The 144,179-nt window shown below is 46.6% G+C and overlaps 1 pseudogene; it reads right to left on the bottom strand.

Annotated features, from left to right (window-relative positions):
- Window positions 1-77,735: 77,735 nt before the first annotated feature.
- Window positions 77,736-78,303, bottom strand: LOC147978746 (uncharacterized; annotated as a pseudogene).
- Between the last annotated feature and the right edge of the window lie 65,876 nt (window positions 78,304-144,179).

The raw sequence follows: 144,179 nt of genomic DNA, 5'->3' as shown, positions 1-144,179 counted from the left end.
GACTCTGACTATGCTGGTGATCGTGTGGACCGCAAGTCAACATTTGGCACATGCCATTTCCTCGGACGATCCTTGGTCTGTTGGTCCTCGAAGAAACAGAACTGCGTATCACTGTCTACTGCTGAAGCTGAGTACATTGGTGCTGGTTCTTGCTGTGCTCAACTGCTATGGATGAAGCAAACTCTCAAGGACTACGACGTCAATGTGAAGAATGTGCCACTCTACTATGACAATGAGAGTGCCATCAAGATTGCTCATAACCCAGTTCAGCACTCGAAGACAAAGCACATTCAGATTCGTCAGCATTTTCTTCGCGATCATGTGTTGCAGGGCGACATCTCTATTAAGCATGTGAAGACTGGAGAACAGCTAGCGATATCTTCACTAAGCCCTTGGATGAGAAGAGATTTAGCAAGTTGCGGTGTGAGCTAAATATCCTAGAATCTATGAATGTTCTTTGAAAAGGACACTCATCCTAACACTTATGCAAAATTGATGACTTAGATGTGCAACACATGAAGAAACATTTTTCTTCAATCAATGAAGAATAACACTCTAAGTGTGAAGAAATTAACGAAGAATTTGATTCTCAAAACCCTATGACAATTGTACGCGGTGTCTGAAATCATCATTCTTATACGGTGGGTCACACCACCACCAAAAGTTGAAAATCTTCAATTTGAGTTTTTCCTCAGCTGTTCAATTTGTTCAACTTTGCAATGTCTTCTCTATTTCCGTCATTTTTCTTCATTGGCTATATATATATAAACTCGTTCAAAATCTTCACTGTGTCTTTGTCAGCCGAAGAAATTGCAAACAGAACTTTAAATTTATCTTATCTGAATTTTCGGCCTTTGTCGCTCAAACCGTTACACCTTCCACGATAATACTTATCCTTTTCACCCACGATCGTCACCTCTCAGTACGTGGGTGACACATGTCACGCGAATGAGAAGGGTCAGGGGCACGTTCGTCCTATTTCCTCGGGCGAGCAGTTTTTCACTTCGGCTATAAATACCCCTCTCCCTTCCTCACTTCGTTTTTACTCCGCTCGACCTCACTCCCTCGCTCGAGCTCTCAAACCCTAGCGCCGCCGCTACTTCCATCATTGTTGGTGAGGAAGAGCTTCACTCCCTCGACCTCGTCACCGCCGTACTCACGCCAGACGCGGATTTCCTCACTCCGCCACCGCCGTAGCTGTCTTCCTTAGCCAAGTTAGGGCGTGGAAGATCTGAACCGACGAGCTTCAAATCTACACTTCCCAGTTCGTCATGTTCTTCGTCTAGGGTAACTAAAAGTTACTTTTACTACCCTTGTTGATTCAGATATTTTCTTCAAATCCTCAAAAGGTGTTTATTCTTCAAATCCTCACACACTGGACACCTCAAACATCATCTGTTCTTGATCTGTTTCTCTAAGAAAATTTTTCTTCAAGATTCCTCAATTGTGTGGATTTTCAATCTGTACAACTCTGGAACCTAAGTCAAAGAACGCTTAGTGAAATTCTTCAAGACTCAACTGGTCAAATTCCTCAAACTTGTTCTTATTGCAAAACCTTCTAAGAACGCATATGACCTCTCCAAATTCCTCGCAACTATACTCTGTTCATAGGTACACATGTCCACTGCTGAATCACTAGGTTCTCATCAACTTAACTCATTTGCAGCGTTCCTCGAAGAAAAGTTGCATACCTCTTCAGAGAACTCAATCATTCAAAACCCTCAGCTGAAGAAAATGGTAGATGGCAAGAAGCCACAGAAGGGAGGAAAGAGGCCCGAGGTCAACACTGCGTTTGAAATCCCTGAGGATATCTACAAGGATTATTGCACTCCTGATGAGGCCAAATATGGCAAGGAGGACAAAAATCAGCGCAAGGTGCGCATACAAAGGATAGAGAGGAGATGGGCACGGGAATGGAGGGAGTACAGATATGTTACTCCCAAGTATATGAAGAAATTCGCTCTTAATCCTCTATGCCCAAGACCTCCATTGGCACCTGGCCAAGAAGCTGATCCCACCAGCCTCAAGCGTGGTGAGGACTATCCTGATGAATGGGCCAAGTGCCAGGCCAAGCTAGCCAAAGTAGCTAAGGAAGCAGTGAGGAAATTTAATGAAGACTCTGCTGCTGTTGTTGCCACTACTAAGGCCTCTGCAAGCAAGCCAAAGAAGCCTGCTCATAAGCCAAGTGCTTCAACCCCAAAGCCTGACGGCCAATTCCTCAAGCTGCACCAGTTCATCCAAAGTCCTCAGCTCCTCCGTCAAAATCCTCAGCACCTGCGCATCTTGCCTCGTGCCAAAGGACAACATGCATCTCTATTGCCTCAGGAGCTTCTGCTAGTTCTTCAGCTGCGCCAAATTCATCAACTGGCCCCTCTCTGCTGAAGACAAAGGCCACTGCTGGACGAGGCTCTTGACCAAGTCCTCACAAGAAGCAGGTCGCCTTTGAAGTACCGTCCAAAGATGACGAAGCTGGTGATGAAGAACTCACTGAAATCATCAGACATAGGCAACATAGGGCCGCTAGAGCTAAAGGCAGTAATGTGCCATTGATGCTGGATCCGAAGTTGATCCTAGACTTCATTGACTTGTGGCACAAGGACCCCAACACACCTCTGCCCGAGCTGAACCTCACTCCTGGTCAAAGTCATATGCTGACTCACTTCATTGATGAAGAAAAATGGAAATTTGAATAGGGAAGGAGGGTGAAGAAAGCGCAGTACAAGAAAGAGCGCTTTCTGAAGCAAAACGTTCTGAAGCTTTCACCTGAAGAACTTGTTGCTCTTCAATCTGAAATCAAGAAACTGAGTGATGAATTTGATCGCTACTATGCTGACTGGCTTGGAGCCAAAGTCAGATTTGTAAAGATAACTGAACAATTCACTTCCAATGTTGCAGCCCCAATGCAACAAGAAAATCCTCAGGCTGAAGCATCTGCTCAGCCTACTGAAGAAAATGCCAGCACCGCCAATGATACTCAGGCTGCTGAAGAAAATGCTAGTACCAGGGTTGATGACTGCATTCTAGCCGCTAAAGAAATTTCCAGGGCAACCACTAGTGTGGTGCTTGAAGAAAATGAAGAAGTCAGGGCAACTGCATCAGTTGTGCCTAAAGATCATGAACCAAATTCCTCTGCTCCTCCTGTGCCTACACTAACTCTGATCCTTCCATCTGCATCAGATGTGAAGAAGACCAAGGCTGTAGAGCGTGCAGCTATGAAGAAAAGGAAGGCATCAACTGCATCAGATTCTTCAGCTCCGAAGAAGATGAAGCCGCTAACCAGCTCATTTGAAAATCCAATTGATGCTGTTCCTGTCTCATCCATGCCATCAAAGAACCTTGTACCTTTTGATGAAGAATACGTGATCCCAAGTAGATCCGATGAAGACATTCCTTCTACTACTTCTTCAGAGCAGTTGTGAAGAAATTGAAGCGGATGCAATCCCTTCAACCCCAATAGTCTCATCGCCCATGCCTCAGTTCACTGCTGAAGAGGCCGGCGTTGAAGAAATGAATGAAGAAGAAGATGTGGACATTGGATGCACAACTCTAGTGTTGAACGATGACTTTTGGGAAAGTCAGCACCCCAATTCTCCTCTGTTCACACCCCTTCAACAAATTCCTTAGTCCCCTATAACCAATGAAGTTCAAATGGGATCTGAAGAACCTCATGCCACACCGTCTGTACATGAAGAGATTCTAGCCACTAGTGCTGAAGAAAATGTAAATGAAGAATTGAAGTCCCAGGCTGCTACTGAAGAAGAACCTGACATTCCTTAGCCTGTGGATCCTGAGATTGCGATTCCTGAGGTGGTGATGCAATTGACCGATGCCCCTCAGCCCAAGCCATTGGACCCCTTCTTGAAGAAGCAGAAATTCAAGGCTGATGACTTATTCGGCGAGCATGTATTCTTCACAGACTACAATCCTTATGACTTTGCTCGTCTTAGGAGGAAGCGCTTCTGGACTGCCAGCTAGACCAATTTCTATTCTTCACTACTCTTCAACAAGGATAAAGTCTTCTACCACGAGCATATTCCTCACGTGGACATGGAATCACTGCCTTGCTTCTTTCCTGTCCTTAGTGTGCTTCATGACGCATGCCTCCTCAACTTTTGCTCTGACATTGTTGATTGGAATGAAGAGCTTATTCTTCAGTTCTACGCTACACTGCACATCACAGGTGATGCTGATGATATCAACACTTGGGTATTGGACTGGATGACCGATAACACTCATTATAAGGCACCGACCTCTGAATTCCTTCACGCCCTACCCATCAGTCCACCCCTTGAGGGAGCTCGTTGCCTGTACCAGGAGCCTGAACTCACTGCCCATTACATGCAAGTGCTAATGAAGCCCCTGAAGCCCGGTCAAGCCCCGAGGACCAAATTCCTCATGAAGGAATTGCTATATGTGCCCAGAACAGTCTATCGCATTCTGATGAGGACAATTAGTCCTATCAAAGGCCACGACTCGTCTGATGAGGAAATTGTTGGCATCATGAAGAATTTGCTATTCAACATCATACATGGCATTCCTGTCAATTATCATGATTTCTTCATGAGGACTCTGGCCAATGTTGCACTCCCTCCGTTTGAGTTGAAGCCTTATGCTCCTTGGATTGTGAGATTCCTCAGAACAAGGTCTTCACTAAACTACAAGGCTGATTTTTAGAATCACCTCAGCTACCTGCCCCCAATTGAAGTCCTCAAGTAGACATATTCCTCAGCTGATGAAAAGGGAAAGGCACCTACTGTCATTGATGAAGGCATTCGTCCATTGGATGGTCAGTTTCGCAAAGCTGCATCTTATTCCACCAATGATGACTCTGCCACTCATGATTCTGCTGCAAATGCATCCAAGCCAAATCCTCAAGCCTCAGCTCCCAGGGTGATGACTGACCATGAGCTGCTTCTTAGTCTTCACCAGAAGGTGGATCGAAACCATAAATGGGTTAAGCGTCAGTTTGGTTCTCTTCTTCACAACATGACTGCTACACATAATGCAGTGAAGAAAAACCATTACTACCTCCATGAAGTTTTTGGTCGCACCTGGGCTATCTTATCATATCTGTATGGTGAAAAAGATCTGAAGCAAATGGGTCTCAAGGAGGACTTTGACTGGTCTGCACCTCCAGCGAAGAAATTCAAGAAGGTCAAAGTTCCTTCCTTGGTGGCCAGCTCATATTCTTCATCCCGCGACACCGACGAGTATGAAGACTTGGACGACACTGCGGCAGGCCCTTCAACAACAAACGACCCCAACAACGCTGGCGCTCCTCCATCAACATGGCATTCCTCAGGGGCGTTAGTCCTCATTTTTCGATCCTTTTGGTCATTCGATGACAAAGGGGGATAAATTTGAGTTAGTCTTCAAGCGGGTCTACTTATATGGGTGTTGTTTTTCTAAGTTACAACTCTCGTTCTTTTGAAGACTTTGTTGGATCGAGTTGTAAACTTAAACTCTATGGTGGTCTGATACTTCTGCTGAGTTTTTCTGCATGCTTATTCCTCATTAATGTTAATGCACGCATGCTGAATTACATCAGTCACCATATTTCGTCATGCATTTCAAATTCTTCATATTATATGTTAAATGCGTGTATGAATTACAAGATATAGGGGAAGATCTCAATGATTCTACTCTTCAAATTGTGCATTGTTTCAAAAGCAAATTCCTCACTATGCACATCTTCAGGGGGAGTTCTTCTATATCTTGCAATCAAATTCCTCAGTGACAGTATTTACACTTCATATGTTTATCCCCATTGAAAACTTAACCTATATTTTCATCAATCACCAAAAGGGGGAGATTGTAAGTGGATCTAGTGCCCCTTAGTGATTTTGGCGTATTGAAGACTTATAGGTTAAGGGATTGATGCGTTTGTGAGTGTACACAGGTCTATAAGTCTATGAGGAGTTTGATATTTACAGAGGAAGTCGACCCCTAAAAATGAAGTTCTTCGACTGAAGACTTTGGATTTCTGAAGACTTTCCGAAGACTTTGAAAGTGAAGAAATTGGTGTGATCCTCAAGATGTGGTATTCATTCAAGGAACATGAAGCGCGAAGACTTTTGTTTTCATAGTTTCATTTTCTCTTTCTTGAGTCATAGGAAACACCGTACTGTTAAAGGGGATCGAGTAAATACTAAGGAAAAATTTCCAAGTGATGCTCAACTCTAATCCTACATCTACCATTCCCTTCGAGTGAAGCCATTGGAAATCTCATACAACTCAGTCAATTTCTTCAGTGACAGAGACGAAGTTCTTATGGTCTCTGAGGAATTTGTTCTGACTGAGGAGTTAGGAATTCGCCAGTGCGGATTGCCTACACAGTGAGGATCATGATAGCCCTGAGGAATTTGATACTCAAAATTCCGATCGTTGCTGTGCCATGCGCCAGCTGTCCCAAAATATCTACCCACCTAACGGTCATATCATTAAAGGGCATTTATGTCTTATCATGTCGGGCTGCTCCCTAGGCTATAAATAGCCGCCCCCTACAACCACTAGCTGGTTGGCTACTCCGAGAGAAACTAACACTTGTCATTTGAGAGCATCCCATCCTCTGAGGACTTTGAGTGAAAATCATCAAGTGAGGAAAACCAAAACGCCTACAAACCCAAAGTGATTGAGCATCACTGAAGAGATTGATCCTGCGTGGATCCGACGCTTGTTACCTTTGAAGACTGTGCATCTTCCAAACAGTTAGGCGTCATGGTCTAGAGCATCCAAGAGGAAAATGTGGATCGCCGAGTGACCGAGTCTGTGAAGGTTTGGAAGTCACCTAAAGACTTACCACGAGTGATTGGGCGAGGTCTGTGTGACCTTAGCTCAAGGGGAATATAGTAAGGACTGAGTGTCCTGAGCTGCGTGTTCAGGAATGGGTGTCCGGGACTGTGTGTCCTCAGGTTTAAATACCTAGCCGTCCTAACCAGACGTACAACTGTCACCGCAGTTGGAGCTGGTCTACCAAAACATTGTCTTCACCAAGCTACCTGGTTCCAATTCCTCAACCCTTCTAATTCCACATCTCTCTGTTGTGTGCTTCTTCATATCTGTTTGAAGACTTTGGCTGAAGACTTTCTCTATTTCCTCAGCTCAATTTCATCAGCCTGTTCATCTTCATTCTGTATATCATGTGTTTACGCTTTTTGTACTCTGTGCTTGTTTTCATTTCATAATGAGGACCATGCTCTTGTTCTGTTATGTTTACTTATGAGTACTTATTCCGCTGCAAGTAGTTCTTCACTCCGGAATTTCCTCACCCGCAAATTCCTCAGTGAAGAATTCATAAAAATCGCCTATTCACCCCCTCTAGTCGATATAACGCACTTTCACAGCCATATGACGATGTGCTCGTACGTCGTTCGTTGGTAGCGAATGTTTTGATAATCTCTAGAGGAACATACGAATCTTACCAGGGACAACAGTTTTCCAGAGATACTTCCACGCCCCCTCTTCTGCCCTTGCGTTTGATGGACCAGCTTCTCCATCTAACCACACCTCTCTTCTCTGTCTAGTCACCACAAGCATTTTATAAGCTGATTTTACCGTGAAGGATCCATGCTTCTCATAGTGCCACGACCAGAAGTCCGGTAAGTTGTGTGTGCAAAGTGGAATGCCAATAATGATCTTTGAACTAATCGTTAGCGCCACAACGTCATGGGACAGAGATCTCGTTCAACTTACCATACTAACTAAATCCCCGTTTCGCTCGTTGGTTGCATGGGGGTGTGGGATGCTTGTGGGAAGGCCCAAAACTGTGACCCAAGTTCTTATTTTTCATTCTAGGTCTCGTTTCTTTTCTGATTTTCTAGGTCATTATATTCTTTTTCACCAGGTTTTATCATTTCACCTGGTTTTATTTTTCTGTTTTTAAACCCAATTATTGTAAAAAATCATTTATTTTTTTAGAAAATTGATGAACAATTTGGAAATTTGAAAGCATTTTTATTTTTTACTAGTTTCCCCATAATTTGTGAATATTTTATTAAGTTTGCATAATTTTAAATTAATTATTTTTTTGGATTCATGAAGATTTTTATAAATCACGAATTGTTTAGAAATATGAGATGTTTATTTTAATATTTGAATATTTTCCCAATTGATGTACATTTAAAATTGATTTAGAAGCTTTAAACTGAACATTCTGTTAACTCCGTGAACATTTTTAAAATTCTAAAGTATTTTAAAATCACGATCATCTTTAAAAGTCGCGGGGCATCTTGAAAATTTTGGACGGACATATTTCAAATGTATGATTTGATTTTTGCATATATTTCCTACGTGCATGTAATTTTTGTTATTTCCACAATAAAAAAAATTCTACGAAGAATTGATTAACGTTTTCCAATTTGTAGAGGTCTCATGCGAGCTCATGATGCCATGCACAACTATTATATAGGCCGAAAGGATGCGTGGTCCTAGGCTTTTTCGCTTCATGCTTTTCTTGTCCATTTTTCTATACGACTCTTGTGATTTGTTTGGACTTCATCGATTCATCTACTGCTGAATGGAAGGAAGGGCTAGTGCGGACAGTGTTCACTCCCTTTGATGCTGAAGAAATCTTGAAAATACCTCTGTGCACAAGGAATGTGACGGATTTTTGGGCATGGCATGAGGAAAACCGAGGTGTTTTCACCATACGGTCGGCATATCACATGATTATGAGAACAAAACTGAGCAGGGAATGATGGCTATATGAAGAAGAAGGTACATCAATAAGGGAAAGCGAGAAGTGGAGTGCTATCTGGCACATACAGGTCCCATTTAAGCTTCGTATGTTCATATGGCGACTGGCTAGGCAGTCGATGCCGACTGGCAAGGTTCTTAATCATAGGAACATGGCCGATCATGATACATGCAGACTCTATGGGGCTAAAGACACATGGAGACATGCGTTGTTGACATGCTCTATGTCGAGAAGCATATGGGCTCTTGCACCGGAGGATTTTGTGGAGAAGTTCATTCATATCCAGGAGGAGGATCCGAAGGCGTGGCTCTCTGCTTTACATGAAATATTGGATACAGAGGAGTTCACTCGTTTGGTGGTTACGGCTTGGGCAATTTGGGGAGCATGGAGGAAAGCAGTGTATGAGGAAATCTTTCAATCTCCCTTCTCCACCAACAGCTTTGTAACAAACAACTTGACAGAAATAAAGCAAGCGAGCTGCCAAATTCAACGGCTAACGTCGGGTTCTGTCTCAAGACCGTCAACCTGGCTGCCTCCAACTCAGGGATGTGCAAAGCTAAATGCAGATGCAGCTATCTCCGTACGCAACAGGTATGGCACAGTTGGTTCAGTATGTAGGGATCAGCAGGGTTTTTTTCTCGGTGCATCGGCCATTGTTGTCAAGCACGTCACCGATCCAACAACACTTGAGGCAATGGCAATAAGGGAAGCTTTATCCCTCGCGGTAGAGCTTTATGTCCAGAAATTCATGTTGCATCGGATTGCAAGACGGTGGTAGATGACGCGAGGAAGGGCACGCCCGCGGCTTGTGGGTCTGTCATCAAAGAAATTATAGGCAGGTCTTAAGATTTTCATTTTTGTAACATAGTTCATGAATTTAGGAGCTCAAATTTTGAAGCTCACAAACTTTGCAAAGCACACACTTAGTCTCGAGGTTATCCTCCATGTTTGGTTAGGTCATCCTAGAAATCTTTCTTTCGTCCCTGTAAACATTGTGACGGGCTAATAAAGGCTTTGCGAGTTTGTCTAAAAAACCTAGTTTCTTTCCATATTTATTGTTTACGTTTCTGTTTTCATTTCTTGGGGTTTTACTTTTTTTACACATACGCTCATACATACACCCTTTTAGTCACTCCTATGATTGTATACACTCACACCCTACCTCTATGAGCATCTTCGAAAGACTGAGCCGACACATCATCTTGAGATTGACAAAGTAAACACAGGTGCTTCGTGATACGTCTCCGTCGTATCTATAAATTTTGATTGTTCCATGCCAATATTCTACAACTTTCATATACTTTTGGCAACTTTTTATACTATTTTTGGCACTAACATATTGATCCAGTGCCCAGTGCCAGTTCCTGTTTGTTGCATGTTTTTTGTTTCGTAGAATATCCATATCAAACAGGATAAAAATTGACGGATATTTTTTTTGGAATATATATGATTTTTGGGAAGAAAAATCCATGCGAGACGGTTCCCGAGGGAGGCACGAGGCAGGGGGCGCGCCCCACCCCCTGGGCGCGCCCCTGACCCTCGTGGCCACCCTGTAAGGCGGTTGGTGCTCTTCTTTCGCCACAAAAAGCTAATATCCGGATAGAGATCGTGTTAAAATTTCAGCCCAATCGGAGTTACGGATCTCCGGGAATATAAGAAACGGTGAAAGGGAAGAATCTGGAAACGCAGAAATAGAGAGACAGAGAGGCAGATCCAATCTCGGAGGGGCTCTCGCCCCTCCCACGCCATGGAGGCCAAGGACCAGAGGGGAAACCCTTCTCCCATCTAGGGAGGAGGTCAAAGAAGAAGAAGACGAAGGGGCCCCTGATACGTCTCCAACGTATCTATAATTTTTGATTGTTCCATGCTATTATATTATCAACCTTGGATGTTTTATATGCATTTATATGCTATTTTATATGATTTTTGGGACTAACCTATTAACCTAGAGCCCAGTGCCAGTTTTTGTTTTTTCCTTGTTTTAGAGTATCACAGAAAAGGAAAATCAAATGGAGTCCAATTGACCTGAAACTTCACGGAACTTATTTTTGGACCAGAAGAAGCCCACGGAGTATCGGAGTTGGACCAGGAGAGTCCCGGGCTGCCCACGAGGGTGGGGGGCACGCTCACCCCCCTGGGTGCACCCCCTGCCTCGTGGACAACCCGGAGGTCCACCGACGTACTTCTTCCTCCCATATATACCCATATACCCTAAAAACTTCGGGGAGCACAATATATCGGGAGTTCCGCCGCCAGAAGCCTCCGTAGCCACCGAAAACCAATCTAGACCCGTTCCGGTACCCTGCCGGAGGGGGCAATCCCTCTCTGGTGGCCATCTTCATCATCCCGGTGCTCTCCACGACGAGGAGGGAGTAGTTCTCCCTCGGGGCTGAGGGTATGTAACAGTAGCTATGTGTTTGATCTCTCTCTCTCTCTCTCTCTCGTGTTCTTGAGGTGATACGATCTTGATGAATCGCGAGCTTTGCTATTATATTTGGATCCTATGATGTTTCTCCCCCTCTACTCTCTTGTAATGGATTGAGTTTTCCCTTTGAAGTTATCTTATCGGATTGAGTCTTTAAGGATTTGAGAACACTTGATGTATGTCTTGCGTGGGATACCCGTGGTGACAATTGGGTATTCTTTTGATCCACTTGATGTATGTTTTGGTGATCAACTTGCAGGTTCCGCCCATGAACCTATGCATAGGGGTTGGCACACGTTTTCGTCTTGACTCTCCGGTAGAAACTTTGGGGCACTCTTTGAGGTTCTATGTGTTGGTTGAATAGATGAATCTGAGATTGTGTGATGCATATCGTATAATCATACCCACGGATACTTGAGGTGACATTGGAGTATCTAGGTGACATTAGGGTTTTGGTTGATTTGTGTCTTAAGGTGTTATTCTAGTACGAACTCTAGGGCTGTTTGTGACACTTATAAGAATAGCCCAATGGATTGATTGGAAAGAATAACTTTGAGGTGGTTTCGTACCCTACCATAATCTCTTCGTTTGTTCTCCGCTATTAGTGACTTTGGAGTGACTCTTTGTTGCATGTTGAGGGATATTTATATGATCCAATTATGTTATTATTGTTGAGGGAACTTGCACTAGTGAAAGTATGAACCCTAGGCCTTGTTCCAACGCATTGCAATACCGTTTACGCTCACTTTTATCATTAGTTACCTTGCTGTTTTTATTTTTTCAGATTACAAAAAACTTTATCTACCATCCATATACTACTTGTATCACCATCTCTTCGCCGAACTAGTGCACCTATACAATTTACCATTGTATTGGGTGTGCTGGGGACACAAGAGACTCTTTGTTATTTGGTTGCAGGGTTGCTTGAGAGAGACCATCTTCATCCTACGCCTCCTACTGATTGATAAACCTTAGGTCATCCACTTGAGGGAAAGTTGCTACTGTCCTACAAACCTCTGCACTTGAAGGCCCAACAACGTCTACAAGAAGAAGGTTGAGTAGTAGACATCAGCCCCCTCTCCCCTTCTCTTCCGGTGGCGCCGGAGCGCTGCCGTGGCCATCATCATCACCGCAATCTTCACCAACAACTTCACCGCCATCATCACCAACTCTTCCCCCCCTCTATGCAGCGGTGTAACCTCTCTCTTACTCGCTGTAATCTCTACTTAAACATGGTGCTCAACGCTATATATTATTTTCCAATGATGTATGGCTATCCTATGATGTTTGATTAGATCCGTTTTGTCCTATGGGCTATTTGACGATCAAGATTGGTTTGACTTGCATGTTTTATTATTGGTGTTGTCCTATGGTGCTCTCCGTGTCATGCAAGCGTGAGGGATCCCTGCTGTCACTACAAAAAAAGACACATCCGTGACATTTTGGGCCGAACGAATTTTTTTTCGGTCATACATATGACACTTCTATGACGATAATTGTGACAAAACCCGGTATCATCATAGAAGTGGTGGTCTCCTACTTCTATGACAAAAAATCATGACAGAAAATGGGCTTTTCGTCCTGGGCGGGCCGGAGACGCAGCTGCATGACATTCTTTGGGCCGTCCATGACAGAAAAAACCGTGGTAGAAGCGAGGGGGAGGAAAATTTCAGGGAGTTCCCGGTTACGGTGGGAGGTCGGGGGCTGAGCGATGCGTGTTTCTCTCGTACAGGTACGCGCGTGTGTGCGAGACGTTCTCTCTAACTGAACCCGAGCGAGGCGTTGGGCTCTAACTGAACCCGAGCGATTGCACTGCAGGCTACGCATTACTGAACCCGAGCGATCGATCGATGGCTGTTAACTGAACCCGATCGAGCGATTCCTTCGCCACTGCTGCTAACTGAAGCCGATCGATGGGATGAACAGTGAGCGTTGCAGGGGGGGGGGTTGGATGAACAGTGAGCGGTGGCGTTGCCTCTGGATGAACAGGACCACGTGGTGTGGTGGAGGGCTGGATGAACAGTAGACGGTGGAGGGGTGCCCGTGGACGGGTGGATGAACAAGACCCCGTGGTGTGGAGGGCTGGATGAACAGTAGATGGTGGAGGGGTGGTTGAACAGGACCCCGTGGTGTGGAGGGCTGGATGAACAGTAGACGGTGGAGGGGTGCCCGTGGAGGGGTGGGTGAACAGGACCCCGTGGTGTGGAGGGCTGGATGAACAGTAGACGGTGGAGGGGTGGTTGAATAGTAGCCAGTGGAGTAGCGCGCGGTGGAGGCTGGATGAACAGGAGCCCGTGGAGGCTGGAGGAGGTCGACGGTGGAGATGAACAGTATCCCGTGGAGTCCCGTTTTGCGGTACGCCACACCCCTCCCGATGAACAGGACCCCCATTTCGACCGTAGCGCTCCAACACAAGTCCGTTTCCTCTGTTTTGCGGTACGCCACACCCCTCCCAATCAACAGGACCCCCGTTTCGACCGTAGGAGGTCCGTTTCCTCCATTTTGCGGTATGCCACACCCCTCCCGATGAACATGATCCCATTTCGAACGTGGCCGGTCGAACACAAGGCCGTTTCCTCTGTTCTGCGGTACGCCAGGCCTCGTTTCCATCGCCTGTTCCGTCCAAGCCCTCCCGATGAACACGACGCATTCCGTTGCCTCCCCATGAACACGGCGCATTCCGTTGCCTCCCCATGAACACGACGACGACGCTGTTTCTCCATTCCGACCCAGCCATGTACACAAGCCCTCGCCGTACGTATGCGCGAGTAGGCGTTCGAGACCCCGCCCGTATGTACACATACGTGGCCGTATTTTCTTTCTTGCACCCTGACCGCTGTACGTACGTGTACATGCTACGTGCGCGCCTCTACTACGACACGTGCGTGCCTCTACATCGACCAGTATATATGTACGTACACGTTCACGACCAGAATGACAACGCTACGTACGCTTCGACCAGGTGGGTCCCGACTGTCAGGCACTTCCTTGCGTGCGAAGATGTAGCTGGTGGGTCCCAGCAATCAGGGGGCGAATCGTTTTTTTTTGCCCGGACGCACTTCCTTGCGTGCGAAGGTGTAGCTGGTGGGTCCCAGCAGTCAGGGGGGAAACGTTTTTCCGCGAAATACGGTGGCCCGTCCGGTGGGTCCCCGCTGTCAGGTGGAGGAATAATTATTTTGCACGTAATAAGGAGGCACTTCCTTGCTGCGGCCGTGGACCCAGCTGTCAGCCTCTCCACGTACAGTCCACGTCCGATGAAAATCGTTCCTTGACCACGTTGACCATGCCACGCCGAGAGCACCAGGGCGGTGGACGACGGCGAGGCCTAGGAAGGGGACGACGGGGAGCCAGGGAAGACGCGGCAGTGGAAGCCCGCGCGGAGAGGAGTACGAGGGTTCACTGGTTCGGCTGCAGTGTGAGGCTGCCGTCGCCGTACGGCCTGGCCAGCAGTGGGAATAGTAGGGGGCGGTGAGGCCTCCGTGGTAGCACAGCCGGCCACGGGAGGCAGGAGCATGCGGCATGACCGGCGCTGCTTTGGGTGGCTGGAGCAAGAAGACCAGAGGTTGAAGAAGCACTACGGCCGTTGGATGGACATCGTACGGTCACTGGAGCTAGAATCATTCATATTGACTAAAGTTGACAAAGGCCCCTGTCCCAGTCAACTTAGTAGGCCCACAAGTCAGCCTCCCACCATGGTGGGTCCCAGCTAGCAGGGGGAGTATTCATTTTTTTGTGCATAATAAGGAGGCACTTCCGGTGGGTCTAAGTTGACAGCGGGGGGAACGTTTTTTTCGTGAAATACGCTGGCCCGTCCGGTGGGTCCGAGCAGTCAGGGGGAAACGTTTTTTTTTCGCGAAATAAGGTGGCCCGTCTGGTGGGTCCCTGCTATAAGGTGGAGGAATAATTATTTTGCGCGTAATAAGGAGGCACTTCCTTGCGGCCGCTTGGACCCAGCTGTCAGCCTCTCCATGTACAGTACTCTTTCGATGGAAGTCGGTCGTTGACCACGCCGCGCCGAGAGCACCAGGGCGATGGTCTGGACGACGGCCAGGCCTAGGAAGGGGACGACGCGGCACCGGGGAAGACGCAGCAGTGGAAGCCCGCGCGGAGAGGAGTACGAGGGTTCACTGGTTCGGCTGCGGTGTGAGGCTGCCGTCGCCGCAGAATAACAGGGGGTGTGGGTGAGTGGAGGGATGGCCTGGCCAGCGGTGGGAGTAGTATGGGGGCGATGAAGCCTCCGCTGCAGCACAGCCGGCCACGGGAGGCAGGAGCAGGCGGCACGACCGGCACTGCTTTGGGCGGCTGGACCAAGAAGACCAGAGGTTGAAGAAGCACTACGGCCGTTGTATGGACATCGTACGGTCACTGAAGCTAGAAACGTTTATTATTGACTAAGTTGACAAAGCCCTTGGTACGCTCCAACTTAGTATGCCCACAGGTCAGCCTCCAAAACGGTGCGCCCCAGATGTCAGTGGGAGGAATCATTTTTTGGGCGGCCGAAGCTAAGAATATCCGAGATTGAAGAAGAAGCACGACATCTGTTGGATAGACATCCAACGGCCACTGTTGCTAGAACCGTGTGTTGACTATAATAAGTTGGCAAAGCCTTGCATACGCGTCAACTTATTTTTTTAGGGGACGCGTCACTTAGTAGGCCCACAAGTGTGTGGCAGAGAACTTATAGCCCATTTGCGTTTTGTAAGAATGCACATCCCATTTTGGAATTCTAATGGAATTTACAACAGCCCATTTTCTAGCTAGGACAATGATTAGTAATTTCAACCAACCGTTGAAGACAGAATTGAATAAAATTTCCCACATTTTGGTGGGCTCCGAAATATTTTTATCCCGAAATTTCTAGTCAGATTAAATATAAATTTGTATTACGTAAAAATCCAATGAAACATTGCACGTGCAACAATGAAAATTTAAGATTTTCAAAATCCATAAATAATATTTTAGAAACTAATTTCGTGTTTGGTGGATTTTTATAGTTACTGCCTAGTTTTTATAATTACATCCCATTTATTATTTTTTAAAGCCCATTTTCCTGTTAAGCCTAATGCATCCCTCATAGGAAAGATTTGCAGCCCAGCGAGGCGGAGAATAACAAGTTGACCTTGCCTGGGTATTCCTCAAAAAGACGTATAGCTGGGCTAGCCATTTTCATCTTGAAAAAAATTAGTATCTGGGCTGGATATCTGGCCTGGGCTAGACGGGCCACAGCCCGCCTAGTTAATACCCTGCTCTCCTCTGAACAACAACGAAATCATCGCCAAGAAAAACTTTGCAGTGCTCACACCTCAAAAACACAAATACTGCTCGAGCTGCTTGGTCCCAGCTGTCGGCCGCACCTTGTGCAATTCTCTCGTTTATATTGACTACATAGGTTGACAATGGTGTGGGACCGTGATGTCAGGAAACCAGGAGAAAGCAAAAAAAAATATAGTTGTACATAATAAGGAGGCACTTGCGTACGTACGGCTATGGCCCTAGTGGGTCCCTATTGCCATCCAATCAAAATAAAGTCATCTCCTGAATCCTCATGTTCGTTGACGATGTTAACAATGCTCGGCGCCACAACGAGCGCAACAACTCGAAGGACAATGGAGAGGGCCTCGCGGGCCCTACAGATGGTCTGATACAGCGCCCGCTACTCATTCAGGAAGCCAGGATCATCGGACACCTATGAGCACCTTCGAGAAATTGAGACGACATGAAACGGTAAGGCCGTGCTTGGGAGCTCTGGTTTATTTCAAACCTGTATTAACATACAAGTGTAATTTACTCATCATCAAAAACAACGCGTAAAATACAGGCGTAATGAAACCGAGGGCCCGAGGTCTGTAAGTAAAACTGACGGGTTACGCGTGTAATTTGAGAGACCAGTGTATATTTTACGAGCACTGCTATATGTACGACATTACCAGACAATACATGCACGACGTGCGTATCATGCCATCCATGGGCAAGGCTGAAACAACAGCTAACGACTGGATTAGCAATCGTCCGAGTGTCGTTCAGCGTTTTTATCGTGTGTCAAGTACTTCTGATATTTTACTAGTCGAAATCAACCAACCAAGCGCCTTCGCCCGAGACCATCTGCTTTAATTTACAAGCGTCAGTTTTACAAGCGGTTTTGGTTGGAAAACGATGATCCAATCACGGCCTAATATCATGAGTTGGTCGGAAGATCATATGGTTTCACGTCTAACCTACCCGACTTGTCGTATAGGCTGAATGAAACATCAGACGATGAACTTCTTAAGAACAGAAACAACAGAAGAGGATGATCTTCTTAACAAGCAAATCACTGGCATTAGATCGACATGCAAAACAATACAAAGCATTATTCTCAGGAGGCACGGTGAACAGCTCGTGATGCCACATGCCACGACATTCCAAGCTCAACTTTGCAATCAAACATAAGGCCTGGCATTACATAGAAAATATTCAAAACAAACTCTTAACACAGGAATATCTCAGCAGAGTAACTATTTACTTCTAAACTGAACACAGGAATAGGAAAAAACACTCGACGATGCTCACAGGAAGGGCGTCCCACTCAAAAATATGAAATGCATGTCTTCTGGCTAACATCAATAAGCAAATTTTGACAAGGTTTTCCAATTCCAATATATTAAACTAACATCTTCTTGCTAACATCAATGATTAAACTTTGACAAGCTTTTCCCATTCAAAATATGTAATGCCTATGATCGTGGAGTCCTGTCGTAGCTTTTGTACTTGTTTGGGCACTTTTTGCCCAGGGCACTCCACGTGTTGTTAAATTGCCAATGGTCTCTGCAGACTAGTCATGTCACCGGTGTCTAATAATACTCTGTAAAGCTTCTCGGTCATTCCTTCTGTAATGTAGCGCAAACAGTGACTGCTTCTTTCTGCAAAGTGGAACGACCAACTAGACCCAGTAATGCAGCAGTTTGCCTTACACATTGGCTCCTTTTGTGCAGTTCAACTAAAATCGAAGTCGGAATAAAATCAAGCTTTAATTTTGATATCCCTGTAAGCAACAATAGGTATAAGGGAAACAATTACTAAGAAATAATGGTTGATGACTTGTACTCCCAGAAGAAAAGCATCTACTGATCTACTTTATCTTAATGGGAAACAAAGCAGTAGAGTAGCAATTCTCCATCAGTGTGATTCATTCATATTGACTGAGACATTATCTTAACAATGCCTTGTTTCAACATGTATAAAGAACGACAAAGCTTATAAAGGGGGTGATGCTGAATTTGTTGTAACAAAGCAACAAGCATCATGTCTGGGTTGGTCCCATTTTTGTTCACCACTTAATGGGAAAAGACAACAAGACAATAGCTTCAATTCATCATTTATTTAAAACAGTACCAATACAAGTAGCACAACATCTCAAAACACACTGCACGATCATGTGGATGAAGGCAAGTACCAACCTATCATGACGCACACAAGATCACGTACAAATCTGCCAACACGAATAGGAAATCCAATCTCGTTTTGTGCAGTTGCACTAAAATCAAGCAAAGTGTTTCGCGTAGCGAAGCAAAATGTCACAATAGCAACAAGTTGAATAGATATCCCTGTATAAATAGAGGAAAAAAGGAATCAATTGCTGGCTAATAAAGGAGGATGAAACATGCAGCCACAAAAATGGTAATCCCGCCAATCCCTAACAAGTGTTGAAGTTTTGAAATAAGATTCAGTAGTTAATTCTGAGAGTGACATCAATTACTGGCTTATAAAGGGGGTGATGCTGAATTTGTTGTAACAAAGCAACAAGCATCATGTCTGGGTTGGTCCCATTTTTGTTCACTACTTAATGGGAAAAGACAGCAATACAATAGCTTCAATTCATCATTTATTTAAAACAGTACCAATACAAGTAGCACAACATCTCAAAGCACACTGCACAATCATGTGGATGAAGGCATGTACTGACCTTTCATGAGACGACCAACATAAAATACGAATCTACCAACACGAATAGGAAATCCAATCAAGTTTTGTGCAGTTGCACTGAAATCAAGCAAAGTTGCCGGTGTGACATTTAAGTTTTCTATAGCAACAAGTTGAATAGATATCCCTGTTTTAAGAGGCAAAAAAGAAAACAATTACTCGCCAATAAAGGAGGATGAAACATGCGGCCAAAAAAAGAAGCATCTACCTTATCTTGATGGAAAACAAAGTATAGGACAGTAGCATTTCTAAAACGGTTGCATTGATTCATATTAACAGAGAAATTCTTTTAAAACAGATCAGTAGTTAATTCTGAGATTAACAACAACAAAATAGCTACATGGGACATGCCAGCACCATGTGCGTCCACACGTATAAATGGGTGATGCAGAGTATGTAGCCAAGCAGCATATATGCGCTGGTCCCATATTTGTTCTCTTTGAACCTTCTTCCTATGTGAGGGCAGCAAATCTAGTCCTGCACAAACTACCCGACCCCCCCAGTTTCTTTCCCTTTTCAACAAAGAGATCGGTTCCTTATAGATGTGTGTACTGGGTTACCCCCTTTTTCCCTTTTCGACCTACGAAGCGGCTGGATAGCCAGTCTATACTACTTTCCGCCCCTCCTTTCCTCATTGAACCACGTCCTAGATTCTTGCTCCAGCCCACCGCACCCTTCTTTCCTCTTTGAACCAAGACCTAGATTCGACTACAGATCGAAAAAGATCCACATGCAGCTAGAGCAACGACAGTTTCAAAGAAGCTTATACCTTAGGGTTGTTGGGATGTGGCAAGGCGTGCGGCGGGAGGCCGGATCTGCCCACACTACATACGGCAGTGAGGAAGAAGGGGTCGGTGGCCCTCCCGCACAGGCGCTGGGTGAAAGAGAACAGCACAGCCGGCAGTGGATTGCCTCCCTCACCAAAGGCGATAGAGTGAACGCTGCACCTCCTCCCCTTCCCAGTGCGACGGGATACAGACGCCTCCTTCACCAGCTGTGAGGGGGGAGAGAGAGACAAGAGGCCAACACAGTCTTGTTTAGATCTGGTAAAGAGAGGGTGAGAGACTGTGAATATAGCAAACCCTAGAAAATGAACGCTGAGCCTCTAGCGTGTAACATATATGTAGTGCGGCAAGTGTGTGGAGAGTGCAAACCCTAGCGAACAAGGGCTGAGGCTCCCGCTTATATATATATACTACTGTAGTACGAACTGAGCTCCGGTGCCTTCACTGCACCTGCTTTTGGCTGTATGACAGGTGAGCCAGCCACATTTTGGGCCCACCTGTCGTAAAACCCTAGTGAAAATTGCACCAACGTGAAAGACGACTGCGTCTCCAACGCAACCAAGGTGAACTGGCGAAGGATATCATCTTTCTACGTAACAAGCAAAGAGCACTGATGTAAGACAACTTGTTTTTCGTCGAAAATTGACCAGCTTCACCAGCCGACGCAACCATGAGGTGCAACCATGAGCATCGATAGGTCATTGTGGTGATGCATCATCCGTTTGGCATCAAGTTTGGGTGAGGCACCTAAGAAGTTCGACAAATCCTCACTGTGGTCTGTTTCTTCTTAGTAATCAAGCTCGAGGAAGGAAGAACCACGTGGCAGAGGACAGTGAGGCGGAACAACAATGGCCATCCAATTTTGTGCAGTTCCACTAAAATTGAGGAAGACATGCCCGGGTATGGAGACAGCATCGCTGTTTCCAAAAATATAAAAAAGGGTTAGCAACGACATCTCAATTGTCAATAAGAATTAATGAAAAGTACACCAACAAACAGAAGCATCATACTTATCTTGATGGGAACTAAACCAGGATACCCGAGAAAAAAAGCATTCTTCATTTAACCTGTGATAGTACTACCACCATATGGTCAATGACCGCACAACCACCATGTACTTTTTGTCGAAACAACATGTATACCTCCATCGAGGCATAAATCATGACAACTTTTTGAGTGGCATTTCCTCTATAATAGTACTAGTAGGTGATGTTGGACCAGCCGACGAACCCTAGCTACTATGCATGGGGAGCTGGGGAGTAGTCGCATAGAAGAAAACCCGCACGCAGTGACCTGGGGAGCTGGACCAGTACAAGAAGTTATACCTCAGGTGGGCGATATGTCGTTTAGGCGGGCGGGATCTGCCCACACGACGACATCAAACAAGGGCGCGGAGGATCTTCGTCCGCGTCAGCACCGACTCGGAGAGGACGGTGCACATTGGCTTCCTTCGTCGCCGACGGCGACAACGTCAACGCTGCACCTCCTCACCTCCCGCAGCGGACGGGATTTGGCCGGATCTGTGACCACCGGTGAGGAGAGAGATAGAGTGGACACTGTCATCTTGTTTTGATATGGAGAGGGTGAGAGAGCAAGATGCGAGAAACTCTATCAAACAAGAGGCTATAATGGAGTAAAAAAATCTCTCCATAGCAGTGGTTTTAAATAGAATACACGCGTTCCCGGAAAAAAGAAACGAAAACTGGCGGACAATTTTTTAAGGGTCTGTCTAGGACACATCTAGATGTGACATAGTTATGTCACATATAAGTTGATGTCCACTCTGTTTGTGATCTTTTCCTAGTTTTTTTGCTTCTTGTTGCTACATTATATACTTGTGGGAGCTTAGATGTGATATCCTTAAATAACATCTAGATGTGAATTAGAAAAACTGATTTTCTAACGTACCAAGAAAGAAAACTTGATAAAAAAACGCCCCCGCTTCCAGGTCGCGAGAGTCGTCGCGCACATACACATAGACATAGACATGCATATCCGTGTTTACGTAAAATTCCATTTCCATCTCCATCTCCAATCATATTTGTCCAACTGGCACATTATTTACGTTGTTAATTATATAGGCAACAATATTAACGTACAACATCTCTTGTTTGTGCATGTCCGGACTGCTGCCACGGCCGGTCCTGACCATCCCGAACCCTCTTAATCACCCGCGCGTGCTTCCCGCCCGAAACGGTCAGTGCCGCATTCATGCCCGGCCAGAGCGGACGCGACCTCTCACTGGCACCGGCATTGATTGGGGCGCGCCGACCAACAGAGCGTCGCCCGCGCCGCTTCCGGGTGCACGCGGCTGCTCCGCGTTCAAAGGTCGCAATAGCCGGCTACAACATGCGCGATCTCTTCCTGTAGTAAGTTCTTGGGAGTCCGTGCTACAGCTAGCTGTCCTCCCCCAACTCGTCAATCTCTTCCAGTAGTGCTAGTACTCCATGGCGCGATCCATCGACAAGCAGGCGGGAGAGTTATGGTATAGTACTCGGTTTGCGGTGAGTGGCATGCCGAGCGACCGTGTGGGGTCGAGCCGTGGAGGAGGGTGAGACACGAACACGACAGACGTGATTTAAACATTGGTTTTTCTCGATGGCGCGATCCAACGAAACGAAACGTTGGTTCCTCTCCGTTTCCATTTTTTCTCTGGAAAAATGGAAACTTTTCCACTCCATTTTCATTCGTATTCCAAGGTTGCCCCGTTACAACATTCCATCAAATACAAAGGAAAACTAACACGCATGCTGATGCATCTCAATGGTTCACAGATCATAGCCAATATTTACTTCACAACTAAAGAAAAAAGTTGTGAGAGCGTGTATGATAGAAAAACTACTGATGGGGTCACTACGACTTAAACCCTAAACCCTAAACATGATTTAATTTCCTGGCCAGGTAGAACCTGTCGAAGGAATGTGCTAGAGGGAGATTCTTTAGTGAGAATGTCAGCAACAATAGAAGCAACACTCTTTGGTTCTCCACCTTCTGGTACCTCTTGTTCCATAACACTTTCCATGTCGGGAAGGAAAGACGGCTGGCACCCTCGGATCATACGATGCTTTTGTGCAGTTCCACTAAAATCGACCTGAGCATCCCTGATGGCAAAGATATTGAAGAAGTGTGATTAGAATAATAGTACTGGCACTAGTTCATGAGACATAAACTCATCACAAATAGAAGCCGATAGAAGTAGAGAAAGATCGACATGGAGATGGAGCTACGGCAGTGGAGCAAGCCGGCTCCAAAAGGAAGATGGATTACCTGGGATGTCGGGCTATAGCTAGAAGGGCGGTTGGGACGCGACATCAGCCCATACCGCGGTGACCCCCGATTGGGACACACCGACTGTGGGTTTTCTCCCTCGCCGATGTCGACCGCGTCTACGCAGAACATTGTTCCCTTACCCCAGCCGCGGGATCAGGCCCGTCGTTCTATGCTTGTGAAGAGAGCAACCTAAGCAAGCAGGCTTGTAGCTTAGGCTCCTGCTAGTGTATATATAGTGGTTTTCTTTTTCTCTCCATATCAACCATTTTATATTGCGTACGTGTCATTCAAGAGTGAAATGATGGTTTCTTCTTCCGACTAACTTACTGTGTGATTTGACTGCTCCTTAGTGCCCCCTACACGTACTCCCCCTACGTGTATGCAACAGTCACACATACACATGGACGCAAAAACGCGCGCGACGCCCTAATGCATGCATGTCCGAGCACACGACGTAACACACACGGTCACGCTCAAGTGCTCAACCTACACGTGCATGCACACACATACTCAGCCAGGGTGAGCTAGTGACCGTATGAACACCAGAATATATATATATATTGAGCGCAATGAGTGTATTATGAAGTCCACTAACCGTATTTTTACAAATATACAGTGATAGACAGTGTATTTATCTCATTTGAAATTAAGCCATATTAACCGAAGAGGAGGCAACATGGACTAGCATTACTTTGCTGTGTCCCGTCAACTTGCCGAACAAGGAGAAGGTTGCAGGACGGGAGAAGCTTGCGCGCGGTGGCTCGCAGGACAATGAGAAACTTTTGACTAATGCAAGCTCTCCCTCGCTCAGGCGGTGGACGTGCAACAGTTAATTCGGTGTCAGATTGCCAGAAGCATACACTATACTACTAGTGCTATTATTGTTCGACTTCCCGAACAGCCAAGCGCAAAGTTTACTAGTACTACTACTATAGTCCATAAAGGTACGTACTATACTAGTACTAGGAACCGGATGGAGGAGTGTCTGCACTCTTATTATAATTTTAAAATGTGATAAAGCAATCTTCAACACATTTGGTTCTCTTCGAGGGTTCTCGCATGTGATACTGGAAGTTGATTGCATGGAACACTCGCCACAATTCTCGCTTAATTCTGGCTCATATCCTGTTACAAATAGTAGCGCTCAGTAATATTTCCTCTTTTTTTGTTATTCAGCATGTAAACAGGTCAGCAAACCTTGCGGCGCATCTTCGTGCGAACCGTGCTTGCTGCACTTTGAATGTGGCCGAGAGCTGGCTTGATGAAACACCTCGCTTCCTACTTTTTTTGCGGGGTACCTCGCTTCCTAGTGACTAGTGTCTTGGCTGATCGTCCTAAGACTGCTTATATATGAATAAAGCTCTCTCATTTACCCACAAAAAAGATTAAGTCATAGTAACCAAAAAGGAGGGAGTATGGACTAGTACTACTTTTTGGTGTGTCCCATCAACTCACAGAATGAGGAGAAGCTTGTAGGACAAGGTGAAGCTCGCTTACGCCTTTTGACTAATGCAACCTACCCTCGGTGGACATGCATCAGTCCATTCGGTGTCAGATTGTCAGAGGCATACACTGTAGTACCCAAGATGCGGAGTACCATCATTGTTTGACTTCACGAAGGGGCGAAGAGCCAAGCGCAGTAGTACGCGTACTTGATTTTGCACCTTCATACTACTCCACCCTCCATCACAATTTACAGGGCGCGCTTCATTATGATGCATTTCTCTCAATGCATTTCCACCACCAGAGAGACTTTAGACGCGTTTGGTTTAATGCTCAATTAATTAGGGCGTGGTAACCACAATCAAGTCCACAATTTTCTCTCCATGTACCGTACTACTACGGAGTGCATGCATGTGTGTACCCGGGGTGGAAGCACTGCATGCATGTGTGTACGCATTATTACCTCTAGTAATAGACACCGTGCTATAACTGCCAATGCTATTTTTCAGGCCGATCGCTAGTCGCCTTGGTCCGACAGATTTTTTTTCTTTTTTATGAAGCGCGTTGTATAAACAGTGACGGATGAAGTAGTATGAGCGGATTCAAAGAAGAGCGTATTGATGGTTGCTTCTTCAAAGCAACTTACAGTGGAAAAGATGGGGCTTATGATTTGACTGCTCATTACTCACTATTACTGCGGCGCAACGACCGGGCTAGTCTCCCATGCGGTTGTGCAGTACCCCCTTGGTTCTTGAATATACTCTGGAGTATTTGTCTTTCTAGAGATTTCAATGAGTGACTACTCAAATATTTGTCTTTTTAGAGATTTCAAGTGGACTGGCACATACGGATGTATATAGACATATTTTAGAGTGTAGATTCACTCATTTTGCTCCGTATGTAGTCACTTGTTGAAATCTCTGTTAAGACGAATAGAATATTTAGGAACGGAGGGAGTACACATACGAAGCAAAATGAGTGAATCTACACTCTAAAATATGCCCGTTTGAAATTTGTAAAAAGACAAATATTTAGGAACGAAGGAGTATAATTTTATGCATGGCACATGGACCCGGATGATGAAGAGGCTTCTGGCAATGCTATCAAGCTTCCATCATTTGTTTACATAATTGACGTACTATACAAATAATTTTCCAGCGACATGAAATTGTACAATGGTGTGAGCTTTCAGCTTTTGTTTCGCGTGTCTTGCCATCGATGTCTTTCGGAAACAATAAAAAACTAACTTCCTTGCTAATGCATGTCAATTATTAGCAGATCAGAGCTAATAATTACATCACAACTGAAGACAAAGTTGTGAGAAGGTGTTAAATTAAAATTGATCCATGCTTTCATTGGCAGCAACGTCCCCCCAGCTCTGTCTAAATCAACAAGGCATGTTGGGAAAAAAGTAGCTTTCTGGAGCATGCAACATTCCGATCATTTTGGGCAGTTCCACTAAAATAGAGCTGAGCGTCCCTGTTCCAAAGATATCAAGTGTGATTACGATAATAGAGGACTGCTGATGAAACAATAAACACACAAATAGAAGCCAGTCACCTTTGCAGTCTCTCTCAAGACTAACTAGTTGGAGAAGATTAGGCTCGGAGTTGGATGAGGAGGATAGAGCAAAACCAATCTCCCTTTGTGCAGTCGCACTGAAATGTAGATATGTTGCCCGTGTGACATTTTAGTAGAACTGCACAAACCACTCTTAAGAAAAAAGTGATTTGTGCAGTTCACCAAAAGGTCGCAATAGAAACGACGTGAAATGGATAGCCCTGTTTGCATAAAAGAGGTAGAAAGGAAACAATTACTGGCCAATAACAGTTGATGACACATGCGACGACAAAAAAGAAGCATATTCCTTGTCCTAAGGGAAGATAACAACACGGTTGTGTTTGTCTAAAACAGTGTGAGGACGAGAATGCAATATGGAAAGTACGCCGGACGAGCTACGTTTTGGGCAAAGAACTATGGAAGATCCACATGTAGCGACGTGGGAAAACGGGCAGTGGAGCAAGGCCGGAGGGGATACCGAGAGGTCGTCGGGATGTAACTAGGTGAGCGGCGGCGGGCGGAATTTGCGAGCAGGTGGCGTAGGCCCTGCCGCGCCGGAGCTTGGTCAGAGAGAACGGCGTGTACCGCAGATCAGGACATGCTGCCTCGGTGCCGTCGAACAGAGAAACGATGCACTTCCTCCCTTTCCCCCGGCGGACGGGATGCGGCCGGATCAGTGACCAACGGTGAGAGAGAGAGAGGCCACCACACTCCCTTTGCCCTGGCGAACGGGATGCGGCCGGATCAGTGACAAACGGTGAGAGAGAGAGAGGCCACCGCACTACCTTTCCCCCGGCGGACGGGATGCGGCCGGATCAGTGACCAACGGTGAGAGAGAGAGGCCACCGGAGCCTTGTGTGAGATACTCTGAAGAGCAGACTACCTTTTCCTCCATAAAAATCGTTTTATATTCTGTGTACGTGCCATTGAGCGCTATAACTTTATTTAAAAATAACGCGGCAACGCGTCAAGTCGAACTTTGTTTTGTGCACGCGTGGTACACGATCTCCCTAGGTAAACAACCGCTACAGGCGTTCAAATTAGCACGTGGGCTGCCATTTCGTAAAGAAATGAGCTCCACCGTGTACCCGCACGGGTGTGGCTGGGCACGAAGCGTGAGTACGTGCATGGTGCACCTATTCCTCTTCTTGTATACGTACACCACCTACGTGGGGTTGTGTGAGAGAGATACAAACCTAGAGAGATATAGTGTGTGGGTTCTTGAGATTTTTGTGTGTGTGTGGGGGGGGGGGGGTCAATCAAAAAATTTAACATATGCAATGTGTGTGAAATAGAGTCTTAGATATAACATATATATAGAGGGGGCGAGGGATGATGTGTGCGTGTGTGTGTGTGCGCGCGCGATCAATAAAGAGTGCCATTGAATTTGTGTGTGCCCATGTCAAAGATATAGAGTGGTTGGCCTACTGGAGCGTGAGATGGGACATGTGCAGTTTGTCTCTGTGGCATGGATACATACCTGCAACGCTCGACTATCGGTGTGTGGTGGGGGAAGAGGGAGGCCCAATTAACTATAGAGGTACAATGGCTGGTATATGTGTGGAGGAGGAGAGAGGCCTACCTCATGTATTAAGGAGATCGATCTGCCTCATGTATTAAGGGAGATCGATCGGCATCCATGCATATGTGCAGGAGATGAATAAGGTTGGGAGAGAGACAGAGCTAGAGTGTTGGAGGGGGTGGTAGTGGAGTTGCTTCTAACAAATGCTGGGATAGGCTTGCTAGACAAACGGAGGGCACGCCCGCAATATCAATAAGAGAGGAGATGGCTACTTGTTGTCTGTGCACATGCGTGTGAGAGACGGGTCAGGAGGCATGCACGAATGATGAGGGGGGACGATGTGGCTGTGGTAAGCAGACGTAACTACATAGGAAGATCAATCACCCTTTGTAAGAGAAAGGAGAGACATAACTTGTGAGGTACGTCGATCGATGGGGGGGGGTAGTTAAAGTCGATCTAGGTATATGTTGGGAGATCGATCGGTATACATGCATGTGTGTGTTAGAAGCAAATGAGGCACGAGGAGAAGGATAGAGAGAGAGGGATGCATGTAGGAGGTGGTATGAGAGGCATACTATATCGAGGGGGAGGAGTGTGCGAGTACGAGAACGATGAAAAGAGTGGTGGGAGTGAGGCATGGACGGTGACAAGAGAAGAGGGGAAGCTTATGTTTGTGCTAGGCACACCGGGCTAGAGAGGCATATCGATCGATGTGTGCCGTAAAGAAGGAGCTAGGGGGCCTACACACACCATGGGTGAACGACCTAAAGTGAAAAGACGAATTTGCGCGATGGAGCTAGAGAATGCTGAGGGAGGGCGAGAGGGATGCGGGCGTGTGCATGCACAATAGAAAGTTAGCGCTAGCTACAAAGATAAGAGGGTTGTGTGGGTGTAAAATACAAATAGAGATCATATATACTTCATTATAAAAAGCGAATTCGGATATTTGAAGAATTTATCATAGTGTTTCAAACCGACGGATGTGTGAATATATATAACGGTGATACACATGGTGTGGTTATGAACATGGTATCCTACATTTAATATATTTTATCTCTACTCTTATAAAAAAACAGAGTTGTTGATGATGGTGTGCCTGCCATCCTGCATTATAGGCCGTCTGATTTATATCTAGCGGATAGCAAGGAAACTATGATGGTTGAAGTTGGCAACAATCATGATTGTAGATTCTTATTGAAATAGAGAAATGAATTCAAATTTAGTTCGAATTGCAGCGGTAGTATAGACATTTGGAATGCACTAAAATGTTGGTATGAGTAGGTTACATGCATTATACAGCAAGCGAAAAAATTTAATCGATCATAACATGGATTCATACTCCCTCCTTCCATCTATATAGGGCGTAATGAGATTTTTAAGACCGCCTTTGACTATTGACAAGATTAATAGTACATGACATGCACAATGTGAAAATTATATCATTGAAAGAACCTTTCACAGACGAATTTAACGGTGTGCTTTGTGTAAGTTGCATGTCATATATCATTGCTCTAATATTTGGTCAAAGTTAGCATCGAAAAACGCATTAGGCCTTATATAGATGGAAGGAGGGAGTAGCTTTGAATAGCATTTGTATAGTAAAACGGGGCAAGACTCTCTCTTTGTGTGGTGTGAATAGTTTTATTTTTTTCGTTTTCTTTTTGGTTGAGGGAAGTGCGAATTGATTTGGTACGTACAAGTACAATATTACTACACGTTAGGCTTGTCCCTAAAATTCAACTCGCGTCTTGTTATATCCCGAAAATTCAGATATTGTGCTCTCAAAACTGGCGCCTTCACAACCCGTGCCTTGCTATCCCGAAATTACAACGCGCGCGAAAACTCCCTCTAGCTGCCAAATCCTGACATGCGAAATCCCCCTTCTAACCCTGAGCTGAAAGGGCCGCTAGTTCAAATCGGTGTGGGGGGGGGGTACTTTTGTAACACACCCTACATTTTGGACAAGCGCGATCCTAAGTCATGCTTCACCCCCTCCCATCGCCCCCTTTTCGCCATTCAAAATCCCAGGCCGCAATAACCTCTCCGCTCCAGCCGCGAAACCCCACCCTCCTCCGTCCGCCACGTCACCGCTGCCCAGCCGGAGCCTCTTCCCCGACGACGTCGTCCACCGCAACAGCTCGACGTCCCTTGTCCACCTCCCCGGATGAGGATCCGTCGTCCATCTTGCCATCCCGCCAGTTTAGCCGCCCCGTCCTCCACCTCCAAGGAGCTGCTCCGACGATCGCCTCGTCTATCGCGGCTGCTCCATCCCCACAGCGCCGCCTTAACCTGCTCCACCGGAACCGCAGCATCCTCACCGACTCCTCGGACGAAGCCGAGGCCTACTCGGCGCCACCAAAGAGGTTGTACACTCATCGCATCGCACCTTCTCCTTAACTCGACCTCCCGGCGCCGACGGTGCTCCATCTCGCACCCCCATGGAGCGGCTACCTTGAAGCCGGCGCCGCGGGCGACATCTCCACGGCGGCTCCCCCCAGTGCGAGCCCCCTTCGGCGGCGGCGTCCATACCAGCCGGATCTGCTGCTGCTGCTCCGGCTCTCGCTCGATCGCTCGCTCGCCCAGCTGCTGCTGCTGCTGCTCTCCCCCTCACTCGTGCTGCTGCTCTGCTCCGATTAAGCCACACTTCAGTCGACTGAATTGACTTTTGGGTCAGTCGATTTTCAGGGGTTGGGGGGGGGGGGGGGCTCGCCGGAGTTAAGGAAGAACCACCTGTAGCGGGGACGGGGGCTCACCGGAGAGGTACCCCACTATCTATCTTAGGGTTCAGGGTGGGTGGGGGGGCCTAGAGGGCTGGCCGGGGCGACGGTGGCGAGTTGTTTTGGGGCGGCGAGGCGGCGCTGGGTCCGGCGGTTCGGCCGGTGGTGGCTGGCGGCTCAGGGGGGTGCAGGTTGAAGATGAACTGCAGGCCCTCCCTAAACTACATGTCAAGTGCCTCTCTGCTACCATTGCGTTCAGTTTCGACAGTAGCATTCAGATTCCACAGTAAATTTCAGTTTCGATAGTTAAGTTCAGACTCAACAGTTTTTACCTCATCTGTTGTAGTCAGGTGGTTTTTGGTGATGTTAATTTTACATCCATTTTACATCATCTATTGGAGATGCTATTAGAATCCCACTTGAGATTGACGATGTCTGTCTTGTGCTGCTTCAGCCTTGACGTCTTACGGCTCACCGGAGCTGCTCCAACGACAGAACGATCCATCACAACAGAGTAGTGCCCTGGATGCCGTCTACAGATTCCTCAGATCTTCCTCCACACCTCCGACAGCCACCTCTGCCTCAACTGCTTCAGCGACCAACCCAATGATGCTTAGGTCGACACGGCTACGGCAAAGAGGTTGTACACTTGTTGCATCACTTATTACTATACATTCACGTCAATCCATTAGGGCTATTTTGGTTCAACGGAAAAACATCGATCCACTGGTTGTTACCATCACTCTAAATTTCTGCATGCTCTCCTTACATAATCTCACCATATTTTTTTTGTATGCAGGTCAGATACTGTACACAGTCATGCTGAACATGTAGAGAAAAAGAGAAGAGTTTTGCGCGGCAATACAATGTCATGCAGACATCGCTCCATGGTGGGTTCAATGGCAAACCCTCCCCACCCCTCTCCAGATTGTAATCCAGAGGAAGATATCTGTTCTGAGGCGGATTCGGACGCTGCTGACCACACGTATTTACCCCCAAGGTGTTTGCTCTACCTTGGCATGATGATGTTAGTCATATCATGCATATGTTGCCTTGCAGTGCCTACTTTTGACATCATATATGTCATCTGCTTAGTTTAGACATGTTTTGTAATGCCACCTGTTTAGTTTCTATATCATATATGGGAATTATGCAGTCTCATGTCTTTTAGCCAGCCATAATATATGTGAAATGTGCAATGCCATCCTGTTTAACCAGGCATCATATATTTGAATGATATCTTGCCCATCCTTTTCTTCATTACATTTCCATTTGTCGACAATGTTTGTACATTAAACTACTCTTCCTGTGAATCAACCATTTGGGTGGGAGATGGAAAAATCTGGAGTGAAAACAAGGCCTTCAGAGCAGACAGTGCTACCTGTCGAAGCAGATCTCTTGTTGGGTCCCGATAGCTCCTCAGAGATGGATTCAGAGATAGATGACCAGTCCTATTCCCCCACTGAGGTGTATGCTCTAACTTGGCACGGTTATACTGCTCATATCATGCATACGGTGTCTTGCATTGCATAGTTTAGACATCATATACACAATATTCAACACCATATTCTTAGTTCAGACATCATATCGAATGCCCTTTGTTTAGCATATAAATCACATATGTGAATTAAATGATGCGATCCTGATTACTTAGATAACATGTAGGTGAATTATGTCATGCGATCCTGTTTAGTTATTCATCATATCTTTGAATTATGTTATGCTATGCTATCCAGTTTAGATAGACATCATATATGTGAAATTATGTCATGCTATCCGTTTTAGTTAAACAATATACATGTCAACTATTTCATGCCATCTTTTTTCCACACTATCTATTGCATCTGTCTCTCATACAATGTCTGTACATTCAACTATGTTTCCTGTTTATCAGCCATTTGAATTGGAGCGGGTGATGCCAGTATCTAGTGGACTAAAAACACGGTCTTCAAATAAAACAGTGCTACCTCTTGGTGGAGATAGCATCCCAGTTGTACATGCACAAGAACCATCCCTACCACACATAACCCAAACTCTCGCAGATTGTACCCCTATTACGATGGACAGAGAACCAGCTTCACCCAATCTAACCCCAACCCCAGCCGATAATAACCCAGTTCCTATTGACACAGCACCATCTCCACCACAGAGCTCCCAAACAATAGCAGTTAGTAAGGCAGCTCCAGTGCCCAAAGGGCCAGTACTATCACGGTGAACCCCAACTCCACCAGTTAGTACGCCTATTCCTGTGGAGGAAGCACAACCAGCTAGTCGTAGTTTAGCATCTATCGCATTTGATGTTGTTAAGTCATATGTGCGTATCTTCCCATCTTGGAAATATTATACTGAAGATGAAGGAAAATGCCAGTTGCAGGTGTTTGTCCAGGAGTTATATGTAAGTAATGTTATTCATGGCAATTACTTTGCTTCGTCCCATACATCCTACCTCCATGATGGTTATAATACAGCAAAATTTCCCATTTTTCTCTATAGAGAAGGACCGATTTGGAAACTCAGGATGAGGTAACCTGTGCTAATACCTCTGCTATCTTCAAGAATGCTTGGTGGCAGTATCGGAATTACCTGAAGAAAACGTACTTCACAGGCAAAGAAACTCATCAAATTCCCTTACGTTCTCCTGAGACACATTTACTGGACGATGACTGGGAACGCCTTGTTCTATACTGGTCCCGAACCAAGAATGTGGTAAGGTCTATGAGCTCATTTTCTATTTTTATGTATTACTAGCAGAAAGGCCCGTGCGTTGCAATGGGAGAAAAAAAAACCCTCTCATATCTCGCATGTTATGACATCCAACCCTTCCATCAGCAATTTTATTTTTTGCCAGCTCTCCGGACCTGGGCCTCAGTGCACCGCCAGGTGGGCTTTCTCCATTGGGCCAAAACGGGTCGCAAGTAACGAAATCAAATAGCATACGTGAAATTAATTGAAGCGGTACCAAACGAAACAGGACGAAACCAAGAATATCACCTCCCTTTAATAGTAGGTATAGATATTCTTGCGTCTCACCGTACTCTGTTCATGTAGAACAAGTGCCTAAACCTGAAGAACAACTATTCTAATTTAAGATTCCATTGCTACCATAGGACATAGATATATGTTTGTTTGATGCTTTTATTATGTACTAGTACTTGGCAATAGAATACTTGGTAGTTTAATCCTGTCCACCTTACTAATGAACTGGTTCACCGAAATGAGTTTCATATACTAGTACATGCTAAACTTGTTATGTGTCTGCTTGTTTCTTCTTTTAGAATGCTGACAGAATATTGGGGAAGAGTGCCTTATTAAGCAACGGTAAAGGAAGTAATGCAGATAAGGTTCAGGATAGTGACACATCCTGTCTTGGTTTAGTGTTGGAGTTACTAGCCACTACTGCTTGCACAAGCTATTCAAACTCACTGTCTGAATCAGTTCGGTTTCTTGAGTCTCAACTACAAGCTGAAATACATCGATCAGCTGTGCTGCGACAAGAAGCGGAAGGACTGCGGAAGTCCCTGGAGCATTCAGATGCATACTTTCTGGTGCAACAGCAAGCGTTGGAGGATTTTAGCGCCAAACAGGACAAAGCTAATCAGCTTGCTAAGCTTATTGCCAGCATGGTGGATACCCAGGATAACGTTTCTTGAGCTCTTCTGAAGTTGTTTCAGTTATGCTCTTGTTTTGCTGCTGCGTTTATTTGCACTGGTGGCCAATTTTGACGGCCAGTGTATATGATATGCTGCTTTGTTCCCTATATTTGCACTGGTAGAGAACTTTGATGCCCAGTGGTTGTAATATGTGTAATAGCCGTGATAGCCTAGCGTTAGTTGCTTGCTTATTTATTTCCTTGTTGTCTTGTTTATTTGTTTGCTTGTAGTCATTGCAGTTCTTTTTCCGCGGTTAACTAGTGGCTGCAATAACCTATTTTTTTAAAACTAGGCCACAATAACCATGGGCTAATATTTACTGTAGTGACACTGGGCCTCCTACGGGCCGTAGAAACAGTGGGCCTTCTACGGGCCGTAGAAACAGTAGGCCTTCTACGGACCGTATCATCAATGGGCCTTATACGGGCCGTATGATCGATTGGCCAAACATGGGCCAATAACAGGTCGCATTATGGCCGTAAATGGGCTAGAGTGGGAATCGTCCGTTCATGGGCCGACCGTAACGGGCCATCGTTAATAGGCCGTATTTGATGACGCTATGAAAACGGCCCAACGTATTAACGGACCACAAACGGGCCGACTGTAACCACGGGCTGAATTTGGCCCACAAGCAGAAAATGACAGTAATGGGACGTAAGTAAACGAATGCTGGAAATGAGCCCAATAATAAATGGGCTCTGAGAAGGCCGAAAGATAACATGGGCTGGAAACGGCCCAACGGAATAACGGGCCGTTAATGGGTATAAAGTGACACACTGTTCATTACGAGCCAGTTTCACCACGGGCCGTTAATGGGTGTAAAGTGATACACTGTTCATTACGGGCCAGTTTCACCACGGGCCGTTAATAGGCCAAGAGTTACATAGGGCCTCATATGGGCCGAAAGACGTCATGGGCCAAAAGTGAAAATGGGCTGGAATCATATTGGATGGCCCAGATGACGCTACTGGGCCTAATTCGGATAGGGCGTAACGGGCCTTGGGTTAGCGGGTTGTAAATGGGCTATATGCGAACAGGCCGTTAACAGGCTTTCCATGGGCCGGCCCGCCACCTTTTGACCAAGTCAAACAGGCCAGCCTTTTCACAGGAATGGGCCTCTGTTGGGCCGTGCCACGTGTCGACGTATCATAGGCGCCTTCCGTCCAATGAGTGGTTGACATCTGTCCCAACGATGAGCCAACATGTGTTTCCTCCAGCCAATGATGATTTTACATGTGGAAAATCCCCATTGGTCGGGGCTGTTAACGGGTTATCGGATCCAAAACCCGACCCGATAGTTTAACGGCGTTCCGTTACGGTGGATGCCACGTGTCAGTCACCCTTGACGAAAGCACTTCTGTGACGCGTGATTTATCGTCATGGAAGTGGACACTTCCGTGATGATAATTTTGGTAATGTCATGGAACAGTTCTACGACAGCACAGGTATGACTATCTTGATTCTGTCATAAATTTGTCATGGATGTACATGCATGACAAAAAAGTGACCTACTGTGACAAACACGTATCATCACGGAAGTGTATTTTTTTGTAGTGTGTAGGGTGTTGCAATACGTTCATGATTCGCTTATAGTGGGTTGCGTGAGTGACTGAAACACAAACCCGAGTAAGGGGGTTGTTGCGTATGGGATAAAGAGGACCTTTTTCTGGCACCGTTGCCGGGGAGCAATAGCGTGGGGTGAATATTCTCGTGTGTGCTTGTTTGCTTTATCACTAAGTAATTTTTATTTGCTGTTCTTAGTTGTTCTTTATCTTTAGTTATGAATATGGAACACGAAATACCAAAAAAATTAGGTGTAATTGCTGCTCATGGAGATGAGGAACCTCCTAAAACCCTCGATGCTCGTTATGTGATAGATATTATGTACTACTTTGATAATCCAGAGAAAACCCCATTCAATTTGGTAATGGGAGACACGTTGGATCAATGTGAATACTTTAGGGATTATCGCTTAACTCAAAAAGGGAAACTATTATGGGATCAAATTTATGTGTTGTATTGGTATGCTAGGCAACTATGCTTGAGATATGATTATACTTGTTGCTCTAGGATGAAGGCTCCACACCTTCCATTTTCATGTGAATTTAATGATAATGAAACCTTAGCTTCTTATGCTAGAGGTATATATGATTACTATGATGTGGAACAAATAGAAGAATTTGTTGCTTTTATGGGTGCTTATGAAACTGAATCTATGTTCAAAGAGTTTGAAAATCTTTATGATGCTGTTTATAGACTTGAAAAATTTAGCTATCCTTAAATATTGCTATGCCAATTATGAATTCAATTCCGATATTGATGCATTTATTGAGAAAGTCTCCGCTGTCCAAGAAGAGACTAATATTTTGCAGGAGTCTATGGAAGAAGAAATTGATGAAACTGTGAGCTCATTGGATGAAAAAGATGAGGAGGAGAGCGAAGAACAAAAGGAGGAAGAGCGGATTGATCACCCGTGCCCACCTTCTAACGAGAGTAACTCTTCAAATCATACATTGTTTAATTTCCCTTCGTGCTTACCGAAGGATGAATGCTATGATAATTGCTATGATCCCGTTGATTCTTTTGAAATACCCCTTTTTGATGAAGCTTGCTATGCTTGTGGCCAAGATGAAAATATGAATTATGCTTATGGAGATGAAATTGCTATAGTTCCTTATGTTAAACATGAAATTATTGCTATTGCACCCACACATGATAGTCCTATTATCTTTTTGAATTCTCCAAACTACACTATATCGGAGAAGTTTGTGCTTATTAAGGATTATATTGATGGGCTGCCTTTTACTACTACACATGATGATTTTGATAGATATAATATGCATGTGCTTGCTGCTCCTACTTGCAATTATTATGAGAGAGGAACTATATCTCCACCTCTCTATGTTTCCAATACGATAAAATTGCAAGAAACTGTTTATACTATGCATTGGCCTTTACTTTGTGTGCATGAATTGTTCTTTTATGACATTCCGATGCATAGGAAGAGAGTTAGACTTCGTTGTTGCATGATATATGTTACTCTGTGCTCACTACTAAATTATAAATCATTGTTTATTAAAATTGGCTTTGATTTACCTTGGGATCCGGGTGGATCCATTACTTGAGCACTATATGCCTAGCTTAATGGCTTTAAAGAAAGCGATGCCAGGGAGACAACCCGGAAGTTTTAGAGAGTCATTTATTTCTGTTGAGTGCTTTTATATGGTTTAAAAACAACAAAAATAAAGAGGGGAACCCAATTTTTTTTTCAAAAAGAAAAGCGAAAGTGAGAAAGACGAGCATTGTTGAAGTGGGAGCTAGCCTTGAACTTTGTTCATGCTCACGGAAACTTTGTGAATCTTGATTACAGAAACTTTTTAACAAAAATGATTATCCCCTTGTACAATTCCATTGTATTATAAAAATAATGTGCCAAGGTTGGCCTTCAGGATGTTTACAATGCTTGTTGGTTTTTGCGGTGCAGGACAGAAACTTTGGGTGTAGTGCGCGATGTTACATTTTTTACTGGAATGTCAAATGGTTCTGATTCTTTTTGCACTGTATTTCTATACAAATTGTTTATTTTCCATAATTTTGGTAGAATTTTTCAAGTATCATAAGTATGGTGAATGTTCAGATTATTACAGACTGTTCTGTTTTAGACAGATTCTGTTTTTGATGCATAGTTTGCTTGTTTTTGATGAAACTATCGATTTATATCAGTGGATTAAGCCATGAAAAAGTTATACTACAGTATACACAATGCTAAAACAAAATATGAATTGGTTTGCATCAGTACTTAGAGTAGTGATTTGCTTTATTATACTAACGGATCTTACCGAGTTTTCTGTTGAAGTTTTGTGTGGATGAAGTGTTCGATGATCGAGAAGGTCTCGATGTGAGAAGAAGGAAGAGAGGCAATTGCTCAAGATTGGGGATGACCGAGGCATCCCAAATAAATATTCAAGGAAACTCAAGCGTCTAAGCTTGGTGATGCCCCGGAATGCATCCCCTCTTTCTTCAACAAGTATCGGTATGTTTTTGGATTCGTTTCGTTCATGCGATATGCGCAATCTTGGAGCGTCTTTTTGCATTAGTTTTCATTTTTCTTTTATGCACCATGCTGGTATGAGATAGTCCTTGGTTGATTTATAGAATGCTCTTTGCACTTCACTTATATCTTTTGAGTATGGCTTTATAGAATGCTTCATGTGCTTCACTTATATCATTTGAAGTTTGGATTGCCTGTTTCTCTTCACTTAGACAACCGCCATTTGTAGAATGCTCTTTTGCTTCACTTATAATTGTTAGAGCATGGGTATATCTTTTGTAGAAAGAATTAAACTCTCTTGCTTCACTTATATCTATTTAGAGAGATGACATGAATTGGTCATTCACATGGTTAGTTATAAAATCCTACATAAAACTTGTAGATCACTGAATATGATATGTTTGATTCCTTGCAATAGTTTTGCGATATAAAGATGGTGATATTAGAGTCATGCTCGTGGGTAGTTGTGGCTTAGTAGAAATACTTGTGCTGAGGTTTGTGACTCCCGTAGCATGCATGTATGGTGAACCGTTATGTGATGAAGTCAGAGCATGATTTATTTATTGATTGTCTTCCTTATGAGTGGCGGTCGGGGACGAGCGATGGTCCTTTCCTACCAATCTATCCCCCAAGGAGCATGCACGTAGTACTTTGTTTCGATAGCTAATAGAATTTTGCAATAAGTATGTGAGTTCTTTGTGACTAATGTTGAGTCCATGGACTATACGCACTCTCACCCTTCCACCATTGCTAGCCTCTCTAGTACCACGCAAATTTCGCCGGTACCATAAACCCACCATATACCTTCCTCAAAACAGCCACCATACCTACTTATCATGGCATTTCCATATCCATTCCGAGATATATTGCCATGCAACTTCCATCATCATCATATACATGACTTGAGCATCATTGTCATATTGCTTTGCATGATCGTAAGATAGCTAGCATGATGTTTTGATGTCATTGCTACGCTATATCATTTCACATCCCGGTACACTGCCGGAGGCATTCATATAGAGTCATATCTTTGTTCTAGCATCGAGTTGTAATATTGAGTTGTAAGTAAATAAAAGTGTGATGATCATCATTATTAGAGCATTGCCCCAGTGAGGAAAGGATGATGGAGACTATGATTCCCCCACAAGTCGGGATGAGACTCCGGACTTTAAAAATAAAAAAGAGGCCAAAGAAGCCCACAAAAAACAAAAAAAACAAAAAAATGAGAGAAAAAGAGAGAAGGGGAAATGTTACTATCCTTTTACCACACTTATGCTTCAGAGTAGCACCATGTTCTTCATATAGAGAGTCTCTGGAGTTATCACTTTCATATACTAGTGGGAATTTTCATTATAGAACTTGGCTTGTATATTCCAACGATGGGCTTCCTCAAACACCCGAGGTCTTCATGAGCAAGCAAGTTGGATGCATACCCACTTAGTTTTCAATTGGAGCTTTCATACACTTATAGCTCTTAGTGCATCTGTTGCATGGCAATCCCTACCCACTCACATTGATATCTATTGATGGGCATCTCCATAGCCCGTTGATACGCCTAGTTGATGTGAGACTATCTTCTCCTTTTTGTCTTCTCCACATCCACCATTTTATTCCACATATAGTGCTATGTCCATGGCTCACGCTCATGTATTGCGTGAAAGTTGAAAAGGTTTGAGAACATCAAAAGTATGAAAACAATTGCTTGGCTTGTCACCGGGGTTGTGCATGATGTGAATATTTTGTGTGGTGAAGATGGAGCATAGCCAGACTATATGATTTTGTAGGGATAACTTTCTTTGGCCATGTTATTTTGAGAAGACATGATTGCTTTATTAGTAGGCTTGAAGTATTATTGTTTTTATGTCAAATGATAGACTATTGCTTTGAATCACTCGTATCTTAACATTCATGCCATGATTAGATATGGTGATCAAGATTATGCTAGGTAGCATTCCACATCAAAAATTATCTTTTTTATCATTTACCTACTCGAGGACGAGCAGGAATTAAGCTTGGGGATGCTAATACGTCTCCGTCGTATCTATAATTTTTGATTGTTCCATGCCAATATTCTACAACTTTCATATACTTTTGGCAACTTTTTATACTATTTTTGGGACTAACATATTGATCCAGTGCCCAGTGCCAGTTCCTGTTTGTTGGATGTTTTTTGTTTCGCAGAATATCCATATCAAACGGAGTCCAAACGGGATAAAAACTGACGGAGATTTTTTTTGGAATATATATGATTTTCGGGAAGAAAAATCCATGCGATACGGTGCCCGAGGGAGGTGATGAAGCCATGTACCTAGGGTAGGGGCACGGACCTGTCCAAGGAGCCCTACCCTAGGACATCCCTAGGAGAAGTCACCTTTCAATCGACTTGAAGGTATCCCACTCGACGGATTCAAGACACTCGACCAGAAAGCTATCACTCGACCATGAAGCCAACCACTCGACCGCCAGGAGACCTGTAGTCACTCCGCAGGCAAACGGTCAACTGTTAAGTAGTCTTTATGGTCATTATAGCACTTTATTAGGGGCGTTACCAGTAACGCCCAACCTTAAATGTACCTTAAACCCTGCATCACTGAGGGCAGGAGGGGGCCGGCAAACTCTATATAAGCCACCCCCCTCCTCAGTATGAAGGGTTCACACCCCTGTTATTCACACGCCAGTAATCCAGTCGACCGCCTCCGGGCACCGAGACGTAGGGCTGTTACTTCCTCCGCGAAGGGCCTGAACTCGTACATCTTGGTGTGTTTACAACTTCCCAATAGCTGAGATCTAGCCTCTCCATACATACCCCCCTACATCACTATCAGAGTTAGAACCACGACAGTTGGCGCCCACCATGGGGCAGGAATCTTAGCGCCTGATTGGAGAAGTTGCGTTTTTTCCGATCCCTTTGATCATGGTTTCGTGCGGAGTTTTGGTGGAGGGCCGCGAGATCCGCCTCGGCGCGCTCACGTTCATCGCCGACGACTCCGCTTGGCTTCAGGAGGCGCCACTCGACGTCGACGCGCTCCCCGTCCGCGGTGCGACGCATTTCCGCGCATGCGTTCGTGGCGTCCTCCTGCGGCAGCCGTCGACCCAGTATCGGTCGGCCCCCGTATTGTCTCCCCGCTCTGTCTCCCACCGGCGCAAGCGCTCCGGTCGGTCGAGGCTTCAGAGGTGGGTGAGGCACGCCATGGCCCGACGAATCCCTCTGCGGCCTGTTCGACCTGTCGACTGGCTCCGCAGAGACCGCATCCGAGTGCGACAGCAGCGACCCCGTGGCTGAGATCCTGGCAGTCGATGGAACGCACGGTCCTCCCGGTTTCCCTCGCGCTGATGGAGGCGCGGGTGGGGGCGACCCGTCGCATCCCCACGATGAGTATCTCCTCGAACCTCTCACGTCATCACAGCGAGAGGAGCTTCGCCGCCGGAACACGGATGCCCTCCGCACCCCTATCGTTGGAGAGTCCCCTGAGGCCCGGGCCTTGGAGGATGCGCGCTTGGCTAATTTGGCCGAGCGCACTCGACTGGAGAATCTCCAGCGAGCACTCGACGAGCAAGCGCGTCAGCGGGCTCCTGAGTCTAGTCGACGTCAGCTCTTCCCGCCGACGCAGGTATACCGAACCCTAGTTCAGAATTTGGCCACCGCGGCCCGTATAGCAGAATCGATTCAGCCCTCCCAGTCGGAGGCTGGCAGGGGCTTGTTACAGATCAGAGCGTTGCTCCGGGCGGCGGGAAACCAGAATTCCGCTGTTTCCCAGTCGCGGAATAGGATCCACAGTCGATCTGTTGCAACAGATACAGTCCAGTCGGCTCACAGCCCGCGGTCGCCCCCGAGGCGTGAGGGACGTGGCGACCGGCATGATCAGTACAGAAGGAATGAGCAGTATGATCACCGATCCGATCGTGATGATCGACGTCGAGTGCCAACCCCTCCCCCGAGGAGTGGGTCATATGCGCCTCGACATCGAGATGACAGGCGCCCTCATAGCATTGGGCAGAGGATTCCCGTCGACCCCAGGGACCCAGGCTTTGACACAAGATCTGTCCTCGTTCAAGGCTTGGTTGACAGGAACAGGGCTCATCGAGAAGGCCAGAACAGAGATGCGCCCTCCAGCAGCAGAATACGTGTTTCAGGGCCAGAGTGTTTCAGTCGAGCCATCAGAGCCGCAGTGATTCCTCCCAATTTCAGGCTGGCGACTGGAATCAGCAAGTTCACCGATGCATCTAAGCCTGACACTTGGCTCGAAGATTACCGAGTGGCTGTACAGATTGGCGGTGGCAATGATGAGGTGGCCATGAAGCATTTGCCTCTCATGTTAGAGGGCTCAGCCAGAGCGTGGCTAAATCAGTTGGCACCCAGCAACATTTACACTTGGGAGGACCTCTCCCGAGTGTTTATCACAACCTTTGAAGGAACATGCAAGCGGCCTGCAGGCCTTACAGAGTTGCGGTCTTGCGTGCAGAAGCCGAATGAAACTCTGCGGGAATACATCCAGAGGTGGATCACACTGCATCACTCGGTTGAGAATGTGCCAGACCATCAAGCAGTTTGTGCCTTCAAGGAAGGCATTAAATACAGAGAGTTAAATCTGAAGTTCGGTCGAACTGGAGAGATGTCTCTGAATCAGATGATGGAGATTGCCACCAAGTACGCTAATGGTGAAGACGAGGACCGACTCCGGAGTGGCAAGCACAAGGCAGTCGCCCAAGAAACCGGAGGAAACTCCAGTCGGAAACAGAAGCGGAAGGCCGAGCCAGCCGCTCCTGGGGAGGCCCTGGCCGTAGCCCAGGGAAACTTCAAGGGAAACCCAAGGGCACCTGGAAGCCCAAGAAAGTCAAGGATCAGGATGGAAACGATGTTTTGGATCTGCCATGTCACATCCACACCAAGAAAGATGAAGAGGGTAATTTCATTTACCCAAAGCATACCACTCGATAGTGCCGGCTCCTGATCCAGCAGTTTCAGGGCAAACAGTCCAAGGATAAGGAAAAAGAGTCGGACAGGATCGAGGACAACGAAGACAGTGACGATGGATACCCCCAAATCAATTCCACCCTGATGATTTTTGCTGATGTTGAAAGCAAAAGTCGACTGAAAGTCATTAACCGTGAGGTGAATATGGTTGCTTCGGCGACACCCAGTTATCTGAAGTGGTCTCAGACTGCCATCACATTCGACCAGTCCGATCACCCTACGCACATTGCCACCCCTGGGAGGCAAGCTTTGGTGGTCGACCCAGTTGTCGAAGGCACTCGACTGACCAAAGTCCTGATGGATGGTGGCAGTGGCCTAAACATATTGTATGCTGAAACATTGAAAGGGATGGGCATTCCGATGTCCAGGCTCAGCGCCAGCAACATGAGCTTCCATGGAGTCATTCCTGGAAAGAAAGCCGAGTCACTCGGCCAGATTGCTCTCGACATGGTTTTCGGTGATTCAAAGAATTACCGTAGGGAAAAGTTGACATTTGAGGTTGTGGACTTCCAAAGTGCTTATCATGCTATTCTGGGTCGGCCAGCTTATGCACGCTTCATGGCTCAGCCATGCTACGTATATCTCAAGTTGAAGATGCCCGGCCACAGAGGTGTGATCACCGTTACCGGCAATCGGAAGAAAGCAGAAGAGTGTTTTCAGAAAGGATCAAAGATTGCTGACGCTCAGATGGCAGTTGTTGAGATACAAGAGTACCAGAAGACTGCTGATCCGAGTGAACTGCTACGAGCCAAGAAGCCTGCTTCAGAATCTGCTTTTCAGTCATCCGGTGAAACTAAGACAGCTCACATTCACCCGACCGACCCCGACGCTGCTCCGACTCACATCTCGACGACGCTCAACTCCAAATAGGAAGAAGCGCTCATCCAGTTCCTCCGTGAGAACTGGGACGTCTTCGCATGGAAGCCTTCTGACATGCCTGGAGTTCCCAGGGGGCTGGCTGAGCACCGTCTATGAGTCGACCCGAAGTTCAAGCCCGTGAAAGAACATCTTCGACGGTCCGCCGTCCAGAAGAGGAAAGCTATTGGCGAGGAGGTGGCTCGGCTCTTAGCAGCAGAGTTCATCCGAGAGATCTACCACTCCGAGTGGCTCGCCAATGTTGTCATGGTCCCCAAGAAGGACAAGTTACTTCGCATGTGCATTGATTTCAAACATATCAATCGGGCCTGCTCGAAAGATCATTTTCCTCTCCCTCGCATCGACCAAATAGTCGACTCGACTGCGGGGTGCGAGAGATTGTCTTTTCTAGATGCCTATTCCGGGTACCATCAGATCCGTCTGTATGGACCCGACGAGATCAAAACAGCTTTCATCACTCCATTCGGATGCTTCTGTTACGTCACCATGCCATTCGGCCTCAAGAATGCTGGAGCCACGTTCATGAGAATGATTCAGAAGTGTCTACTCACTCAAATCAGTCGGAATGTGGAGGCATACATGGATGATATTGTGGTCAAGTCACGGAAAGGTTCCGACCTGCGGGCTGACCTTGCTGAAACCTTTGCCAACCTCAGGAGGTATGATATCAAGCTCAATCCGTCAAAGTGCACGTTCGGAGTTCCAGGTGGAAAGTTACTCGGTTTTCTCGTTTCCGAACGGGGGATCGATGCCAATCCTGAAAAAGTTGGCACCATACTCCGGATGAAGCATCCTGTACGCGTGCACGATGTCCAAAAGCTTACAGGCTGCTTGGCCGCTCTAAGTCGATTCATTTCTCGTCTCGGTGAAAAGGCGTTGCCTCTTTACCGACTGATGAAGAAGTCTGACAAGTTCGAGTGGACTCCAGAAGCTGACGCAGCATTTGCAGAGCTCAAAGCTCTGCTCTCCACCCAGCCGGTGCTTGCTGCCCCAATCAGCAAAGAGCCTCTGCTGCTTTACATTGCAGCCACAGGACAAGTTGTCAGTACAGTACTTACGGTCGAGCGAGAAAAAGAAGGAAAGGCCTTCAGAGTTCAGCGCCCAGTCTATTATCTGTCTGAAGTTTTGACCCCTTCAAAACAAAGATACCCTCACTACCAGAAGCTTGTATATGGGATCTACATGACCACGAAGAAGGTTGCACACTACTTCTCTGACCATTCCATTACAGTCGTCAGCGACGCTCTACTGTCAGAGATCTTGCACAACAGAGATGCAACTGGTCGAGTGGCTAAGTGGGCGATTGAACTCCCCCCCCTAGATATCAAGTTTGAAGCAAAGAAGGCTATCAAGTTCCAAGCAATCGCAGATTTCATCGCTGAGTGGATTGAACAGCAACTTCTGACTCAAGTTCACTCGGAGCACTGGACCATGTTCTTCGATGGATCTAAGATGCTGAATGGTTCCGGTGCTGGGGTAGTTCTAGTCTCCCCCCGAGGAGATAAGCTCAGATATGTTCTCCAGATTCACTTCGATTCCTCCAATAATGAAGTAGAATATGAAGCACTTTTATACGGGTTGCGCATGGCCATTTCACTCGGCGTCCGTCGCCTCATGGTCTATGGCGACTCAGATTTGGTAGTTAATCAGGTGATGAAGGAGTGGGACGTCAGAAGTCCGGCTATGACTGGCTATTGCAACGCAGTGAGAAAGCTAGAAAAGAAATTTGAGGGGTTAGAGCTTCATCACATCCCCCGACTGAAAAATCAAGCAGCTGATGATCTGGCAAAGATAGGCTCCAAGAGAGAAGCCGTTCCCAGCAATGTGTTTCTGGAGCACATCCGCTCGCCGTCAGTCCAAGAGGATCCTTTCACAGAAGAAGCCCCGCAGCCGAAAAGTGCCACAGATCCGACTGAAGTCGAAGTTCCTGCTGTGGTCGACCTAATCATGGAAGTCTTGGCAATCACTCCCGACTGGACGATACCGTACATCGCGTATATCCTAAGGAAAGAACTCCTAGAGGACGAGGAAGAGGCTCGACAGATCGTCCGCCGATCCAAGGCCTTCACAGTCATAAAGGGGCAGTTGTATAGAGAAAGCGCGACGGGAATTGGTCAGAAGTGCATAACACCAGAAGAGGGTCGGATAATCCTTGATGATATCCACTCGGGAACCTGTGGTCACCATGCGTCCTCTCGGACCATTGTGGCTAAAGCATACCGAGCGGGATTTTACTGGCCTAGAGCAAATGAGATGGCAAAAGAGATAGTCGACAAGTGTGGAGGGTGCCAGTTCTACTCCAACATGTCGCACAAGCCTGCATCAGCCCTGAAGACCATTCCACTCGTCTGGCCCTTTGCTGTCTGGGGACTAGACATGGTTGGTTCACTGAGAACAGGCAGAAGTGGTTTCACTCATGTGCTTGTGGCAGTCGAGAATCTTGAAGCTAAGCCTATCAAGAATCTTGATGCTTGCACTGCTATCAGTTTTGTCAGAGGGCTAACATTCAGATATGGAGTCCCGCATAGCATCATCACTGACAATGGGTCAAACTTCGATTCGGACAAGTTCAGAGCTTTTTGCGCCTCTCAAGGCACTCGAGTCGACTACGCATCGGTCGCCCATCCCCAGTCGAATGGACAAGCTGAAAGAGCAAATGGTCTGATTCTCAAAGGACTAAAGCCTCGACTGATGCGTGATCTCAAGCACGCGGCAGGTGCTTGGGTCGACGAGCTTCCGTCAGTTCTGTGGGGATTGAGGACCACCCCTAACCGGTCGACTGGAAGAACCCCATTCTTTCTGGTTTATGGAGCCGAAGCAGTTCTGCCGAGTGATCTTCTTCACAACGCACCCCGAGTCGAGCTTTACACCGAGGATGAAGCAGAACAGGCCCGGCAAGACGCAGTCGACCTCCTAGAAGAAGAGAGGGAGATGGCCATGATCAGATCAACCATTTATCAGCAAGACTTGCGTCGATTCCACGCCCGGAATGTGAAGAGCCGAGCCTTCCAGGAAGGAGATTTGGTCCTCCGAGTGGATCAACAGAAACCGCACAAACTTGCTCCAACTTGGGAAGGCCCCTTCATTGTAACCAGAGTCCTCCACAATGGAGCATATCACCTCTACAATGTTGATCACCAGATCGACGAGCCACGAGCTTGGAATGTGGAACTACTCCGCCCATTTTACACTTGAGTTCTCCCTTGGACGGGATGTAATAAGAAAAAAATTCCCGCAGTTCATTTTTATCAAAGACAAGAGTGTTCCAATAATTGCTGTCACTTTTGTTTGCGTGCGAAATCCCTTAGTGGGTGGCTTAGCTGCGAATCCGTTTCGCCTAAGTTTGAAAAATCCTAACGAGTGGAGAGCCAGACTCCCACTCGGGGGCTTAGCTGCAGCCCAGTGCTTGCCTAAGTGTTTAAAATCCTACCGAGTGGAGAGCAAACCTCCCACTCGGGGGCTTAGCTGCAGCCCAGTGCTTGCCTACGTGTTTAAAATCCTACCGAGTGGAGAGCAAACCTCCCACTCGGGGGCTTAGCTGCAGTCCAGCACTCGCCTAAGTTCTCTCACTTAGAGACTTAGCTGCAGTCCGGCACTCGCCTAAGTTTGAAAAAATCCTACCGAGTGGAGAGCGATCCTCCCACTCGGGGGCTTAGCTGCAGTCCAGCACTCGCCTAAGTTCTCTCACTTAGAGACTTAGCTGCAGTCCGGCACTCGCCTAAGTTTGAAAAAATCCTACCGAGTGGAGAGCAATCCTCCCACTCGGGGGCTTAGCTGCAGTCCAGTACTCGCCTAAGTTCTCTCACTTAGAGGCCTAGCTGCAGTCAGGAACTCGCCTAAGTTTGAAAAAATCCTACCGAGTGGAGAGCAATCCTCCCACTCGGAGGCTTAGCTGCAGCCCAGTGCTCGCCTAAGTGTTTAAAAATCCTACCGAGTGAAGAGCAAACGTCCCACTCGGGGGCTTAGCTGTAGTCCAGTACTCGCCTAAATTCTCTCACTTAGAGGCTTAGCTGCAGTTAGACACTCGCCTAAGTTTGAAAAAATCCTACCGAGTGGAGAGCAAACCTCCCACTCGGGGCTTAGCTGCAGCCCAGCGCTCGCCTAAGCATTTAAAAATCCTACCGAGTGGAGAGCAAACCTCCCACTCGGAGGCTTAGCTGCAGCCCAGTGCTCGCCTAAGTATTTAAAAATCCTACCGAGTGGAGAGCAAACCTCTCACTCGGAGGCTTAGCTACAGCCCAGTGCTCGCCTAAGTACAAGACACAACCCAATCCGTGAGTCGACTGCTACCTTCCCCTTCGGAGCTGCGCCGAAAATACAAGGTTATTCCGAGTGAAGATCAAGATCCACTCGACGAATCAAACCATGAAGATATTCAACGACAAATCAAGATCAGATAAAGCCTAAAAGGTCCCAGACCTCAGATCAAAGTACTCAAGCCCTCGGCTCAGCGGAGTTTAACGGTTACAAATCCACTCGGCATTCCGAGGCAAATTTAAAGTGAAGCATAGAAGTTTTTCATTCCTCGGGAGGAGGACTGGAAGGGGCGACGAACTCGTCCAAGTCGATCCCATCTGCAATATGAGTGGCAGCAGCAATAAAAGTCTCCATGAAGTCCTGAAAGTTGTGCTTCCTGGTATTGGCAACTTGGATGGCGGCCGGCTTTTCTTCTCGCGCCTCCTTGCAATGGACGCGGACCAGAGACAGAGCGACATCAGCACCACATCTAGCAGAAGATTTCTTCCATTCCGCCACTCGACCCGGGACTTCATTCAGTCAGACCATCAAGGACTCGAGGTCGTTCTGAAGTGTCGTTCCGGGCCAGAGTGATGTGTCGATCCGCGACATCGCAGCCTTCAGCCGAGCAAGATAATCAACGACGCTGGTAACACGAGACTCCAGTCAGAGCACGTTCATAGCAGCCTCGTCCTTCACGAGAGAATTGGCGGGATCCAAGCCTGGCTCCACTCAACTGGTTTCCTCTTCGAAGCTCTGGCAGAATTCTGCAAACATGATTCAAGAATAAGACAGTGGCCGTACGTGGGCTCGGTAACTACAAGACAGCCGGGTTGGAATAATTACCTTCGAGCATGACGAACAGCTTCTTGGCGAGTCCTCCGAGATAAGCCTCCAGATCTTTTGCCTTCCCCGCCAGCTCGCGCGCCTTGTCGTGCAGAGCCATCTTCTCCTTCTTCAGTCGACTGGCATCTCGATTAGCTGTCTCGAGGGCAGTTTTCAATCTGGAGTTCTCCTGTTCAAGAGCTCCGACCGAAGCCAATTTCTCTTCTGCGAGCTTCGTTTTGCTCGAGGCCTCCTTCTGTGCCTCTGCAAGGTCTTGATCCTTCTTCTTCAGAGCTTCCTCCAGTTTATCTGCGGCGCGTCGAGTGGAACCAACATCAAGAATGGACAAGAAAGAGAAGCCACCCGTTAAGAATGGAGAACCTCACCAGCCATACCTTTTGCTTCTTCTTGCGCCTTCTTCAAATTCTCCTGAGCAAGCTTCAAGTTAAGGTTGAGCTGGATCTGCTGATTCTCCAACTCAGTATAGCGAGCTACAAGTTCGCAAGATTTCTGTAAAAAGAAAAATCAGTCGACAGACGTCCAAGATAAGTTGCTTCCGAGTAACTAAGAGACAATGATGACGTTTCTAAGACCACAGCCGAATCAAAAACATTCGACAGTAGTCTCGGGGACTACACCCAGTGGGTGCACTCAGCGTGCCCCCACTAGTTCGACCAAAAAAAGAGACAGAGAGAAAAAGTCGACTGCCCGCAGATGACCGGATACAGTTCCACTCGACCTGGCCCGACCAAACCAAGTGAAGAAATACAGCTACAGCAACACAATGTAAAGACTACCGTCGACTGCCAGCAGTCCACCGTAGTCTCGGGGACTACACCCAGTGGGTGCACTTAGCGTGCCCCCACTCGTCCAAGGATTGACAGACACACCCAGTGGGTGTATAGATACAGATACAAAAGATCTTCGGAAAAGAGACTCTTCAAACAGCATATCATAACAGACCAAGTGTTGAGTCGACTGACCTGGACGTTGCTCTGAAGAGCCGAACTCGCGTCATAGGCTGCTTGGCTGGCCTCCCGAGCCATCTTCACTTGCTCCATCATGATCCCCGCCTGGCGTATAGCCTCTTTTGCAGCAGCCGCTTGGTCCTTGTGACACTCCAAAATTTTAATTTGGTTTTCATCAAAAACTTTGTTGGATTTTAAAAGAGAGCTTTTAAAAATTTCTTTTCTAGAAATCCTTCCTCTTAAAAACTTCCTTTCCTTTGGCAAGGATTTTCTTTTCCCTTTCAAATTTGGTGTTGAAGTTTTTGGGAGCTTTTCCTTCTGGTTGTTACCCTCTCAAACTTTTTCATTTTCATTTAAAATAAAGGAAAACCTAGGAGTTTTGGGACTTCTTTCTTTTTGAATCCACCCATGGTTTTACCATGTCTCCTATAGTAAAACTTCTCAAAACCCCTCCCTCCACCTTTGGACAATCTAACTTCTCTATCTCAACAAGTCCAAACAAGTTGTGGATTTTATTTCAATTATTTTTTATCTCCCAAAACTTTTCTGCCATTCATTTTGAGCCTAAGTAATTTTCAAAGCAAGTACCATTTTGCCTTTGAGCCTTTATCCCAAACCAACTCCCCTAGATTGTCTTTAGTACCCACAACCTAGAACCATCTTGATCCACTCTTCTTGTTTTCAAAAATTTCAAATTTCACTCACAGCAAGTTTGGACCAGATTTGCCAAATTTGGTGAAATTCATATCTACACTCCTCCAAAAGTTCCACCAAAAATCATGCAGCCTACTGGAGCAATGAGAAGCCACTCCACCAAATTTCAGCTCTAGGAAAAATCCCTAGATGCCAGGAGCATTCTGTCGAACACCTGAGCTGCACTGTTCTTTGCATTTTCAGTAAAGTTTAGTAAAATTCAGTTTTACAGTGTCGTTTTCTTCAGAGTTCAGTCACAAGCTCACAGTGCGCTTGGCTCGATGCTCGCAGCCCCACCCTCTTGTCCGGAACTTCACACGCGTGCGTGGAGCCTTCCTGGCGTCGGTGGCGCGCTGGCCCGCCCTCGCCGGCGTCTTCTGCAGCGTCGGGACCTCCCGTGGCGGCCGACAGAAGGCACACCACGGCAGAACGCCGTTCAGCGCCGCCCAAGCCATCTGGTAGCTCCGCGTGGCCGTCTCCCTTGCCAGCGCACGCGTGCAGCACCGCCGCCGTGGCCTGGCACGCGCAGGGCGCGCTCCCTGCCGCCGACGTGCCGCACGGCCGTTCCGTTGGGACAGGCCGTAAAACCCCCTCCCGTGCTGAGCTGGACCCTGGAATGGCACCACTACTCCACCTAGGCGATGCCCAAGCCCCTAATCCCACTGCCCAACCACAGCGCCACCGTAATCACTCGCCGAACTTATCCCGTTCGCGGCAACCGCCTCGGGCCGGCTATATATAGCGCCCCTAAGCTCCCTCTCGCCCCCGCACACCTCCACCACCTCACTGGACCCCGACCAGCAACTAGAAGAGCCTCGAGGGGCCCTTCTTCCTCGACTCCGGCCGCCTTGCTCCGCCTCGGCCTCCAGCTTGATTCACTCCGGTGAGGCCATCTCCGGCGCCCAAACCTCGTCCATAGCCCTCTCTCACACCCAGTACTCTAACCCCCTCATCAATTTGGCCTTTGCAGTCCTCTCCGACGAGCTCCATCCACGCCCGAACCGCCGTCCGCCGGAGCAAAGCTCGCCGTCGACGTGGTATTCGCCGGCGACCACCACCACCACCCACCGTTGCGGAAGGACACGGTGAGCACGTTGGTAACCTCCGATTCCCTTACCTCGCCGTGGATCGCCGCCGGCGACCACCGCAGCCCTCGGGCACCGACGAGCCTCGTCCCTCCCATTTGAAAGTTTAAACATGACAAGTGGGACCCGCTGTCAGCCTCTCTGTCCTTTCTAAACGAAGCGTTTTCTGAAAACGCCTTCTGCCAAATGCGCTTTCCCTTTGGGCTGGCGTAGTTTCTGCTGAAGCATTTTCTGTTTTTATAAGCTAGCCCCTGGAAACTTTCTGTTTCATTACAGATGAGTCCCTGGACAAAAACCTTTATAACTTTTAAACAGAATAGTATTTTTGATTGATTCTTTTTCTGTCCTCTTCAGAATTTTGTCTAGTTTTTTACCATATTTATTTGAAAAATATTTGGTATAACTTTCTGTGCACCTCTTGGTATTTACGATAGCGCATGTATTTCTTTATACCGTAGATACCGAAGGAGGTAACGGAGCCGCGAACTTCACCGAGCTAGGCTCCGACTACTCCGAACCAGGCAAGCATGTTTGAACTTTTGATATGATGAGTGTCTTGGCATGTTTTGCATTTTAGTTAGTCTCATGGCATGTTGATGAGCATACCGATGAACGTTATTTCCATGCATCGTTGAGGTAAGTGAGTTCGATGATCCATAAGTGGATGGATGCGAATATGAATGGCCATGTATTGGCATGAGGATGGGTAAGATGGCAGTGTTGTAGCATGCCAGTCTTATGCCAGACTATGTGACTGCAGTGTCAAACCGTATCGGTCCAGTTCCTCCCATTTCCTTCCCTGTACTACCACATGTTTTCCGCAAGGATTATGGCTTAGTAAGTTGCAAACCGCTTTCCTGGTACACACCAAAAGGAGAGGCCGGGATGATGGTTCCATGGCCCTGGATTAAAGCCAGTCATCCGGTCAGGGGGCATGGGTGTTTCCGGTTGGGACCGAGAGGGGGGCACCCCTTAAAGCGCGCGTATATAAATTTGATCCCATGCTATTCGAGATTGTGATCTCCCCGTCTCAAAATTTTTTCTTGGACGATGTCTAGGGTGATTCCTAGCATCGAGAGGTAGGATGGGTGTGTACTCGTTACCTGTGTTTTCTTCCAAAAACCGTAAACGGAACTAGTCCTTCGTGACTACGGAAATCCGTTGACTGTGGGAAAATTTTTGTACAAACTCTGCAGAGTCATACATTCCTTTGAATCATCTATTCCATATCCAAATTCGTATTATCTTGTCCTAACAGTGCCAGTTTGATGACAGAGACTCCGGTGAATCCCATGAGTGCTAAGTCCGGCTAAATGTTATTTCTGTGGATGGACTAACCTGTTTATTATCATGAATTGAATATTTATTATGAATATTATTTACCTGTGAATAAAGCCCTTTCTGCGATGTCGCTCAGACGTCCGACTGTGGCATTTCTTCTAAAGCCCTTTCTGCGATGTCGCTCAGACGTCCGACTGTGGCATTTCTTTTAAAGCCCTTTCTGCGATGTCGCTCAGACGTCCGACTGTGGCATTTCTTTTAAAGCCCTTTATGTGGTGTCGCTAAGACGCCTGACTGTGGCATTTCTTTTAAAGCCCTCTCTGCGATGTCACTCAGACGTCCGACTGTGGCATCATTTCCTTCTATTTATTTGTTCACCTTTCGAGGCGTTGCTTCAGACACCCAATCGATTTTCATTTATGTTTTGTTGGGATTTCAGGTGGACTACCGCCGTTTCCCTTTTTACTTACTTCGTTATGCTAATTTTTTGAATATACATTGGTGAATTAATCGTAACGCATTCATGCATGCATTTGTTATATCTCACGTCCGAACTGTCTTGCGAGTACTTTCAAAGTACTCACTGGCTTGTTGATTTGGCCAGATGCTGACGAAGGCGATCTCATGGATGAAGAATTCGATAGCGAGTCCGACGCCTAGAGGAATCCCAGTCAGTCTCGTGCGACCCTGGATTTGGTCACTATATTATATCCGCTTCCGCTACCAAATAAATTCATTGAGCCTCACCTTGACGCTCGATGAGATGCCAGTTTTGGAGTCATGTATCTCACTCCCCTCTGTGTTTTTCCACCACCGCCCTATCCTCGAGTCAGTACTATGCCTCCACACCACTGTGTCATGTCCGCCATTATGTATAATTATTGGTGTGATTGTAATAATTCGGTTGAGCTGCCGTAGCTCGACTCTGTAATATATTTTATGCTACTGGCTTATTGTATCAAGAAATTGTCCACCGGTAAGGAGAATTTTTTCTCATACTAGACTCAAAAGATTGGTTTCTCAATAAATATTTTTATTGGAAAACCGGTCGTGACAGGCTTGGTATCAGAGCCAGGCTGACTGTAGGAAGCCACTAGGTGCGATCGCTAATCGGTTATTAGCATAATAGAGCTAATTTATATTTCTGCAACTATAGTCATTTTCTGACAGTCAGCATAAATTTATGATTTGACCATGCAGGATTTTTGCCTACTTTTGTAGATGGCCGACAACAGCTGCGAGTCTCAGACCTTTGCCAACGTGCCCGATGGGTTCGTCAAGCTTCTCTCCTTCATCGTTCAGGTCGCGATGGGGCCATCTGTGCGCCCAGTCTTCACACTCTACCAGCACAAGGTCAACGACAGTCTGACCATGCACCAGGTCGCGGTGCAGTTCAGGGGAGGGCGTGGTGAGTTACGCCGCTTCCGGTTCGTGGGAAGAGCCATGCCTATGGAGAGGCATGCTATGCAGATGGCAGCCCGTGAGGCGATAGCTCGCCTCAGGGATGTCCTTCCCGCGATGAAGACTCGTCGCTACCGCTATCTTCCATGCCATGTGCCGTACACCTGTCACTACGCATTCTCCTGCCCCAGAGGAGAATGAGATGAGGCTTTTGAGATGCTTATTGAGTATCTCCGGGCTCTGGAGGCAGCCTTCGACAACCTGGTGGACGACTTCGTAGCTGCCCGCATGGACTCAGTCCATGGCTGTGCCGCCAACAGGAGGGAGCTCCTACCCGCCGCACCGCCACTGACTTTGGTCTCGTCATCAGCATCTTATGCACCTACTCGTCGCCTGCCTACCACCGAAGAGTTCAACCAGGCCATTGCGCCCACTCCAGCATGCACTGCACCACCCGTTGTGCCTACTCCTATTCGTGTTGCTCCGCCCCTGGCACCCGCTCCATCTACCCGACGCAGCTCTTCACGTCTGGAGCCTATTAGTGAGGAGGAGGTCGAGTCCCCAACCTCACTGCGCCTCACCCTTGGCAGGGCCAAGGAGATCATCAACATTTCTGGCTGAGTACGCTTGCCCGTTATACGATGTACCGCTTGTAAGATATGTACATAGGTTGTGAGGAGTAGCTTGTTTGCGCATCATGTAGGAACTGGAGAAGTGCACTAGCCTAAATAACATGTCAGGATTATGTACGCATATCCTGAGTGATGTATTGTATAATTATCGCCCGCGTGTAAGATATGTAATGAGCAGTCCTTCTCCGTGCGCAAATCAATTTGTTTTCTTAAGCGACCTTGGTCATTTAAATTATTTGCCATCCTTGTGCGATTTTCTTGGATTTGTTTTACGACCATTTTCGCTTTTCTTATGAGTTTTGCAAAATATATCCCCACAGTGAAAAATGTCTCGTCCTTGGACTCGCTCCATGCCTACTCCGCCAGAGGGAGATTATGACACTCAACCAGGCAACAATTTCACACAAGGGCAGTCAAGTCAGCAGAACAGTGAAACGACACTCTCCCAAATGTGCCGCCTTTATGAACAGAGTCAGCAACAACATCGTGAAATGATGAACCAAGTCATCAACATGGGGAGTCACCATGGACAGTATCAGCAGCAATCCAAGTTATCTGAGCTTCAGAAGACACGCCCCCAAACATTTTCTCATACAGACAAACCTCTTGAGGCCGAGGATTGGCTTCGAGATATGGAGAGGAAATTAATTATTGCAAAATGTTCAGATCTCGAGAAAGTATTATATGCTCCGCACTATCTTACAGGAGCAGCTGCATCATGGTGGGAGAATTTTCTGCACATGCATCCCAACGAAAATGACATAACCTGGGATGATTTCAAGGAAGGTTTCCGTGGTGCACACATTCCTAAGAGTATTATGAAAATCAAGAAGAGAGAGTTCGATGACCTCAAGCAAAGGAACATGACAGTGTCAGATTACAACAGTCAATTTACTCTATTGTCCCGCTACGCCAATGAAGAGCGTATGACTGAAAGCAAGAAGATGTTGAAATTCCTTGACGGTCTAGCACCCGCGCTTAAATGCCAACTGGTCGTGCACACTTTTCCTGATTTTAAAACACTGGTGGACAAAGCCATCACTCTGGAAAATGAGAGACGCAGCCTGGAGGATATCCGCAAGCGGAAAAGGGACCAGACTAACCATGCTCGCAATCACCGAAGCAGGACAGATTTTCAGAAAGGTGGGACACACAAGCCTACGACAAACATCTCACGCTCAACCAAGAATTTCCATGCAAGGGACAAAGAGTTCACGTATCGCCCAGGCGTTACTTGCTACGCTTGTGGAGAAGAAGGGCACTACGCCAAACAGTGCCCCAAGCCAAGGAACTCGACCCCGAAGCCAAACAATGGTGGAAATAATTCAGCACCCAAGCGCAACAATTTCAACCCCAACAACAACCACAGGAAGGGTCATCTAAACCACGTGACCAAAGAAGAAGCACAAAATGCTCCGGATATCGTACTCGGTACGTTTCCTGTCAACACAATACCTGCAACGGTTTTGTTTGATTCTGGAGCTTCTCACTCATTCATTTTGAAAAGTTTTGCTTTGCAAAATAATTTTTCGATGTTTCCCTTGGAAAAATCCATGATCATCAAGTCCCCTGGGATTCAGCAAGTTACTCAGAATTACTGTCAGAATGTGGTCATTGAGTTCGAACGATTGGAGTTTCACGCAAATCTTATTGTGTTAGAAAATAAAGGACTGGATGTCATCCTAGGGATGGACTGGCTAACCACCAACAAGGGTTTTATCGACTGTTTCAACAGGACCGTAATTCTCACGCACCACCACGGGAAGACAATAAAAGTGTCAGCCAAGGAGGGAAGGATACCCCGGCAACCGAGATTGAATAAGGTGGACGTTTCTGAGCTAAACAAGGTTCCAGTAGTGTGTGAATTTCCAGACGTATTCCCTGAAGAGCTACCCGGCATGCCACCAGACCGAGAGATAGAATTCAGCATTGAGCTCGCACCAGGAACCACCCCCATATACAAGAAACCGTACCGAATGGCACCATCTGAATTAATTGAGCTGAAGAAACAAATAAAAGAATTGCTAGACAAAGGATACATTCGAGCCAGCTCCTCACCCTGGGGATCACCAATTTTATTTGCCAAAAAGAAAGATGGAACACTGAGATTGTGCATAGACTACCGAGCACTTAACATGGTCACGGTCAAGAACAAATACCCGATGCCACGAATAGATGATTTATTTGATCAGCTCGCTCAGGCCAAGGTATTCTCAAAGATTGACTTAAGGTCAGGATATCATCAATTAAAAGTACGAACAGAAGATATCCCCAAAACTGCCTTCACCTCCAGATATGGGCTATATGAGTTCACAGTTATGCCTTTTGGACTAACTAATGCCCCTGCATATTTTGTTCACCTCATGAACAAAGTATTTATGAAGTTTATGGACAAGTTTGTTGTGGTATTCATCGATGATATTCTAGTATACTCCAAGACACCAGAAGAGCACGCGGAACATCTCAGGATTGTGCTAGGAGAACTCAGAAAACACCAATTGTATGCCAAGTTCAGCAAGTGCGAATTTTGGCTAAGACAAGTAGGCTTTCTGGGCCACGTGCTGACCCAAGACGGTATCGCAGTGGACCCGGAAAAAGTCAGGGCCATACTTGACTGGAAGGCACCAGCCAGCGTAACTGACGTACGAAGTTTCTTGGGAATGGCAGGGTATTACCGCAGATTTATTGAAGGATTCTCCACCCTAGCCAAGCCAATGACGCAGTTACTCAAGAAAGACAAGAAGTTTGAATGGACAGAAGCCTGCGAAAAAAGTTTCCAGGAGTTAAAACGGAAATTAACTACAGCACCGGTATTAATTGTACCCGACATACACAAGAATTTTGAAGTGTATTGTGACGCGTCCAGAAAGGGTCTCGGATGCGTGTTGATGCAAGAAGGCAAGGTTGTCGCATACGCTTCACGGCAACTTCGCAAGCATGAGGAAAATTACCCCACTCATGACTTAGAAATGGTAGCAGTTATTCATGCACTCAAGGAATGGAGGCATTTCTTACTTGGGAATCAATGTGAAATATATACGGATCACAAAAGTCTCAAATATATTTTCACACAGCCAGAACTAAACTTACGGCAACGACGTTGGTTGGAATTGGTAAAGGATTATGATGTTGGTATCCATTACCATCCAGGGAAGGCAAATGTAGTGGCCGATGCTCTTAGTCGGAATCCCAACTCCGACGAAAACAATCTGCACAGCTTGAGGCCCGAATTCCAACAAGAATTTGCCAAGCTCAACTTGATGATGGTAGCAGAAGGCACCATATCAAACTTGGAAATAAAGCCCGACCTTGTGGAGAGGATTAAAGAAGCTCAGCCTGGTCACCCCAGTATTGAAGGAATTAAAAGAAAGGTGAGTATGGGCAAGGCCTCGGAGTTCATCATAGGAGATGATGGAATATTACGGTACGAAAACAGACTCTGTGTGCCAAACATAGAAGACCTCAAACAGCAAATCCTAGCTGAAGCACACACCACTCCATATTCAATCCACCCTGGAGGAACCAAAATGTACAAGGATATTCAGGAAAGATTTTGGTGGCACGGTATGAAGAGGGACATAGCCACATTCGTTGCATGTTGCGATTCCTGTCAACGCATAAAAGCTGAGCATCAGAGACCAGCCGGACTACTGCAACCAAACAAAATACCTGAGTGGAAATGGGATGAAATAGGGATGAATTTTATTGTCGGACTACCTCGGTCACGACACGGGAATGATGCCATATGGGTCATCACCGATAGATTAACCAAGGTGGCACATTTTATTCCAGTGAAGACAACCTACAACACTCAGAAGCTTGCCAGGATTTATCTTTCCCGTATAGTTTGTCTGCATGGAGTCCCGAAGACTATAATATCTGACCGAGGCACTCAATTTGTCTCGAAATTCTGGGATCATTTACAACAGGCTCTGGGAACTCAATTGGCCTTCAGTACAGCCTACCATCCTCAGACTGATGGACAGACTGAACGCGTAAACCAAATTTTAGAAGACATGCTGAGAGCATGTGTCCTCACCTATGGAACCAGTTGGGAGGAAAGTCTGCCATATGCCGAGTTCGCATACAACAACAGCTACCAGGCCAGCCTGCGAATGGCACCTTTTCAAGCCCTATACGGACGAAGGTGTCGTACCCCGCTAAATTGGTCAGAGACCGGAGACAGCCGTATCTTCAGCCCAGACATGCTCAAAGAAGCCGAGGAAAAAGTCAAGCTAATCAGAGACCGACTCAAGACCGCTCAAAGCCGACAGAAGAGTTATTACGATCAGAAACATCATGGGGTAAATTTTGAACCCGATGAATTTGTGTACCTACGAGTATCACCCATGAGGGGACTGCAACGGTTTAAGATTAAAGGAAAGTTAGCACCAAGATTCATTGGACCATTCTGCATAGTGGCACGAAGAGGCACTGTAGCCTACCAGCTAGACTTACCCGAAGACTTGTCCGGCATTCACGACGTGTTCCACGTCTCGCAATTGAGGAAGTGCGTAAGCAACCCAGAGAAACAAGTATCCCATGAAAACATTGACGTGCAGCCAGACCTCACTTATCGGGAACGTCCCGTAAGAATATTAGAGGAGTCTGAAAGGAAGACCCGACAAAAGACCATCAAGTTTTTCAAAGTCCAGTGGAGCAATCACGCCGACAGCGAAGCAACTTGGGAAAGAGAGGATTTTCTTCGGACAGAGCATCCCCACTTATTTAAGGATCAGCTGAAATCTCGGGGACGAGATTTTTCCTAAGGGGGTAGGTGTTGTGACACTCCAAAATTTTAATTTGGTTTTCATCAAAAACTTTGTTGGATTTTAAAAGAGAGCTTTTAAAAATTTCTTTTCCAGAAATCCTTCCTCTTAAAAACTTCCTTTCCTTTGGCAAGGATTTTCTTTTCCCTTTCAAATTTGGTGTTGAAGTTTTTGGGAGCTTTTCCTTCTGGTTGTTACCCTCTCAAACTTTTTCATTTTCATTTAAAATAAAGGAAAACCTAGGAGTTTTGGGACTTCTTTCTTTTTGAATCCACCCATGGTTTTACCATGTCTCCTATAGTAAAACTTCTCAAAACCCCTCCCTCCACCTTTGGACAATCTAACTTCTCTATCTCAACAAGTCCAAACAAGTTGTGGATTTTATTTCAATTATTTTTTATCTCCCAAAACTTTTCTGCCATTCATTTTGAGCCTAAGTAATTTTCAAAGCAAGTACCATTTTGCCTTTGAGCCTTTATCCCAAACCAACTCCCCTGGATTGTCTTTAGTACCCACAACCTAGAACCATCTTGATCCACTCTTCTTGTTTTCAAAAATTTCAAATTTCACTCACTGCAAGTTTGGACCAGATTTGCCAAATTTGGTGAAATTCATATCTACACTCCTCCAAAAATTCCACCAAAAATCATGCAGCCTACTGGAGCAATGAGAAGCCACTCCACCAAATTTCAGCTCTAGGAAAAATCCCTAGATGCCAGGAGCATTCTGTCGAACACCTGAGCTGCACTGTTCTTTGCATTTTCAGTAAAGTTCAGTAAAATTCAGTTTTACAGTGTCGTTTTCTTCAGAGTTCAGTCACAAGCTCACAGTGCGCTTGGCTCGATGCTCGCAGCCCCTCCCTCTTGTCCAGAACTTCACACGCGTGCGTGGAGCCTTCCTGGCGTCGGTGGCGCGCTGGCCCGCCCTCGCCGGTGTCTTCTGCGGCGTTGGGACCTCCCGTGGCGGCCGACAGAAGGCACACCACGGCAGAACGCCGTTCAGTGCCGCCCAAGCCATCTGGTAGCTCCGCGTGGCCGTCTCCCTTGCCAGCGCACGCGCGCAGCACCGCCGCCGTGGCCTGGCACGCGCAGGGCGCGCTCCCTGCCGCCGACGTGCCGCACGGCCGTTCCGTTGGGACAGGCCGTAAAACCCCCTCCCGTGCTGAGCTGGACCCTGGAATGGCACCACTACTCCACCTAGGCGATGCCCAAGCCCCTAATCCCACTGCCCAACCACAGCGCCGCAGTAATCACTCGCCGGACTTATCCTGTTCGCGGCAACTGCCTCGGGCCGGCTATATATAGCGCCCCTAAGCTCCCTCTCGCCCCCGCACACCTCCACCACCTCACTGGACCCCGACCAGCAACTAGAAGAGCCTCGAGGGGCCCTTCTTCCTCGACTCCGGCCGCCTTGCTCCGCCTCGGCCTCCAGCTTGATTCACTCCGGTGAGGCCATCTCCGGCGCCCAAACCTCGTCCGTAGCCCTCTCTCACACCCAGTACTCTAACCCCCTCATCAATTTGGCCTTTGCAGTCCTCTCCGACGAGCTCCATCCACGCCCGAACCGCCGTCCGCCGTAGCAAAGCTCGCCGTCGACGTGGTATTCGCCGGCGACCACCACCACCACCCACCGTTGCGGAAGGACACGGTGAGCACGTTGGTAACCTCCGATTCCCTTACCTCGCCGTGGATCGCTGCCGGCGACCACCGCAGCCCTCGGGCGCCGACGAGCCTCATCCCTCCCATTTGAAAGTTTAAACATGACAAGTGGGACCCGCTATCAGCCTCTCTGTCCTTTCTAAACGAAGCGTTTTCTGAAAACGCCTTCTGCCAAATGCGCTTTCCCTCTGGGCTGGCGTAGTTTCTGCCGAAGCGTTTTCTGTTTTTATAAGCTAGCCCCTGGAAACTTTCTGTTTCATTACAGATGAGTCCCTGGACAAAAACCTTTATAACTTTTAAACAGAATAGTATTTTTGATTGATTCTTTTTCTGTCCTCTTCAGAATTTTGTCTAGTTTTTTATCATATTTAGTTGAAAAATATTTGGTATAAATTTCTGTGCACCTCTTGGTATTTATGATAGCGCATGTATTTCTTTATACCGTAGATACCGAAGGAGGTAACGGAGCCGCGAACTTCATCGAGCTAGGCTCCGACTACTCCGAACCAGGCAAGCATGTTTGAACTTTTGATATGATGAGTGTCTTGGCATGTTTTGCATTTTAGTTAGTCTCATGGCATGTTGATGAGCATACCGATGAACGTTATTTCCATGCATCGTTGAGGTAAGTGAGTTCGATGATCCATAAGTGGATGGATGCGAATATGAATGGCCATGTATTGGCATGAGGATGGGTAAGATGGCAGTGTTGTAGCATGCCAGTCTTATGCCAGACTATGTGATTGCAGTGTCAAACCGTATCGGTCCAGTTCCTCCCATTTCCTTCCCTGTACTACCACATGTTTTCCGCAAGGAATATGGCTTAGTAAGTTGCAAACCGCTTTCCTGGTACACACCAAAAGGAGAGGCCGGGATGATGGTTCCATGGCCCTGGATTAAAGCCAGTCATCCGGTCAGGGGGCATGGGTGTTTCCGGTTGGGACCGAGAGGGGGGCACCCCTTAGAGCGCGCGTATATAAATTTGATCCCATGCTATTCGAGATTGTGATCTCCCCGTCTCAAAAGTTTTTCTTGGACGATGTCTAGGGTGATTCCTAGCATCGAGAGGTAGGATGGGTGTGTACTGGTTAGCTGTGTTTTCTTCCGAAAAACCGTAAACGGAACTAGTCCTTCGTGACTACGGAAATCCGTTGACTGTGGGAAAAATTTTGTACAAACTCTGCAGAGTCATACATTCCTTTGAATCATCTATTCCATATCCAAATTCGTATTATCTTGTCCTAACAGTGCCAGTTTGATGACAGAGACTCCGGTGAATCCCATGAGTGCTAAGTCCGGCTGTGGCATTTCTTTTAAAGCCCTCTCTGCGATGTCACTCAGACGTCGGACTGTGGCATCATTTCCTTCTTTTTATTTGTTCACCTTTCGAGGCGTTGCTTCAGACACCCGATCGGTTTTCATTTATGTTTTGTTGGGATTTCAGGTGGACTACCGCCGTTTCCCTTTTTACTTACTTTGTTATGCTAATTTTTTGAATATACATTGGTGAATTAATCGTAACGCATTCATGCATGCATTTGTTATATCTCACGTCCGAACTGTCTTGCGAGTACTTTCAAAGTACTCACTGGCTTGTTGATTTGGCCAGATGCTGACGAAGGCGATCTCATGGATGACGAATTTGATAGCGAGTCCGACGCCTAGAGGAATCCCAGTCAGTCTCGTGCGACCCTGGATTTGGTCACTATATTATATCCGCTTCCGCTACCAAATAAATTCATTGAGCCTCACCTTGACGCTCGATGAGATGCCAGTTTTAGAGTCATGTATCTCACACCCCGCTGTGTTTTTCCACCACCGCCCTATCCTCGAGTCAGTAGTATGCCTCCACACCACTGTGTCATGTCTGCCATTATGTATAATTATTGGTGTGATTGTAATAATTCGGTTGAGCTGCCGTAGCTCGACTCTGTAATATATTTTATGCTACTGGCTTATTGTATCAGGAAATTGTCCACCGGTAAGGAGAATTTTTTTCTCATACTGGACTCAAAAGATTGGTTTCTCAATAAATATTTTTATTGGAAAACCGGTCGTGACAGTCCTCAGGGTGGGGTATGCGGCAAAAAGCGAAGACGGATCCGCAGTCGACGACGAGGGCCGCACACTCGCCAGAGGAACGGCGAAGGTCACAGAAGCCCGAGTGGTGTCACCACCATCCCGAGCCACGGCCTCGGATGCCGGAGCGGATTGGGGGGGGGGTCTTGTCAGCCGACGCCCTCTTGTGCCTCCTCACTCTCAACGGACCGTTGTCGTCGTCATCCGGGAGGTCGATAACATGAGGAGGGGCTACAAAGGAAAAGTTCAATCGAACAGGGTTGCAATAAATGTTTAGTCGACTCAAAGCGGAAACGTCAGTAATCGTACCAGGGTTGGAGGTAACAGCATCCTCCATCTCTTGGTCGTCGTCCTTGGCGGAGATCTCAGAAGTAGCAGCACTACAAGCCTCGAAAGTCAGTCGGTTGGCTCAATTGATCGACCAAGGATCCGTCCACGGTCGACAAAGGAAAACAAGTTTTATTATTACCCAGAAATGGTGGGGACGGCCATCTTCATCTTGGGCAGAGCCTTGGGCGGCTTGGATGGCGCTGCGCGCGGATGCTTGGGAGCCTTTCTAGTCGGCGTAGGAGAAGAGGTCCGAGGGCGTTTCGACGACTGCCCAACAGGAGCAGTCGCACTACCACGCTCCCGCGCCGGATCGTGTGTGAGCTTGGATCGCCCCTCCGGGCGGGGGGGTTCAACCTCCTCCTCCTCTTCGCTGGAGTCGACGTCGTCGCCTCCCTCTCCTTCACCGTCGGACTCCCACTCGCCTTGATCGTCCCCGCTCTCACCTCCGCTCGCCTCCCCTTCCTCAGTTGGCCCCTGTGCCCCATTGGGCGTCGAGTACATCTCAGTAGTCGCCTGAAAGACAACAGGCGAGACAAAGGTCAATCGACCAACTCAAAGAAGACCAATGAAGAAAAACAAGATCTCAGTCAGGAGCATAGAGACATACCTGGTCCACGTCGTACGAGTTGTCGAGTGGAATTACCCTCCTGGCTCCTCGGGGGTTGTCCTTGTTTCCTGTGATGCTTGACAGCCACCCCTCCAGCATCTCATCAGTGACCTCCTCCGGGTGGATCCGAGTGGTGTCGTCAAGACCCGAGTACAGCCACATCGGGTGGTCATGAGCCTGGAGCGGTTGGATGCGCCTCCGGAGGAAGACCTCCAGCAAATCCATGCCCGTCACGCCCTCACGGACAAGCTCAACCACTTGACCGGCCAGCACTTTGACTTGGGCCCTTTCCTCCGGCGCCACTTTCAGAGAAGCAGGTTTTTCAGCTCGGTCGAGTGAGAAAGGAGGGAGACCAGTCGACTGTCCTGGGGTTGCCTGGTCCTGACAGTAGAACCAGGTCGCCTACCAGCCACGGATCGACTCCGGAAAAGTAATGGATGGGAAATAGCTCTTCCCCCTCGTCTGGATCGCCAAGCCCCCGCACAACTGGATCACCTGCGTCCTCTCGTCACTCGACATGGCCTTCTTGACCGATTGGGAACGGCAGGTAAAGATGTGCTTGAAAAGTCCCAATGGGGGCGGCAACCCAAGAAAGCCTCACACATGGAAATGAAAGCGGCGAGGTATACAATGGATTTGGGAGTGAAGTGGTGGAGCTGCGCTTTGAAGAAGTTCAAGAAGCTCCGGAAAAAAGGATGGGGCGGCAGAGAAAACCCTCGGTCGATGTGGGTGGCTAGGAGCATGCACTCACCATCGCGGGGTTGAGGTTCGATCTCTCTCCCCAAAAGACGCGCAGGCTCGTGGGGAATGACTCCCCCCTCGACCATGTCGTCGAGATCCTCTTGCCGGATCACTGACGGCATCCAATCGCCCTAGATCCAGCCCTTGGGCAGAGCGGACCTTGCGGAGGATCCGCCCCGAGTACATCTTTTCCCCTTCCCCTGCGCCGCCGCCTTCTTCACGCGCTCCAGAGCGGAGGTCTTGCCCTTCGTCATCGTCGCCGGCGAAGTCTCGCACGGGCCTGCTGCGCTGGGGCGAGAACGGAGGTGGCAGAAGGACTTGCGAAGGGAGAGAGGAAGAAGAAAGGAGAAGAGAGCGCACTGCTTGGAAAACCCGAGCCGGCGATTTATAAGGGGCCGCTCCCGAGTGGCTGACTGGTAGGCCCAGGCTATCCAGTCAAATCCCGCAACAGACGCGCGCGCAGTACGTGGCGAAAAAGGCGACGCGGGGATCGAGGAACTTCTGCTTTATCACTTCCAATTACTGCGGCCGCTCCCGTCCCGCGCGCTTCCCAAAATCCGAAATCCCACGACATCCGCGGGCTGCAGAACAACTTGTCAAAACGGAAGACCCCGCCCGCACCGACGCTCGGTATGTCGCAAATAAAGAAATTCACTCGACGAAAGGCCTGGAATGGATCAAGGCGACTGAAAAAGGTTGGCAACGTCATCCGTGACGATTGACCCAAAACGAGGCGCTCACGTAGCCCAAAGAATCAGTCGGAAAGATCTCCAACTCTTTCCCCACTCTAACCTCGATCCATTCGGAGGCTAATGATGAAGCCATGTACCTACGGTAGGGGCACGGACCTGTCCAAGGAGCCCTACCCTAGGACATCCCTAGGAGAAGTCACCTTTCAATCGACTTGAAGGTATCCCACTCGACGGATTCAAGACACTCGACCAGAAAGCTATCACTCGACCATGAAGCCAACCACTCGACCGCCAGGAGACCTGTAGTCACTCCGCAGGCAAACGGTCAGCTGTTAAGTAGTCTTTATGGTCATTATAGCACTTTATTAGGGGCGTTACCAGTAACGCCCAACCTTAAATGTACCTTAAACCCTGCATCACTGAGGGCAGGAGGGGGCCGACGAACTCTATATAAGCCACCCCCTCCTCAGTATGAAGGGTTCGCACCCCTGTTATTCACACGCCAGTAATCCAGTCGACCGCCCCCGGGCACCGAGACGTAGGGCTGTTACTTCCTCCGCGAAGGGCCTGAACTCGTACATCTTGGTGTGTTTACAACTTCCCAATAGCTGAGATCTAGCCTCTCCATACATACCCCCCTACATCACTGTCAGAGTTAGAACCACGACAGGAGGCACGAGGCAGGGGGGCGTGCCCCACCCCTTGGGCACGCCCCTGACCCTTGTGGCCACCCCGTAAGGCGGTTGTTGCCCTTCTTTCGCCGCAAGAAAGATAATATCTGGATAGAGATCGTGTTAAAATTTCAGCCCAATCGGATTTATGGATCTCCGGGAATAAAAGAAACGGTGAAAGGGAAGAATCTGGAAACGCAGAAACAGAGAGAGACAGAGAGACAGATCCAATCTCGGAGGGGCTCTCGCCCCTCCCACGCCATGGAGTCCAAGGACCAGGGGGGAAACCCTTCTTCCATCTAGGGAGGAGGTCAAGGAAGAATAAGACGAAGGCCCCCCCTCTCCCCTTCTCTTTCGGTGGCGCCGGAACGCTGTCGTGGCCATCATCATCACCGCAATCTTCACTAACAACTTCACCGCTATCATCACCAACTCTTCCCCCCTCTATGCAGCGGTGTAACCTCTCTCTTACCCGCTGTAATCTCTACTTATACATGGTGCTCAACATTATATATTATTTCCCAATGATGTATGGCTATCCTATGATGTTTGAGTAGATCTGTTTTGTCCTATGGGCTATTTGATGATCAAGATTGGTTTGTGTTGCATGTTTTATTATTGGTGCTGTCCTATGGTGCTCTCCGTGTCGCGCAAGCGTGAGGGATCCCCGCTGTAGGGTGTTGCAATACGTTCATGATTCGCTTATAGTGGGTTGCGTGAGTGACTGAAACACAAACCCGAGTAAGTGCTATGGTTGGGTTTTACCTTAATGATCTTTAGTAGTTGCAGACGCTTGCTAGAGTTCCAATCATAAGTGCATATGATCCAAGTAGAGAAAGTATGTTAGCTTATGCCTCTCCCTCAAATAAAATTGCAATAATGATTACTGGTCTAGTTATTGATTTCCTAGGGGCAAATAACTTTCTCATAACAAAAAGCTCTTTACTAAAACTAACTTAGTTGTGTCCTTATCTAAACAGCCCCTACTTTTTATTTACATGCTCTTTATTATCTTGCAAACCTATCCAACAACACCTACACAGTACTTCTAGTTTCATACTTTTTCTAGGTAAAGCGAACATCAAGCGTGCATAGAGTTGTATCGGTGGTCGATAGAACTTGAGGGAATATTTGTTCTTCCTTTAGCTCCTCGTTGGGTTCGACACTCTTACTTATCGAAAACTGTTGCGATCCCCTATACTTGTGGGTTATCAAGACCTTTTTCTGGCGCCGTTGCCAGGGAGCAATAGCATGGGTGAATATTCTCGTGTGTGCTTGTTTGCTTTATCACTAAGTAATTTTTATTTGCTGTTCTTAGTTGTTCTTTATCTTTAGTTATGGATATGGGACACGAAATACCGGTCTAGTTATCGATTGCCTAGGGACAAATAACTTTCTCATAACAAAGAGGTCTTTACTAAAACTAACTTAGTTGTGTCCTTATCTAAACAGCCCCTACTTTTTATTTACATGCTCTTTATTATCTTGCAAGCCTATCCAACAACACCTACAAAGTACTTCTAGTTTCATACTTGTTTTAGGTAAAGCGAACATCAAGCATGCGTAGAGTTGTATCGGTGGTCGATAGAACTTGAGGGAATATTTGTTCTGCCTTTAACTCCTCGTTGGGTTCGACACTCTTACTTATCGAAAATTGTTGCGATCCCCTATACTTGTGGGTTATTATCGGATTTCAGGTTCCGGTAGACCCTTGAGGTTCGAACACTAGGGTGCACGCGGAGATCTCTCCCCTACCGATCTATGTCTGATCCTCTCGTGTGAACTAAGATGAAAATGATGAACAACACAAGAGACACGAGGTTTATACTGGTTCGGGCCACCGTTGTGGTGTAATACCCTACTCTAGTGTGTGGTGTGGTGGATTGCCTCTGGGGCTGATGATGAACAGTACAAGGGAAGAACAGCCTTGCGAGAGGTGTTCTTGAGCTGGTGCGATGAACTGCTAGGGTGAGTTCCGTCGCCTCTTTCTCTCTCTCTCCTAGGGTTCTCCCAGGTCCCTCCCCCTACTCTGTGGTGGCTAGCTCTATTTATAGAGGCCCTGTGCCTCTCCCCAAATAATGAGCGGGAAGGGCGCCAACACTTGAAAATTTTGAAGGGGAACATATAGTACAAGTTATCCTGACCAAAGGTGGTCTTCGGCTGCCAAAAGCACTCGTGATGACGCCGTCTCGGGCTCCACGGTGACCTCCGTCCTGCCGCTCTGCTGGTCTTGGTCTTGTTGCACCGGAATGACAACCTTTGCCCGATGCCTTGGCCTGTGCTTGCCCCCTTTGCACCAAATGGGAAACAAGGACACTGCGCAGGCCGGCGCCCGCCTGGCGCTCGCCTGGTCTCGATCGTCATGGCTTGCGTCATGGGATTCTCGCGAGGTACCCCTGCCTTGATCTCTCTGCCTCCTCGCGAGCCTGCCTGATGAGGCTGCCTCTGAGGAAGCTTCCTGTCGTCCGCCCCGCGAGGCTTGGCCCCTCATGAGGGTCTTGAGCTTGAGCTGATGAAGATGGGCCGCGCTGGGCCCCCGCTTGAGCCACGCTGCAGGCCGCAGGCAGGCAAGTCTGGGGACCCCCGTTCCCAGAACGCCGACAGTAGCCCCCGGGCCCAAGGCGCGCCCGGGCTTGGCCTAGCAGGAAAGTGAAAGGGCAAGTGCGAAGCGCCACGGGCCCTAACAGCCTACGGCCTTGGGCGCCACGTGGCGATTGATTGGACGTGGGCTACTGCGCTTCCCCATGACGCCTCGGCGACCGCACGACTTGATAAGTCCCTGCATGCAGAGAAACCGGTCATGATTACCTGCGATCATGGTGCTCGGCGGTTGGCCTTCTCCGGCTATAAGTACGTGGCTGGGCGACCCCCTTCGGCCCGTCCCTTCTTGCTGCTCCTTTCCTTATTCTCGATTACTCGCCGCTCCCATGGCTCCAAAGAGATTCTCGGCTGCGGAGAAAGGAAAGGCCCCTCAAGCTGGGCCTGACTCCCCCCCGGCCAAGCGCGGCCGAGGCCGCCCTCACAAGTATACCACGGTCCCCGTGGTGGCCTCCCGCAGCCATGGAGGCGGTTCCCGGCGCGGTGGTGAGTGCCCGGTTGCCGACGGGGGGCACACCGTGGGTGTGCGCCCCCCCAAGACCACGCTTCCGCTCTGCAGAGGTGATGCCAGAGTTCGTCGTGTGGTCGGCGGACCCATCCAGCACCCGGCTCCAGCTCCCACGCTTCTTCGTAGATGAACTGCCGGCCAGCGCTCGGTGCGGCTTCTGGCTCCAGGCAGACGGCTGCTGCAGCAGGGCCTCCTAGGCTTCGCTGGAGGTCTCCGTCTCTAGGAATGGGGCCCTGACGCGCGGCTGGCAAATGTTTTCCCATGCGCGTGGGCTAAGCCGGTGGTGTACCCTGTACTTCAAGTTCGATGGCGACGCCACCCTCTACGTGAGGGTGTTTGGGGAAGATGGTCGCCATGCCGGGTGCTGCCCTGAAGACGGTGACCGCGGCCGCCTGCCCAGCCTCGGCACTAACCAGGATGAAGATGGCGACTGGCGTACAGGCGGCGGTGCTCGGGGTTCACCAAGTTTCGGCGACTTGCCCTCAGGCAGCAGCTCCTCCAGCGGTGGCCGCGACCAGCCCCCGCGCCGTCGCGCCCGCCTGGGTGAAGGCAGCGGGTCCACCCGCCGCTGCGCCCTGGTGAAGTGGGAGGAGGCGTCCGCCTAAACCCCAGGAGCACCTCGAGCTTTTGCCGTAGGTTGGTGTTGGACAGGTCATGTCCATTTTGTTTCCTTCCTTTCCTGCGTAAGAAGAAGGTAGTACAGGGCCCCGTGGGGGCGTGTTAGAACTGTTGCTGTCAAGTGTCGTGTTGCTTTTGCCATTTCTGCGCTATGTTTCCATGTTGCGTGTCCATGTGTGGGAGTCATTTGAGCTTGGTGGAGCTTGACGCGGCCCTCGCCTCCGGAGGCTGAGGCATCGCCGTGCGCTTCATGCCCTACAAGGATTAGTTAGAGGGGTAGCTTATGGTCTTGGTTGTGGGGGCGATCAGCCTAGGTCCTGCGCTCGTGTCGCGATGCCCGTGGGGCACGGACTGGGAGGGGTGCTCCCGCAGAGGACTCGGACAGGAAAGCTCCAGACGATCGGGGCAGGAAACACTCGCGAGGGCGCCCGCGACTCCCTCTCGAGACTTGTGCGAGAGAAAACGAGGCAAGCGAGCGAGAAAGACAAATAGTCACAAGCCAGGAACGTCATCAACTCCAATAAAATTTCAAACGGGAATAAACAAGCCAACTGCAGAAAGCAAATGGGAAAGCCGCGTCCGGCACCTATTCTAGTCTTCGACGTCTTCTTACCAGCGCGGAGCTAAGTGCTGCCACTGGGCATGGGCGGGAGCCCCCGAGGCCCGAGGGCGGCGCTCCAGAGACTCCAGGGTGTGTACAACCCCACTCATTATTACGTGAGAGTGTCACGGGCGGCGAGCTTCATAGGCGTTTGCCTTTTTCACAGGCACTGGGCCTTTTCCAAAACGCGATAGCTTCACAGGCATTGGCCTTCTTCACAGGCACCCGACCTTTCCCAAAACGCGATAGCTTCACAGGCATTCGCCTTCTTCACAGGCACCGGGCCTTTTCCAAAACACAGCGGCTTCACAGGCATTCGCCTTCTTCACAGGCACCGGGCCTTTTCCAAAACGCATCGGCTTCACAGGCATTCGCCTTCTTCACAGGCACCGGGCCTTTTCCAAAACACAGCGGCTTCACAGGCATTCGCCTTCTTCACAGGCACTGGGCCTTTTCCAAAACGCAACGGCTTCACAGGCATTCGCCTTCTTCACAGGCACTGGGCCTTTCCCAGGTGCTAGGCCTCACTTAGGGGTAGAACCTCCAGAGATGTTGAATGTTCCATGCGTTCTGGATGGGTACTCCCTCCAGAGTCTCCAAGCGCGCGGAGCCAGGCCTGGAAACATGAACAACCTTGAACGGGCCCTCCCACATGGGAGAGAGCTTGTGCATCCCCTCTCTGGAGAGAACCCTTCTGAGCACGAGATCCCCTACCTCAAGGGTCCTGGGGCGGATGTTGCGGCTGTGGTATCGTCGTAGCGCCTGTTGATAGTGTGGCTTCCCGACGACGTTCCTCCCCCAGCACGAGGTCCGTCCCCCGCATGGTGTCCTGCTGAGCCTCGTCGAATGCCAGGACCCGTGCGGAGCGACGTATGACCTCGTGAGGGAGGACAGCCTCCTCTCCGTAGACGAGGAAGAACGGGGTCTCGCCGGTCGGCTTGGTCGCTGTCGTGCGGATTGACCATAGCATGGACTGGAGCTCGTCATGCCAGCCCCTGCCACAGGCCTCCAGCTTCTTGAAGGTCCTGGCCTTGAGGCCCCTCAGGACCTCCGCGTTGGCTCATTCAGCCTGGCCATTGCTCCGGGGGTGTGCTATCGAAGCGTAGCATATCTGTGTTCCAAGGTTAGCACAGTATGTTTTGAAGAGATTACTGGTGAATCGCGAACCGTTGTCAGTGATGACGCGGTTAGGCACCCCAAACCAGCTCACGCGGCCCTTAATGAACTTGACTGCCGAGCCTGCCGGGATTGTGCGGACAGCTTCCACCTCGGCCCACTTGGTGAACTTGTCCACAGTGACGTAGAGGTAGAGATAGCCCCCTGGCGCCCGAGGGAACGTGCCCAGAATGTCCAACCCCCAAACTGCGAACGGTCATGAGAGGGGTATGGTCTGCAGGCCCCCCACATGCTGATGGATCTGTTTAGCGTGAAACTGGCAGGCCTCGCAAGCCTTCGCCGGCTCAACGGCGTCGTTGAGTGCTGTGGGCCAGTAGAACCCGCTGCGGAACGCCTTGCCGACGAGGGTTTGTGACGACGAGTGGTGCCCGTAGTCTCCGCTGTGTATGTCCGCCAGCAGTTCCTTTCCTTGCTCCCTGGAAATGCAACATAGGGACACGTCATTTGGCCGCTCCCTGTAGAGCTCGCCATCCTGGATGCAATAAGCCATGGCCTGCCGTGCCACACGCTCCGCCTCCTCCTCGTTCTCCGGCAGAATCCCTTGCATCAGGTATTCCTTGAGCTCTGGGATCCAACATCCCTCCTAAGGCTCCAACGCGAGGAGCAGGCGTGCCCCTGAGGCCGGGCCGCAGACCGAAGCACCCGAGGCAGGCGGCTGAGGAGGCTCCTCCCTTGGTTGCGCCGTGCCTGGCAGCGACGGCGCCGCCGAGGGCTTGAAGAGTCGCTCCTCGAAGATGCCAGGTTCCTGCGGCAGCTGCCTAGACGCCCTCTTGGCAATGTCGTCAGCCTCCTAATTGGTGCCGCGAGGCACATGCTGCAGCTCCAGCCCCCAGAACTGTTTCTCCATCCTGCGGACTTCAGCGAGGTAAGCTTCCATGTGCTCGTCCTTCGGCTCGTATATCTTGTTGGAGAAGTTGATGAGGAGCTGTGAATCATCCTTGATGGTGAGGCGCTTTACCCCTAAGGCGATCGCGGCTTTCAAGCTTGCTATCAGGCCTTCGTACTCTGCTATGTTGTTGAAGACCTTCTCTCCGTGCTGGAAGCAGAGTTGCACGATGTAATAGAGTTTGTTCGGGGTAGGAGACACAAGCACTGCGCCAGCTCCTGCACCGTGTTGGGAGAATGCCCCATCGAAGTACATGACCCAGCCGTCCGGTGCTTCACTTCCCGGGGAAAGTGACCGGTCTTCGCCTGCCTTGAGACCCGACGCTTCTGCCCATTCTGCCACGAAATCTGCAAGTGTGGCTCCCTTGATAACTCTGGTCGTGCTGAATTCTAGGTGAAATGCCTGTAGCTCAATGTTCCATTCGGCGACCCTTCCAGCGGAGTTGGGGCTCCTGAGCACTCTTTCCAAGGGGTATGCTGAGACGACCTTGATGGGATGTCCTTGGAAGTAGTGGCGCAGCTTGCGCGAGGCCACTAGTAGCGCGAGGAGGAGCTTTTGAGGCATGGGGTACCGTGCCCTCGCCTCCCGTAGCACTGTGCTAATGAAATACACGGGGTGCTCGACGAGGTTGAGGGTGCTGGCACTGCTTGCGTCCTCCAGAGTTCGAGGCGTCTCTTGAGACGACGGAGCTCCCAGTGCTTGGTCGCCTGAAGGGGCCTCTCCTGCTCCGGGTGCGTTCTCCTGCTGCGGCTGTTCCTTCCCGGCTGCGGTTGCGGCCTTCGCGAGGCCCTCCTGGCTCTGCTTTGCTTCAGTTCAGACGGTCGATGCGGCCTTGGCACAGCGCTCCTCCCTGACCGCCACCAGGGCTGCGCTGGCGGAGTAGGGGGTGGCCTCAAGGTAGAGCACCAGGGGCTCCCGAGGACGCGGAGCTACCATCACTGGCGGACTGGTAAGATACCTCTTGAGGTCCTGGAATGCCTTGTCGGCCTCTTCAGTCCATTCGAAGGGCCCCTTTTTCTTCATTAGCTTGAAGAAGGGCAGGGGTCGTTCCCCCAGCTTGGAGATGAAGCGCCCCAACGCAGTCACACGCCCGGTGAGCTTCTGCATTTCTCTGAGGGTCCTCGACGGGCTCATATCTTTGACTGCCTTGACCTTCTCCAGGTTGGCCTCGATGCCCCTGTGGGATATGAGGAAACCCAGGAGCTTGCCCGAGGGGACTCCAAATACGCACTTCTCCGGGTTGAGCCATAGGTCCACTTCGTTGAGGCTGGCAAAGGTTTCTCCCAGGTCCTGTATCGGGGTTCTTGCCTCATGAGACTTCACCACAATGTCATTGATGTAAGCTTCAGCGTTCCTCCCGAGCTACCGGCCTAAGGCGATGTGCATCAGCCGCTGAAAGGTCGTGCCCGCGTTGCGCATCCCAAACGGCATGCACGTATAGCAGTACACTCCACACGGGGTCAGGAAAGCTGTCTTCTCCACATCTTCTACCGCCATCTTGATCTGGTGATAGCCCGAGAAGGCATCCAGGAAGCATAATAGGTCACACTCTGCGGTGGAGTCGACTATCTGGTCGATGCGGGGGAGCAGAAATGGATCCTGCGGGCAGGCCTTGTTGAGGTTGGTGAAGTCGACGCACATGCGCTCTTTCCCCCCTTCTTTGGCACGACAACAGGATTAGCTAGCCAATCGGGGTAGCGGACCTCGCGGATAACCCCTGCCGCCTCTAGCTTCCGGGTCTCTTGAACGATGAAAGCCTGTTTCTCAGTAGACTGCCACCTTGCCTTCTGCTTCATGGGGCGTACATTGGGGCACACGTTGAGGTGATGCTCTATCACTTCCCGTGGGACCCCCGCTAACTGATCTGGTTCCCACGCGAACACCTTCTTGTTCGCACGCAGGAACCTGATTAGGGCCTTCTCCTGCTCGGGCTCGAGGTTGGCCCCTATGGTGAAGGTGGCGCCAGTGGACCCGTCCTCGTCGACTGGTACCTGCTTGGTTTCCGCCTTGTCTTGGGTGAACATCTGCTTCTTCTTAGCCGGCGCAGCCCTGAAAACAAGCCGGAGCACCTGCAGCGCCTCCCTTGTGTCTCCTGACACGGTGTGGACGCCGCTGCTCCCGGGCATCTTCATGAGGTTGTACGCCGGGTGAGTTGCTGCCATGAACCGAGCCAAGGCCGGATAGCCGAGGATGGCGTTGTAGGGTAGGCCGATGGCGGCGATGTCGAAGTCGATCAGCTCCGTGCGGAAGTTGTCACAAGTGTCAAAGGTCACTAGGAGGCGGATCTGTCCCAAGGAGGCGGTGGAACCGGCTCCGACGCCCGAGAAAGGCCTGCTGGGTTGGAGCCGCTCCAGCGGCACGTGGAGTAGGCTGAAGGCCTCCATCGAGAGCACGTTGAGGTCGGCACCACCGTCGATGAGGGTCCTGGTGACTGCCACCTGGCAGATGGTGGGGGTGCAGAGCATCGGGAGCACGCCCGAACCAATGGGGTTGAAGGGGTGGTCCTCCGAGTCGAAGGTTAGATCGGCCTCGGGCGCCACCCAGCCCGGGGGGCTTCTTGGCGCTTGGAGGCGGTGCTGATCCGGTGGGCGAATGGCTTGACATGATGACTCAAGAGTGGTGCCTGGGAGCCACCTAGGAGAGCTGCGACGACGGGCGGCGCTGGTGCAGTGAAACGGGCGAGGAAGAGGTCGCGCAGCTCCTCCCAGGAGGTGACAGAGGCCGTCGGCAGGTGGAGGAGCTACACACGTGGGATGCTGGTGAGGGCCATGGGTAACCAGTTGGCCCTCACCCGATCGTCGCCTGGCTCCGAGGACGGCCTCCTCGTACGCCAGCAGGAAAATCATCGGGTCTGTCACGCTGTCGTAGCACGGCGGCATCTCGAGCCTGAACCTGCGCGGCCACTGCACTTGCCGCAAGGCGGGGGCCAAGGCCCGGAGCCCCCTTGCCCCAGTGTCGGCATCCGTTGCTGGAGCGGGCGGCACGTTGTCCGCCATGAGGGCGGGATGTGACACCAAATGTCGGATTTCAGGTTCCGGCAGACCCTTGAGGTTCGAACACTGGGGTGCGTGCAGAGATCTCTCCCCTACCGATCTACGTCTGATCCTCTCGTGCGAACTAAGATGAAAATGATGAACAACACAAGAGACACGAGGTTTATACTGGTTTGGGCCACCGTTGTGGTGTAATACCCTACTCCAGTGTGTGGTGTGGTGGATTGCCTCTGGGGCTGATGATGAACAGTACAAGGGAATAACAGCCTCGCGAGAGGTGTTCTTGAGCTGGTGCGATGAACTGCTAGGGTGAGTTCCGTCGCCTCTTTCTCTCTCTCTCCTAGGGTTCTCCCAGGTCCCTCCCCCTACTCTGTGGTGGCTAGCTCTATTTATAGAGGCCCTGGGCCTCTCCCCAAATAATGAGCGGGAAGGGCACCAACACTTGGCCATTTTGAAGGGGAACGTATAGTACAAGTTATCTTGACCAAATGTGGTCTTCGGCTGCCAAAAGCACTCGTGATGATGCCGTCTTGGGCTCCACGGTGACCTCCGTCCTGCCGCTCTGCTGGTCTTGGTCTTGTTGCACCGGAATGGCAACCTTTGCCTGATGCCTTGGCCTGTGCTTGCCCCCTTTGCACCAAAGGGGAAACAAGGACACTGCGCAGGCCGGCGCCCGCCTGGCGCCCGTCTGGTCTCGATCGTCATGGCTTGCGTCACGGGTTCCTCGCGAGGTACCCCTGCCTTGATCTCTTCGCCTCCTCGCGAGCCTGCCTGATGAGGCTGCCTCTGAGGAAGCTTCCTGTCGTCCGCCCCGCGAGGCTTGGCCCCTCGCGAGGGTCTTGAGCTTGAGCTGATGAAGATGGGCCGCACTGGGCCCCCGCTTGAGCCACGCCGCAGGCCGCAGGCAGGCAAGTCTGGGGACCCCCGTTCCCAGACCACCGACAGTTATCACTTCATAATCGACGGGAACGTCTCCTCCCATTGGACGCACATCGGCGGATGAAATGAAATAAATTCAGGAAAATGAGAACATGATGTCAAATCTAGCACTTAAACCCTGGTGGGCTGGGGATACCATTGTCCTCATAGCCATCCAACCACAGATTGGTTCGCGGTTTCATCATTATTTGTTTGTTTTATTTTAATTTTTTGTTTTTCCCATCTCCAGTTATTTTTATCTTTTTGTTGCTTTTCATAGTTTTGTGAGCGAATTGCTTTTAGTTTTTGTCATCTCTTCATTTTATTTTCAAAAAATATACTGATATATTTTAGATGCATGAATTTTTACTGAACTTATAAATGATGTAAACACTTTAACTCTAAAAAACTCTCTATCTACCATAAGATGCTTAATCTCAGCTATCAAATGTCCGTACGCCGACCTAGAAAGACTATCCCGAGTCATAGCCAAGAGTGCCTAGAAGAATCTGACTGGACGATGATGGGTAAGGTACTGTGTTGAGCTGCTAGTGCCATACCCTGCATGATTGCATGCAGCTCTGCCTCCAACGTCTCATTACAGTTAAATAAGCAATGATAGGCCGCAAATATGACGCTCCCATAATGTCTCCTCAAAATCATCCATCCGCGATTTTGCATTGAAATATCACTTAAAATTTCAAATTAAAGTGCATCATCATCATAGTTTCAAATCCCTAACAAAAGTGCATCATCATCATCATAGTTTCAAATCCCTCTATCAAAAGTGCATCATCCCAATCAAAGTTTTTCACCCTAGAAATTAAAATGCACATGACTATCATTCATGCGGTTCATCAACACCACCGACGTTGTGAACCATGGTACGGTCATCATCATCACCGGCTTCTTTGTCGACGTTGTGAAGCGGTGAAGTCTCGTTGCCGGGAGCACCACCGGAAGCACGTTCATTGCCCCATGCCGGTCATGTTGCCTATGAAGCCACCTCCAACGCCAGTCATGTTGCCGCCATAGCAACCTCCGAAGCCACCCATCATCTTGAAGCCACCTCCCATGCCGGTCATGTTGCATCCGAAGCAACCCCCTATGCCACCAAAGCCACCTTCCATGTTGCCACCGAAGCCACCTCCCATGTTTCCGCCAAATGCACCATTCATGGCACCTCCCATCATGTTCATGTAGCCACCCATGGCACCTCCCATGGCACCTCCCATGCCTCCTCCCATCATCATATTCCTCATGAGCATTTCATCGCGACAAAGTTCAACATAAGCCTTTGCCTTGGGATCAAGAGTAGATGTGTCCATAAACATAAACTTGAGTGCCTTCTCCTCGACCATCTTCATCTCCTCGGCCGTGGCCTTTTTCTCCTCTTGTGTTGCGCTCATCGAAGTAATCCTTGATGTGTTGCCAATAGGTGTTTACTGTTTGGTCACTTCCAACGGATGCATCTTGAGAGACTTTCTTCCATGCGGTGCATATCAACACATCCTCCGCATTGGTATAATTTCCACTTCTTCCCTTCGCAACAAAGCCCTCATCATCCATGTCAAGATTGTCATCACCATATTGGGTTTCATATTCTTGTGACACATACTCGTGCGACACATAATCATCATTTGCCACATTTGTCGCGTGCATGAAAGCTTCATCATCAAGACTACAATTGGACGTACAAACATTCAACATTACCAAGCTGCCCTAGTTTCTTCGACCTCCTCCGGCAAGCAACCGCAACATCTGGGACCTTATATGGAAAGCTGACATCCCACCAAAAGTCAAATTTTTTGGTTGGAGAGTAGATACCAATACCCTGGCCACACAGCGGAACAAATGCAAACACACTATCATTCCAGATGCCACTTGTGTGATCTGCGGCAATGGAGAGGAGGATGAATTTCATGCAGTGGTTGCTTGCTCGAAGAGCAAAGTGCCGAGAAAAGCTTTGAGAGATATATGGGGGCTGCCTCACGAAAAGGAATTCAGGTTTACAGGGCATGGCTGGCTGCAGGTGCTACTGGATTCAGTCCCAAAGGATTTGCGTGCAAATTTTTTGCTCCTGCTGTGGAGATGCTGGCACTTGAGGGATGACTATGTCCATGGATCGGGTAAGGAATCGATTTCAGGATCAATACTTTTTCTACAAAGATACGAGGAGGAGTGGATGAATTCTTCTTTGAATGTGATGTCAGAGTCAGGAAAGACAGGTGAAACTCTTGCCAGCCTACACCCTCGCCCCACTGTTGCTCGACGCTTGCACTGGACAGCCCTAGTGCGAGGATTGGTGAAAATTAACTCGTACGCCTCGTATTTCCTAGATAGTGGCCGCTGCTAGGAGGGGGCTATGTCTCGGGATTACCACGGGCGCGTGCTCTTGTCTGCCCGCAAATTACTGCCCCTTGCATGCAGTGTGGAAGAGGCCAAAGCACGGGCTGCCTTGATTGGTCTGCATGCTTTGGCAACAGTGGGGCGAGGGTGTAGGCTGGCAAGAGTTTCACCTGTCTTTCCTGACTCTGACATCACATTCAATAGTCAACGCACTCATTGCTGATGGGACTAGCAGGCTACCATGCTATGGTGCCATTCTGGACTGAAAAGCGGTGCTTGCTATCTTCTCGGAATACAGAGTCAGTTTTGCCCCCCGGGAATGCAACCTATTGGCCCATGAACTGGCGACTGAAACTAGACAAAAAGAAGACCAGCTGATAATTGCAAATGTGCCTGATAGATTAAGAAATCTAGTCCACTCCAACTGTAATCCTGCCTGAATTTTGTACTCTGGCTCTAAAAAAAAGTAAAATAACAGTAATTATTTCAATATCTCCATGCCAAAACCCTCTACTTTTCTCACCCTTTAGACCTCACAAGAAGCTCCATCCACCTGGCTAAGCTGTCTGCTGATACGTCCATTTTGTATCACACTTTTATATTGACATTTATTGCATTATGGGCTTACATATTATGATACAATATTTATACCTTTTCTCTCTTATTTTACAGGATTTACATGGAGAGGGAGAATGTCGGCAGCTGGGATGCTGGACCGGAAAGGAGCAAATCTAAGAGACATGTTCTGCACAACTCCAAAAGTCCTGAAAATTTACGGAGAATTATTTTGAAATATATAAAAAATATAGGGCAAAGAAATACCAGAGGGGGACCCACCAGGTGGCCACAAGCCCGGGGGGCGCGCCCTACCCCTGGGCACTCCCCTAGGGCTTGTGGGCTCCCTGGCAAGTCTCAGGTGCCCATCTTCTGCTATTGAAGGGTTTTGACCTGGCAAAAAAATCATAAGGAAGCTTTCGGGACGAAGCACCGCCTTCTCGAGGTGGAACCTAGGCAGAAGCAATCTAGGGCTCCGGCGGAGCTGTTCTGCAGGGGAAACTTCCCTCCTAGAGGGGGAAATCGAAGCCATCATCATCACCAACGATCCTCTCATCGAGAGGGGGTCAATCTCCATCAACATCTTCACCAGGACCATATCCTCTCAAACCCTAGTTCATCTCTTGTTTCCGATCTTTGTCTAGAAACCTCAGATTGGTACCTGTGGGTTGCTAGTAGTGTTGATTACTCCTTGTAGTTGATGCTAATGAAGGAAATATGCCCTAGAGGCAATAATAAAGTTGTTATTTATATTTCCTTATATCATGATAAATGTTTATTATTCATGCTAGAATTGTATGAACCAGAAACTTAGTACATGTGTGAATACATAGACAAACAGAGTGTCCCTAGTATGCCTCTACTTGACTAGCTCGTTAATCAAAGACGATTAAGTTTCCTGAGCATAGACATGTGTTATCATTTGATGAATGAGATCACATCATTAGAGAATGATGTGATGGAAAAGACCCGTCTGTTAGCTTAGCATTATGGTCGTTTAGTTTTATTGCTATTGCTTTCTCCATGACTTATACATAATCCTTTGACTATGAGATTATGCAACTCCCGAATACTGGAGGAACACCTTGTGTGCTATCAAACGTCACAACGTAACTGGGTGATTATAAAGATGCTCTACAGGTGTCTCCGATGGTGTTTGTTGAGTTGGCATAGATCAAGATTAGGATTTGTCACTCCGAGTATCGGAGAGGTATCTCTGGGCCCTCTCGGTAATGGTCATCAGTATAAGCCTTGCAAGCAATGTGACTAATGAGTTACTTGCAGGATGATGCATTACAGAACGAGTAAAGAGACTTTTCGGTAACGAGATTGAACTAGGTATGATGATACCGACGATCGAATCTCGGGCATGTAACATACCGATGACAAAGGGAATGACGTATGTTGTTATGTGGTTTGACCGATAAAGATCTTCGTAAAATATGTAGGAGCCAATATGAGCATGTGCTACCTCTTGAGCATGCGTTGGTTTTCCCTTGAAGAGGAAAGGGTGATGCAGCAAAGTAGCATAAGTATTTCCCTCAATTTTTGAGAACCAAGGTATCAATCTAGTAGGAGATTACATGCAAGTCCCTCGTACCTGCACAAACAAACAAGAACCTCGCAACCAACGCGATAAAGGGGTTGTCAATCCCTTCACGGTCACTTACGAAAGAGAGATCTGATAGAGATAATAAGATAAATATTTTTCGTATTTTTGTTGTGTAGATTGGAAAATAAAGATTGCAAAACAAACAACGATAGAAATAGCAAGTTTATAGGAGATTGATATGATGGAAAATAGACCCGGGGGCCATAGGTTTCACTAGTGGATTCTCTAAACATAGCAAATTTTACGGTGGGTGAACAAATTACTGTCGAGCAATTGATAGAAAAGCGCATAGTTATGAGAATATCTAGGCATGATCATGTATATAGGCATCACGTCCGCGACAAGTAGACCGAAACGATTCTGCATCTACTACTATTACTCCACTCATCGACCGCTATCCAGCATGCATCTAGAGTATTAAGTTCATAAGAACAGAGTAACGCATTAGTCAAGATGATATGATGTAGAGGGATAAACTCAAGCAATATGATATAAACCCCATCTTTTTATCCTCGATGGCAACAATACAATATGTGCCTTGCTGCCCCTGCTGTCACTGGGAAAGGGCACCGCAAGATTGAACCCAAAGCTAAGCACTTCTCCCATTGCAAGAAAGATCAATCTAGTAGGCCAAACCAAACTGATAATTCGAAGAGACTTGCAAAGATATAGAATCATGCAGAAAAGATTTCAGAGAAGAATCAAATATTGTTCATAGATAATCTTGATCATAAACCCACAATTCATCGGATCTCGACAAACACACCGCAAAAAGAATTACATCGAATAGATCTCCAAGAGAACCGAGGAGAACTTTGTATTGAGATCCAAAGAGAGAGAAGAAGCCATCTAGCTAATAACTATGGACCCGAAGGTCTGTGTTAAACTACTCACACATCATCGGAGAGGCTATGGTGTTGATGTAGAAGCCCTCCTTGATCGATTCCCCCTCCGTCGGAGCACCAGAAAAGGCCCCAAGATGGGATCTCACGGGTACAGATGGTTGTGGCGGTGGAAATATGGTTTCGTGGTGCTCCTGGATGTTTTAGGGTATATGGGTATATATAGGAGGAGAAGTAGGTCGGTGGAGCTGCGAGGGGCCCATGAGGGTGGGGGGCGCGCCCTCCTGCCTCGTGCCCTCCTCGCTTCTTTCTTGACGTCTAATCCAAGTCTCCTAGATCACGTTTGTTCCAAAAATAAAACTCCCAAAGGTTTCATTCCGTTTGGATTCCGTTTGATATTCCTTTTCCGCGAAACACTGAAATAGGAAAAAAAACAGCAATTTGCACTGGGCCTTTGGTTAGTAGGTTAGTCCCAAAAATAATGTAAAAAGGTATATTAAAGCCCATTGAACATCCAAAACAGATAATATAATATCATGGAACAATCAAAAATTATAGATACGTTGGAGACGTATCAAGTATCCCCAAGCTTAATTCTTCCTCGTCCTCGAGTAGGTAAATGATAAAAACAGAATTTTTGATGTGGAACGCTACCTACCATAATTCTCAATGTAATTTTATTTATTGTGGCATGAATGTTCAGATCCGAAAGATTCAAGATAAAAGTTTAATATTGACATAAAAATAATAATACTTCAAGCATACTAACAAAGCAATCATGTCTTCTCAAAATAACATGGCTAAAGAAAGTTATCGCTACAAAATCATATAGTCTAGCTATGCTCTATCTTCATCACACAAAGTATTTAATAATGCACAACCCCGATGACAAGCCAAGCAATTGTTTCATACTTTTGATGTTGTCAAAAAATTTCAATCTTCACGCAATATATGAGCGTGAGCCATGGACATAACACTATATGTGGAATAGAATGGTGGTTGTGGAGAAGACAAAAAAGAGAATATAGTCTCACATCAACTAGGTGTATCAATGGGCTATGGAGATGCCCATCAATAGATATCAATGTGAGTGAGTAGGGATTGCCATGCAACAGATGCACTAGAGCTATAAGTGTATGAAAGCTCAACAAAAGAAAGTAAGTGGGTGTGCATCCAACTTTCTTGCTCATGAAGACCTAGGGCATTTTGAGGAAGCCCATCACTGGAATATACAAGCCAAGTTCTATAATGTAAAATTCCCACTAGTATATGAAAGTGACAACATAGAAGACTCTCTATCATGAAGATCATGGTGCTACTTTGAAGCACAAGTGTGGTAAAAGGATAGTAACATTGTCCCTTCTCTCTTTTTCTCTCATTTTTTCTTTTTTTATTTGGGCCTTCTCCTTTTTTATGGCCTCTTTTTTATTTTTTCGTACGGAGTCTCATCCCGACTTGTGGGGGAATCATAGTCTCTATCACCCTTTCCTCACTTGGGACAATGCTCTAATAATTATGATCATCACACTTTTATTTACTTACAACTCAAAAATTACAAATCGATACTAGAACAGCATATGACTCTATGTGAATGCCTCTGGCGGTGTACCGAGATATGCAATGAATCAAGAATGACATGTATGAAAGAATTATAAAGGTGGCTTTGCCACAAATACGATGTCAACTAAATGATCATGCAAAGCAATATGACAATGATGAAACGTGTCATAACAAACGGAACGGTGGTAAGTTGCATGGCAATATATCTCGGAATGGCTATGGAAATTCCATAATAGGTAGGTATGGTGGCTGTTTTGAGGAAGGTATATGGTGGGTGTATGATACCGGCGAAAGGTGCACGGTATTAGACAGGCTAGCAATGGTGGAAGGGTGAGAGTGCGTATAATCCATGGACTCAACATTAGTCATAAAGAACTCACATACTTATTGCAAAAATCTATTAGTTATCGAAACAAAGTACTACGCACATGCTCCTAGGGGGATAGATTGGTAGGAAAAGACCATCGTTCGTCCCCGACCGCCACTCATAAGGAAGACAATCAATAAATAAATTATGCTCCGACTTCATCACATAACGGTTCACCATACGTGCATGCTACGGGAATTACAAACTTTAGAACAAGTATTTCTCAAATTCACAACTACTCAACTAGCATGACTCTAATATCACCATCTTCATATCTCAAAACAATCATCAAGTATCAAACTTCTCATAGTATTCAATGCACTTTTTATGAAAGTTTTTATTATACCCATCTTGGATGCCTACAATATTAGGACTAATTTTATAACCAAAGCAAATTACCATGCTGTTGTAAAGGACTCTCAAAATAATATAAGTGAAGCATGAGAGATCAATAATTTCTATAAAATAAAACCACCACCGTGCTCTTAAAAAGGTATAAGTGAAGCACATAGAGTATTCTAATAAATTACGACTCATGTGTGTCTCTCCAAAAGGTGTGTATAGCAAGAATGATTGTGGTAAACTAAAAAGCTAGGACTCAAATCATGCAAGACGCTCCAAGCAAAGTACATATCATGTGGTGAATAAAAATATAGCCTCAAGTAAAGTTACCGACGGACGAAGACGAAAGAGGGGATGCCTTCCGGGGCAACCCCAAGCTTATTCTTTTGGTTGTCCTTGAATTTTACCTTGGGGTGCCTTGGGCATCCCCAAGCTTAGGATCTTGCCACTCCTTATTCCAAAATCCATCAAATCTTTACCCAAAACTTGAAAACTTCACAACACAAAACTCAACAGAAAATCTCATGAGCTCCGTTAGTATAAGAAAACAAACCACCACTTCAAGGTACTGTAATGAACTCATTCTTTATTTATTTTGGTGTTAAAACTACTGTATTCAAACTTCTCTATGGTTCATACCCCCCGATACTAGCCATAGATTCATCAAAATAAGCAAACAACACACGAAAAACAGAATCTGTCAAAAACAGAACAGTCTGTAGTAATTTGTAGGTTTCGAATACTTCTGTAACCCCAAAAATTCTGAAATAAATTTGTGGATGTGAGGAATTTGTATATTAATCATCTGCAAAAATAATCAACCTAATCTCACTCTCCAGTAAAAATGGCAGCAAATCTCATGAGCGCTAAAGTTTCTGTTTTTTACAGCAAGATCGCAAAGACTTCCCCCAAGTCTTCCCAAAGGTTCTACTTGGCACAAACACTAATTAAAAACATAAAACCACATCTAAACAGAATCTAGATGAATTAATTATTACTAAACAGGAACAAAAAACAAGAAACAAAAATAAAATTGGGCTGCCTCCCAACAAGCGCTATCGTTTAACGCCCCTAGCTAGGCATTGATAATGATGATGCTCACATGAAAGACAAGAATTGAAGCACAAAGAGAGCATCATATAGCTTATGAAAAACACGTATAAGTCTAACATACTTCCTATGAATAGGCATATTATAGGCAAATAAATTATCAAGACAAGCAAAAACTAGCATATGCAAGAAAGAAGTGAGAAACAATAACAATCTCGACATAACGAGAGGTAATTTAGTAACATGAAAATTTCTACAACCATATTTTCCTCTCTCATAATAATTACACATGGGATCATAAGAAAATTCAACAAAATATCTATCACATAAAATATTTTCAACACGATCCACATGCATGCAAAGTTGACACTCTTCCAAAATAGTGGGATTAACATTAACTAAAGTCATGACCTCTCCAAATCCACTTTTCCCAAAAATTTCATAAGATTGAACATTCTCCAAATATGTGGGATCTAAAGTTGACACTCTTCCAAACCCACTTTCAATATTATTGCAAGCACTATTATCAATCTCATATTCGTCATGGGGCTTAAATAAATTTTCAAGATCAAAAGAAGAATCACCCCAATCATGATCATTACAACAAATAGTAGTCATAGCAAAACTAGCATCCCCAAGCTTAGGGTTTTGCATATTATTAGCATAATTGACATCAATATAATTTATAGTAAAATCATTGCAATCATGCTTTTGATTCAAGGAACTATCAAGTATGGTTGCAATAGCAATAATCTCGTGTTTAACATAAGGAACTATAGCAAATTCATCTCCATAAATATTGGCATCATGGCTATAAGAATAGCAAGCATCATGTTCATCAAGGGATATTTCAATCAAATCATCGGAATCATAATTATCTATAGATTCGTGCATATCATTATTTTCTTCCAAAGCAACGGTCATTCTCTCAATAAATTCCTTAACATAGGCATTGTGAGCATAGTTTTCATAGCAATATTTAAGTATGTCGGAATTTTCAGATTTGTAGAGAGTAATCATACTTTTCAATCAAAGAAGCAACTTGATGAGCACCCTTAAAATGACAAATTCTTCAATTTGTTCGATAACATAGTATCTATAAACACCCTTTCCATAAGAAGATAAGATTTCATTATCATTAAACTCACATAGGTAGGGAAGGTGTTTTTAGGGTTCTTAGAGCAACAAGTAAAGTCATAAATTTCACAAAGATTCCAAGCATAGCATAGCAAACTATTTATTTGATACCATAAGAGCTTCCCCTTTTCAGACAAACGATGACGCATAAAATGAGCATGCTCATCTAAAGATTTCCCATCAACTAGGCTAGTTGGGGTTTCAGCACGAGCGCATAAGGATCGAAGATGATCCAAGTAGAACACTTTAAGTGGATCCATATCAATAGATTTTTAGCAAGCAAAGATGCAAGCAAATAGAAGGCACATGGAAACACAAACAAAAATACATACGGGAAGAAGGCGAAGAAAAGGCAAATTTGAAGTGGGGAGAGGAAAACGAGAGGCAAATGGCAAATAATGTAATGTGAGGGATAAGAGTTTGTGATGGGTACTTGGTATGTCTTGACTTGTGCGTAGATCTCCCCGGCAACGGTGCCAGAAATCCTTCTTGCTACCTCTTGAGCATGCATTGGCTTTCCCTTGAAGAGGAAAAGGTGATGCAACAATGTAGCGTAAGTATTTCCCTCAGTTTTTGAGAACCAAGGTATCAATCCAGTAGGAGATTACACGCAAGTCCCTCGTACCTACACAAACAAACAAGAACCTCGCAACCAACGTGATAAAGGGGTTGTCAATCCCTTCACGGTCACTTACGAAAGTGAGATCTAATAGAGATAATAAGATAACTATTTTTGGTATTTTTGTTGTGTAGATTAGAAAATAAAGATTGCAAAATAAACAACGATAGAAATAGCAAGTTGACAGGAGATTAATATGATGGAAAATAGCCCCAGGGGGCATAGGTTTCACTAGTGGCTTCTCTCGAGATAGCATAAGTATTACGGCGGGTAAACAAATTACTGTCGAGCAATTGATAGAAAAGTGCATAATTATGAGAATATCTAGGCATGATCATGTATATAGGCATCACGTCCACGGTAAGTAGACCGAAACGATTCTGCATATACTACTATTACTCCACACATCGACCGCTATCCAGCATGCATCTAGAGTACTAAGTTCATAAGAACAGAGTAACGCATTAGGCAAGATGATATGATGTAGAGGGATAAACTCAAGCAATATGATATAAACCCCATCTTTTTATCCTCGATGGCAACATACAATACGTGCCTTGCTGCCCCTGCTGTCACTGGGAAAGGACACCGCAAGATTGAACCCAAAGCTAAGCACTTCTCCCATTGCAAGAAAGATCATTCTAGTAGGCCAAACCAAACTGATAATTCGAAGAGACTTGCAAAGATATTAAATCATGCATAAAAGATTTCAGAGAAGAATCAAATATTGTTCATAGATTATCTTGATCATAAACCCACAATTCATTGGATCTCGACAAAAACACCGCAAACAGAATTACATCGAATAGATCTCTAAGAGAATCGAGGAGAACTTTGTATTGAGATCCAAAGAGAGAGAAGAAGCCATCTAGCTAATAACTATGGACCCGAAGGTCTGTGGTAAACTACTCACACATCATCAGAGAGGCTATGGTGTTGATGTAGAAGGCCTCCTTGATCGATTCCCCCTCCGGCAGAGCGCCGGAAAAGGCCCCAAGATGGGATCTCACAGGTACAGAAGGTTGTGGCAGTGGAAATAGGGTTTCGTGGTGCTCCTGGATGTTTTCAGGGTATATGGGTATATATAGGAGGATGAAGTAGGTCGGTGGAGATGCGATGGGCCGACGAGGGTGAGGGGGGGGGCGCCTACCCCCCTAGGCGCGCCCTCCTGCCTCGTGGCCTCCTCGCTTCTTTCTTGACGTCCACTCCAAGTCTCTTGGATCACGTTTGTTCCAAAAATAACTCTCCCAAAGGTTTCATTCCGTTTGGATTCCGTTTGATATTCCTTTTCTATGAAACACTGAAATAGGCAAAAAACAGCAATTTGCACTGGGCCTTTGGTTAGTAGCTTAGTTCCAAAAATAATATAAAAGGTATATTAAAGCCCATTAAACATCCAAAACAGATAATATAATAGCATGGAACAATAGAAAATTATAGATACGTTGGAGACGTGTCAACATCCAGGTTCCGCTATTGGTTATTGACCGGAGATGTGTCTCGGTCATGTCTACATAGTTCTCGAACCCGTAGGGTCTGCATGCTTAACGTTCGATGACGATTTGAACCTTGGCCGGCCTCCTCCCCCTCCTTTATATACATGGGCAGGGGGCACATCAAAGAACAACAGACAATCTCTTAGCCGTGTGCGGTGCCACCCTCCACAGTTTAACACCTCGGTCATATCATCGTAGTGCTTAGGCGAAGCCCGGTGCCGGTAACTTCATCATCACCGTCGCCACACCGTCGTGCTGACGGAACTCTGCCTCGTCCTCAACTATATCAAGAGCTTGAGGGACGTCATCGTGCTGAACGTGTGCTAAACACAGAGGTGTCATACGTTCGTTACTGGGATCGGTTGGATCGTGAAGACGTTCGACTACATCAACCGCATTACTAAACGCTTCCGATTTTGGTCTACGAGGGTACGTGGACTGATACGTCTCCATTGTATCAATAATTTTTGATTGTTCCATGCCAATATTATTCAACTTTCATATACTTTTGGCAACTTTTTATACTATTTTTGGGACTAACATATTGATCAAGTGCCCAGCGCCAGTTCCTGTTTGTTGCATGTTTTTAGTTTCGCAGAATATCCATATCAAACGGAATCCAAACAGGATAAAAATGGATGGATCTTATTTTTGGAATATTTGGAAAATTCCGGAAGAAGAATCAACGCGAGACGGTGCCCGAGGTGGCCACGAGGCAGGGGGCGCGCCTGCTCCCCCTCATGGGCCACCCGTAAGGCGGTTGATGCCCTTCTTCGTGTAGCGACCAGACCTCAAACAGTCTGATCTCTGTGCTCCGGTGTCATCCCTAGATCAGTAATGCTGACACCACACAGTACTCGGAGGATTTATAGCAGAGTAGCAATCACACACTTATTACATCGAGTGTCTCAAAAGAGAACTTATTACAATAAATATGGCTTAAGGCCAACTAATAACGTTAACAGCGGAAGGCTTGGAAGATAAGTGAGTCCATCAACTCCAACGGCATCACTAAGTATAGAACCATGACCTAAAAACTCCTTAATCGTCGTCTGAAAAGTCTGCAACATTAACGTTGCAGCCCGAAACGGGTCAGCACATGGAATATGCTGGCAAGGTAACACATAGAGAGTAATGGAATGCAACAGTTATACTATATGCATATTTGGCTGGTGGAAAGCTCTATGGTTATAGTTTTTGCGTAAAGCCAATTTTTCCCTACTTCAAAGGAATAAAATTTATTTAACTATCATGGTAGTTGTTAAACATTTAGAATGGTTGACAGCATTCTCAATCCCAATTAAGCATCATCATTAAACATAACCCAACAAAATTAATTTAGAGTAACATGTTGAGATTCACATGATAATCCAAGTACTAGATACTCAAGATGTCCATAACCGGGGACACGGCTAATCATGATTAGTTTGTTACACTCTGCAAAGGTTTGCGCACTTTTCCCCACAAGACTCGATCGCCTCCGTTTGGTTTCTCGCACTACAGGGTGTTTGAGAAGACGAATGACCGAGACATAGTCTTTCAGAAGCGCTAGCACCTTACGATCGGGTAGACCGTACCACCTATATCCCCTACATCTGCTAGTCTACCACTGTAAGAGTTCGCACAACTTAGTCAACTATGCTAGAGCCCATAATAGCTTGTGGCTGCACATGGAAGTTTCTAGTATGAACAGTCTCATGATCCCTTTGAGCCTGGGTGGCGGTCCAAAAGAAAAACAGGCAAGTCTTGGAATACCCAGGTGCCTCAATCCACCCAGATGTGTGTTTAAGTTGCCACCTTAGATAAACCATTAATTATCAATCTCACATCTGTCAATGGATTTCACTCACCCAATCCACGTCTACTAGCATAGCATGGCATGATAAGCAAACGTAGAAGTAACTCCCAAAGGTTTGAAAATAAACTGGTAATAGGTACTACCTCATCTACTTCCCATCCCACAATTTAATTAGATCCTAATCATGCAATGTGTGAGGATTGATCTAATGCAATAAAACTGGGTAGTAGAAAAGGTATGATCAAAGTGTTACTTGCCTTGCTGATGATCCGGGAAACCTAGCGATTCGAAGTAACAAGCGGCGCACTCTGGATACTCTATCGCAAACAAACAAACGAGCATACAATAAGTACTCATCTAAAGCACAGGTAAAACTTGAATAAGAGATCTAACCAGAAGGTTCAACTTAAGAACTCCGGTTGGCAAAAGAACCAAATCGAACGAAGCAACAAAAGGCAAACGACGAAAGAAAACAACTTCGTTCTAGCAATCTGGATCTAGGGAAATTTTTACAGTAGAAAAATCTTGTTTAGGTTGGTTAAACAGATAGAGGGTTTCGAGGCGAATCCCTAGGTGCTTGAATCGCCTGATTCCGATAAACGAGCGAAAAGTTAAACTAAAACGAAAATCGGATCTGAAATCGCGATCAGAAAAACCGTGGATTTAATCCGAGAAAAGAAAAACGAAGAACAAATTAACGAACGAACGTTCGTTATCTGAAACTAAACGATGAACGCGTTCGTTAAAACGAACGAATTGGTGAACGTTCACTAATTAAGTAAACCAGAGAAATAAACCAATCTAGGGTTTCAAAAAAAACCGAGGCAGTTTCTTAAAAAAACCAAACAGCGAAACGGCGGCGGCTATACCTCCGGCGAGGTACTCTGGCGGGCGAGGCGGGGCTCCGGTGGCGGCAGCGGCTATGCGGGGCGGCAGGGCGGCTCGGCAGCGGCAGCGGCGGCGGCAGCAGTAGGCGGCGGGGGCGGCTGTGGCTGGCGGCTGGGCGGGGTGAGGTGAGGGCGGTGGGGTGGCTTGGTATTTAAGAGAAGGGGAGTGCTGCCTTGGGGAGGGGGTCGGGCGGCAGCGAGGCGGCTCCGGCTCGGACTCCTCCCGAGTCCGGCGGCTGCTCGAGCGGGAGGCGGCGGCGGCTGGGCCGGCCTGGCTCGGCTGGGCCCTTGGCCCAGTCGGGCGCGGTTTTTTTTTAAAAATATTCCGCTCGAAAGAAAAAGAAAAAGAAATACTAAACGGACTCCAAAAATTCCGAAATAAATTTTCACGGGCTTCTAAAATCAAGCCTCACAAGGTGAACATTTATTTGGGACCTAAATGCAATTTTGAAAATGCACTTTTTTCCTAATTCAAATAAAACACCGAAAAACTCCGAAATAAAATCTTATTTGATTTTATTATTAAATCCTCAATATTTCTTTATTTTGGGAAAGTCATTTTATTCCCTCTCTCATATTTTTTGTAGTAGAAATAATTGATGGTAAAATAAATAAAATCAAATGATCCTATTCTCAAAATTTGAGAAAACTTAAATATGAAAATATCGAAATCCCCAACTCTCTCCGTGGGTCATTGAGTTACGTGGAATTTCTAGGATCAACCAAAAAGCAAAAGAAATATGATATTAAGTGATGATCTAATGTATAACATTCCAAATTGAAAATTTGGGATGTTACAAACCTACCCCCCTTAAGATGAATCTCGCCCTCGAGATTCGGGTTGGCTAGAAAATAGGTGAGGGTGGTCCTTGAACAAATCTTCCTCTCGCTCCCAGGTGGCTTCATCCTCTGAGTGGTGGCTCCACTGGACTTTGCAAAACTTGATAACCTTGCTACGAGTAACTCGGTTGGCAAACTCGAGGATCTTAACAGGCTTCTCCTCGCAGGTCAAATCGTTATCCAACTGAATAGTTTCCAAAGGCACTGTATCTCTCAACGGGATGTCAGCCATCTCTGCGTGACATTTCTTCAGCTGAGAAACGTGGAACACGTCATGTACTCCTGACAATCCTTCGGGCAATTCCAACTTGTAGGCTACTTCCCCCATACGTTCCAATACTCGATATGGTCCTACAAATCGTGGTGCTAACTTTCCTTGGACTCCAAAACGTTTTGTTCCCCGAAGTGGGGATACTCGAAGATAAGCTCTATCTCCAACTTCGTAAACTGTCTCCTTGCGTTTAGAATCTGCATAACTTTTCTGTCTGGACTAGGCTACCTTGAGCCTATCGCGAATCAACATCACCTTCTATTCAGACTCTTTAATCAAGTCAGGACCAAACAATTGACGGTCTCCCACTTCGTCCCATGACAACGGTGTCCTGCACCTCCTTCCGTATAAGGCTTCGAAAGGGGCCATCTTTAAACTGGTTTGGTAACTGTTGTTGTAGGAGAACTATGCATATGGCAAATTGTCGTCCCAACTAGATCCATAATTGTCACGACCGGGTTTTCCGGGTATAAATTTCCAGAAAAAGACCGTCGTGCTCATCAGCCCCAGGATTACTGTTAGCTGATGAGGCTCCAACTTGATACAGAAATTCCAAGCAAAAATAGAAAATATGTAGTACAAGACCATTCTGGCCTGAGAGTACAACAATTGGGTTTCTAGTGGTCGATGGCGGAAGCGGTTTGTGAGACATCAGTGTCTATGGGACTCCATTTCCCACAGGAACAGCTGACCAGGTTAACTCCTATCTTCGCGAGGCTGCTATCACCGTTGCTTAGGTCTCGAGGCTGTCATCGCCACACTCCTCTCCAAGCAGAAATCTGGCCAAGACAATAGCCAGGGACAAGCCAGTGAGTACTTTGAATGTACTCGCAAACATTAAGAACACAGGTATAATATAATTGATAAACATGTACTGAAAAATTCTATGATCATATCGTCAGTCATAAATAAAACATCTTTTATGCATGCAAGCAGGTTATTTTCATGCAACATGAACAAGCAGTAATAGAGTGGGAATAAAATGCCGCAGTCGGGCGTCTGAGCGACACCACATAAAGGGCTTTAAAAGAAATGCCGCAGTCGGGCGTCTGAGCGACACCACATACAGGGCTTTAAAAGAAATGCCACAGTCGGGCGTCTGAGCGACACCACATACAGGGCTTTAAAAGAAATGCCACAGTCGGGCGTCTGAGCGACACCACATACAGGGCTTTAAAAGAAATGCCACAGTCGGGCGTCTGAGCGACACCACATAAAGGGCTTTAAAAGAAAGGCCACGGTCGGGCGTCTGAGCGACACCACATAAAGGGCTTTAAAAGAAAGGCCACAGTCGGGCGTCTGAGCGACACCACATAAAGGGCTTTAAAAGAAAGGCCACGGTCGGGCGTCTGAGCGACACCACATAAAGGGCTTACAAGATAAATAATCACAATGAATATCCAGGAGGTAGAACCGTCCAGGGATACTCGATAATATAAATAATGCAACGGGTTAGTCCATCATAAGATAATAATCATAATCTTCACAAGTCACCAGTCGGTATACAAGTTTGGTTTAACAATATCTCCTCCGAAGACCGACGCTAAGACCAACACTTGACCCATCCCAGACTGTAATCCTTAACCATGGACACGGCTATTCGAATAGGTTTTAATCTCTGCAGAGGGTGTACTCTTTACCCACGAGTAACGGATTCCTTCAGTCCATCGGGACTAATTCCGTCTACGGCCTTTTAGTTGAAAACACGCCTAACTTGCACACACCAGCTTAACTCATCAGTGTCTGGAATCACCCACGACACTTGTTAAGCAAACCTCTAAGTGGGGAGGCTACAACCTCGCGTAGCATGGGATCAAATTTATATCACGCGCTCTAAGGGGTGGCCTCCCCTCTCGGTTCCAACCGGAAACACCCATGCCCCTGGACCAGGTGGCATGCCTACCGGCTACAACCGATATCTTCCACCATGGCCTCTCTGTACGGTGTGTGCTTGAAAGGGGTTGACGACTTACTGAACCATACCCTACCTGCGGCAAGGACAAGTGGTAGTACATAGCAAGTATGGGAGTTACTGGAAACAAGACTCGGTCTACGGTCGACTCAGGAGGTTTATAAGTTCCCTGTATGGCATGTAAACAAATATATTTCAATCAACAAAATCACCACTCAATATACCTTACCATGCCATACCGGACATAACCGTCCCGACGGGGACCGGCGACAAGCTCACTCCTACCCAAGGCAGAGGCTTTCCCGGATTCCTTTCCGGCATGCATGCAAGGCACATGAGGGTGATTACCATCACAAGTATATTCATTTCCAACAGCAAGGAAATCACTAATATGCATTCATGCAAATGATCATATCACATGAAATAACAAGTTCTCCGATATAAGGTGGTGTTATAAATGTGTCAACTAACACACCAAAAATATTATTACGGGGTTCAGAATGCTTGCCTTTAATGGTGTGGAGAGGTGGGGGTGCTCTCCAAATTTTTTGAAAGTTTCTTCTCTCTCTCCAAAATCCTATTTTAAAATAAATTTGAATTAACACACAAATACAAAACAGCACAAAAAAAGTTGTTTGGAAAATTTTCAAATAAATCTTAAAATAAACTAGACAATATTTGAGAGATGTAGGAAAAAGAATTAATTCATTTGGAGTTATATTTAAAAAGTTATAGGCAGTCAAAGTTGTGGTCAAAATCTGCTTTTAATAAAATCAGGAAAAAGAAAACGTTTCAAAAGAGATTACGCTTTCGGACAGAGAAGACGTATTTGCGCCTTTTACGCTTCCACTTAACCCACGTGGACCGGCGCTGGGTCACTGACGGTGGGCCCGCCTGGCCCACTGGTCAGGTTTGACCAGTCGCCCGCGTCTTCTCCCTCCTCTGCCCGAGCGGGGCGGGGCTCCGGCGAGGCTCACCGGTGAATGACAGCACCGTTCGGGGAACGGAGGCCATCGGCGTGCTCAGGGGATCAAGACGGTCACTCCGGTGGTCGATATGGTCTCGGGGATGGACGGAGCTGCGGGCGGCGAGCTTCGCGGCGGATGGAGACCGTCGGGAAAAGTGATATTTCTCCCGCGGTGTGTCTCGATCAAAATCGAGTAGTGGGAATGGTTCACGGGCGGATGGGGAAGCTCTTGGTGGAGAGAACGGAGAGTGGGAGGCCCTGGTGGTGCCGAATTGGCCAGGGTAGTGGCGGCGGCTGCAGTTGCCGGAGGTGAGGAAGGAGACCTCCCCGGAACGATTGGCTGCCATGGGAGAACTAGGGGAGCATTCTAAGGTTGCCTGCGTGCTCGGGGAAGCTCGGGGGCCTCCTTTTATAGCCCGTCGAGGTCGGTTCCGCGGCGGCGGATGAGGATGCCGGCGAACCGCCTCTCTGTAGCTTGCAGGGCAACGTGGCGTGGCTGGGGATGACGGCAGGAGCTAGCGGACGAGTGGGCACTGCTCCAGGGGCGAGCTGGCGAGCGGGAGTGTCTTTGGCGGCGCTGACCGTGGCAGAGGCACGCTGCGGACGCCGGTGTGCTGCCAAAAGCTCTGTCGGCGTCGCTGTAGGCTGCCAGGGCGGCTTGGCACGTTGCTGTGAGGAGGGGAGCGCGTGGCGTGGTGCTGCAGAGCGGGTCAAAACCGTGGGGGCCAGCGTGTCGGCTCGGCGCACGTGCGTGCCAAACGCACGCTCTGCTCGCGCCCTGGGCGTGCATGGGATGTGCTCGACGAAATGCTAAAGCATGCTAGAGGTCGCGGTTGAGGCTGGCAATTAACAGACCCAGGCTAGGGGCAACTGGGAGCCTAGTGGACATGTTAGTTTGATCAGAGGTGCAAGTTCACAGTGAAATGCCAAAACTCATGTCAAAACTGGTCATGCCCAGAAGGTGTTTGATAAAATGCCAAGGGCACTTAGGCAAGTCTTGGAGTGGCCAAAAACTCCAGATCAGGGTCTCTTTAGATGTACAAGAGGGTGGTGAGGTCATTTGGACAAAAGAGGAAACTTGCTAGTGCAAGTTTTGCAAAACTACAATTCTGGACAGGAAATAAATGACATTATTTCATGAACCAAAAATATGCCAATGGGTGTATGCTCCTGGACTTAGAGGTTTGGTAGGGATGTCTACAAGTAGGAGGAAGCACAAGATCATTGGAGCAAAATTAAATAGGGTTGTAGTAGAAATCACAAGGCTGGACCAGAATGAAAATGAGGTTGATTCACTCAAATTTTTCAAAGAACAGCACTAGGTTTTTGCATAATGTTGAATCATATGCTACTACCAATATCCCATAATTTTGGTGGAGGCCATAAAGAAATATTTAAAAGGGTTGTAGTGCAAATTGCACTCTGGACCAGAGAAGAAAAATTGAGTGTAGGGCTCAAAATATAACATGAATAAAAGATATTTTTGTATAAAAATGATTTAAAAACATCACATGACATATCCAAATTTTGGTTGGAATTTTAGGTGAATTTATCAAATGGTTGTAGTTCAAATATGGCCATATAACCTTGAAAAACCATTTTTCAAGAAAATAAAGATTAAGCAAATTTAATTATGTAATTAGTTATACTGATAAAAGGGAAGTTTTTCTTGAGAGGTTAATCAAGTCCAATAACATATTTGAAAGGTTTTCACTATGAGGAAAAACTCCATAATAACAAGGGAGAAAATGGTCCAAAAATCAAAAGGGTGCCCAGAAAATAAAAGTTTTAATTCCTCGCAAAATTTTTAATTTTAACAAAACAAGGCCGAAATTTTGGGGTGTCACAACACTACCCCCCTTAAGAAAAATCTCGTCCTCGAGATTTGTTAAAAGCTATTTTAAGAAGAACAATAAGCAGTAAAAAGAAAAAAATGTGGCTACAGTGAGAGGGCAATAAGTGGTCAAAAGACCATAGTGTGAAAACTGGTGCTGCGTGGAAAAATCTACGGTTCGTGACAAAAACGTTGGATTCTACGCTAGATATAAATTTAGAATAATTTCTAAATTTAAATATACGCTGGTCGTACCCGAGAGCACAGTGCTCTCTCTAGCTGACAGGTGGACCCGGGGCCCACAGTCAGCCTCTTCTTCTCCCTCTGGCTCTCTCTTCTTCCTCTCTTCCACGCGCTTTCTCCACCGGCGACGCCTAGCGCGTAGGGCATCTAGGCCGTATCGCGGTAGTGCGCGGCGTGCTAGCTGCCGGTGCAGCGTGCACTCACCTCACGGGCCAGCGTGATGTCGGCACTGCTCGCGGATTCGACTCCGAACACCGGCGATCGGGCGACGAGCGGCGTTGGTGGACTTCGCCCACCGTACACCGAGCTCGAGCTATAAAAACGGTCGAGGTGTCCCTCTCTTCTCCCTCACACCTGGCCTCACTTCTCCTCCTCCTCCTTTCTTTCTCCATTACTGCTTACAGAAGCTCGGGTGAGGCTCTAATGGCGGAGGCGATGCCGGACTGGTTTGTGATCCTGATATTTGGAGGGCTGGTGACACTACTGGGGCTCTCTGTGCTCCTGTGCGCGACGATCCTCGACGATCGTCGCGAGCTGCTGCTCGGGTGTTGGCTCTCCGCGGTGGTGGTGATCATGAGGAGTAGATGGGGTGTGCCGGGTGCTAACTGTTGTTAGGGGGGGGGGAATTAGCTGGATGCAACACCGTTGCAAAGTTTTGCAAACAGTGTACGCGTTCGAATGATTATGGTTGTGAGTCTGCTGCCATGGTGTTGCGAGAGATTAATTAATCCATGCCGTGAGAAGGTGCAGACGTAGCAATTCAGGGAAAAGAAATCTCACTCCAGAATTTTGCGAGGGAAAAACAGTTAATTTAAAGGAGTATAAACCACAACAAAAACTACACACATTAGTAGAAACCAAATAATTGACTCGTCGTACAAGCTCAGGGTATCAGACATAAGTCACACACATAAATAAATGTTGCAATAATGAACACCGCAGCGACGTCTAAAATGGAAACGGCAACTGGACGGGGTCCCTAGAAAACGTCTCTGGTACTGGGATACACTCCTCTTCTATCGGGGGAAGTGGATTGACCAGTCGATGTACGTGTCTCTCCTGGTCAGGCCTTAGTGCTCTGCTGATGGCGATCTGAGGATTTAAATCTACGAGGCTCTGAAGATAACCCATCACACGTTGGGATAATTGCTCTTGAGCGATGACGTACTGAACAAGGTTGGCCAGAACTGGGTCTCTCTCAATTCGTCCACCGGGAAAAGATGTCACTCCTCCGGGTGCTGCACGGCTCGGGAAGTAATAATACCCTCGTTCGCTGGCATAGGGTACCGCGAATCGAAGGCGAGCAAGCGCTTCGTATGCAACAGCTTCTATGGCCATATGTGGGGTTGGCATAGATTTCCCCACGAAGGAGACCTCCGTTGGATCTTGGTTTGAGTTTACGGGAGGGATGTGTACTGCTTCCCAATATCTTGAGGTGGAAGGGGTAATTCTCGATTTGAACAGCTCGTACTGGGGTGGCTGGGTAGCGCCCATGGTGCTGCAGGTAAAATCCCGCAATATCTTGACAAAACTACCTGGGGTTGCATCTGGGGTTCTCAGATAAATGCTAGGGCTCGGCATGGCTAGGAAATGGTTGTGAGGGTGGTGCACAAGGTGAGAGGTGCTTGGCAAGGTCACGCGGTGGCCTTTTATAGCACCGGAGCTGGGTCATTTTTACCGTGGTGAATGGTAAAGAAAATTTTCAGCTCTGTTCCAAGGGTCGAGGTCAAGCCACAGATTCTCACATTTCACTATAGTGATGTGTTGCTGTGGGGTTGACGGGGTGATTTTTGATAACTGTGTCCGGGATAGAAATCTTACACTGCATACTGGCGTATCCAGACAAGGTCACTATTAAAATAGAGGCACGACAACAGGCGGCGTTTAAAAACAAGGCCACATGATTACAAAGTGAGGGTACACTGGGACTCAATACGACTTGGGTGACTTAGTCTACCTCGTTTACATCCAAGCGGGCGCGCCTTGAGGCTCATCCATGGGTCTCGTCGTCGGAATTAGCTGGAGTGGGTTGAGGGGCTGCAGGCTCGGGGTAGCGATGAGGACCATCTCGGGGATTGTTGGCCACAATCCCGTTGGAGTGTGCTCCCAATATGCGACGAAGCACCTCTGGGGTTATCGCAGCACCTTGACCTATGGCTGGGGCAGGCCTCAGGGACTCGATCGGGTGTCCAACCAGCACGACTGGGTTGTCGGCGTTGGGCTCGTTTTCTTCTCTCACCAGGGATCGACGAACCAGCTCTCCACGAGCGGCGATTAGATCAATAGTGATTTGATCGCATAGTTCCTCTAGTGCACTTACATAGCGCACTAGGTGGAACAATGCAGGATCTGTCTCGTGATCTCCGTTGGCAACTCGGGGTGGTCTACCATACCCTTCACGTTTGGGGTAGTAGTGGAACGAGCGACAGTTAACTCTAGGCGACAAGTGCCGGAGATGAACTATGGCCTCTCGAGCAGCTAGTTGGATGGCTTGAAGCTCAAAGGAAGTTGTTCTCCCGGTGAACCTGTAGGGGCGCTCGTGCTCTAGACCCCTATCGTAGATGTGTACAGTGGCCCAGAATTGACGGCTCTCACCGCTCATGGGTCCTTGGTACACTACATATTCTGGGGGCTCTTCTAACGCATAGGCACGACGGGTGAGGTTTGCGAGTATGGTCACAAAGCCTCCAAGGTTGGTTGCTGTGGTCTCATTGTGCACGATAGGGCCAGGCATTGTAGCTTGGTTTGGGGTAGAGGCTGTGCTGTGTTGTGTTGGGGCTAGCGTGCCCCTTTTTATAGGAAAAAGGGGGCGGAGTCTTCCCTTGCACGCTTGCGAGAAAGGAATATTTAGGGGCCGGTCACTGGTGTATGAGTGACAGGTTAGGTTGATAGGTTGGGCACCGACTGCCAAGAAGGTGTTGGGTCACTGTGTGGCTATCTTGCACGAGAAGCTTGGCTGGGGTTTGGTTATGGTTTGGTGGGTAGGTTTGCCTAAGTTTATAGACCCGGCTAAGATAGGATTAGCCAATGGTCAGCCTGGCTCTGATACCAAGTCTGTCACGACCGGGTTTTCCGGGTATAAATTTCCAGAAAAAGACCGTCGTGCTCATCAGCCCCAGGATTACTGTTAGCTGATGAGGCTCCAACTTGATACAGAAATTCCAAGCAAAAATACAAAATATGTAGTACAAGACCATTCTGGCCTGAGAGTACAACAATTGGGTTTCTAGTGGTCGATGGCGGAAGCGGTTTGTGAGACATCAGTGTCTATGGGACTCCATTTCCCACAGGAACAGCTGACCAGGTTAACTCCTATCTTCGCGAGGCTGCTATCACCGTTGCTTAGGTCTTGAGGCTGTCATCGCCACGCTCCTCTCCAAGCAGAAATCTGGCCAAGACAATAGCCAAGGACAAGCCAGTGAGTACTTTGAATGTACTCGCAAACATTAAGAACACAGGTATAATATAATTGATAAACATGTACTGAAAAATTCTATGATCATATCCTCAGTCATAAATAAAACATCTTTTATGCATGCAAGCAGGTTATTTTCATGCAACATGAACAAGCAGTAATAGAGTGGGAATAAAATGCCGCAGTCGGGCGTCTGAGCGACACCACATAAAGGGCTTTAAAAGAAATGCCGCAGTCGGGCGTCTGAGCGACACCACATACAAGACTTTAAAAGAAATGCCACAGTCGGGCGTCTGAGCGACACCACATACAGGGCTTTAAAAGAAATGCCACAGTCGGGCGTCTGAGCGACACCACATACAGGGCTTTAAAAGAAATGCCACAGTCGGGCGTCTGAGCGACACCACGTAAAGGGCTTTAAAAGAAAGGCCACGGTCGGGCGTCTGAGCGACACCACATAAAGGGCTTTAAAAGAAAGGCCACAGTCGGGCGTCTGAGCGACACCACATAAAGGGCTTTAAAAGAAAGGCCACGGTCGGGCGTCTGAGCGACACCACATAAAGGGCTTACAAGATAAATAATCACAATGAATATCCAGGAGGTAGAACCGTCCAGGGATACTCGATAATATAAATAATGCAACGGGTTAGTCCATCATAAGATAATAATCATAATCTTCACAAGTCACCAGTCGGTATACAAGTTTGGTTTAACAATATCTCCTCCGAAGACCGACGCTAAGACCAACACTTGACCCATCCCAGACTGTAATCCTTAACCATGGACACGGCTATTCGAATAGGTTTTAATCTCTGCAGAGGGTGTACTCTTTACCCACGAGTAACGGATTCCTTCAGTCCATCGGGACTAATTCCGTCTACGGCCTTTTAGTTGAAAACACGCCTAACTTGCACACACCAGCTTAACTCATCAGTGTCTGGAATCACCCACGACACTTGTTAAGCAAACCTCTAAGTGGGGAGGCTACAACCTCGCGTAGCATGGGATCAAATTTATATCACGCGCTCTAAGGGGTGGATTCCCTCTCGGTTCCAACCGGAAACACCCATGCCCCTGGACCAGGTGGCATGCCTACCGGCTACAACCGATATCTTCCACCATGGCCTCTCTGTACGGTGTGTGCTTGAAAGGGGTTGACGACTTACTGAACCATACCCTACCTGCGGCAAGGACAAGTGGTAGTACATAGCAAGTATGGGAGTTACTGGAAACAAGACTCGGTCTACGGTCGACTCAGGAGGTTTATAAGTTCCCTGTATGGCATGTAAACAAATATATTTCAATCAACAAAATCACCACTCAATATACCTTACCATGCCATACCGGACATAACCGTCCCGACGGGGACCGGCGACAAGCTCATTCCTACCCAAGGCAGAGGCTTTCCCGGATTCCTTTCCGGCATGCATGCAAGGCACATGAGGGTGATTACCATCACAAGTATATTCATTTCCAACAGCAAGGAAATCACTAATATGCATTCATGCAAATGATCATATCACATGAAATAACAAGTTCTCCAATATAAGGTGGTGTTATAAACGTGTCAACTAACACACCAAAAATATTATTCCGGGGTTCAGAATGCTTGCCTTTAATGGTGTGGAGAGGTGGGGGTGCTCTCCAAATTTTTTGAAAATTTCTTCTCTCTCTCCAAAATCCTATTTTAAAATAAATTTGAATTGACACACAAATACAAAACAACAAAAAAAAAGTTGTTTGGAAAATTTTCAAATAAATCTTAAAATAAACTAGACAATATTTGAGAGATGTAGGAAAAAGAATTAATTCATTTGGAGTTATATTTAAAAAGTTATAGGCAGTCAAAGTTGTGGTCAAAATCTGCTTTTAATAAAATCAGGAAAAAGAAAACATTTCAAAAGAGATTACGCTTTCGGACAGAGAAGACGTATTTGCGCCTTTTACGCTTCCACTTAACCCACGTGGACCGGCGCTGGGTCACTGACGGTGGGCCCGCCTGGCCCACTGGTCAGGTTTGACCAGTCGCCCGCATCTTCTCCCTCCTCTGCCCGAGCGGGGTGGGGCTCCGGCGAGGCTCACCGGCGAATGACGGCACCGTTCGGGGAACGGAGGCCATCGGCGTGCTCAGGGGATCAAGACGGTCACTCCGGTGGTCGATATGGTCTCGGGGATGGACGGAGCTGCGGGCGGCGAGCTTCGCGGCGGATGGAGACCGTCGGGAAAAGTGATATTTCTCCCGCGGTGTGTCCCGATCAAAATCGAGTAGTGGGAATGGTTCACGGGCGGATGGGGAAGCTCTTGGTGGAGAGAACGGAGAGTGGGAGGCCCTGGTGGTGCCGAATTGGCCAGGGTAGTGGCGGCGGCTGCAGTTGCCGGAGGTGAGGAAGGAGACCTCCCCGGAACGATTGGCTGCCATGGGAGAACTAGGGGAGCATTCGAAGGTTGCCTGCGTGCTCGGGGAAGCTCGGGGGCCTCCTTTTATAGCCCGTCGAGGTCGGTTCCGCGGCGGCGGATGAGGATGCCGGCGAACCGCCTCTCTGTAGCTTGCAGGGCAACGTGGCGTGGCTGGGGATGACGGCAGGAGCTAGCGGACGAGTGGGCATTGCTCCAGGGGCGAGCTGGCGAGCGGGAGTGGCTTTGGCGGCGCCGACCGTGGCAGAGGCGCGCTGCGGACGCCGGTGTGCCGCCAAAAGCTCTGTCGGCGTCGCTGTAGGCTGCCAGGGCGGCTTGGCGCATTGCTGTGAGGAGGGGAGCGCGTGGCGTGGTGCTGCAGAGCGGGTCAAAACCGTGGGGGCCAGCGCGTCGGCTCGGCGCACGTGCGTGCCAAACGCACGCTCTGCTCGCGCCCTGGGCGTGCATGGGATGTGCTCGACGAAATGCTAAAGCATGCTAGAGGTCGCGGTTGAGGCTGGCAATTAACAGACCCAGGCTAGGGGCAACTGGGAGCCTAGTGGACATGTTAGTTTGATCAGAGGTGCAAGTTCACAGTGAAATGCCAAAACTCATGTCAAAACTGGTCATGCCCAGAAGGTGTTTGATAAAATGCCAAGGGCACTTAGGCAAGTCTTGGAGTGGCCAAAAACTCCAGATCAGGGTCTCTTTAGATGTACAAGAGGGTGGTGAGGTCATTTGGACAAAAGAGGAAACTTGCTAGTGCAAGTTTTGCAAAACTACAATTCTGGACAGGAAATAAATGACATTATTTCATGAACCAAAAATATGCCAATGGGTGTATGCTCCTGGACTTAGAGGTTTGGTAGGGATGTCTACAAGTAGGAGGAAGCACAAGATCATTGGAGCAAAATTAAATAGGGTTGTAGTAGAAATCACAAGGCTGGACCAGAATGAAAATGAGGTTGATTCACTCAAATTTTTCAAAGAACAGCACTAGGTTTTTGCATAATGTTGAATCATATGCTACTACCAATATCCCATAATTTTGGTGGAGGCCATAAAGAAATATTTAAAAGGGTTGTAGTGCAAATTGCACTCTGGACCAGAGAAGAAAAATTGAGTGTAGGGCTCAAAATATAACATGAATAAAAGATATTTTTGTATAAAAATGATTTAAAAACATCACATGACATATCCAAATTTTGGTTGGAATTTTAGGTGAATTTATCAAATGGTTGTAGTTCAAATATGGCCATATAACCTTGAAAAACCATTTTTCAAGAAAATAAAGATTAAGCAAATTTAATTATGTAATTAGTTATACTGATAAAAGGGAAGTTTTTCTTGAGAGGTTAATCAAGTCCAATAACATATTTGAAAGGTTTTCACTATGAGGAAAAACTCCATAATAACAAGGGAGAAAATGGTCCAAAAATCAAAAGGGTGCCCAGAAAATAAAAGTTTTAATTCCTGGCAAAAATTTTAATTTTAACAAAACAAGGCCAAAATTTTGGGGTGTCACAATAATCTAGCGCACAAGCTCTCAGCATATCCTCCAAAATCTGATTTACCCTCTCGGTCTGTCCATCTGTCTGTGGATGAAAAGCTGTGCTGAATTCTAGCCTGGTACCCAAAGTTTCATGCAACTGCTTCCAGAACTTTGAGGTAAACTGGGTTCCTCTATCTGATACGATACTCCTTGGAACTCCATGCAGACATACGATCCTGGTCATGTATATCTTTGCCAACTTAGCACTGGTGTAAGTGGTCTTTTCTGGGATGAAATGAGCTAATTTCGTCAATCGATCAACTACAACCCAAATTGAGTCATAGCATGAACGAGTCCTGGGCAATCCTGTGATAAAATCCATGCCTAGCTTATCCCACTTCCATTCGGGTATCGGCAATGGTTGTAACAATCCTGCTAGCTTCTGATACTCTGCCTTTACTCTCTGGCATACATCACAAACCGCTACATACTCCGCTATATCCTTCTTCATTCCGGTCCACCAGAAAATATCCTTCATATCCAGATACATCTTGGTATTTCCTGGATGAATTGAATATGGTGAATCGTGTGTCTCTTGCAAAATCAACTTCCTGATCTCCGGGTCATTGGGCACGTAAACACGGTCTTCAAACCATAGGGTGTCGTGCTCATCCTCACGAAATCCTTTAGCTTTTCCTTTGCTCAGTTTCTCTTTTATAACGGCAATCTCTTTGTCAGCTTTCTGAGCTTCTCTGATTCTATCCATCAAAGTTGACTGAATCTCTAATGCTGCTACATAGCTTCTCGGAACTATTTCCAAACATAGTTCACGAAGATTTTCTGCTAACTCCTTGGGTATTTCTCCCGTCATTAATGTATTGACATGGCTCTTGCGGCTTAATGCGTCAGCTACTACATTAGCCTTTCCGGGGTGATAATGCAATCTCATATCATAATCCTTGATAAGCTCCAGCCATCTTCTTTGTCTGAGATTCAACTCCTTCTGGGTGAAAATGTACTTCAAACTCTTATGATCCGTGTACACCTCACAATGATTACCAATGAGAAAATGTCTCCATGTTTTCAACGCATGCACTACGGCTGCTAACTCCAAATCATGCGTGGCATAATTCAACTCATGAGGCTTCAGTTGTCTTGACGCATATGAAACAACTCTTCCTTCCTGCATAAGCAATGCTCCAAGTCCTCGACGTGAAGCATCGCAGTACACCTCATAATCTTTGGTCTGGTCTGGCAAAATCAACACTGGTGAGGTAACCAAACGTGTCTTCAACTCCTAGAAACTAGCCTCACACTCCTCTGTCCATATGAACTTGGTATCCTTCTTTAATAACTCTGTCATAGGCTTTGCAATATTTGAGAAATTTTCAATAAATCTCCGGTAGTATCCTGCGAGTCCAAGAAAACTCCGGATCTCCCCAACTGTTGTTGGGGCTTCCCACTTGGTCACGGTTTCAACTTTAGTGGGATCTACTGCTATACCTTCTCCGGATATAACGTGTCCGAGGAATCCTACTTCCTTCAACCAAAACTCACATTTGCTGAACTTGGCATATAATTGGTGTTCTCTGAGCTTTCCAAGTACCAAACGCAAATGCTCCTTATGCTCCTCTTCATTCTTCGAATAAACCAGGATATCATCAATGAACACTACGACGAACTTATCCAAAAACTCCATAAACACTTTGTTCATCATGTTCATAAAATAGGCAGGTGCGTTAGTCAGACCAAATGACATAACGGTATACTCATATAGCCCATACCTGGTAGTAAAAGCTGTCTTCGGAATATCCTGTTCTCGAATCTTCAACTGGTGGTATCCTGATCGCAGATCGATCTTGTAAAATACCTTAGCTCCTTGCAATCGATCAAACAGATCGTTGATCATTGGTAGCGGGTACTTGTTCTTGATCGTTACTTCATTCAATCCTCGATAATCAACAACCATCCTTAACGATCCATCCTTTTTCTCCACTAGAAGTACTTGCGATCCCCAAGGTGAAGAACTTGGGCGAATATATCCCTTATCCAGTAACTCCTTAATCTACTTCTTAATTTCCACCAAATCCTTTGCTGGCATCCTATATGGTCTCTTTGATATTGGCCCTGTGCCTGGCAATAGCTCAATCAAAAACTCAATATCTCTATCCGGGGCATGCCTGGCAACTCTTCTGGAAATACATCAGGGAAATCCCTTACCACTGGTACTTCCTCCTGCACAACTCCTGTTAGGCAATTTACTTGAGTCCTCTTTGGCACATGTCGGGATACATACTTGATCCTTCTCCCTTCTGGGGTGGTAAGCAAAATTGACTTACTAGCACACTCAATATTCCCTTCATACCTTGATAACCAATCCATGCCTAATATCACATCCAATCCTTGAGATTCCAATACTATTAGGTCTGAGGGAAAAACATAGTTACCAATCCTTAATGGTAACCGATCACACCATAGACTAGCCACATACTCTGCTCCGGGCGAGGTTACTAACATGGGTGACCTAAGGGCTTGGGTTGGTAGGTTATATTTATCCACAAATCCCCTTGAGATGTATGAATGTGATGCCCCAGTATCAAAAAGAACGTGTGCAGTAAATGACTTAACCAAAAACTTACCTATTACTGCATCGGGCTGAGCTTCAACCTCCTCCACGCTAACGTGGTTCACCTGTCCCCTGTTGAAAGGGTTCGGCTTCTTCCCAGAACTTTCATTGCCATTTTGGCCTTCAGGACATTCATTGGCATAATGTACGGTCTTCGAACACTTATAGCAAGTGACTTGGCTTAGGTCCTTCTTGGCTGGGGTCGAGGGGTTCGTGCGGTTCTGGCTGTTGCTTCCTCCATTGCCATTACCATTCTTGGTGCCATTGTGATTGTGCGAGCTACCTCCTCCATGGGTATGCAGAAAATGCCCTCCTGGTCTAGGGGTAAAACGTGGCTTCTGCTGAGCTCCTGAATTGTACTTTCCTTGTCCATACTTCCTCTTGCGATTCTCAATTTGCTGCTGCTTCCCTTCAATCATAAGGGCACGATCTACCAACTCCTGGTAGTTGTTGAAGGTGGCTACCATCAACTGCATGCTCAACTCATCATTCAGTCCTTCTAGAAACTTCTCCTGCTTAGCTGCATCCATAGCGACGTCATCTGGGGCATAACGTCCTAACTTACGAAATTCCTCCACATACTGGCCAACTGTCCATCCTCCTTGGCGCAAGTTACGAAACTCATGCTTCTTCATGGCCATAGCTCCTGCTGAAACATGGGCAGTACGGAAAGCCTGCTGAAACTGGTCCCATGTGACAGTGTCGACTAGGAAAGTGGCTGTGAAATTCTCCCACCATGATGCTGCAGGTCCTTCTAGCTGATGTGCGGCAAACTTCACCTTCTCCGCATATGTGCATCCTGCTGTGGTCAACTCCCTAGCTGTCTTGCGGAGCCAATCATCTGCTACTATCGGCTCGGTGCTACTGGAAAACACCGGCGGATTCAGCCTAAGAAAATGGGCTAAGTGGTCAACAGGTGGTGGTGGTGGTGGTGGGTTGTTGTTGTTGTTCCCCTGATTCTGATTCTGGACTAGCAACTTCATCAATGTGTTCTGCTGCTGGATCAACTGGGTGAGCTCCGGTGGAAAGGCAAATCCGGGGTCACGTCTCGGAGGCATCTGAGAGTTTAGAAAAGATGAGATGTAAGAACAGAGGTGGTCTAGAGAGAAAACAGTACCCATATGCACATGAGGCAAAAGCAAACAATTCACTTCATTCAATCAAACAAGGGCATACAATCGATCTAACTATCGCAAAAGTGCTTGGGCTACTATATTTACATGGTGGACTACTACTACTGATGAGGTGGTCTACTAGAAATATTCTTCGGTCGTTGACTCCATAATATCTGCTCCAGCTTCATCAACATAGTCATCATCGCTACTATCTGGTTCCGAGTCGGTGCCGTCGATGATGATGTAGTATTCCGGGCTAATCTCCTTGGGTTCTTCGTCTTCATCTACTGGTGTCGGTCTCCCATAAATATTCCAATCTTCTTGATCAGGTCGTCATTCTTCTCCACCAATACTTCAATTTCTTCTTCATAATCTTCATGTGTAGCCTTGAGTTCTTCCTCCAGTTCCTTGATTCTAGTCTTAGCCTTCTTCAGATCTATTATGTCGGCACACATCTGGTTCTCCTGTCGTCGAATGTGCTGGTTTAGCTCCTGGATAAAAGCTGCAATTGATCTATCCTTCCTGGTGCTGATCATCTCCCAGTGTTCATCTCGGCGCCCACAAATCTGGTAGATAGTATCTTTGAGATCCTTGCGGTAGACTTCTCCAATGCGTCCCATGGCTATGTGAGCTGCCATGCTCTTTCCTAGACTCCAAGTTGGTGCATCAAAATAAAACTCTATGGGTTCAGTGACTGGCATGAACGTCCTTCCTGGAACTTGAACTTGAATCATCCAGCGCTCTTCTTCAGGTAAAGTGGCGTTGTAGGTTCCCGTGAAGCTTGGTACTCCTATATTCAGGTATCTAGTGACTTCCTTCAAGTGGCGTCCAAAGGGTGTATCTTCATCCGGCTGTGTGAACTTGTTCCTTACATCCGCCATCCTAAAGAGTAGAAAAGACGAGAGGTCAGAGAAGAAGAGAGTGAATAGTGATCTAGGTCTTTTAGCTTAGTGGTCGTGTCCTATAGTCAGCGTGTGCTCTGATACCATCTCTGTAGCGACCAGACCTCAAACAGTCTGATCTCTGTGCTCCGGTGTCATCCCTGGATCAGTAATGGTGACACCACATAGTACTCGGAGGATTTATAGCAGAGTAGCAATCACACTCTTATTACATCGAGTGTCTCAAAAGAGAACTTATTACAATAACTATGTCTTAAGGCCAACTAATAATGATAACAGCGGAAGGCTTGGAAGATAAGTGAGTCCATTAACTCCAACGACATCACTGAGTATAGAACCATGACCTAAAAACTCCTTAATCGTCGTCTGAAAAGTCTACAACATTAACGTTGCAGCTCAAAACGGGTCAGCACATGGAATATGCTCGCAAGGCAACACATAGAGAGTAATGGAATGCAACAGCTATACTATATGCATATTTGGCTGGTGGAAAGCTCTATGGTTACAGTTTTTGCGTAAAGCCAATTTTCCCTACTTCAAAGGAATAAAATTTATCTAACTATCATGGTAGTTGTTAAACATTTAGAATGGTTGACAGCATTCTCAATCCCAATTAAGCATCATCATTAAACATAACCCAACAAAATTAATTTAGAGTAACATGTTGAGATTCACATGATAATCCAAGTACTAGATACTCAAGATGTCCATAACGGGGACACGACTAATCATGATTAGTTTGTTACACTCTGCAGAGGTTTGCGCACTTTTCCCCACAAGACTCAATCGCCTCCGTTTGGTTTCTCGCACTACAGGGTGTTTGAGAAGACGGATGACCGAGACATAGTCTTTCAGAAGCGCTAGCACCTTACGATCGGGTAGACCGTACCACCTATATCCCCTACATCTGCTAGTCTACCACTATAAGAGTTCGCACAACTTAGTCAACTATGCTAGAGCCCATAATAGCTTGTGGCTGCACACGGAAGTTTCTAGTATGAATAGTCTCATGATCCCTTTGAGCCTGGGTGGCGGTCCAAAAGAAAAACAGGCAAGTCCTAGAATACCCAGGTGCCTCAATCCACCCAGATGTGTGTTTAAATTGCCACCTTAGATAAACCATTAATTATCAATCTCACATCTGTCAATGGATTTCACTCACCCAATCCACGTCTACTAGCATAGCATGGCATGATAAGCAAACGTAGAAGTAACTCCCAAAGGTTTGAAAATAAACTGGTAATAGGTACTACCTCATCTACTTCCCATCCCACAATTTAATTAGATCCTAATCATGCAATGTGTGAGGATTGATCTAATGCAATAAAACTGGGTAGTAGAAAAGGTATGATCAAAGTGTTACTTGCCTTGCTGATGATCTGGGAAACCTAGCGATTCGAAGTAACAAGCGGCGCACTCTGGATACTCTATCGCAAACAAACAAACGAGCATACAATAAGTACTCATCTAAAGCACAGGTAAAACTTGAATAAGAGATCTAACCAGAAGGTTCAACTTAAGAACTCCGGTTGGCAAAAGAACCAAATCGAACGAAGCAACGAAAGGCAAACGACGAAAGAAAACAACTTCGTTCTAGCAATCTGGATCTAGGGCAATTTTTATAGTAGCAAAATCTTGTTTAGGTTGGTTAAACGGATAGAGGGTTTCGAGGCGAATCCCTAGGCGCTTGAATCGCCTGATTGCGATAAATGAGCGAAAATTTAAACTAAAACGAAAATCAGATCTGAAATCGCGATCAGAAAAACCACAGATTTAATCCGAGAAAAGAAAAATGAAGAACAGATTAACGAACGAACGTTCGTTATCTGAAACTAAACGATGAACGCGTTCGTTAAAACAAACGAATCGGTGAACGTTCACTAATTAAGTAAACCAGAGAAATAAACCGATCTAGGGTTTCAAAAAAAACCGAGGCGGTTTCTTAAAAAAACCGAACGGCGAAACGGCGGCGGCTATACCTCCGGCGAGGTACTCCGGCGGGCGGGGCGGGGCTCCGGTGGCGGCGGCGGCTATGCGGGGCGGCGGGGCAGCTCGGCAGCGGCAGCGGCCCAGCATCAGCAGCGGCGGCGGCAGCAGCAGCAGGCGGCGGGAGCGGCTGTGGCTGGCGGCTGGGCGGGGTGAGGTGAGGGCGGCGGGGTGGCTTGGTATTTAAGAGAAGGGGGGGTGCTGCCTTGGGGAGGGGGTCGGGCGGCGGCGAGGCGTCTCCGGCTCGGACTCCTCCTGAGTCCGGCGGCTGCTCGAGCGGGAGGCGGCAGCGACAAGGTGAACATTTATTTGGGACCTAAATGCAATTTTGAAAACACACTTTTTTGCTAATACAAATAAAACACCGAAAAACTCCAAAATAAAATCTTATTTGATTTTATTATTAAATCCTCAATATTTCTTTATTTTGGGAAAGTCATTTTATTCCCTCTCTCATATTTTTTGTAGTAGAAATAATTGATGATAAAATAAATAAAATCAAATAATCCTATTCTCAAAATTTGAGAAAACTCAAGTATGAAAATATCGAAATCCCCAACTCTCTCCGTGGGTCATTGAGTTACGTGGAATTTCTAGGATCAACCAAAAAGCAAAAGAAATATGATATGCATTGATGATCTAATGTATAACATTCCAAATTGAAAATTTGGGATGTTACACTTCGGCCGCAAGAAAGCTAATTTTTGGAAAAAAAATCACGGAGAAGGTTTCGATCCAATCGGAGTTACGAATCTCCATATATATACGAAACGGTGAAAGGGCAGCAGAACAGAACGCAGAAACAGAGAGAGACAGAGAAACAGATCCAATCTCGGAGGGGCTCTCCCCCCTCCCATGCCATGGAGTCCAAGGACCAGAGGGGAAACCCTTCTCCCATCTAGGGAGGAGGTCAAGGAAGAAGAATATGAAGGGGCCCCCTCTCCCCTTCTCTTCCGGTGGCGCCGGAACGCTGTCGTGGCCATCATCATCATCATCACCGCGATCTACACCAACACCTCCGCCATCTTCAGCAACATCTCCATCACCTTCCCCCCTCTATCTACAGCGGTCCACTCTCCCGCAATCCGCTGTACCCTCTACTTGAACATGGTGCTTTATGCTTCATATTATTATCCAATGATGTGTTGCCATCCTATGATGTCTGAGTAGATTTTCGTTGTCATATCAGGTGGTTGATGAATTTCTATGATTGATTTAATTTTCTTGTGGTTATGTTGCTGTCCTTTGGTGCCCATCACATGAGCGCGCGCGTGGATCACACCCTAGGGTTAGCTGTATGTTGATAGGACTATGTATTGGAGGGCAAGGGTGACAGAAGCTTCAGCCTAGCATAGAAATTGATGCATACGGGATTGAAGGGGGACCAATATTTCTTAATGCTATGGTTGGGTTTTACCTTAATGAACATTAGTAGTTGCGGATGCTTGCTAATAGTTCCAATCATAAGTGCATAGAATTCCAAGTCAGGGATGACATGCTAGCAGTGGCCTCTCCCACTTAATACTTGCTATCGGTCTAGTAAAGTAGTCAATTGCTTAGGGGCAATTTCAGAACTCCTACCACCACTTTCCACACTCGCTATATTTACTTTATTGCTTATTTACTTACAACAACCCCTACCTTTTATTTACTTGCTCTTTATTATCTTGCAAACCTATCCAACAACACCTACAAAGTACTTCTAGTTTCATACTTGTTCTAGGTAAAGCGAATGTCAAGCGTGCGTAGAGTTGTATTGGTAGTCGATAGAACTTGAGGGAATATTTGTTCTGCCTTTAGCTCCTCGTTGGGTTCAACACTCTTACTTATCGAAAACTGTTGCGATCCCCTATACTTGTGGGTTATCAAGACCTTTTTCTGGCGCCGTTGCCGGGGAGCAATAGCGTGGGGTGAATATTCTCATGTGTGGTTGTTTGCTTTATCACTAAGTAATTTTTATTTGCTGTTCCTAGTTGATGGATATGGAACATGAATACCAAAAAAATTAGGTGTACTTTCTGCTCATGGAGATGGGGAACCTCCTAAAACCCTCAATGCTGGTTATGTGAAAGATATTTTGTACTACTTTAATAATCCTGAGAAAACCCCATTCAATTATGTAATGGACGTAACGTTGGATCAATGTGAATACTTTAGGGATTACCACTTGACACAAAAAGGGAAACTATTATGGGATCAAATTCATATATTGAAGTGGTATGCTAGGCTACTATGCTTGAGATATGATTATACTTGTTGCTCTAGGATGAAGGCTCCACACCTTCCCTTTTCATGTGAATTTAATGATAATAAAACCTTAGCTTATTATGCTAATGGTATATATGATTACTATGATGTGGAACAAACAGAAGAATTTGTTGCTTTTATGGGATTTTTATGAAATTGAATCTATGTTTAAAGAGTTTGAAGATTTTGATGATTCGGTTTATAGACCTGAAAATTTAGCTATCCTTAAATATTGTTATGAGAATTATGAATACAATTACGATATTGATGCACTTATTGAGAAAGTCTTCGCTGTCCAAGAAGAGACTAATATTTTGCAGGAATCTATGGAAAAGAAGTTGATAAAACTATGAGCTCATTGGATGAAAAAGATGAGGAAGAGAGCGATGAACAAAAGGAGGAAGAGCGGATTAATCACCCATGCCCACCTTCTAATGAGAGTAATTCTTCTACTCATACATTATTTAATTCCCCTTCGTGCTTACCGAAGGATGAATGCTATGATAATTGCTATGATCCCGTTGATTCTTTTGAAATATCCCTTTTTGATGATGCTTGCTATGCTTGTGGCCAAGATGCCAATATGAAATATGCTTATGGAGATGAACTTGCTACAGTTCCTTATGTTAAACATGAAATTGTTGCTATTGCACCCACGCATGATAGTCCTATTGTCTTTTTGAATTCTCCCAACTACACTATATCGAAGAAGTTTACCCTTATTAAGTATTATATTGATGGGTTGCCTTATACCGTTGCACATGATGATTTTGATGAATATAATATGCATGTGCTTGCTGCTCCTTCTTGCAATTATTATGAGAGAGGAACTATATCTCCACCTCTCTATGTTTCCAATATGATAAAATTGCAAGAAACTGTTTATACTATGAATTGGCCTTTACTATGTGTGCATGAATTGTTCTTTTATGACATGCCGATGCATAGGAAGGGAGTTAGACTTCGTTGTTGCATGATATATGTTACTTTGTGCTCACTACTAAACTAAAAATCATTGTTAATTAAAATTGGCTTTGATATACCTTGGGATCCGGGTGGATCCATTACTTGAGCACTATATGCCTAGCTTAATGGCTTTAAAGAAAGCGCTGCCAGGGAGACAACCCGGAAGTTTTAGAGAGTCATTTATTTATGTTGAGTGCTTTCATATAGTTTAAAAACAACAAAAATAAAGAGGGGAACCCAAAACTTTTTCAAAAAGGAATGTGAAAGTGAGAAAGACAAGCATTGTTGAAGTGGGAGAGCACCTTGAACTTTGTTCATGCTCACGGCAACTTTGTGAATCTTGATTGTAAGTGCATCTAGTGCCCCTTAGTGATTTTGGTGTATTGAAGACTTATAGGTTAAGGGACTAATGTGTTTGTGAGTGTACACTGGTCTATAAGTCTATGAGGAGTTTGATATTTACAGGAAAAGTCGACCCCTAAAAATAAATATCTTCGACTGAAGATTTTGATATTTCTGAAGACTTTGAAAGTGAAGAAATTGGTGTGTCTGTGAAGACTTGATATTCATGCAAGGAATATGAATCTTGAAGACTTTCGTTTTCATAGTTTTGTTTTTTCTCTTTCTTGAGTCATAGGAAACACCTTACTATTAAAGGGGGTCTAGGAAATACTAAGGAAAAATTTCCATGTGATGCTCAACTCAAAATCCTACACCTACCAATCCCTTCGAGTGAAGCCATTGGAAATCTCATACAGTTTAGTCAATTTCTTCAGTGATAGAGACGAAGTTCTTCTGGTCTCTAAGGAATTTGTCCTGACTGAGGAGTTAGGAATTCGCCAGTGCGGATTGCCTACACAGTGAGGAACATGATAGCCCTAAGGATTTTGCTACTCAAAATTCCGACCGTTTCTATGCTATGCGCCAGCTGTCCCAAAATATCTATCCACCTAACGGTCATATCATTGAAGGGCATTTATGTCTTATCATGTCGGGCTGCTCCCTAGGCTATAAATAGCCGCCCCCTACAACCACTAGTTGGTTGGCTGCTCCAAGAGAAACTGACACTTGTCATTTGAGAGCAACCCATCCTCTGATGACTTTGAGCGAAAATCATCAAGTGAGGAAAAACCAAAAACCCAAAACCCAAACACCTACAAACCCCAAGTGATTGAGCATCACTGAAGAGATTGATCTTGCGTGGATCCGACGCTTGTTACCTTTGAAGAGTGTGCTTCTTCCAGACGGTTAAGTGTCATGGTCTAGAGCATCCAAGAGGAATTGTGGATCGCTGAGTGACCAAGTTTGTGAAGGTTTGGAAGTCTCCTGAAGACTTACCACGAGTGATTGGACGAGGTCTGTGTGACCTTAGTTCAAGGAGAATACGGTGAGGACTGGGTGTCCTGAGCTGCGTGTTCAGGACTGGGTGTCCAGGACTGTGTGTCCTCGAGTTTAAATACTCAGCCGCTCCAACCAGACGTACAACTGAGACAGCAGTTGGAACTGGTCTACCAAATCATTGTCTTCACCAAGCTTACTGGTTCTATTCCCTCAACTCTTCCATTTCCTCATAACTGTGTTGTGTGTTTGTTCATATCTATGTTTGAACACTTTGACTGAAGACTTTCTCAATTTCCTCAGTTCAATTTCTCCAGTCTGTTTGTCTTCATCCTGTGTTATCCTGTGATTACGCTTCCTGTACTCTGTGCCTGTCTTCATTTCATCATGATGACTATGCTTGTATTCTGTTATATTTACTTTTGAGTACTTATTCCGCTGCTAGTAGTTCTTCGCTAAGGAATTTCCTCACCGGCAAATTCCTCAGTGAAGAATTTCATAAAAATCGCCTATTCACCCCCCCTCTAGTCGATATAACGCACTTTCAATTGGTACCAGAGCAAGGTACTCCCTTGTTCTGTGTGATTTTGGTTTAACCGCCTGGATTTTTAGTTATGTCGACCGCAGCTATGATCAAGGTCTCTGCTGGGTGTCCTACCTTCGATGGGACGAACTACCCCTACTGGAAGAATAAGATGCGAATGCATCTTGAAGCAATTGATAACGATCTCTGGTATGTTGTGGAAAATGGTGTTCCCTCAGTCACACCTTCTCTGAATGCTGCTGATGTGAAGAGATTCAAGAAACTCGACTCTCAAGTGAAGATTATCATATGTGGCCATCTGAGCAAAGGACAGTATGGCAGAGTGAGTGCTTTGGAGACAGTGAAGCTTATCTGGGACATGTTGTCCAAAGTGAATGAAGGAGTCTCAACTCAGCGTGACTCTCAAGTTGATGTTCTTCGCAATCTCTTCAACCGCTTCAAAAGACTCAACAATGAAAATGTTCAACAAACCTTTGATCGCCTCATTGACACCTCAAATGAGCTTCAAGCACTTGGCGCCACCGACATCACCGACCATGAGGTGGTGAAGAAATTGCTGAGATCGCTTGATTCCTCATTTGACACTCTGGCATTGATGATACAAGAACATGCTGATTACAAGTCACTTGATCCCGCTAATATTCTTGAGAGGCTAAATACTCATGAGTTCCAACTTGCTGAAAAGAGAGATCTCTATGGTTCAAGCTATGGCACATCACGTGCACTAAAGGCCAAGGCAGTATCTGAGTCCGAAGATGAAGACTCTGATAGCAGCCTTGGTGATCTTGAAGAACTGAGCCATGATCTGGCTTTGCTCGTGAAGAAGTTCCAAAAGTTCTCAAGACGTGGTCGCCTTGGAAGACCCTAAAGGAGCAATGATTCCTCATCAAGTGACTACAAGAGGAGGCTCTGCCACAAATGCAAGAAGCCTGGACATTACATTCAAGACTGTCCTCAATGGGAAAAGGAATCAAAGAAGAAGAAATACAAGGATTACAGTTCTGATGATGCGAAAAAAGAAGAAATCCTCAAAATCCTCAAAGCCTTCATATCACAAGAAGAGCAGCTCCAAGAAGGCTAGGGCATTCATTGGCAAGGAAATGGACTCTGAGGATGAATCTGAAGAAAATGAGGAAGAGGAGTCATCTGAGGAGTCCAAATCTAGAGTGGCGAGCCTAGCTCTCGCTACTGCATTCGTCAGCAAGTCTATCTTCAACACTGAAGAAAATAACTTCACCAACAAAGCTGATGAAGGGGATGATGACTACGCTCCCAGCTACTGCTTCATGGCAAAGGGTGCCAAGGTACTCAAATATACCTCATTTGAATCAAGTGAGAATGAATCTGATGAAAATCTTAAGCCCAGCTATTCTAAACTTGCTAAGATTGCTGTAAAACAACAAATGGCTTTAGAAAAGGTTCAAAACATGCTAGACAAAAGTGATGATATGTTGGGTGAAGAAATGGATCGCACTAAAGCCCTGACTGAAAATCTTCAGAGATTTCAGACTAGGTTTGACAATCTTCAAAGTCATCATAACACTCTCTTATCCGATCATGAGAAGCTTTCTTATGAATTTCTTCAAAGAAAGCAAGACCTTGAGAAGCTAAGAGTGAGTTATGAAGATCTTCAAAAGGAGCGCGATTCATTACTTGCTCAACAAATCAACGCTTCTCAGGAAGAATTTGTTCCTCCATGCTTGAAGTGCATTGAACGTGAATCTGCTAATTCTTCACCTGAATGTTCAAATGCTGCTAATGTTTCAAATTCTTCACATGCCTCTGCTATCACTAATTCCTCATTTGAGGACATTGCTAGTATCACTGACGATGCATGGCTGAAGGAATTGTACACGACAGGCATGTAAAAAAGCCTCAAAGGGCATCCGGCTCTTTGTGATGTGCTTGAAAAGCAGATCCTCAACAGGAACCCTAGGAAAGAGGGTATCGCCTTTGAGAGGAAACTCAATGCTGATGGTACATATTGGAAGCCTGAGCAGTACCCCAAAACTACATGGGTTGCTGCAAAGGGACCTCCAGTTGATCCATCTAACTTATCTGGATTTGCATGTGAATCTCCTCATTCTGATGATGAGTCAATTGACTCCAACTATAAACTGTTCAAAAATCAGAATGGTGAAGTATTTGCTAGATATGTTGGCACTAACTGCAGGAACGACTCCCCTATGAAGAAAATCTGGGTTCCCAAAAGATGCCTTGAAAATCTTCAGGTGAATGTCATCATGACGCCACCTGTGAAGAAAAGAACCCCAGATCAAATTCTTCATATGGAACACATCCTTCATATGGATTCAAGTCCTCATACGGACCAAATTCCTCATATGGATCAAAGTCCTCATATGAACATCATCGTGCTAACCCGTCTGTTTCGCAGGGAAGATCTAAGGATTATGGATATGTGCATTATTCTTCAAATCATTATGTCCATAAGTCCTTGAAGAATTTCTCTGCATACTCTTATGCTTACTCTAACCCCTCTTATGTGAAACGAAATGGACTGGCTTCTATGCCATCCTTCTCGTATGGAGCTCGCAGAATGATGAACTCTTTGCCACCCCTTCAGATGTGGGTGGTGAAGAAAAAGAACTAATCTCTTCTGCAGGGTCAGGTCTCCAGACGCACGTAATCGTCTGAAGAATTTGCTGGAGACCTGCGCATGCCTAATAGGACGCAGGCTAATCATGAAGAAATGAACTTTCATTTCTCACATCCTCATATTGCTTTATCAGTTCTTTTACTTGATGAAATTGATCTGATGAATTGATGTCATATTCTTCACTGATGAAGTATATGAGTTTGTAAGCTGCACTAATTCGTCTGCAGGATGATCAACCCAAAGCCACTAAGTGGGTCCTCGATAGTGGATGTACAAACCACATGATTGGTGACAAGATCTATTGATGGATGCTCCATTATCTCCGTCGCATCTGAAGCATATCATCTTTGCTGACAAAGGCAAAAGTCAGGTATTGGGTCTAGGTAAGGTTGCGAATACAAAGGATCGACACATGGACAAAGTCATGCTTGTTGAGTCCTTAGGATACAACCTTATGTCTGTCTCAATGCTTTGTGATCTTGATATGGTTGTTGTCTTTGGCAAGTACCGTTGTGTTGTGGTTATGGAAGCTGACAATTCCAAAGTCTTCGAAGGCTTTAGGAGAGGAGACCTGTATATTGTTGATTTCTCTACAGGACCACAACCAGCCGTGTGCTTACTTGCAAAAGCTTCAGAAGGCTGGCTCTGGCATCGACGACTTGGTCATGTAGGCATGAGGAATTTTCACACGCTTGTGAAGAAGAAGCATGTCACTAGCATCGAGAATGTCAAATTCCTTAAGGATCACCTATGCGGAGCCTGTGAAGCTGGGAAGATGACGAAGGCCAAGCATCCAGCAAAGACTATCATGACCACCACTCGCCCATTTGAATTGCTTCACATGGATCTCTTTGGTCCTAATCATTATTCTGCTATTTCAAATGAAGCATCTCAATATGGCTTTGTTACTGTTGATGATTATTCTCGCTACACATGGGTACATCTTGTTACTTACAAACATGAAGTGCATGAAGTCTTCAAACGATTTTCCTTGAGGGCTTCAACCAACTTTGGTGTGAAGATCAAGCACATCAGAAGTGACAATGGCACTAAGTTCAAGAATTCTAGTCTCGATGACTATCTTGATGAACTTGGTATTACTCATGAGTTATCTGCTCCTTACACTCCTCAGCAGAATGGCATCGTGGAGCGCAAGAACATGACTCTTGCTGAGATGGCTCGCACTATGCTTGATGAATACAAAACGGCTCATCGTTTCTGGACTAAGGCAATTGATACTGCGTGCCACATCATCAACAGAGTATATCTTCACAAATTCTTCAAAAAGACTGCCTATGAACTCCTCACTGATAAGAAACCCAATGTAAGTTATTTCAAAGTCTTCGGTGCTAAATGTTGGATTAGAGATCCTCATCACAACTCAAAATTTGCACCGAAAGCACATGAAGGTTTTATGCTTGGTTATGGAAAGGACTCGCACACCTATAGAGTCTTCAACAACGTTCTTCACAAAGTTGTTGAAACTGTAGATGTGCGGTTCGATGAAACTAATGGCTCACAAAGAGAGCACCTACCTACTATGATAGATGAACCAGCACCTGAGGAAACTATCAAGTTCAAGGCTACTGAGGATGTCATTCCTACTGAAGAATCTGCTGAAGAATTCATTCCAGAACATGAAGAACGTTGGGCTAATGCACCTGAAGAAAATGCTAAAGAAAATGGTGCTGAAGAAAACGCTGATCAAATTCTTCAACGACAACCAGCTCATCCTCGCATTGCAAAAGAAGTGCAAGTTGAAAAGATCATCAATGACATCAAAGCGCCAGGTCCTCTCACATGCTCAAAAGCTTCACATTTGTCTAACTTTTGTGGGCACTATGCTTTTGTCTCTATTACAGAGCCCACTAAGGTAGATGAAGCATTTCTGGAGCCTGAGTGGATTCAGGCCATGCAAGAAGAATTACATCAGTTCGAGCTCAACAATTTCTGGGAACTGGTCAAACGTCCAGATCCTCGCAAGCACAATATCATTGGCACAAAGTGGATCTACCGCAACAAGCAAGATGAAAATGGCCTTGTGGTGAGGAATAAGGCACGGCTTGTAGCTCAAGGCTACACAAACGTTGAAGGAATTGATTTCAATGAAACTTTTGCACCTGTTGCTAGACTTGAGGCTATTCGCATATTACTTGCTTATGATAACCATCATGATATCACTTTATAACAAATGGATGTGAAAAGTGCATTCCTCAATGGTAAGCTTGAGGAAGAAGTATATGTTGCTCAACCCCCCAGGTTTTGAAGATCCAAAGAATCCTGACAAAGTCTTCAGACTCAACAAGGCCCTCTATGGCCTCAAGCAGGCCCCACGGGCTTGGTATGATACCTTGAAGGAACTCTTCATGAAGAAAGGCTTCAAACCCGGTTCACTCGACCCTACTCTTTTCACTAAATCTTATGATGGTGAATTGTTTGTGTGCCAAATATATGTTGATGATATTATCTTTGGCTATACTGACCAACGTTATAGTGATGAATTTTCCTATATGATGAGTGAAGAATATCAAATGTCTAGGATGGGAGAGTTGAAATTCTTCTTAGGTCTTCAAATTCGTCAACAACGCAATGGCATATTCATATCTCAGGAGAAATACCTCAAGGATGTACTGAGGAAATTCGGCATGCAAGATTGCAAAGGCGTCAAAATTCCTATGCCCACAAATGGCCATCTGTGCACTGATGAAAATGGTATTGACTTCGATCATAAGGTATACCGCTCCATGATAGGTTCCTTATTGTAATTATGTGCATCTAGGACAGATATAATGCTTAGTGTTTGCATGTGTGTTCGATTTCAAGCTACACCGAAGGAATCACACCATAAGGCTATGAAGCATATTCTTCGATATCTAGCTCACACACCAACACTTGGATTATGGTACCCCAAGGGCTCGGCTTTTGATCTCATTGGATATTCTGACTCTGACTATGCTGGTGATCATGTGGACCGCAAGTCAACATCTGGTACATGTCATTTCCTCGGACGATCTTTGGTCCGTTGGTCCTCGAAGAAATAGAACTGCGTATCACTATCTACTGCTGAAGTTGAGTACATTGCCGCTGGTTCTTGCTGTGCCCAATTGCTATGGATGAAGCAAACTCTCAAGGAATATGGCGTCAACATGAAGAATGTGCCTCTCTTCTGTGACAATGAGAGTGCCATCAAGATTGCTCACAACCCAGTTCAGCACTCGAAGACAAAGCACATTCAGATACGTCATCATTTTCTTCGTGATCATGTGTTGAAGGGCGACATTTCTATTGAGCATGTGAAGACTGAAGAACATCTAGCCGATATCTTCACAAAGCCCTTGTATGAGAAGAGATTTAGCAAGTTGCGGTGTGAGCTATATATCCTAGAATCTTCGAATGTTCTTTGAAAAGGACACTCATCCTAACACTTATGCAAAATTGATGACTTAGATGTGCAACACATGAAGAAACGTTTTTCTTCAATCAATGAAGAATAATACTCTTAGTGTGAAGAAATTAATGAAGAATTTGTTTCTCAGAACCCTACGATAATTGTACGCGGTGTCTGAAATCATCATTCTTATACGGTGGGTCACGCCACCACCAAATGTTGAAATTCCTCAAATTATTCATATTCTTCAACTTTGCATAGTCTTCACTGGTTCCGTCGTTTTTCTTCATTGGCTATATATATATGAGTTTATGTCCTCTACAGCATTCACTTATTGTTATTTCTTCAAGTTGGTTCTCTGCTAAGTGAATGTGATTGGACCCTTCCCCTCTATGCTATACTCAACCCAATCTGTTCACAAATTCTTCATGTGCGTTCTATTTGAAACTCGTTCAAAATCTTCACTGTGTCCTTGTCAGCTGAAGAAATTGCGAACGGAACTTTAAAACCTATCTTATCGAAATTTTCGGCTTTGCCGCTCAAACCGTTCCGCATCCCACGATACACTTATCCACTCACCCATGATCTAACACGATCTCCACCTCTCACTACGTGGGTGACACATGTCATGCGAATGAGAAGGGTCAGGGGCACGTTCGTCCAATTTCTTCGGGCGAACAGTTTTTCACCGTGGCTATAAATACCCCTCCTTCCCTTCCTCACTTCTTTTACTCCGCTCGACCTTCTCAAACCCTAGTGCCGCCGCTACTTCATTGCCACCGGTGAGGAAGAGCTTCACTTCCTCGACCTCGTCGCCGACGTACTCGCGCCGACCACGGAAATCTTCACTCCGCCGTCGCCATAGCTGTCTTCCTCCGCCAAGTTAGGGCGTGGAAGATCTGCACAGACGAACTTCACATCTCCTCACTCCAGTTCGTCGTGTTCTTCATCCAGGGTAATTAAAAGTTACTTTTACTACCCTCGTTGATTCGAATGATTATCTTCAAAATCTTGAAAGGTGTTTTTCTTCATAGATTCACACACTAAACACCTCACAAGTCATCTGTTCTTGACTCGTTTCTCTAAGCCATGTTTTTTTCTTCAAGATTCCTCAAATGTGTGCATTTTTAATCTACACATCTCTGGAACCTAAGACAAAGAACGCTTAGTGAAATTATTCAAGACTCATCTGGTCAAATTCCTCAAACTTGTTCTTTTTTCAAAACCTTCTGAGGACGCATATGACCTCTCCAAATTCCTCGCAACTATACTCTGTTCATAGGTACACATGTCAGCTGCTGAATCACTAGGTTCTCATCAACTTAACTCATTTGCAGCGTTCCTCAAAGAAAAGTTGCATACTTCTTCAGAGAATTCAATTGTTCAAATTCCTCAACTGAAGAAAATGGCTGATGGTAAGAAGCCACAGAAGGGAGGAAAGAGGCCTGAGGTAAATACAGCGTTTGAGACCCCTGATGACATATATGCTGGGTACTGCACACCTACTGAGGAAACCAAGAATGAGCGCAAAGTGCGCATTCAGAAGATAGAGAGGAGATGGGCAAGAGAATGGAGGGAGTACATATATGTCACTTCTAAGTACATGAAGAAATTCGCACTTAATCCTCCATGCCGAAGAGCTCCATTGGCACCTGGCCAAATCGCTGATCCCACCAGCCTCAAGCGCGGTGAGGACTATCCTAATGAATGGTCCAAGCGCCAAGACAAGCTGGCTAAGCAAGCCAGAGAAGCAGTGAGGAAATTTAATGAAGACTCTGCTGCTGCTGCTGCCTCTGCTGAGGCCTTTGCTGTCAAGCCAAAGAAGGCTATGTCAAAGAAGCCTGCGCGCAAGCCAAGTGCTTCACCAATAATGCCCTCAAGGCCAAGTTCCTCAGCAATGCCCTCACGGCCAGAATCCTCAAAGCCCTCACGACAAATTCCTCATGCTGCTCCTGTTCCTCCAAAGTCGTCAGCTCCTCCGCCAAAGCCTTCAGCTGTTTCGACTAAATCCTCAGCACCTGTGCATCTCGCCTCGTGCCAAAGGACTGCCGGCATCTCCATTGCCTCAGGTGTCTCAGCTAGTTCCTCAGCTGCACCAAGTTCCTCAGCTGGCCCCTCACTGCTGAAGACAAAGGCCACTGCTGGACGAGGTCCTCGCCCAAGTCCTTAAAAGAAGCAAGTCTATTTCCAAGTGTCGTCTGATGAAGACGAAGCTGATGATGATGAATTTACAGAAATCATCAGAGACAGGCAAGTCAGGGCCGCTAGAGCCAAAGGATCAGAGGTGCCACTGCTTTTGGATTCCAAGCTGATCCTCGACTACATTGATGATTGGCACAAGGACCCCAACACTCTCTTGCCTGACTTCAAGCTGACTCCTGGCTAGAGTCACATGCTGACCCACTTCATTCAAGAAGCAAAGCGGAAATCTGAGAAGGCCAGGCAGATCAAGAAAGCGCAGTACAAGAAAGAGCGCTATCTGAAGAAAAACGTTGTCTCTATGACAACTGAAGAACTTGTCATTATTCAGGCTGAGATTAAGAAACTCAGTGATGACTTTGATGCATATCGCGCTGATTGGCTTGGAGCCAAGGTTCGTTTTATGAAACTTGCGGATAACTTCACTTCCAATGTTGCAGCCCCAATGCAACAGGAAATTCCTCAGGCTGAAGCATCTGCTCAGCATACTGAAGAAAATGCCAGCACCGCTGATGACAATCAGACTGCTGAAGATAATATGAGTTCCAGGGCTGATGACTGCATTCCAGCCGCTGAAGAAATTGCCAGGGCACCCACTAGTGGTGTGCCTGAAGAAACTGAAGAACTTAGGGCAACTGCATCAGTTGTGCCTGAAGAAAATCAACCAGATTCCCCAGCTGCTCCTGCACCAACTTCAACTCCAATCCTTCCATCTGCATCAGATGTGAAGAAGACCAAGGCTGCAGAGCGTGCTGCAGTGAAGAAAATGAAAGCATCAGTTGCTTCAGATTCTTCAGCTCCGAAGAAAATGAAGCCTATGACAAGTTCATTTGCAAATCCGATTGATGTTGTTCCCATCTAAACAAGGCCATCAAAGGACCTTGTTCCTTTTGATGAAGAATATGTGATCCCCAGCAGATCTGATGAAGAAACTCTTTCTACTGCTTCGTCTGAACCGTTGGATGAAGAAATTTAAGTGGATGTGATCCCTTCAACACCTATCATCTCCTCGCCTATGCCTCAGTTCACAGCTGAAGAGGCTGGTGTTGAAGAAATGGAAGATGAAGATGTGGACATTGGCTGCTCCACACCTGTAATCAGTGATGAATTCTGGGAAAGTCAGCATCCAAACTCTCCAATGTTCACCCCTCTACAGCAAATTCCTCAGTCCCCCACACAAACTGTTCACATGGGCTCTGACGAAACTCATCCCACTGCATCTGTCCATGAGGAAATTCCAGCCACTAGCACTGAAGAAACTGCTGCTGCTGAACAACCAACGACGCAGACTGCCACTAAGGAGGAACCAAAAATTCCTCATCCTGAAGAACCTGCGATTGAGATTCCTGAGGTCGTGATGCAACTCACTGACACTCCTCTGCCGAAGCCAAAGGATCCATTCTCACGCAAGCAAAAGTTCAAGGCTGATGATTTCTTCGGTGAGCACGTATTCTTCGAAGATTACAACCCATATGACTCTGCTCGCATTAGGAAGAGGCGTTTCTGGACTGCTAGTCAAGCCAATTTCTATTTCTCAGTGCTGTTCAACAAGGAGAAGATCTTCTACCATGAGCATATTCCTCACGTGGATATGGAATCTCTGCCATGCTTCGCACCAGTCCTCAGTGTTCTTCATGACGCTGGACTGCTAAACTTTTGCTCTGACATCTGCGATTGGAATGAAGAACTGATTCTTCAATTCTATGCAACGCTGCACATCAGCGGAGATGCTGAAGATGTGAATTCATGGGTGCTGGACTAGATGTCTGAAAGCACTCACTACACTGCACCAGCCTCTGAATTGCTTCATGCTCTGCCACTCAGTCCTCCCCTTGAAGAAGCTCGCTGCACCTACAGTGAACCTGAGCTCACACATCATTACATGCAGGTGCTGATGAAACCTTTGAAGCCAGGTCAAGCACCTAGAACCAAATTCCTCGTGAAGGAATTGCTGTACGTGCCCAGAACTGTCTATCATATTCTTACGAGGACAATCAGTCCCATCAAAGGCCACGACTCATCTGATGAGGAAATTGTTGGCATCATGAAGAATCTGGTATTCAATATCGTTCATGGCATTCCTGTCAATTATCACGATTTCTTCATGAGGACTATGGCCAATGTTGCACTGTCTCCGTTTGAGCTGAAGCCTTATGCACCTTGGATTATGAGATTCCTCAGGACAAGGTCTTCCCTCAACTACAAAGATGATTTCCAGAATCACCTCAGCTACTTGCCCCCAATTGAAGTCCTCAAGCAGACATATTCCTCAGTTGATGGAAAGGGCAAGGCACCAGCTGTAATTGATGAAGGCATTCGTCCATTGGATGGTCAGTTTCGCAAAGCTGCATCTTATTCCACCAATGATGACTCTGCCACACATGACTCTGCCAATGCACCCAAGTCCACTCCTCAAGCCACTGCTCCGCGCGTGATGACTGACCGTGAACTTCTGCTTAGTCTTCACCAGAAGGTGGATCGAAATCACAAATCGGTTAAGCGTCAGTTTGGTTCACTTCTTCACAACATGATTGCCACACACAATGCAGTGAAGAAAAACCACTACTACCTCCATCAAGTCTTCGGTCGCACCTGGGCAATCCGGTCACATCTGTATGGTGAAGAAGATCTGAAGAACATGGGTCTCAAAGAAGATTTTGACTGGTCTGCACCTCCACCGAAGAAATTCAAGAAGGTCAAGGTTCCTTCTCTGGTGGCCAGCTCATATTCTTCATCGCGCAACACTGATGAACATGAAGATTTGGACGACACTGCGGCAGGCCCTACATCAACAAACGACCCCAACAACGCTGGCGCTCCTTCATCAACATGATTATCTTCAGGGGCGTTAGTCCTCATTTTCGACCCTTTTGGTCATTCGATGACAAAGGGGGAGAAATATGAGTTAGTCTTCAAGCGGGTCTACTGTATGGGCGTTTTTTTGCTAAGTTACAACTCTCGTTCTTCTGAAACTTTATTGGATCGAGTTGTAATCTTAAACCCGATGGTGCTCTGATACTTTTGATGCACTGTGCTCTGATACTTTTGATGCACTATTCTGCATGCTTATTCCTCGTTAATATTATTGCACGCATGCTGAATTTCATCAGGCACCATATTTCATCATGCATTTCAAATTCTTCATATTATATGTTAAATGCGTGTATGAATTACAAGATATAGGGGGAGATCTCCATGATTCAACTCTTCAAGTGTGCATTGCTTCAAAAGAAAATTCCTCACTATGCACATCTTCAGGGGGAGTTCTTATATATCTTGCAATCAAATTCCTCAATATCAGTAGTTACACTTCATATGTTTATCCTCGTTGAAAACTTAACCTATATTGTCATCAATCACCAAAAAGGGGGAGATTGTAAGTGCATCTAGTGCCCCTTAGTGATTTTGGTGTATTGAAGACTTATAGGTTAAGGGACTAATGCGTTTGTGAGTGTACACAGGTCTATAAGTCTATGAGGAGTTTGATATTTACAGGAAAAGTCGACCCCTAGAAATAAATATCTTCGACTGAAGATTTTGATATTTCTGAAGACTTTCATGAAGACTTTGAAAGTGAAGAAATTGGTGTGTCCGTGAAGACTTGATATTCATGCGAGGAATATGAAGCTTGAAGACTTTCGTTTTCATAGTTTTGTTTTTCTCTTTCTTGAGTCATAGGAAACACCGTACTGTTAAAGGGGGTCGAGGTAATACTAAGGAAAATTTTCCATGTGATGCTCAACTCAAAATCCTACACCTACCAATCCCTTCGAGTGAAGCCATTGGAAATCTCATACAGTTCAGTCAATTTCTTCAGTGACAGAGGCGAAGTTCTTCTGGTCTCTAAGGAATTTGTCCTGACTGAGGAGTTAGGAATTCGCCAGTGCGGATTGCCTACACAGTGAGGAACATGATAGCCCTAAGGATTTTTCTACTCAAAATTCCGACCGTTGCTGTGCTATGCACCAGCTGTCCCAAAATATCTATCCACCTAACGGTCATACATTGAAGGGAATTAATGTCTTATCATGTCGGGCTGCTCCCTAGGCTATAAATAGCCGCCCCCTACAACCACTAGCTGGCTGGCTGCTCCGAGAGAAACTGACACTTGTCATTTGAGAGCAACCCAATCCTCTGATGACTTTGATCGAAAATCATCATGTAAGGAAAAACCAAAAACCCAAAACCCAAACACCTACAAACCCCAAGTGATTGAGCATCACTGAAGAGATTGATCCTGCATGGATCCGACGCTTGTTACCTTTGAAGACTGTGCTTCTTCCAGACGGTTAGGCGTCATGGTCTAGAGCATCCAAGAGGAATTGTGGATCGCCGACTGACCAAGTTTGTGAAGGTTTGGAAGTCGCCTGAAGAGTTACCATGAGTGATTGGACGAGGTCTGTGTGACCTTAGTTCAAGGAGAATATGGTGAGGACTGGGTGTCCTGAGCTGCGTGTTCAGGACTCGGTGTCCGGGACTGTGTGTCCTCGAGTTTAAATACTCAGCCGCTCCAACCCGACATACAACTGAGACAGCAATTGGAACTGGTCTACCAAATCATTGTCTTCACCAAGCTTACTGGTTCTATTCCCTCAACTCTTTCATTTCCTCATAACTGTGTTTTGTGTTTGTTCATATCTGTGTTTGAAGACTTTGGCTGAAGACTTTCTCAATTTCCTCAGTTCAATTTCTTCAGTCTGTTTGTCTACATCCTGTGTTATCCTGTGATTACGCTTCCTGTACTCTGTGCCTGTCTTCATTTCATGATGATGACTATGCTTGTATTCTGTTATGTTTACTTTTGAGTACTTATTCCGCTGCTAGTAGTTCTTCGCTAAGGAATTTCCTCACCGGCAAATTCCTCAGTGAAGAATTTCATAAAAATCGCCTATTCACCCCCCCTCTAGTCGATATAACGCACTTTCATTTATTATAGGAACTTTTCAACAAAAATAATTATCCCCTTGTACAATTCCATTGTATGATAAAAATAATGTGCCAAGGTTTGCCTTTAGGATGTTTACAATGCTTGTCGGTTTGTGCGGTGCAGGACAGAAACTTTGGCTGTAGTGCGCGATTTTACATTTTTAGCTGGAACGTCAAATGGTTCTGATTCTTTTTGCACTGTATTTATATGAAAAAATTTTATTTTTCATAATTTTGGTATAATTTTTCAAGTATCAAAAGTATGGTGAATGTTCAGATTTCTACAGACTGTTCTGTTTTTGACAGATTCTGTTTTTGATGCATAGTTTGCTTGTTTGATGAAACTATCAATTTATATCAGTGGATTAAGCCATGGAAAATTTATATTACAGTAGACACAATGCAAAAACAAAATATTAATTGGTTTGCAACAGTACTTAGAGTAGTGATTTGCTTTATTATACTAACGGATCTTACCGAGTTTTCAGTTGAAGTTTTGTGTGGATGAAGTGTTCGATGATCGAGAAGGTCTTGATGTTAGAAGAAGGGCAAGAGCTCAAGCTTGGGGATGCCCGAGGCACCCCAACTAAATATTCAAGGAAACTCAAGCATCAAATCTTTGGGATGCCCCGGAAGGCATCCCCTCTTTCTTCAACAAGTATCAGTATGTTTTCGGATTCGTTTCGTTCATGCGATATGTGCAATCTTTGAGCGTCTTTTTGCATTAGTTTTCATTTTTTTTCTTTTATGCACTATTCTGGTATGAGATAGTCCTTGGTTGATTTATAGAATGCTCTTTGCACTTCACTTATATCTTTTGAGTATGGCTTTATAGAATGCTTCATGTGCTTCACTTATATCATTTGAAGTTTGGATTGCCTGTTTCTCTTTACATAGAAAACCGCCATTTGTAGAATGCTCTTTTGCTTCACTTATATTTGTTAGAGCGTGGGCATATATTTTGTAGAAAGAATTAAACTCTCTTGCTTCACTTATATCTATTTAGAGAGATGACAGGAACTGGTCATTCACATGGTTAGTCATAAAATCCTACATAAAACTTGTAGATCACTGAATATGATATGTTTGATTCCTTGCAATAGTTTTGTGATATAAAGATGGTGATATTAGAGTCATGCTAGTCGGTAGTTGTGGATTAGTAGAAATACTTGTGTTGAGGTTTGTGATTCCCGTAGCATGCACGTATGGTGAACCGTTATGTAACGAAGTCGGAGGATGATTTGTTTATTGATTGTCTTCCTTATGAGTGGCGGTCGGGGACGAGCGATGATCTTTTCCTACCAATCTACCCCCTAGGAGCATGCACGTAGTACTTTATTTCGATGACTAATAGATTTTTGCAATAAGTATGTGAGTTCTTTATGACTAATGTTGATTCCATGGATTATACACACTCTCACCCTTCCACCATTGCTAGCCTCTCTAGTACCGCGCAACTTTCGCCGGTACCATGAACCCACCATATACCTTCCTCAAAACAGCCACCATACCTACCTATTATGGCATTTCCATAGCCATTCCGAGATATATTGCCATGCAACTTCCATCATCATCATATACATGACTTGAGCATTCATTGTCATATTGCTTTGCATGATCGTAGATAGCTAGCATGATGTTTTTATGGCTTGTCCGTTTTTTGATCTCATTGCTACTCTAGATCATTGCACATCCCGGTACACCACCGGAGGCATTCATATAGAGCCATATCTTTGTTCTAGTATCGAGTTGTAATATTGAGTTGTAAGTAAATAAAAGTGTGATGATCATCATTATTAGAGCATTGCCCTAGTGAGGAAAGGATGATGGAGATTATGATTCCCCCACAAGTCGGGATGAGACTCCGGACGAAAAAAGGAGAAAGGCCAAAAAAAGAGAGAAAAAGAGAGAAGGGGCAATGTTACTATCCTTTTACCACACTTGTGCTTCAAAGTAGCACCATGTTCTTCATATAGAGAGTCTCTTGTGTTATCACTTTCATATACTAGTGGGAATTTTCATTATAGAACTTGGCTTGTATATTCTGATGATGGGCTTCCTCAAATGCCCGAGGTCTCCATGAGCAAGCAAGTTGGATGCACACCCACTTAGTTTCCAGTTTGAGATTTCATACACTTATAGCTCGTAGTGCATCCGTTGCATGACAATCCCTACTCACATTGATATCTATTGATGGGCATCTTCATAGCCCGTTGATACGCCTAGTTGATGTGAGACTATCTTCTCCTTTTTTGTCTTCTCCACAACCACCATTCTATTCCACCTATAGTGCTATGTCCATGGCTCACGCTCATGTATTGCATGAAAGTTGAAAATGTTTGAGAACATCAAAAGTATGAAACAATTGCTTGGCTTGTCATCGGGGTTGTGCATGACGTGGATATTTTGTGTGGTGAAGATGGAGCATAGCCAGACTATATGATTTTGTAGGGATAGCTTTCTTTGGCCTTGTTATTTTGAAAAGACATGATTGCTTTATTAGTGGACTTGAAGTATTATTGTTTTTATGTCAAATGATAGACTATTGCTTTGAATCACTCGTGTCTTAATATTCATGCCATGATTAGATATGTGATCAAGATTATGCTAGGTAGCATTCCACATCAAAAATTATCTTTTTTATCATTTACCTACTCGAGGCCGAGCAGGAATTAAGCTTGGGGATGCTGATACGTCTCCGTCGTATCTATAATTTTTGATTGTTCCATGCCAATATTATTGAACTTTCATATACTTTTGGCAAATTTTTATACTATTTTTGGGACTAACATATTGATCCAGTGCCCAGTGCCAGTTCCTGTTTGTTGCATGTTTTTAGTTTCGCAGAATATCCATATCAAACAGAATCCAAACGGGATAAAAACGGAAGGAGCTTAAATTTGGAATATTTGGAAAATTCCGGAAGAAGAATCAACGCGAGACGGTGCCCGAGGTGGCCACGAGGCACGGGGGCGCGCCTGCCCCCTGGGCCCACCCCCGACCCTCATGGGCCACCTGTAAGGCGCGTGATGCCCTTCTTCGGCCGCAAGAAAGCTAATTTGTCACACCCTAGCTAGTCCAAGCATTAGAATGTGCATCATGTTTAAATTCTTCTTAAATTTGAATTGGGGAAGACAGAACCCCCAACACCCCCCTGGAAACAACTAGGGTTTACTAAAAATATTTTCAATGAACCTGAAATGCCCTTCTAAAAAGTTCACCCTCTTTGTCTTAGGTTAGAAACTCTGGCAAAATTGGTGCAAAATTTTCTAGGTCAACAGAAGGTCATTGAATTAAATCATAAGTATTTGAATTTGGGCATTTAAATGCTATAAAATAATCTAAATGCTCAAATAATTCTGGGACTAAATGTTTCCTGTTGGAAATAATCTAAACAGAGGCCACATTTATTTTCAGGATTTTTGGAAATCTTTTAGTATTTTAAATAAAGCTAAACAGTTGCAGTTTAATAGAAAACAGAAACTAAACAAAAAAAGAGGAGAAAGAAGCCCACCTGGGCCTTACCTGTGCTGGCCCAGCCACCTGGCTCGGCCCAGCCTGCTGGCGCTGCCAGTCGTAGTCCTCCTCGCGCTAGGAGGCAGGGGCGCGTGCTCGCCACGCGCCGGCCACCTCCTGCTTCTGCCGACGCCGGGAGATGCCCAGAGGACGCCACGCGACCGCCACGTCTCCCTCTCATCCTCTCGCACTCTCCCCCTCGTCTCTCTCACTCTCCCCCGCGACGGCCGAGCACGTCCCTCACCGCCGATCGCCGTAGTTGCCACTACAGCCACTCCCTCGCCCCTCCGACGAGCCCATTAGCTCCGCCGCGACTCCCTCGTCCTCCCCACCGAGCCACGCTTCGCCGGAAGCCCTGCTTCGCCGCCTTCGCCCTCGTCTTCAACCTCGGGCACCCGAGCCATCTCCGGTCGATTCGCCGCCGCCAGGACCTCCCCGAGCTCGCTGACCCCCTCTCAGACTCCGCCGTGAGCTCCTCTTCCTTTCCCCCTAGCCCCCATGCTCTTTTGGCCCCTGTAGCCGCCGTTCACCCGAGAGCTTCTCACCGCCGGCCATGTCGCCGTCCTGGCTACGGCCGTGCAAGCACGCGTCCGAGCGCCTCACCATGCTCAGTGCAGCACCAGGAACCCCTAGCCACCACCAGTTCTTCCTCCCGTGCACCGTAGCCCCGAAACCGTCCTCACCCGACTCCGGCGACCGCCAAGCTCGTCGCCGGCGACGTTTCCGGCCATCCCGAGCCCAACTACCACCACCAAACGCTGTGGCTCATTCCCAGCTATCCGTAGATAGTCTCCGCCGTTGATTTGGTCGCCTGAGGGCATTTTCCGAAGCCCTCCGCCGTCTCGGCCTCGCCGGCGACTCAAAGCCGGCGGGATTAGCCCTGTTGACCGGCGGATTTGACCACTGACGTGGATTGGGTGGGCCCAGTTGACTCCCCTGAGTCAATGACAAGTGGGCCCCCCTCTGCTAATTATCCAGATTAGTTTCTAACTAAAAATTAGTTAGTTTAATTAGTATAGTCACTGACTAGTGGGCCCTGCCCAGTAATTAGGCTAACTAAACGTAGTTAGTGCACTGAGAGGCTGACAGCAGGGGCCCACCAGTCAGGTTTGACCTGGGCTGGTGCCTTTGACCTGCTGACGTCACGCTGGCGCATTGCTGACGCAGTAATTGATTTTCTAGATTTATTTTTATACAGGAAATTCCAGAAAATGTTTAAAACTTCTAAAAATCATAGAAATTCAACCGTAACTCCAAATGAAATAATTTATATATGAAAAATTATCAGAAAAATTCAATCTATCCATCTGTAATGGTTTCATGCATGACAAAACAAGTTCACCTTGCTGTTTAAGCAGAATAAGGAAATGCACTATTAAGGCCATGTTTAATGAGCTAATATTTGAATCTTTGATTCAAATGAGTTCATTCCTTTCTAATATAACTTGCATTAGGCCAAGACACAATCATATTGCCATGTCATAGCATGCATCATATTGTTGCATATCGTCATGTGTTGATTGTGTTCCGATGTGTTCTCCGTGGTAGGTTCTGCCTCCGAGGATATTCACGAGTATCCAACTGAAGGGCAGTATCCCGCTACCACTCCATTAGGCAAGCAACCATTGATCATTCCGATACAAACCCATGTTCTCGCTTCTGCTCTTGTGTACTGCATTAAGACAACGCGATTCAAACTGCTGTGTGCTACGGTAGTTGAACCCTTATCCTCTGCATGACCTTTCATTGCCACAGTAACTAGATGAAACCCACTAGCATGTGTAGGAGTTGATTGAGCCATGTATGTGATTCCTACCTTGCTATGCCTGCTATGCTTAGAGTTGTGTCAGGTCTGGTTCATCTGGGTGATGGGCTAGAGTGAAATGCTTATGTCGGTAATGTGAGGGATGCATGGAACATGTTTTGGTAAAGGTATCGATGAGAGGCCATGTAGGAGTACATGGTGGGTTGTTTCATTGAGGCCGTCCCTAAGAACTGAGATCTGTATGTGTGATTTAAGATTCAGCTACTACCATGCATTGGGATCCTTAATTGACCCTCTTGGCTTCTTAACCACCCTAGTACTCAGTCCAGGAGTTGCAAATAGTTTCTGGTGCTTGTAGGTTATGTGTTGGCGGTCGTGCGTAGCGCTGACCCTCGGGGTGGGCTATGTTACGGTAGATACACCGTGGCACGGTGTACCGAGTCACCTGTTTGGTGTCTCGAGAACCCTGTTCACATCGTTCGGGGCCGTATGTGGAAACCTCGGCTGGACTCCCTATGGATGGAACCTGGATAGGCGATAAACCTGGACTAGAGGCTTAAGTGTTTAGGTAGGCCGTGGCCGACACCCTCGTTGGGCTTCCGCTTGAAGGTTGCCGAGTACATGTCGTGTAAACGGCGGTAAGTGGTGAAAGCGTGTATGACGAAGTACACCCCTGCAGGGTATAAAACTATTCGAATAGCCGCGTCCGTGGTAAAGGACTACTTGGTTGCCTATACAGTTCATAGCCAAGTTAATGGATACTACTAAAAGACTCAAGATAAGTGTGAGTATCAAGGATGGCCCTCTCGTAGGATGACGAGGGAGGATCCACGGTGGTGTATTGTGTTGGTGAGTAGTGGACTCGTGTGCGAAAACTATTTTACTGGTGAAGTTCCGTAGGATAGCTTAGCCAAGAGTCAAAGCTGGCTTGCTGCATTAACCCCACCACCTTCTTGAGAATAAGCATGTTTAGTAGGTTCTGATGTAAGACTTGCTGAGTACCTTTGTACTCATGTTTGCTTAATTACTGTTTTCAGACGACAACACCGCCCCCTCCGATGGGTTTTATGTAGACCTTGACGTCGACGAGTGACTAGCCACCCAGGTGGTGATCCTGGCCATGGAGGGCCCTGTGTAGATAGACAGGCTTCGAGAAGCCTTCTTTCTTTCTAGAGTCTGTACTCAGACTAGCTGCTTCCGCATGTGCTTGTGTGTTTGTATGACTTGAGTGTCGGGTCATGTGACCCCTATCTATATGAACATGCTATGTATGGCTCCCTGGAGCCTTTAAATAAAGTACTTGAATTGTAGAGTTTTGTTGTGATGCCATGTTGTATGTACTCATATCGGGCATATTGTGTGTATGATTGAAATGCTTGGTATGAGTGGGATCCGACAATCTAGTTGTTTATCCTTGGCAGTCTTTCTTATGGGGAAATGTAGTCTAGTGCTCCTCGAGCCATAGTAGTCCGCTACAGCCGGGTTCACCGGAGTCCTGCTAGCCCAGCACTACTGTTCAGGACACTTGACTGGCCGGCATGTGTTTCACTTCGTTCCTATGTCTGTCCCTTCGGGGAAATGTCATGCGGTGATTTCCGGAGTCCTGCCTAGCCTGCTACAGCCCGGGTTCCCCGGAGTCCTGTTAGCCCAGTGCTATAGCCCGGAATCACTCGCTGATGACCGACATGCTCGATGTGATTCATGTATGCCTGTCTCCATAAGTCTGTGCTCCTTTGGGTTCACGACTAGCCATGTCGGCCCGGGTTCTCTGTCATATGTATGCTAGCGACACTATCATATACGTGAGCCAAAAGGCGCAAACGGTCCCGGGCCATGGTAAGGCGACACCCGTGGGGTACCGTGCGTGAGGCCGCAAAGTGATATGAGGTGTTACCGGCTAGATCGATGTGACTTGGAATCGGGGTCCTAACAGCGTTGGTATCAGAGCCGGACTGCCTGTAGGTTCGTTGAGCCAAACTGGTCGATGTCGAGTCTAGAAATGCTTATTTATATGTAGGGGAATTGATTGTGTGAGGGAACGTAAGGTTCTTTTACTCCTTTACCCTATGTCTCTGATCTGAGTCATTCTCTTCTCATTCAACGTGGGTTAAGGACTAGGCTCTCTTCCTCTATCAGGTTCACGTGTTACTAACCCGTAGTAGCTTATAGGATTGTTGTTACAAGTCCAAGTTCAGTTTCTACTATTCTTAGTATGTTGCTAATTGAATCAGAACCTTGATATGATGTTGTTGAGTGGTATTCCGAACTGTTGTGGATGTCTCAAATCTTTTTCTGAGCATTTACAGCTGTTATGCTGTCCGATTTTCCCTAGAAATTCTGATGTCTTTACATTGTGGTTGTGCTTTCAGATGGCCAACCATGTTCAAAGCCAAGTGGTTCGCCTGACCCGGTGCCTCGACGTGCCCGGTCATACTGCTATGCTAGTCCAGGTAATGATCGAGACGGGCTACCGTTGGTATCCCGAATACACCGTCGAAGAGCAGTTCCGCGATTTTAATCAAAGCCAATATCTCTGCACCGTCAGGATATTTCCTTCTTATCCTGGGTCTACCGAGCCCCTTCACTATTCCTATGGACTCGGGGTTACTGTTGAGATGGCTGTGCAGGATGCTGCCTATTCCATGATGACCATTTTGCGAGTCCGGACAGGCCTGCTATGGAACACCGACTTCCGTTACATGCCAGCTTCACTTCCGGGAGCGCAAGGGTATCTTCAGGCTATCTATGCTGACTCCACTCAGGAGGACTCATTAACTTGTACCACTGCCGAGTTGCTCGAAGATAAGGACCGAGAGAATCGGGCCTTGAGGCTGGAGCTTTTCAATACCCGTGCTGATCATTGGGCCACATCGACTCGGTTTGCATCTGCGGTGCAAGATGGATGTATGGATACAAGGGATCTGTATCCTGTGAGATCAGCTCTGCCAGACATGGTGGATTGGCGCGATGTGGGAGGCATCACCCCACCCCGTGGTCCCCGCAGGCCACCGTTCGTTGGTCCAAGACCTCATCGTAGCCCCTTTGGTCCACAGGCTCCTCAAGACTGTCTGTTCCCGGATGGTCATGTTGAACTTCCAGGCTACGGAGGTGACTTCTATGAGAACTACTACGGAGCTGTCTGAGTTAGTAGTAGTACCACTAGTACTGTAGTAGTTGTATCTCCGCTGTCCTGCGTGATTTGTGGAATACGAATTAGTGTGTAGTCAATTCCGGAGGTGTAGACAAATAATGTATAGGAGCTTGGAATGCCTCCGATGAGATGTAATGTCTTTCATCATAGTTGTACTGTAGCCTGGGCTTGTACTGAACTATGTATGATGTGTATGACCGTTGGTATATATATGGCAGTTTTATATTACCATGACATACGGATGAACATCTCGGCATTCTGTGTTATCCATTACATTCTGCACTTCCTTGCTAAGTTTGAGCCATCCTTGTCTAAACCGTTGTCTTGTTTTCTCTTATGATGGTCAACACCCGCAGCAACCCTGCTGCCCCGGAGCAGGGGGAAGCCAATGCAGCTAGAGGTGAGAATCTGCCTCACCCGCCTTCTCTGGCCGAAGTGATGCTAGAGGCGGAAAGAAACAAGCGTGAGACTAACCGCCTGCTGGAGCGGATTGAGCAGAATACCGCACGCCACCCGCGAAATGACTTGGTGTCAATCAATGACTTTATCAAGCTGTACCCACCAAAGTTCAACCATTCCGTCGAGCCCCTCGACGCGGATGACTGGCTTCGCAGCATCACCCACAAGCTACGTTCTGCCAACGTAGCCGAAGCCGACAAGGTTACTTATGCTGCCTATCACCTCGAAGGCCCTGCTAGCCTTTGGTGGGAAAACTTCGAAGCTATGCGCCCGGTCGGCTAAATCACTACTTGGGCTGAATTCAGTGAAGCTTTCCGTGAGCATCACATTCCAGAAGGTCTCATGGATCGCAAGAGGGAGGAGTTCTGCAACCTCACCCAAGGAAGACTGTCCGTGGATGCTTACAGTCGTGAATTTGGAAATCTAGCACGCTATGCTCCCGAAGAGGTATCTACTGACGCTAAGAAGCAAGCAAGGTTCCGCAAGGGACTTAGCCCTGAGCTTCGCCGCGATCTCCGTCTGCACGAGTGCACATCTTTTCAGAAGTTGGTCAATAAAGCCATCAGTGCTGAGACGGGCCAGACTGATTATGACGCTTCACGCAAGCACTCCCGTGATTTTGGCTCTTCATCCGGCTCTGGAACTCAGAAGCGCCGGGTGTGGATTCCGAGCACGGCACTGCCACCCAGGTTCATCCTGAGGCCATCCTTTGAGGCGCCTCGTCCCAACCAACAATTTGCACCGCCCAAGCCCTATGGTGGCCCCGCTGCTAATGCTGCTCCATGCCCCAATGTGGTGACATGCTTCAAGTGTGGAGAGCCGGGTCACTATAGCCGAGAGTGTCCCCAGAACAACAACTGGAAAGTCCGTTGGCCGTGGTAAGCCAGCGGGGAAGACTTTCTACGCCAATCCGGCCACCACTGCACGTGGCCATGTCAACTATGTTTCAGCCGAGGAGGCTCATGAGGATCCTAATGTCGTCCTTGGTACGCTCCTTGTTAACTGCCATCCAGCATCTATTCTTTTCGATACTGGAGCATCTCATTCATTCATATCCGAGAACTATGCTCGATTGCATAACACGACATTCTGCGACATGCCCACTTCCATGGTAATTCAAACTCCGGGTTCCAAATGGCAAACTTCTAGAGTAAGCCATGGGAACGAAATTCTTGTCGATAGACTTGTCTTCCTTGCATCCTTAATAGCTCTCAAGTCCTCCGACATAAATATCATCTTGGGTATGGACTGGATGTCAGCTCATTATGCTAGGATCGATTGTGCCACTAGAACCGTTCAACTTACTCACCCCTCGGGCAAGACAGTTAATGTCTTAACTCGAGTGGCCAAGAGCCAACTTTACTCCCTAAACGCCAACCCCCTTCCAGACCTTGAGGATGTTCCGGTAGTCCGAGATTGTCTAGATGTCTTTCCAGAAGAACTGCCAGGTGTTCCACCTGACAGGGATGTTGAGTTTGTGATAGACCTTGTTCCAGGAACCATTCCAATTTCTAGAAGACCCTACAAGATGGCACCCTTAGAACTAGCCGAGCTTAAGAATCAACTCGATGAGTCCTTGAAAAAGGGTTTCATCCGTCCTAGTTCCTCTCCTTGGGCTTGCCCCGTCCTCTTCGTTAAGAAGAAGGATGGAACGGATCGAATGGTTGTGGATTACCGACCTGTCAATTTGGTCACCATCAAGAACAAATACCCGCTTCCCAGGATTAACGATCTGTATGATCAGCTCGCAGGATCCTCAGTCTTCTCCAAGATGGATTTGAGGTTGGGTTACCATCAAATCAAAATCAGAAACGGGGACATTCCCAAAACGGCCTTTGTTACTCGTTATGGCCAATACGAGTACACCGTCATGTCCTTCGGTTTAACCAATGCCCCGGCTACCTTCTGTCGGTTAATGAACTCAGTCTTCATGGAGTACTTGGATAAATTCGTCGTAGTATACCTCGATGACATACTCATCTACTCCAAGAATGAAGAGGAACATGCCGAACATCTAAGGCTGGTATTGATGAAACTTCGAGAGCATCACCTTTATGCCAAATTCTCCAAGTGTGAATTTTGGTTGCCAGAAGTGACCTATCTAGGCCATGTAATCTCTGGCAAGGGTATTGCTGTCAATCCCGAGCGAGTTCAAGCCGTCCTTGATTGGACTCCACCTGAGACGGTCAAGCAAGTTTGGAGCTTCCTTGGCTTAGCGAGCTATTGCCGCCGCTTCGTCGAAAATTTCTCCAAGGTTGCTAAACCTCTAACTGAACTCCTCAAGAAAGATAAAAAGTTCGAGTGGACTCCACAGTGCGAGGTCAGTTTTCGAGAACTGAAAAGACGCCTGACATCTGCCCCCGTACTGGTACCACCAGACTTCTCCAAGGACTTTATTATCTATTGCAACGCCTCGTGACAAGGACTAGGTTGCATACTCATGCAAGATCGTCAGGTAATTGCCTATGCTTCACGGCAATTACACCCACATGAGGAAAATTATCCTACACATGATCTAGAGCTTGCAGCTGTAGTCCATGCACTTAAAACTTGGCGACATTACCTTCTCGGTAATCGTTGCGAGATCTTCACCGACCACCAAAGTTTGAAATATATCTTCACTCAACCAGATTTGAATCTTAGGAAAAGACGTTGGGTCGAGTTGATCTCGGACTACGACTTAGGAATAACTTACACCCCGGGCAAAGCGAATGTCATGGCTGATGCGCTAAGCTGTAAGTCCTATTGTAACAACCTAATGTTACAACAAAGTCAACCACTTCTCCATGAGGAATTTCGTAAGCTAAATCTTCGCATTGTTCCTCAAGGATTCCTATCCACCCTGGTGGCGAAACCTACCCTTACGGATCAAATCATAACCGCCCAGCGGTATGATAAGGGCATATCCCAGATTAAGGAAAACATCGCTAGCGGAGTTGCTAAATGTTTCTCCATGGATGAGCGAGGTGCTGTTTTCTTCGAGAACCGTTTGGTGGTTCCCAAGAAACAACATCTGCGTCAGTTGATCCTTAAGGAAGCTCATGAATCCCCTCTCACCATTCATCCCGGTAGTACTAAAATGTATCAAGACCTATGCCAGAGGTTTTGGTGGACTAGGATGAAGAGAGAAATCGCTCAATACATTGCTAATTGCGACGTATGTCGTCGTGTTAAAGAAGAGCATCAACGGCCTGCTGGCACTCTTCAACCTTTGGCTATTCCCGAATGGAAATGGGATAAAATCAGTATGGATTTCATCACTGGGTTTCTCAGGACCAAGAGAGGGAATAATGCCATCTTCGTCGTGATCGACCAACTTTCCAAAGTAGCCCACTTTCTACCTGTTCGTGAGAGTATCGCCGCTAGCCAGCTAGCCGATTTATACATCTCCCGAATAGTGTCTCTTCATGGTGTTCCATTGGAAATTAATTCAGACTGTGGGTGTCTCTTCACCTCTTGATTTTGGGAAAGTTTCCAAAATGCTATGGGAACTCGTCTCTCCTTTAGCACCGCCTTCCATCCTCAATCAAGTGGTCAAGTGGAACGAGTCAATCAAATTCTGGAAGATATGCTCCGAGCTTCTGTCATCTCGTTCGGAATGAGTTGGGAGAAATGCCTTCCATTTCCGGAGTTTGCTTATAACAATAGTTATCAAGCCAGCTTAGACAAAGCTCCTTTCGAAGTTCTTTATGGACGAAAATGTCGAACGCCTCTTAACTGGTCAGAAACCGGGGAAAGACAACTCTTTGGCCCGGATATGATTCAGGAAGCAGAAGAGCAGGGTCGCATTATTCGTGAGAAATTGAAAACTGCCCAATCTCGTCAAAAGAGTCAATATGATCGTAAACATAAGCCTATGACTTATGAAGTCGACGAGAAGGCTTACCTTCGGGTTACTCCGTTAAAGGGAACCCATCGTTTTGGTATCAAAGGCAAATTGGCTCCTCGTTACATTGGACCCTTTCGCATTCTTGCCAAACGAGGAGAAGTTGCCTACCAATTGAATCTACCTCCGCATCTTTCCAGAGTTCATGATGTCTTCCATGTTTCACAACTCAGGCGTTGCTTCGCGGATCCTATCCGTGGAGTGGACCACGAAATGCTTGATCTACAAGATAACCTCTCTTATCGAGAATATCCCGTTCGTATCCTTGGTCAAGCCGAGTGTACCACTCGACGTCGTAATATCAAGTTTCTCAAGGTTCAATGGTCACACCATTCCGAGGAAGAAGCCACTTGGGAAAGGGAGGATTGTCTTCGACTTGAGTACCCCACCTTATTTCCAGAGGATCCTTAATCTCGGGACGAGATTCTTTTGAGTGGGGGTGAGTTGTCACACCCTAGCTAGTCCAAGCATTAGAATGTGCATCATGTTTAAATTCTTCTTAAATTTGAATTGGGGAAGACAGAACCCCCAACACCCCCCTGGAAACAACTAGGGTTTACTAAAAATATTTTCAATGAACCTGAAATGCCCTTCTAAAAAGTTCACCCTCTTTGTCTTAGGTTAGAACCTTTGGCAAAATTGGTGCACAATTTTCTAGGTCAACAGAAGGTCATTGAATTAAATCATAAGTATTTGAATTTGGGCATTTAAATGCTATAAAATAATCTAAATGCTCAAATAATTCTGGGACTAAATCTTTCCTGTTGGAAATAATCTAAACAGAGGCCACATTTATTTTCAGGATTTTTGGAAATCTTTTAGTATTTTAAATAAAGCTAAACAGTTGCAGTTTAATAGAAAACAGAAACTAAATCAAAAAAAAGAGGAGAAAGAAGCCCACCTGGGCCTTACCTGTCCTGGACCAGCCACCTGGCTCAGCCCAGCCTGCTGGCGCTACCAGTCGTCATCCTCCTCGCGCCAGGAGGAAGGGGCGCGTGCTCGCCGCGCGCCGGCCACGCGCCGGCCACCTCCTGCTTCTGCCGACGCCGGGAGACGCCCAGAGGACGCCACGCGACCCCCACGTCTCCCTCTCATCCTCTCGCACTCTCCCCCTCGTCTCTCTCACTCTCCCCCGCGACGGCCGAGCACGTCCCTCGCTGCCGATCGCCGTAGTTGCCACTACAGCCACTCCCTCGCCCCTCCGACGAGCCCATTAGCTCTGCCACGACTCCCTCGTCCTCCCCACCGAGCCATGCTTCGCCGGAAGCCCTGCTTCGCCGCCTTCGCCCTCGTCTTCAACCTCGGGCACCCGAGCCATCTCCGGTCGATTCGCCGCCGCCAGGACCTCCCCGAGCTCGCTGACCCCCTCTCAGACTCCGCCGTGAGCTCCTCTTCCTTTCCCCCTAGCCCCCATGCTCTTTTGGCCCCTGTAGCCGCCGTTTCCACCGCACCCGAGAGCTTCTCACCGCCGGCCATGTCGCCGTCCTGGCTACGGCCGTGCAAGCACGCGTCCGAGCGCCTCACCATGCTCAGTGCAGCACCAGGAACCCCTAGCCACCACCAGTTCTTCCTCCCGTGCACCATAGCCCCGAAACCGTCCTCACCCGACTCCGGCGACCGCCAAGCTCGTCGCCGGCGACGTTTCCGGCCACCCCGAGCCCAACTACCACCA

Source organism: Triticum urartu, chromosome 3A (genome assembly GCF_056163025.1).
Source record: "Triticum urartu cultivar PI428250 chromosome 3A, HENAU_Tu73, whole genome shotgun sequence".
In the NCBI taxonomy this organism is placed as follows: Eukaryota; Viridiplantae; Streptophyta; class Magnoliopsida; order Poales; family Poaceae; genus Triticum; species Triticum urartu.
This window is presented reverse-complemented; position numbering and strand designations above follow the sequence as displayed.